The 144,179-nt window shown below is 38.5% G+C and overlaps 1 protein-coding gene across 1 annotated transcript; it reads right to left on the bottom strand.

The window, feature by feature from the left end:
- Positions 1–30,846: 30,846 nt before the first annotated feature.
- Positions 30,847–142,275, bottom strand: LOC132096347 (BMP/retinoic acid-inducible neural-specific protein 3-like). The gene is made up of 8 exons (XM_059501639.1): positions 141,595–142,275; positions 106,877–107,197; positions 89,478–89,668; positions 87,495–87,676; positions 70,985–71,090; positions 61,290–61,526; positions 35,173–35,395; positions 30,847–34,578 (listed from the first exon to the last, which is right to left on the bottom strand). The coding sequence occupies exons 2-8, from the start codon at positions 107,146–107,148 to the stop codon at positions 33,459–33,461; spliced, it is 2,331 nt and encodes a 776-aa protein (XP_059357622.1). The 5' UTR covers positions 107,149–107,197; positions 141,595–142,275; the 3' UTR covers positions 30,847–33,458.
- Positions 142,276–144,179: the final 1,904 nt, after the last annotated feature.

Raw genomic sequence — 144,179 nt, 5'->3', positions numbered from 1 at the left:
TATGGTTTGCAGCATGCACAGAAATGTTATTTCCTATAAGTAGATGAGTAAACTGCTTTCAATAAATTCAATAAAAGCATGTATTGATATGACAATTTAATATAACAGATTTAAATCATTAAAGCCAGGATTTTAATATTAATACATGGGAATTCATATACATTCACACTTTACGTTAGATTATTTACGTTTTTTTAGCTGCTAACACGTAAGTATTTGTACGTTTTACTGCTATAAATACGTCTAAGTTGTACGTTTTTATGTGCATGTAAACGTAAATAAATGTACGTGTGGTAGAACCACATTTAACGTAAAAATACACACGTATTCTCATGAGATCACGTTGAAAATCCAACTTTGCCATAAATTATAAAAAAAAATTCTGGGTTGTTCATATGAAGAAGTTTGGAAGGTTTTTGAAGAATATATATATATATATATATATGTCAAATATTTTTGTATTACTGTGGATTCCAACCTTTAATAAATAAATAGATAAATAGTTTAATAGATACTAGTGCACCAGCAGGCTCTCAAAGTGCTTGACAAGTGGGCTTATAGATACCATCCATGTCACTCAATTAAAAATCAAAACTCAAAACTATTCTGGGACATCATCTTTATCAAACTCGCTGATTCTTGTCTGGAATCTTGCATGATGAAGGTTTTTCCTATCTTTTTTGGAGCATGTGACTGTAGCAGACAGTTCGTGAGCAGACCTTAGACAGTCCAACATGTGATCATGCCCTATTATTTTTGTGAGTCTTGAGTAAACATGCGTTATGTTGGAATATTGCAAGTAATGTGCACATCAGCTTGTTTTTAATTACCTTTAATCCTGTTTATACCGGTTTTTCCTCTTTTGTAGGTTTTTGCTTAAGATTTTGTTAATAAGTGAGATGCTCTGAATAAAAGCAGCCTCTAAATGAATAAAAAAAATGAATAAATGTAATTATTTGTAAAAAGAACTACAGTTTAGCTATAAATGGAGTTGTTGTGGTGAATTAACTGTAATAGCCAATCTGGCACATTTACAGGAATGTTTAATAATGTGCACTGTTTCTGTAAATTGAATTTGGATACAACATAAAAGGAAAAGGTTGGACTTGCCATATGCATCAATGGGGAAAGTGCACTTCAATCATTAGGTTATTCTGTATCCTAATAGATTAATAAAATTAGGTTGAAACCAGGAACATTGTTGCAAAATTGGGTAATGCTCAACTTGGTATTTCTCACAAAAAACTTTTTGGGAAGTCGTGGCCTAATGGTTAGAGAGTCGGACTCCCAATCGAAAGGTTGTGAGTTCGAGTCCCGGGCCGGCAGGAATTGTGGGTGGGGGGAGTGCATGTACAGTTCTCTCTCCACCTTCAATACCACGACTTAGGTGCCCTTGAGCAAGGCATCGAACCCCCAACTGCTCCCCGGGCGCCGCAGCATAAATGGCTGCCCACTGCTCCGGGTGTGTGTTCACAGTGTGTGTGTGTGTGTTCACTGCTCTGTGTGTGTGCATTTCGGATGGGTTAAATGCAGAGCACAAATTCTGAGTATGGGTCACCATACTTGGCTGAATGTCACTTCACTTCCTCACTTCAAAAATGTGATATTCAACAACTGCAGATTCTTATTATTTAATAGTTTGTATACATTTTCCCCTGAATTTATTATTCTGTCACATTTCTTCTTGAATCTAAGCTTTTGTGGAACACATTTTAAAATCCTTGTCTAATAAAGTAAAAAAAAAAAAAAAAAAAAAAAAACTGCACTCTCTCTATGATGATAGACCAGTATAATTGATTAGTGTACTCAGGCAGATATCTGTCCCATTTATGATTCTGTCATCTAGCTGAAATCACTGCAGGCTTACAGAGGTACAAAATACTCTGGTGCACCTTGGGTGCTGCCATGATTTTATTTTATTTTTTGCTGAAAATGAAAAACAACTGTAGATGAGCCTGAAAGAGAGAAGAAGAGACCTTCCATGATACATTTTTGATGGTGACTAGGGAGGGATGGACTGCATCAGGAATATTTCTGGTGTGATTTGTTAATGTGATATACTCAAACGCCCCGACATATCTGTCTTTCTTAGCCATGTCTTTAGCAATGAACAGAGGGAAATTGAAGACTAGAGGTGCTTTTGAGTGCAGTAAGTGATAGAAAATGCCTCCATTATTCCCACTAGATTACTTTGCGTGCATATTTTTCTTCTTTTTCAGTATCAATTCAGACTTGCTTATATGTGACTGTCTAATAAGACAGTCTCTACTTCAGCAGAGTTCTTATTAAACAGTTTATTGGTATGTAGACCAATAACTTTGAAATTTACTGGTACATTAAGGAATAGTTCAGCCAAATAATAATAATAATAATAATAATAATAAAATTGTAATGTGTTTACCCTCATGTTGTTCAAAACCCATGACTGACTTTCTTCTGTGTAACACAAAAGGAGAGGTTTTGAAGAATGTTCAAGCCTCTCTCTGTCTCTGAATAAAAGTGAATGGGGAGCAAAGGCTGTCAGCTACAAAGAGGAAGAAAACTTTGCAGAGTTATTTATACACTGTATTCCAAGTCATCTAAAGTCATACAATAACTGTAAAGAACCGTTTGAAATGTATTATTCACTGAAAACTTGCCTGACATCTGTTCGTTTCCTTTCATCGAATAGTGAATAGTGGCAGAGAAAAGTGAATGAGAACAGTTTTTTTTTAAATCTCCTTTTTTATTCCACAGAAGAAATAAATTCATATAGGTTTCAGAAGTATAATTTTTGAATCTCTTCTTTTGAAGCACTTTTTTTTTTTTTTTTTTTACATCCAAATGAAGAATGTTGGTAAGGCATGACATATGATGTATCATTTGATAACAAATTTCCATACTACAAAACAACAAATTTAATGTGTTTATTAGCTATAGTAATTAAGCTTATTATGCTAAATTATGGTGACATAAATTATTAAAAGGACATCTTAATTAAAAACTGTGTATAACTGTTTTTATTTTATCCATTCAGCCGATCTCCGGGTCAATAGATCATTGAATCTGATTAGACTGTTAGCATCTCGCTCAAAAATGAGCAAAAAGTTTCTATATTTTTCCTAGTTAAAACTTGACTCATCTGTAGTTACATTGTGTACTAAGACGGAAAAGGAAAAGTTGCAATTTTCTAGGCTGATATGTTGTGATGAGGTTCTACACAGTCTTAGTAGGAAGGAAGAAGACAGGGGTCGGCTTGTTGCTGGGACGCTTGTTTATTCAAAAACAAGTAACGGTGCCCTCTTGGCATACACAATGTGCTACTGCACAATCACAATCAATAGCTCAGAATTCGGTTTCTGTCGCTTTTTCCCAGCACTGCACGAGGTCCCAGCGTGTCTCTCTCTCTCTCTCTGCGGTGTCCGGCTTATATCCGGTCTCTCCACCCCAATTACTGCAATCAAACACACGTGTTCGTTATTTGCACTTGGCCTACTTACACCTCGCTCTGCTCCCTCGTCTCTCTCCCGTTGCAGATTCCGCCAAACCACACCCCCCTTGCCACATACCCCCACCGCCTGACTCAGGCTGGGGAGCCATCCGGCCTGCAGCCTCCCTCCCCCTCCTCCTGGAGAGGAAGTTAGCCACAGCCATCTGTACACCCGGCCTGTGGATCACCTGAAATTTAAATGGTTGTAACGCGAGATACCACCGGGTGATCCGCGCGTTGGTATCTTTCATGCGGTGGAGCCACTGCAGGGGAGCGTGGTCCGAACAGAGGGTGAACTCCCGCCCCAGGAGGTAATACCGGAAGGTAAGAACAGCCCATCTGATAGCCAGACACTCTTTTTCTATGGTGCTGTACATCGTCTCTCTCTTAGAGAGCTTACGACTGATGTACAGCACCGGCCGTTCTTCCCCCTCCACCACCTGGGACAGGACCGCGCCCAACCCTCTGTCCGACGCGTCTGTCTGCAAGATAAAGGGGAGAGAAAAGTCAGGAGTATTTAGGAGCGGTCCGCCACACAGAGCAGCCTTTATCTGGGTGAAAGCCTGCTGACACTGCTCCGTCCACTGGACTCTATCTGGTGCCTCCTTTTTAGTTAAATCAGTCAGCGGTCTAGCAGTATCCGAAAAATTAGGTACAAACCTTCTATAATAACCTGCCAGCCCCAGGAACTGTCTAACCTCCTTTTTGGTCTTGGGCCTTGGACAAGTTGCAACTGCTGCCATCTTATCAATTTGGGGACGCACCTGTCCATGACCCAAGTGGAAACCCAGATATCTTACTTCCACTCGCCCAATTGCACACTTCTTCGGATTAGCCGTCAGCCCAGCCCTCCTCAGCGTCTTCAGGACCGCTCACAAATGCTGCATATGTCACTGCCAATCACCACTGTAGATGATGATGTCATCCAGATAGGTGGTGGCATATGCAGATTGCGGACGGAGAATTTTGTCCGTCAGACGCTGAAAGGTGGCTGGAGCCCTGAATAAACCGAACGGAAGAGTAACGAATTGGTGTAAACCGAACGGCGTTGTGAAAGCTGTTTTTTCTTTGGTCATTGGAGACAAGGGGATCTGCCAATAACCCTTAGTTAAGTCCAGCGTCGAATAAAAGCGAGCAGTGCCTAGTCGATCAAGCAATTCGTCCACCCTGGGCATTGGATATGCGTCGAATTTTGACACAGCATTCACCTTTCTATAATCCACACAGAACCGCACTGAGCCGTCCATTTTAGGAACTAACACTATCGGGCTCGCCCAGTCACTGTTGGACTCTTCTATTACTCCCATTTCTAGCATTGCCTCTAACTCCCCTTGAACCACTTTCTTTTTATGTTCGGGTAATCTATATGGCCGGCTGCGAACTACCACGCCCGGCTCAGTCTCAACATGGTGCTGAATGAGATTCGTTCGACCAGGCAGGGGCGAGAACACATCAGCAAAATCTGCTTGAATGGACTTTATATCAGTGAGCTGCGAGGGCGAGAGGTGGTCTCCTCCAGGGGCCAGAGCGAGAGATTGGGATTTTTAACTCACTTCTGGACCGAGATCCTCCTCCCCACTCACTACCGTCGCAAACATCACTGATTCAGCCTCAGACCATTTTTTGAGTAGGTTGAGGTGATATATTTGATGTGCCCAGCCCCTATCCATTCGAGCTACCTCATAGTTGAGATCCCCAACTCGCCGTGGGACCTCAAAGCGTCCTCGCCACTTCGCGAGTAATTTTGGACTAGACGTAGGGAGTAATACAAGCACTTTATCTCCCGGTGTAAATTGACGTAGTCTAGCCCCCCTGTTGTACAACCGACTCTGTTTGTCTTGAGCCTGCAACAAATTCTCCATTGACAGCTGCCCCAACGTGTGGAGTTTTGTTCTCAGGTCCATGACGTATTGAATTTCACTTTTACTATTAGAAGGTCCGTCCTCCCAAGTTTCTTTAAGGACATCGAGGACCCTGCGGGGCTGACGCCCGTAAAGAAGCTCGAAGGGGGAAAACCCCGTGGAGGCTTGCGGGACCTCCCGTACAGCGAACAAGAGGGGTTCTAGCCACTTATCCCAATTTTTGGCGTCTTCCTGAACGAACTTACGAATCATGGATTTTAACATGCGGTTAAATCGTTCGACCAGTCCGTCTGTTTGTGGGTGATAGACGCTTGTTCGAACCGATTTAATGCCCAATAACTCGTAAAGCTTGCGAATAGTACGTGACATAAACGCCGTGCCCTGATCGGTGAGGATCTCCTTTGGGATCCCCACCCGGGAGATTAATTGAAACAGTGCACTCGCCACACTTTTAGCGGAAATAGAACGTAGAGGCACTGCTTCAGGATATCGCGTTGCATAGTCCACCAGAAATAATGCAAAGCGATGTCCCCGTGCTGACCGCTCTAATGGCCCGATGAGGTCCATGCCAATTCGTTCAAAGGGGACCTGCATTACAGTAGGGGGAACAATGGTGCTTTTGGGGTGGCCGGTGGATTCACCAACTGGCATTCATGACAAGCCGCGCACCACCTGCGCACATTCTCATGAATGCCCGGCCAGAAGAAGCGGGCCATGAGACGGTTTAGTGTAGCCACTTGCCCTAAATGCCCGGCCATTGGATTACAATGAGCCGCCTGGAAAAGCATTTCCCGATGGCTTCTAGGTATTAATAACTGGGTTGTATCCTGCTTTGTCTGGGCGTCTTGGATCACCCGATACAACTTAACTTTTTAAATTGAAAAATAAGGATAAGAGAGCGGTTGATCAGGGTGGAGAAGCTGTCCGTCGAACGAACCTGATCAAAGGCATTTTTCAGCGTTTCGTCACGGGACTGTTCCAGGGGAAAATCATCGCGCTCAGGGAGGATGTTCCGCTCGAGAGTACTCGGTTCCCCTGCAACAGGCTCCGGAGGTTCCGGTTCAGCCTCTCCCACCTGCGCAACCGCTACTCTAGCCTTCTCTCGTTTCCCCCAAGAGACATCCGAACATAAATACCCCAATAATTTATTAAACGAGGGCCAATTCGTACCCAAAATTATCGGATGCCTGAGGTGTGGATTAACTGCCACCTCTATTCTATGCTTTTCTCCCCTGAATTGAATATCCACAGGCAAAATAGGATAATCCACCACTTCCCCATGTACACACCAAACCTTAACCATGCGGCTATTATCCAATGCCCTCGGATGAATCAGACTTTGATGGATGGAGGATTGGTTACATCCAGAATCCACCAAAGCCTGATATGTACCCCCCATGATACTCACGGGTATTTGGTATAGGCCAGCTTGATCGAGGGCAGCCAGTGGTGCGTCGGGGACCCGGATCAATGTCCCCACCTCCATCAGTGGACACCTTTCAATAAAATGCCCTGGGTCCCCGCAGCGCCAATAGGCCGGCCCAGACTTTACCGCCGCCCTGGCGGCAGGAAGTGGGTCAAGCGATTGGCGAGGAGAGAGCGGAGAGGACGTGGCTTGGGGAAAGGATCCCGTGGGCGAACTCCCACCCCTGGGAGGAGCCCTGGGCCCCGCTGCTGGTTCGGCCCCGTACTCCGTCCTCCACCTCGGGGCTAGCTTCGGCGGAAGCCCTCCACGGGACCTAGGGAGAGGGACAGATTTGGAGAGAGAGGGGGGAGGGGAGGAGAGAGAGGGAGAGAGAGAAGCAGATGGCAAGGGTTCGCCGACCCTGGACACACCACCATTTGGTCTTCCGCCAGCTGGATGGCCTGGTTCAGCGACATCGGGCGGTGGCACTGGACCCACTGCGCCGTCTTCCTCGGCAGCTTGGCCACAAACTGCTCCAGTACCACACGATTGATCACATCCTCGATGTCGCTACTGTCGGCCATCAACCACTTGCGGCAGGAGTCCCGGAGCTGCTGTGCCATCACGAAGGGCCGGCCTGACTCTTCCAGGGTCAGGGTCCTGAACCTCTGGCGGTGTTGCTCCGGGGTCCGACCGACACGCTGGAGGATGGCACGCTTGAGGTCCTGGTAGACCAGGAGGTTTTGGACTGGCAGTTGGTGAGCGGCTACCTGCGCTTCTCCGGACAACAGGGGAATGAGCCGCATGGGCCAGTCTCCGGGGGGAGACAGGGGTCGGCTTGTTGCTGGGACGCTCGTTTATTCAAAAACAAGTAACGGTGCCCTCTTGGCATACACAACGTGCTACTGCACAATCACAATCAATAGCTCAGAATTCGGTTTCTGTCGCTTTTTCCCAGCACTGCATGAGGTCCCAGCGTATCTCTCTCTCTCTCTGCGGTGTCTCGGCTTATATCCGGTCTCTCCACGCCAATTACAGCAATCAAACACACGTGTTCGTTATTTGCACTTGACCTACTTAAGCCTCGCTCTGCTCCCTCGTCTCTTTCCCGTTGCAGATTCCGCCAAACCACGCCCCCCTTGCCACATATGTCTAGGAACTATAGTCTATATTCCGGTGTAATAATCAAGGAACTTCAGGCGCTGTGTAAGGTGCTGTGTAACATCACTGCGCCTGCTGCACCCATGGTGCATCTGAATGAGAGTACAGTTCGCAACTTTTCATTTTCCATCGGTCATGTAACTACAGAAGAGTCAAGTTTAAAATAGGAAAAAACAGAAACTCTTTTGTCATTTTTGAGTGTGATGCTAACGGTCTAATCAGATTCAATGATCTATGCTAAGCTAAGCTAAAAGTACTACTGCCAGACCCAGAGATTGGCTAAATGGATTGGAAAATGGTAAAGCTCAACTGTTTAACACTAGGGGAGTTGAAAAATGAGCCTATTTTCAAAAATAGTGTAGTGTTCCCTTAAAAAAAAGGGAATACGCGATATTGCGTAGCTTTTCAGCGAACTACGGCTCTGTGTAATAAATGCGGCTCCATTTGAAAGCAGGTGATGGACATTTAGCGCTAATCACAGAACCAGCTTTACTGACAAGACATGCATGACAATCACATGAGATTAATCGTGCAGCCCTAGTTCAGACCTTAGACCAAGAACTTCCGACTTTGCATGAGAGACACATCTTTTCTCTGTTTAGTGACCAAAATATCTAAAGAAGTAAAAAACAGCTCAGCTGGCAATTTCTCCATCTGGGAAGTTCTTTTGTCCTGTGTCAGTGAATGCTCTGTTCTGTTGCCATTTCTGATGTACTCATTCAAATGCAAATGGGCTGTAGGTGCTGAAGAGCTGGTAATTCAGGTGAATATAGCACAGCTGCATAAGTGGAATTTTGTTTGGGCTGTTGTGTTGTGTGGATGGATGGGGGTGGCAGGTAACAAGGATGTCATCTGATACCTCAGTTGCTCAAAACTTCTGTTTGCTGCCTTGTCATAACTCCCCAGGTTAATCAATAATTCACAGATTGAAATGTTTCGTGGCTACCTGGCTCTCTTCTTCTGCTGCAGGGGCCCCAGGTTCCCAGCTCAGACTCTCACCTAAATCAGTCATGGTGTATTCATTTTGTTCTTTCCAATTTCTCAATAAGAGGAAAACCCTGTATTGTATTATTCATGAGGTATGAATTTCGTTAGTACCTGTCTGTGTACAGCTTAAATGATAACCCTCTTAAAGTTAGCACTAAGTGCCATTGAAGGCATGAAGATGTGGTTTTGGGTCCTGTAGGCGATCTGTTGAACAGATAAAATCAATTTCCAGTCATCCGCAAAGGAAACAGTCTGTTGTATTTTGGAATAATAATAAAAAAAAAATGCAAAAGTTTCTCTTTTGTAGTGATTTCCCAACAAGTGCTGTACTCTTGTAATATTTGATTCTTAGACATTGATTTAATCATTACTCTTTCTTTTTTATTTTTGGGTCTGTTTAATGTAAATACATACTCTACTTATGTAAATGGTTTTGCTTCAGGACCCACATTTTCCAATGGCAACCCCAAAACAATGATAACCTGGTCTTTCAGTAAATGAGTCACTTCCTGATTCGTTAAACACTCAACTGAAATTATTTCTCAAAATGATTCAGAGCGGCACTCTTGAGTTTTCCAGTGGTTTTAGTGTTTCATTAAAAGAAAACATATCATTTGCTTGTGAATTAGGTTATGTCGTATATTTGTATCAACATGACTGTATATTTATACTGTAGTTCTGTCATGACAACTCTCTGAAGATTTTTGCATTGTAATGGTTATGACAATGTTAATGTATTTGGTCTTGTAGGAATAGATCTGCTAAGCTGCTGCTAAATTGCTGCTGGTTATTGATGTTGTTGTAGATTATTGCTGCTGCTACATAGAAAGTTCAAGCACTTGCTATTGCAAATACATATGCCGAAACGCTACTGTATTTAAGACATACTGCTGCTGCACAAGTAGCATACATAGTAACCAAAAGCACATATATAGGTGGAGCTGGGGAAGGTGGAGGGTTTCAGATGAGCTCTGAAAGCATGCTGTGAAATGCTTTAGTGAATGCTAACGAGTCATTTTAAATGTAAAGCAACAAGCTAATTGGCTGCATGTGCATATATGCATATGGTGTTCCTGTAGCTCAATTGGTAGAGCACTGCGCTGTCAAGCGCAAGGTTGGGGGTTTGAATCCCCGGGAACACATGATAGGTAAAAATTGATAGCCTGAATGCACTGTAAGTTGCTTTGGATAAAAGCGTCTGCTAAATGCATAAATTAAATTAAATTTAATATGCAGCATGAATCAATCAGCTTTAATGCTTGTACCAGTTAGTTTGCGTTAAGGGCCCATCAGCTTGCACCATCTAGAGTTTCATGATAGAACTTGGTATATGTCTAATCTATGAAGATAGAAAAATATGTTTTCTTGCCATTATTTTGCAGTTCACAGTCTTTTTAATCCAATCACATTCAATTCAGGTTGCAAATTAACTTTTTCATAAACATTTACCTAATTAATTTGCGCAAAAATACCATAGAGTTTAATGTGTTATGGTGCAGTCACATTTACCATTGCTTGCTAAAATTTAGTGGGCAAAAACCAGTTAGGGATGCATTTCCCAAAAGCATTGTTAGCTAACTATGGTTGCAAGGCCCTTTAAACTCTATTGCTAACAATGGAACTTGCGACCATAGTTTCTTTTGGGAAACATACCCCAATCAATTCATTTAGATGCTAGAGCAAAACATATCCCTATGCAGAGAAGTTCTTCACCCAACTAACAGAAAGTTCCTCCATTTGCTGTATCTGACACTGACAAAACTAAGTACGGTACTGTCATGATATTACAAAAGTATACCAAAAAAAAAAAAAAAGAGAAACAAAAACAGCTTTTTTAAAAGCTTTGTAAATCATTAATTCACACACTGGCTGCCCTATTGAATTCTATTCATTATCTCAGAACAATTTGAATCTGTTCTTAAAAAGTGTACTTCAAAAAGGGTTCTTCAGAAACATATAAAACTATCTAATTGGATTGGTATGGGTTGCCATAAGTGACAGTCAAAGGATGCAGCGCTAGACCTTAATATACATAAGCGGAGTCCAAATAATAAAACTTACAGAGCCTGGTGTTGTGATCCCAGCAATAGGCTTACATCAAAGAGAAGAGTGCTTACTAGAGTAGGCAGGGGAGGGAGGAAATGGCGGCTAGGTATCGGTCTCCTCACGTTTGCCCTTTTCATCCTTTTAACGGCCATCATTTCTCCACATGGGACTTGTCAGTTTTCTGGAAGAGTTCTAATTGCTTTCCTTGCTGTTGTACTACAGCCTCATGCTGTGTTATCATGGGCCAGAGCTTTAGTGATGAGTGAGATTACTTTATTGATCTCCAGGTCTTTGACAATTTTACCCCTCAGACTGCATGACTCAGGCAGTTAGCGGACTTCATAAGCACTGGTTACCTTCCCATATCAGTTTTTTTTTCTTTTTCTTTTTTCTGAGCAATGCACTTTGGTATTCAAAGCACTGAAAAATCCTTCCTGTAACCTCGGCAATGTAGGACACTATCATAACTTGCAAAAAGTGGACAGAAAAAAGGGTAAAGTTTAATATATTAAGTGTTCACCTTGGAATTTCTTATCAAGAAGGCACTTTATGGCATAAAGAATTATGCATCCAAAATACAAATATGTATGGGTAAAATCTAATTATAATGTTGATTTCATAACACTATGTTTCTGAATGGATGTAGAATTCATTGCTAAAAATCTGTGCTGCTGATTTTTATAACGCAGTTCTTAGCTAATCTCTAAGCTGTTGACTACAGTATGTAAACAGTTCATGACCTTGCCAATCATATATGCTCTATTTTCTTTTGCTTGTTAGGCGTCCTCAAAAGCCAAGTGTTTATGGATTAACTGTCACACATTTCTTATGTAATTCTCAGGCTGCCCTCGTTGTTGTCAGCTTATGTTTTCTCAAAATTGGAGTTTTACAAGAATTAACGTTTTAAAACTTGAAGAAATCCATGGCAGTGGTTATTATTTCACATAGCTGACCGTGCACAATATGCGGATGCCATATCAATATCTGGAATAATTGGATTTTCTTTTTTTAAATCAGCAAACTGCGAAAGATCAAGAATAAATTAATCTGCTTCCTGACTTGAGACAGCCGAGCTCTCATCATTTATGATTTATACTGCTTAAAAAAAAAAAAAAAAAAAATGAGTAAACAGTTTCTGAACTATGAAAGTCACAGCCATAGAAAAGGTCGGCTAGTGGATGTGTTATCCGCCCTTTTTTACATTCTCCCGAGCTCTGTTACCTCGACAACCAGGTCTCTGTAAAGCTTTGAGAGATTGCAGCATGATCCAATTAAGGTACATGTCCTTACACGCTGCACTGCAAACCATCTCGTGGGCCAGTGATAATTACCCTGGGGTCCCTGCTACTCCAATAACCTTTTTCAGTCCTTACCAGGCAGACAGCAGCTTCCCCTCAGTTACTTCCTGTCAGCATGTGCCCCTGGGTTCAGGGCGTTCACTGTTGCAAGGCATTCCACTGGAACTGTTTATTGATGGAAACCCTGATGCTCAGCAGAGACTGGGATGTAGATCAATATGCTAAGTTTATTTTTTTACTGTATTTACAGCTGTCTTTCTGCTTTCCTTTTGTAGCACATTACAGTGTTTTTCTGTTTGTGGATGCATTTAAGTTTGATAATCTATAAATCCTTAATTATACATCAGTTATAAGTTATATTTTGCTTTGAGTGTGTCCAGCAGCTCTTTGGGAATTTATCATTGATTGTTTGGTTAAATAGTTACACCAATAGTCTTATGAGTGAGTCATTGACTCCTTTATTAAAATGATTCATTCAATCAAGGAACCAAACAAACAATTTGTTCAACAACACGTATTCATGCAGGAACAAGCAAGTGGCTGTCTTGAGTGATTCAATGAATCATTCATTCAAAAGATTTGTTCACCAACACATTCAGGAAGTAAATGCCACTCGCTGAGAGATGCCGAGGCTTTGTTTGGAAAATCTTGACCAAGCAGGCAATATACCAAGAAACTGGTAATACTTTGTCTAAAATGTAAGTTACCCAATATTGACATTTTGTTTATTGAACTGTTTTATGTAAGCAATATCACACTCACCGACCATGTAACATGAGTTTTGTGTATTGTCTTCTAGTGTCACATTATTAAGATGATTCATAATATTTTCTCTGGTGGGACAGGTAATTGATATATACTGTATTTGTCGATACATTGCTAGCTAACTCTATTGATATTTATGATGCTTTGTTTAACTGAGTCTCTTTTACAAATATTATACTGCACTTATTTACAGTTGGGAAAAACATTTAAATCAATTACTCTTTTATTGATTGATTGATTGATTGATTGATTATTTTATTCATAAAAAAATGAAAAAGTCTGCCAAGGGATTGTTTTCCTTTGTATAATATAGGCTTATGTTTTGATATATAGAATAATGATAGATTTAACATTATTACTAGCCATACCAGCTGCATGGCCTCTGGTCAAGTAGTTTATCCCCATATAAAAATGACAGAGCGTTATTTAGATTTGGCCCTCTAGTGTCACATGTATTGGAGAAAAGTGCAAAGAGAAGAAATTCAAATTAGACCTCATGTAATATTTTGAGTTGTGCTGCAGTCTTTCAGAGTCTCAAACCTTTTCTCAGAAATAGCTGCAATGTTTTTTTTTCTTTCAGTGCATCTAATGGTGTGTTATTTATTTTATTTTACAATTGTGTGGGTTTCAGTGAGGAAGGGATCAAGCATATGTTACTTTTTGTGTGAGAGGTGAGACTGTGTGGGAAGAGGTTTGATATAACTAACTGTACTTGAATTGCAATAGCTTACAGCTCCCACATAATTACATTCTTCATCAGTGCAGACCCTAAAAGGGTTTATCATCTATCTGGCTGTGCAGTCATGACCTTTCCATTTGAGTTAATTTAAGCTATTTGTGTCTAAGAGATCATCTTGAAAGGTTAATTCAAAGGCAATTTTTAATAATGTATTATAAACAGCCTGCTTTCAGACTGATTAGCAAACACTGTTAATTTAAAACTGTGGAAGAATCATTTTGCCATTAAATGTTTGTTCCAAATTATTTAGATGTTTTAAAATTAAAATATTTGTGTAAACATGGTACATAAATCATACATTGTTGATCTTAACAGTGCTTTCTAAACTAGGCTTTGATTATAAAAAAATACTTCACTTAGTGCTGTTTTTTTTCTCTTAAAGGGGTCATATAATGTTGCTAAAAATATTTTTTTTGGTGTATTTGGTGTAATGTAATGTGTTTATGTGGTTTAAGGCAAAAAATAAAATAAAATAAATAAACATTATTTTCCACATAATGTACATTATTGTTGCTCCTATATGCCCCGCCTTCTGAAACGCATTGATTTTTATAAAGCTCATCGTTCTGAAAAGTGAGATGTGTGCTGATTGGCCAGCTATCCAGTGTGTTGTGATTGGACGAATGCCTCAAGAGTGTGACGGAAATGTTACACAGCGTCTCCACAACATGGCGGTGGTGGCAACAGCGAGAATAAAGAATAAAGTTACGCCTTCTTTCTTTGCGTGAACATCTGGGCTGTGTTATGCAAATCTTCCCACATACTGACTTAGACATGGGGGCGTGTTAGAATGAGCCATTTTAGGTAGGAGGTGTTGACTCTTAATATTTATAAAGAATATCTCTTTGGATTTGAGACTTTAGTCTTTGCAACTTTAAAGATCGTCTTCATGCACCAAGAGCTTGTAACACTCCAAAGAGAAAGAAAAAATTTAAATTGCATCATATGAGCCCTTTAATGATGTGACAGCCTGGAGTCAGTTTGGCAGCAATACCGCAACACTCTCTTTGCAAAACTATTATATCACTCTGTTCTCAGATATCCTCCTTTCTGACCTCCCACATTGGTATGGAGCTGTCGCAGTGTGCAGGAGCTTTATTTCCCTTCCATCTTTAATCTGATCTCTAGAGGTTTTTGGATTTCACACTTTCACACATGAGCCAAAAATTCAACGGCATCTATCTCTTTTACTTCTGTCTGTGTCTAAAACTGATATAGAGACTAAATAGAATGAGAGCAGAGATGATAAGATGAAGCAGTAAAAGAGAAATAACATGCAGAGGCTGGTACCTGCACTCATGTTAATTTATGACCAAGTTTAGCCCAGCCTGCATAGGGATCAGAGGCATCCTCGAATACGGTATATATATATATATATATATATATATATATATATATAAAATCATGCTTTTAATATCTTATCATGTTTTTATATTAGTTAGGTATTAGTTATTAGTTAGTTATTTTTCAGTTATTAATGCACAACGAAAAAAGGTAAATATGTGAAAAATTAAAAAAATTGCGTTATCTGTTTTTGCAGATGAACTCTTCATATATACAGTATAGGCAAATTTCTTCCCCTTGAAGCTATTTATTTATTTTTTATTATTAATATTCTTTGCATGGGTTTCAGGTCTTTTCGAGCCTTACCCTTCTCTTTGATAATGTGGCCACTAACATTTGTGTACTGCATTCTCATTTCATTCTGAAAAGTTCATAAATTCAGTGCACAGTGTTGTTGCAGCTGTGCCCTTTCAGTGCTTACATATGTGATGAATCTAATTGCCATTCAGGGGTCCAGTCTGATGGCCTTTAATTTCTTAAAGCATGAGGATGTTTGTTCGTGGAGCAGAGGTCTACTTTAAAACAGGAATTACAAGTGAGTCATTAAATGATTGATCACATATACATGCCGAAGGCATTGCTACCGTGACCCCAGCCTACTTTAATTGCACATTAATTAATAATCTCACTTAAATACCTGTGACTTCAGGCATATTTATTCACTTAGTTCAGAGGGACACATTTAATTATTTTCCCTCTCTCAAATGCCAGAGGTAGGTAAGAACAGGTTAGTGGAAGAGTTGGGGAGAGCAGAGGCCTTTCATTTGTAGCTCTGTGTGGAGGCATTATGCAGAATTCTAACTGGGGGAAAAAAGCACAAAACAACAGGGCGGCACAAAACTATCCACTATAATCAAACAACTACTTGGAAAATAAAGCCAGAAAATTATGCGTGGTGTCGAATGAAAAAATAAAAAAATATATATCTATATATACATATATATATATATATATATATATGTCTTTCTGCAGTTTGGCCAGTGTTTTAGTGTTTTTGCAGTCAGAGCAGCTTCTCCTGGTCTGTGAATATTGTTGTGGGATTTGCAGCTCAGGAATCTCACACCCACATAAAGCAAATATCATAAAGCAAACTTCTAGAAGCTTTAAAACACATGATGCCTTGTTATTCTGATCACAGCCACAGATCAACACCACCTTAAGGCAGCATCGCACTAGCAGCAACTCAATTTTGGTCAGGGTGTCTCATTTGCTGTAGTCTAGCCTTCTTCTGTTGGAGATCTGACTAGTTGTATGGGAGAAGGGTGAAAAAATAAATAATTGCCTCAAATAATTGCTCATTTGTTAGTGCACCAGCCATGAGAGTTCTGACTATCTGAAAAAGATATAAGGGATAGTTTACACAAAAATGAAAATTTTGTCATCATTTACTCACTTTCATGTTGTTCCAAATCTGTATTAATTTCTTTTTTCTGCTGTACGCAAATCGAGTTTCTGGTCCCCATTGACTTCCACAGCGTAGAAGTCAGTGGGGACCAACACCTGCTTAGTTACCCACATTCTTCATATTATCTTCTTTAATGTTGAAGAAAAAAAGGCAAATATGTGAATCTTATATTTGAAAGTTCTCTAAATCTTTTGAAAAAAGTAGTAACACTTAAATGTTAGACAAAAAAAAAAAAAACATACATGAACAATGTTTAAATAATGATTTGCAAATGTTTTGAGAATGTTATGACTTTGAAAAAATGTTCTTTCAACATTACTAAAATAATGTTTGCTCATAAATGTGAGAGAACCTTGCCAGAACAATATCCAAATTCTAAGGAACATTAGCTGGGTATGGGTTTTAGAAGACAACTGTTTAGATTTGCTTACATGTCAAGTCAGTAATCAAAATTGCAATATGAACTTTTATCCAAATTCTTCAAAATTCTAACATTTGAACTACACTTCTTTACACTATTCATTCATAGCTTTATTTTTGTTGTTTTTATATCTCTTTTACTGATACCTAAACAAAACATAATTGAGAACTCTTGAAATGTAATGTTCTACTGGGTAAAAAGCTGCAGATAGATAAAAAGTTTTGCAAATCACATTGTGGGGCACAATGTATCATTTGCCGAAATAAACTCTAATGTACGCTGAGAACAAAATGGTTGTCCTTATAATAGGGATCACTTTTTCAAAGTTTTGCTGGAACATCTGAAAAGAGATTGCCACTAAACAAAACCAACTTTCTAATGTTTCTTACTTTGTGCACTTGCGGTTGCCAAGTTTAGAAAAGCCTATAGTTTACCAATAGAAGGGTTTGGTGTCTGTTTCCCAAACATTAATGATCTAGAAAATCATCAAATTGTTTTTTTTTTAACAAAATATTTTATACCTCAATTATCTTTTCTCATTTATTATTCATTTTAAGAATTTTAAAGAGTTTTATTACTGTAGGCCTAAAGGGGACCACATCAAATAAAACAAACTTCAGATAAATATCACAAACAAATCTTTGATCCATTTTCTAAACTCGGAGGCAAAACCTAAGAACTGCAGAAGTTTTGATATGTGCGACTTGCTTTTTTTTTGCACTGCTTTATTGGAGAAATCTAACAGAGTGAATACTGTTGATCTTGTGGGGGAAACTCTGTCACTCTGTGTAGAAGTTCTTGTGTTGTGATCTGATCAGAGCAGGCTGAAGTTGTTTTTACGGTGGCAATGCTGCATTGTAGATTATTGTGGAAACCAGACACAAGCCTAGAGAAAACTACCAACTTGTCAAAACTGTGTGAAGGTTATATTTTACAAGTATGCAAGTGTGAGAAATGAGAAACGCTGATGGTAATGACAGTTATCTATGGTGCAGAGCGAAGTGCTAGGAGATATCACAATTCTGCGATATGCTTTCCACAGTACTGTGAATTATTCTACCGTACCAGCAGCTCGTATAAACTGATGGCTCTCTCACTGCTAAACGAGACAGTCTGTGCCAGTCTGTGACTCACACTAGACAAAGTTTTACAAGTTAATGTTTTGACTATCACCATTTCATTTGTATTCTAGGGCCATCCATTCAAATATGATCAAGTAATAAATGGTAGTAAATGACCAAACATCATTAGTCAGTTCTATATATATTATTTCTCTATATAAATATATGTTCTTTAGGAACCCAGTATATCGACCATCACCTACATTGTCCAATCACTTGTTATTGTCCCATGTGTGCTTGTGCCATTGTCATCTCCCAGAAGATTCTAAATCACACACACAAGATCACAAATAACAGAACACACGTGCTGCCTCATCGTCTGAATTTACATTCTGCTCGACTTGATCCGCTCGATTCTGTTCTTCCTCCCCAGGGATTTTGACAGTAGTGATATGGATTGGCTGCCTACTGCTCATTTTCAGTGTCCTTGCTTCTCCTTCTGACAGTCTGAATTAGAGGAACCCTCTCATGTCAACTCTGGAGGGAGAGACAGTCTTTGGACATCTTCTGGGACGCTTCATTCTGGGACCGACACACAGGCCACCCTGCCCTTGATGGTAAGCGCTTTTCTCCAGCACAAGCTGTCTCTCCAGGCATGTACAGTATGAAGCTTACTAACAAAAGCTGAATTTGTTTTCACACACTGCTGCTCATGTCCTTTATTTCACTGCTTCTGGATGTTTGCTCATCATATGCTGCCTGTCACCACATGGTGACCATTATGAGTCAGTTGGTCCTTTAATAGAAAGTATTGGATTTTACTTATTTCATTTGGTCTGAACGCAAATCTAGAATGTTACTTAATCATACACAACATTCATATGTTAACATTACTGTTGTATATCAACATTACTGTTGTTATTGTTAGTACTTTTTATTATTTTGTTCTTATTTATTCATTGATAGTTTTGCTCTTTGCTGCTCATTAAGTTTGGTGTTTTGACAAGTGGATTAATAAAGTAATATGTTAATGTTTGATTCTTGATCTACTAATAAACAATCTGAAGTGTGTTTCTTTAAATGTTGATGCGACCAGGTTTGTGCGCAGGACTGACTGCACCGATATTAAAATTCTGGCTGTTGACAATATTTGTTCACATTATCCGTAATTGGCTAATATTAAAATTCTGTACCTTTCAGTCTAAAAATATTACAAAATTCTGGTGCATGTGAATAAATACATTTCATGAATGTTACATGTGAATTTAGGCATCACAAATATATAATGTATAATATAAAAACATATTTATTATTATTATTTGATTTGCTATAGATTACATTTGTGTTAATAAAGGATAAGTATTTTCAAAGATTAACTTAATTGAGTGTTAGATGATAGCAGATGATAATGATCTGAATGTATTAGGAACAATTTACAAATTAGATATTGGTATAAATACCGATATTTGTAACTCAAAAATATCAATAACCAGTATGGTGCAATGAAGTATGGTGTCATACGGTACCTTATGAAACTTGTATTAGTGATCATGAGTCACATTTTTGGTTGATGTACCATCAGAAAAAATTCACAGTATTTAGGAGCAACATTAAGCAGACTTTGTTTTGATAGTTCTTTCTTCTTTAATTTATTTGTCGAGCACAATTTAATATAACAACAGCTGCCCAGCTAGAGTTTTCAAACATATAATGCACAATCATTTTCTATGTTTATTGCAGTTGAATTTAAGTTGAAAACATCCCTTCCCCATGTTGGAAGAAATAGTATATTCAAAGTATGCAAAAGCATTGCAGGTGTACACTTGAGCATGATCGCTATTGTACTTCTAGATGTTGTGTCATGCTTATCAGTGACATACAGAGCACAGCAAGTTTACTTTCAGTTCACTCTGTACCTTTTTTTTTTATTTTATTTTTTATAAAAATGCAGTATTTGTACATGTAATGCATAGAAGATAAGAGAGTCCCAAATCAATTTATGGTGAGAAAATGTAATTCAAAATGAACTTTAGATCACTACTACCTCTACACCCTGAATTACAAACCAGACATCTAATAAACAATGTAGCATCCGGTACACCAGTAAATGCAATTATTCTGTTTTCTATACCATCATTAAACACTTGAATGCGTGAAAGACAACATATTTCAAGGCCAGACACACATGAGAGTTTCTCCCAATGCTGCTTTCGCTGTCTTTCTGCACAGCTTCAAATGAGCCAGGGCCATTAAGGAGTTACTCACTTTCTCAGCTGCACATAGCCTGGAGCACAAAAGAAGAAGATCAAGAAAGATTCTTGCAAAAAAAAAGACCCTTTATTTCATTATTTTTGGGAGGGGATCCACAGTTCGTGTGCTTTCTGCTGGCCTTAGGATTACATTAGACAATTTTTACATCATTGTCTCCTAGTAGATCTTGCATAACTTTTGTTATCAAGTAATAGGAGACAAAGTAGAAGAACCTTAATTATAAAACCAGGACAGCTTAGCTCAGTAAATGTACAGTTCACTGTAAAATAAAAGTTCAGTCTTTAAACACCTTCAAGTCCCTCCACACCTGTATGACTTTGAGGAGAATTGTTTGTAAACCACCCAGATTCTTTAACATCTCCTGTAGTTTTTCACCCAAATAAAAGTAATATAAAATCAAGATGACCATAAATATGAATTTTAGTATTACTTAGTAATTTTACTTTTGTTCTGTACAATAAAATATCATATAAACATATTCTGATTGTACTGATTTTTATTTTATAGTACAATAATATTTTTACAATATACTATTTGGTCATTTTTTTATAATAATAATAATGTATAGTCATATTCAATGCGTAAAAAAAAAAAAAAAAAAAGATTTGCCATTTTTGTGCTTAGTTAATCACATACAATATAGTATGTAGTTTATAATAGTTTACAACAACAAAGTTAATGAAGACAGTTTTCATTTTTGGTTGGACCGTGTCTTTAATGTATAAAGACAGTTAATGACAAAATATATTAAGAAAATTCAGAAATTTTAGAGTTTCAATCACAATAAAAAAAGATTTTCTTCAAAATGACTCATTGCTCTGGGGTGCGTTCTCCGATAACGTTGTCTCTTAGCGCGCTACGAATACTCAAAAGGTACACCTTAACTACAGGTATACCTTTGCTACGTGTGTTCTCCGAACTATACCTTAGGATGTAGCTTAAGGTAAACCTTCTTAAGTTCGACCTTAGCAGTTGCTGGTGGAGGTGCTGAATAGGTTGATATCGACGCCTCGATGATCGATTGTGCGCTCTTTCCTTCACAGCGGTATAGGTAAAGTATTGAGAAAACAATGTTCTTTATAAAGAAGCGTTTTAGAAATAGTACAAACTGCATTTATCGGGGCTTATTGAAATACGTACATGCAGAAATAAATATGAGTATGTGTTTATAATTTAGCAAGTGTACAATCCCAAACCCTCACGGCCATAAGTGTGTTAATGTTCTCCACAACGTATGCTGATTATCCACCAGCCGTATCACATTATTGGCGTAAATCGCTCATTTGTGTAATTGGATGATTTCCTCAATAAAAGCGCAAACATGAGAGACATACCGACATTCACTATGTCGGGGAAAAAAGTCCGCAAAAAGAGATCGCCCAGCCACACTGAGGTCTTACTCAGCCCATATCATCCCCAACAACCTCCAGAAAACTCCCCACAGCATAAAAACGAAGAGCCGCCAGCAGCTGAATTTCGGGGCTGAGGGGGTAGCTCCGTCGAGTTTGTCTTGACAAATCTGGGCCAACAAGATGCAAGAGCTGCAGAATTTGCTCCCGTGGCAGGCAAATTTTTTTTACAATGGTCTCTTCTGACATGGTAGTCAGTGGACTAAAATGTTCTCTTATAAAGTAGTTGACAGATGTCACAAGGTGACGATCTTTAGGGGCGGAACCAAAATTCGGGAAGTTTGGTTCCGCCCGGAAGTGTTTCCGCCCGGACCGGAAAAACAGAACACCGGAACTTCCGGTAGCGCCGTAAGAAGGAAAATCAGGGAATTCGATGCACCTGTGCCTAGTTAGGGACAGCGGTTGGTGATTGGAGGATACGCTGGACAAGGCAGTACTTAAGGCCAAGTTATTTCACAGTCTGGGAAGCTCTCTTTGGTGTGTGTGAAGCACTGGGTTGTGCCCGTCTTGGTACGCTGCTGGTAGCTGTCTAACTCTCTCTCTCCCTCAGGCTGGAATTGTATGATTGTGAAGACATCGCGAACCTTAAAGGTTGAGAAGTGAACAGATTATACGGCGAACTGAGACGACGTGAAAAAGGGGATTGGAAGTGGCATTGATGTGAGTACTAAGAGCCAGTCGAAAGTGCCCTGTATATTGACCTGGCGTTGTGTAGATCTCTCCAGGAGGAGGAGGGTGGCCCTACCCCTAATATAGTGTGGTGGGAGAGCCGAAGGAATACTTATTGAAGTAGTCGCAACGACGACATCACTAGCTAGGCCGCATATTCCATCGCCAGATCCGAACCAAGCGAAGTGAAGGAAGACGGGTGTCCTTTCCGTACACTGAGTGTGGTGGGTGAGTCTTCGTGCTGTGAAAACCTATAATTTTGACGTGGTGTTGTATATTGCTGTGGGCTGCTGTGTATTGCCGTGTGTCCTGTCAGATAAACCCCCGCCTTCACGCACTTCGGCGTGGGAGGACAAGGAGATTGCTGGTCCTGGCCTAGTTCAGTACAGTATATGTTGTGAGCGTGCTTCAGATCTCCGGAGATAGCACGGTACGCTGTGTCCAGCCCAGAGGTGAAAGCCATCCAAAGCAGAGTAACTGTGTTTTGTGTCTAAGTTGATACCTGTGGAGAGGAAAGGAAAGAGAGTGAGTAACACAAGGAGAAACAGAGGAAACCTGTACTTACAGTGCGCTGTGTTCAGCCCAGAGGTGAGAGCCATTCAAAGCAAACTAACGGTGCTATTGTGCCCAAGTTGATATCTGTGGAGAGAAAAGGAGAGAGAGGGAATAACACGAGGAGGAATAGAGCGAACCCTGTACTTACAGTACGCTGTGTCCAGCCCAGAGGTGAGAGCCATTCAAAGCAAACTAACTGTGCTATTGTGCCCAAGTTGATACCTGTGGAGAGAAAAGGAGAGAGAGTGAATAACACGAGGAGGAATAGAGCGAACCCTGTACTTACAGTACGCTGTGTCCAGCCCAGAGGTGAGAGCCATTCAAAGCAAACTAACTGTGCTATTGTGCCCAAGTTGATACCTGTGGAGAGGAAAGGAGAGAGAGAGTGAATAACACGAGGAGGAATAGAGCGAACCCTGTACTTACAGTACGCTGTGTCCAGCCCAGAGGTGAGAGCCATTCAAAGCAAACTAACTGTGCTATTGTGCCCAAGTTGATACCTGTGGAGAGAAAAGGAGAGAGAGTGGGTAACACGAGGAGAGACTGAGGGAACCTGTACTTACGCCGCTGCCTGTGGAGAAAGAGAAAGCGAGTGAGCACCCAAGGAACGAACTGTGTGAACCAGTACTTACTGTGAGCTGTAATCAGCGAAGAGGTGAGAGCAAAACCAAGCTGAACTAACTGTGCCTGTGTGTCCCAGCCGCTGCCTGTGGAGAAAGAGAAAGCGAGTGAGCACCCAAGGAACGAACTGTGTGAACCAGTACTTACTGTGAGCTGTAATCAGCGAAGAGGTGAGAGCAAAACCAAGCTGAACTAACTGTGCCTGTGTGTCCCAGCCGTTGCCTGTGGAGAAAGAGAAAGAGCGTGAGCACCCAAGGAACGAACTGGGTGAATCAGTACTTACTGTGAGCTGTAATCAGCGAAGAGCTGTTGCCTGTGGAGGAAGAGAAAGAGAGTGGGCACCTCGAGAACGAACTGAGTGAACCAGTACTTACCGTGAGCTGTATTCAGCGAAGAGGAGGAAGAAGGAGGGCGCTACGGATACCTAAGACTCAGGCCGGGGCCCGAGCCCCACGCCCCGGATCCCCGTGGCCCCCTTGCTCCCTGACCTCTTCCCGGCCATAGCCCATCTGGAGGGCCGAGTCAGAGTTTAGTTTTAATTGCCCTTTCCCTATTCCCTAAGCTATTTTTAAATATTTAAATAAAGATTGTTTTATCACTTACTTGTTCTCGTGTTGCTTGGCCATTGGGTCGGGTTTGGGGACCTCCTCGAGGTGGAAGTTGAGAAGGGGTGTGGCTTAGTTAAAGCATAGCCAGCCCCTGGGTGTGACAGATTTGGCGTAGTCGGCAGGGTTTCCACCTCGAGTTGAGTAACCAAGGTCGTCCAATGACCGACAACGCGGAGTGGACAGCCCGAGGACGTTCTAGGGACTAGAACGGATTGGCGGGGGAGGATGTCACAAGGTGACGATCTTTAGGGGCGGAACCAAAATTCGGGAAGTTTGGTTCCGCCCGGAAGTGTTTCCGCCCGGACCGGAAAAACAGAACACCGGAACTTCCGGTAGCGCCGTAAGAAGGAAAATCAGGGAATTCGATGCACCTGTGCCTAGTTAGGGACAGCGGTTGGTGATTGGAGGATACGCTGGACAAGGCAGTACTTAAGGCCAAGTTATTTCACAGTCTGGGAAGCTCTCTTTGGTGTGTGTGAAGCACTGGGTTGTGCCCGTCTTGGTACGCTGCTGGTAGCTGTCTAACTCTCTCTCTCCCTCAGGCTGGAATTGTATGATTGTGAAGACATCGCGAACCTTAAAGGTTGAGAAGTGAACAGATTATACGGCGAACTGAGACGACGTGAAAAAGGGGATTGGAAGTGGCATTGATGTGAGTACTAAGAGCCAGTCGAAAGTGCCCTGTATATTGACCTGGCGTTGTGTAGATCTCTCCAGGAGGAGGAGGGTGGCCCTACCCCTAATATAGTGTGGTGGGAGAGCCGAAGGAATACTTATTGAAGTAGTCGCAACGACGACATCACTAGCTAGGCCGCATATTCCATCGCCAGATCCGAACCAAGCGAAGTGAAGGAAGACGGGTGTCCTTTCCGTACACTGAGTGTGGTGGGTGAGTCTTCGTGCTGTGAAAACCTATAATTTTGACGTGGTGTTGTATATTGCTGTGGGCTGCTGTGTATTGCCGTGTGTCCTGTCAGATAAACCCCCGCCTTCACGCACTTCGGCGTGGGAGGACAAGGAGATTGCTGGTCCTGGCCTAGTTCAGTACAGTATATGTTGTGAGCGTGCTTCAGATCTCCGGAGATAGCACGGTACGCTGTGTCCAGCCCAGAGGTGAAAGCCATCCAAAGCAGAGTAACTGTGTTTTGTGTCTAAGTTGATACCTGTGGAGAGGAAAGGAAAGAGAGTGAGTAACACAAGGAGAAACAGAGGAAACCTGTACTTACAGTGCGCTGTGTTCAGCCCAGAGGTGAGAGCCATTCAAAGCAAACTAACGGTGCTATTGTGCCCAAGTTGATATCTGTGGAGAGAAAAGGAGAGAGAGGGAATAACACGAGGAGGAATAGAGCGAACCCTGTACTTACAGTACGCTGTGTCCAGCCCAGAGGTGAGAGCCATTCAAAGCAAACTAACTGTGCTATTGTGCCCAAGTTGATACCTGTGGAGAGAAAAGGAGAGAGAGTGAATAACACGAGGAGGAATAGAGCGAACCCTGTACTTACAGTACGCTGTGTCCAGCCCAGAGGTGAGAGCCATTCAAAGCAAACTAACTGTGCTATTGTGCCCAAGTTGATACCTGTGGAGAGGAAAGGAGAGAGAGAGTGAATAACACGAGGAGGAATAGAGCGAACCCTGTACTTACAGTACGCTGTGTCCAGCCCAGAGGTGAGAGCCATTCAAAGCAAACTAACTGTGCTATTGTGCCCAAGTTGATACCTGTGGAGAGAAAAGGAGAGAGAGTGGGTAACACGAGGAGAGACTGAGGGAACCTGTACTTACGCCGCTGCCTGTGGAGAAAGAGAAAGCGAGTGAGCACCCAAGGAACGAACTGTGTGAACCAGTACTTACTGTGAGCTGTAATCAGCGAAGAGGTGAGAGCAAAACCAAGCTGAACTAACTGTGCCTGTGTGTCCCAGCCGCTGCCTGTGGAGAAAGAGAAAGCGAGTGAGCACCCAAGGAACGAACTGTGTGAACCAGTACTTACTGTGAGCTGTAATCAGCGAAGAGGTGAGAGCAAAACCAAGCTGAACTAACTGTGCCTGTGTGTCCCAGCCGTTGCCTGTGGAGAAAGAGAAAGAGCGTGAGCACCCAAGGAACGAACTGGGTGAATCAGTACTTACTGTGAGCTGTAATCAGCGAAGAGCTGTTGCCTGTGGAGGAAGAGAAAGAGAGTGGGCACCTCGAGAACGAACTGAGTGAACCAGTACTTACCGTGAGCTGTATTCAGCGAAGAGGAGGAAGAAGGAGGGCGCTACGGATACCTAAGACTCAGGCCGGGGCCCGAGCCCCACGCCCCGGATCCCCGTGGCCCCCTTGCTCCCTGACCTCTTCCCGGCCATAGCCCATCTGGAGGGCCGAGTCAGAGTTTAGTTTTAATTGCCCTTTCCCTATTCCCTAAGCTATTTTTAAATATTTAAATAAAGATTGTTTTATCACTTACTTGTTCTCGTGTTGCTTGGCCATTGGGTCGGGTTTGGGGACCTCCTCGAGGTGGAAGTTGAGAAGGGGTGTGGCTTAGTTAAAGCATAGCCAGCCCCTGGGTGTGACACATACACTAACTGGCTCCGCGGACGCCGCCGTCTTTGATTTAAAACAAGTACTCACTGTCTCGCTGCCATAGCTATAAAGTTTGTGTAAACTCATCTTTCTTTATATAGACTCCTAAGCCTTTTCTGTCAAATGGTTCGCCAGCTGATGTGCCTTAGGATAGTAATTAAAAAAGCTAACAACCATTAGTGTATGGAAACTTTATTAATGAAAACACTTCCATACACTGGGTGTAGGCTATAACAACTTAAGTATTTTATGTGTATAATTTTAAAGTAAAGTAAAAATGTAATTTTAATTCTAAATCAGATTTTATATTAAAAGTTCATATAAAATTTTCTATGTGTAATTAAACTGCGATGTAAAAAATCTTTTTGCGTAGTGGTGGCCACTAGCGGTATGAACCGTAAGCAGCGATAAGGTATAAGGTATCCAGACCAACCTTACGAACGCATGACTTACAGAAGGTATACTTAACTAAGAAGGTTTCGGAAACCACGTATTAACGATAAGGTACTTCTTAAGGTACAACTTAAGAACGACGTAGCGTTAAGGTAGTTTCGGAGAACGCACCCCTGGACTTTAACCCTCTGTGTCAGGATTCTGCTTCTTCAAACCTGCTGTTGGCCTGAGTAACAAATCACATCTTCATTCTTCGGGTGGGAAACGGATTTCACTGTTACAACCCACAGAGCGGTTTCCTTTGAAAAATAATTACTATTCATTAAAGTGGCCTGTCAGATTCTCTTCTACTCTACTCTTCTCTTCTCCCTCACAGGATGTCCTTCAGGACTCTCGGTGCCTGTCATTCTGTCAGCCCCCAACCATCTTATCAATTCACACATCTTTGCTGAAGCTGAAGAGGCTGACGTGCCAATTCCTTCTGTTCCTCTACCACCGTTGACCTTTTCATTTCTTTAAAACCCCCAGTTTAGATGGAACAAATAAACTAGGCCGGTGTATCCACCCTTAGTGCCCATGCAAACCTGTCTTGTTAACGTTCTTCCTGTTCTCAGTTGTGCTAAACCTGTTTGTGGTGTCTCTTTATCTGCCTTTGAATCCTCAAACGTACACTGGAGGAGAATCAGGAAGAATTTATTTGCTCTGCGGTGTGGTGTGTTGAAGTCAGATTATATTTTGAACCCCCTGACTCGCTTATCTTCCTGTTTCCTCACAGGACTGCTGTTCCAGCAGGGACAAATGGAGTCGGTAGGAATGAGTCACTAAGGTCAGAATGGCCTCTTTCATAAACATACAGCAACAGCAGTTCTGTCCCCTTGCATTTAATAAATCTTTTCAGTTTGTAGTCCTAAAACCTGAAAGAGAATTATCATTGTCTTTGAGGATTTGCACTGGGAAATTCTAATGTTTCTGCTTCCTGTTTAGTACTGTTATATCAGTCCAGGCTCATTGAAAAACATGCCTTGTGTGACATTTCAGTTGGACATTTCTGCAGAATGATATTAGATTGCTTCACAATTTCAAAAGGGAATGTCCAGTGAGTGGTGCCAAAATGCATTCGAAACACATGAATGTGAATCTGGTAACTTTTTCATTTGTAGTTTGTTGTACATCAGAATTCAGAAATGAAATGTCCAGTGAGTGGCCCTAAAAGGTTAATGCGCTATCACATTTTAAAGTAATGCTCCACCTACACTAAACCTTAACCCATAATATTAACAAAAGCAAGTATGAGATGAAAACACATTCACTCACCATGCCAAAGCTTGCTTTTATAAGTCTTTGAGTTTTTAATTTTTTTTTATTGTGAATCATATTTCACAGGACTCATTCTTGAGCGCTCTGCATTGAAAGTGCAATGTTGTACCAGATGTGCTATTGAGCAAGTTTCATTTCAGAATAGCCATGCATTAGGGTTGCACAATTAATCGAATTTCTAATCGCGATTACAATTATGGATGCCACAATTACGTAATTGTTCAAAGTCCACTTATGTTATTCAACATGCTTAAGATGCATTTTTGCCCATTATTTTAATTTTAGTTTTAGTATAACATTATAATACCAATCCCATGTATAGTTGACATTTGAGGCGTGTTTTCAGCTTGTTTATTTTCAAATAAAAATACGGCATGCAATTGCATCAAACGATAATATGAACATCATTCAGAGCAAATTGTGATAACAGTAATTAATAATCACAATTACAATTTCAAGGGAATAATCGACAATTATGATTTTTGTCATAATCGTGCAGCCCTGCAATACATATATAGTGCTGATTATGTGTTGCAAACAGCAAAATGTATACATTTACAAACAAGGCACTATAGTCTGCATTAAAATAAGTCTTTATTAGACGATAATCTGCCGCTGTAATCATAATTTGTATGAAAATGAATAAAAGTTGTTGGTGTTTTACTGTCACTAGTGGTCATTTCAACTGTAATATGCCATGAATTGTGAAACAGTTGTTTGGTTTATATGGAGTTCTGCAAAATTGTACAAAAAGGCAAGGCTTTTTTATGAGCATATGTTGCGTAATATACATTAAATCAATTCGAATTTAAATTTAGAACTTGAATATATTCTCAGTTGCATTCCAAATAACGGACAACCATATGAACTACAGACCTTGTTTATTTTAAATAGAAAACTGCTGTTCTAAAAACCTATTAGAAATTAGCCTACAAATTAATGTCTCCATAAAAGTAAATGATTAGTACCATGGAAAACAATGGCTAAATTGAATCTTTGAATGGTCGTCTGTTGCTGTAGAACAGAGCAACGAATATACTCTTCATGGTAAAAAGGAGATAACACTTACCCAGTAAAGCATTTATTCAGACTCCATGGGGGGAAAGGATTGTTTCATCCTTTTATTAATTCATATAAGAACATTTACATCTTGTTAAAACATTGAGAGAGAGAGATAAAATGATCTTAAGAGTATAAAGATAATGTTTCATTTCACGACCACAGTGCCCATATCTGACTCTGTACAGAATCATACACCACATACAGAATCCCCTCTGCAATATTTCAAGCTGGCACCCCACGCTCGTAACTGAGCTATATTGTCTCTCATAGAAATGGATGCAATTTAGACTATTTACATTCAGCACTTTGGTTCTGAACACTGAAAAAAAAGAGAGCATATGTTGCACTATGGCAAAGCATGGAGGCTGAAGGCAGGAACCTGGACTGAACCCTCTGAGATTAAATGGTATTTGAATATTATAAAAAAAAAGGTGGATGTTCAGGCTGTTTATGAAAGATACAGAGATACAATATCAGTCACTTGATGTTTACAGAATGGTAACGCTGTCAGGAATGCTCTTCTCATAGAGATATACAGTTTTGTATGTCTGGCTATCTGCAACACAGAAATGAAGTTTAAAGATGTGATGGGGGGGGGGGGGGGGGTAGTTGATTGCAACTGGAATTAAAAACAGAGCTGAAATGTCCTTCCTTTCTGAAGTTTTCTAGTAGTCCTGATGTGTAAGTTGACTCAGTGACTAGTATGATGCCAACGGATACCTCAAACTCCAGGAGCTGGATTCGCTTGACAACATGCCATTTTGTTTCAGAGCATGCTCAGTAAATAACTACAGGCTGAAATTAATTAATGCAATGATTTCACTACAAATACATATATTTTTTTTTTTGCCCCCTTGCCGCAGCATTACTGTGCACATTAGAGGAATTCCATTTTTCAAACTATGCTAATGAGGACTGGTTTTCAAACACTTCCCTGGAATCTGAAAAACCTCACATTGTATTTTTAAGTCACTGAAACAGCGTGCAAAAAGCCTGAAAGTAGGTCACATTTGACATTTTTCTAGAAAAGCATAATCTTGTCTATCTGAGAAGCAATATCAGAACAAAACCCTTGGTGAATTCCCAAAGAAATGAAAACAAAGCTGCTTGTTACTGTTACAGTAAAGAATCTGAGAGCTGCCTGGCCTGTGTTGAAGGTAAATGCCTCAAATGAAATACAGAGTACAGTTTTAGATATTTGGTGGAAGTTAACATTAAATCTGCTAAAAGAAAGCTTAAATTCAAGTTCTAGTTCAAACTAGACTTCCAAAAATGTGTGGATTAGACATGAGCATGTTCACTTTGACATGAGAGTGTATTCGATAGGTACTGCACAATCTGAGTATATGGTCAGATTTTTGCACAGAAAAATGTAATAGCTTTTTCAGTCAACTGTGCACATAAACAAGAAGGAGACCATAATGGCTAGAGCGATTTTAATCAGAAATATATTAGATTGGGGGATAAAAAATAAACAAACTAAAAAGATGATAAATATCTCACATGTCCATGAGATAAATAGGTGACACTATTTAATAACTTTCACATCTTTTTATATAATCCATTTTTGAACCGTATATTATGCCTCAATAATGCCTAAAGATCACTTGTTAATGTATTATTTTATACATACGAAAGTAATATTCATAACTTTAATATACACTGTAGTTCAGAAGTTTGGGGTCAGTAAGAGTCCTTTTTTTTGTGTGTTTTTTTTTAAATAAAAATTTTTTTTTTCAGCAATGGCCTGTTAAATTGACAGCAGCATTTTACGATGTCACAAAAGATTTCTATTTAAAATAAATGCACCTGAATCCCAGAACACAAATATATATCACGGTTTCCACAAAAATATGAAGCAGCACAACTGTTCTCAACATTAATAATAACAAGAATTTTTTTTTTCTGAAATATAGTTTGACACTGAAGACTGGAGTAATGGCTGCTGAAAATTAAACTTTGCCATCAAAGGAATAAATTACATTTTAAAATATATCAAGTATATTCAAATAGAAATGAGTTAAAGCATAAGACACAAACATATTGAAATATTTCTTTAAAAAAATCTTACCAATCCCAAACCTTTGGATGGTAGTATAGAGTATATATGTAAATGTTGTTTATAAGTAAAATTTATGAAAGTTATTATAAAGTGTTAGCAAAACTACATTTTAATGTCAGGTGGTTTAGTTATAAATCATAAAATACAGAAATATTTAGACTCTGTTTCTCAAGAACGAGGCTATGCCAGTTTACATAGGGCTGTTGTGATTGATAAGACACCCTTCACTGTCTTGACAATTTGTTGAAGGGTGAAAACTGATTCCTGTCTTAGACATTAAGATAAACAATTCATATTTACAGACTCCCTGTGATTTCCATCTTCTGAATTTAGCGAGAATATTTTTCCCCCTTCACAGCTGAGTCACAGATATATCGTGACAGACATCGTGAAAGTCCTAGAGCTCTCCATGACAACCGCATAAATTGCACTTTTTTATTCGCTTTTTTTATCTTTTTATGTAGCACTGTAAAAGTTGCTCCCCATATATTGAGCGATCCATCTTATCTTGACAGAAAACTGATCTTTTTTTATGTTGATGCATATACGCAATTTTCACAGACATTTCCACACATTCCAGTTTTATATAAAAAGCAGTGATAAATGCTCTGTGTTGTCAAAGGCTGTAATTCTGTGGTTGTTTGTGCTGACAAATGCTACAACCCAAGTAACTTAATCAAGAACACTTAAGCAGTACATGTATGGTTATTAAATGCTGAGTGGAAATAACTGCCTCTAGATGTAGAGATACTAAATTAATTAATGTAATACAGTTATGCATCTTCACATCATATGTCTAATAGAAAAGCAGGGACATGTTGTGGAAAACAAAGCTATTGAACCAGGTGATGCAAATGTTACTCTCTGTTTGCACATAGATAACATGTAATGCACTCCTCATATAATACTTCAATTAGAAAAAAAAGAGGTCACAGTAATTGAAATCAGAATTTAATATTAAGGGGAAAAAAGAAAGATAATTTTTTCTTTCTTAAAGAGAGAGACATACAGCCAGGTGTGCTTTGATATCAGAACAGAGACTTCACTTTGTAAGGCAATTGTTTTGTGTTGAAGTGTATGTTTTTTTTTTTTTTTTTGGATTTTGCACTTTCAAAAAATTACAAATGTTGGTGTTTATCTGTATATATCCAAGAAGCAATGTGGCGCTTTTCACGTCTTAAATGAAATGAGGAGTATTTACAAAGCAGCCCACAAACCTGTTCAAAACAATATTGTTAGTATGTACTGCAACCTTAAGGTTGCCTTCTCAAAAGAGATTTCAGTGAACATTAAAAAAAAAAAATCAATTTGCTTTCATGTTTACCTTTTGGTTTAGCGATATCTCTGAATACAAATAAATTTCTATTCAACATTCTGTCAATTCAGTCCCACATTAAATACAGATATACAGATCTCACAATACAGGATTTGCGACTCCAGATAAAATAGAAAAGCACGGATCTGATTCTTTGCTGATTGTTATAACCATTAGACCACTGTGCTCCGACACTTTACACCGGAATAGATCGATTCTCTGGATTCGTCTTCAACAATGACATCACCAAGAATAACTACAACTTCAGCGCATGTGTTCAGAAATCATAGCTGTATATTCTCACTTAAAGTGTTCTTTTTCATGAATCATGTAGAGGCAGTCCACTTATTTAAAATCCCCTTCGTCTCAAAAGGAACCCTTTCTCAAAGACACTAAGTAGTTTGACTGAAGGCTAGATCCAACAAGCTTTTCCCAGCAAGGGAATATTCTTGGAACATAGGTACTCTCCTGTATCAGTCACAATCAAAAATTTAGCTTCTTACAATTGCTGCCCAAAGTAAGAGGATTCAAAGACAATCTCATCCACAAACATTTACACACACACTGACAATATGTTTCTTTTCCCTTCCTCTCTCATTACATTTACAAATACATTCTCACAGGCAGGCAGAAATGAGCAACAGAGGCTCATTTGAGCTAGCTGCACAGCTGGCTGAGTTCTGGCTCGGTGGAGTTGGGGAGCTTGGCGTTGAAATTCTGTAGCGCTTCTCGTATGCGCACCACCTCGCTGGACGTAAGCTTTAGTCTGTGCCTCAGCAGGCAGGAGAAGAGGTCCAGTTGCTGGGATCCTGGAGGAGAGAGCCGGTTAATGCGGTCCCTCATCTCCAGAAGCATCAGGAAGGCCGCATCCTGCGAACCCTGAGTATACGGGTAGTCCAACTGCAGGATCAGGTCCTTGATCCCCTCTGGATCAAAGTGCATGCTGTAGCCAAAGACCTTCAGGCTATTGATTTTCATGTAGCCCAGGTTGGCCGAGTGGTCATCCAGGTCCAGTGGCTCATAAAAAAGCGTCTCGTTGGTGGTGGGATCATCTGTGATTATGCGACTGCGCAGGTAAATGTGCACCGTTTCAAAGAAGGACTTCCACTTGCTGCCAAGAGCGAGGGTCCAGTTATAGCACTGGAGCGAGGCATCCAATTTAGTTCTTTCCCAGTCTGGGAAGTCCTGCTGGTTGATGGGCATAAACCAGCTCTCGGAGTGGCTGCCCCCGAAGGGGTTGACATAGATAGCAGGCACGGGTTCCAGCGTGCTGTTCTTGGTGGAACAGATCTGGAAAGAAATCCCCATCAGCATGTGGATGAGGTTGGACTTGTTCTTGTTGCTCTTGAGAGTGAGCAGCATGCGCTTTCTCCATGCCGGATTGAACCAGCTGCCCAGACGCACGTCGTTGCTGATGTAGATGGCGTGGACCTCCATTCGGCTGTCGAGCCTTTGGAGGAGGTAACGCATTTCTGCATCCGGCATGTCAAAGTCAAAGTTGACGTAGTGGTCCAAAGAATTGGCAATATTCGGACGACAGAATCCCATATGGAGGATGCTGCCTGGGAGGCATGTGCCACAGCGGGTGATGTTGTCTGGGGCGCAGGACGAGCAGAGGGTCCCCTCACCCACCTTACATGGCACGTTGCCCTGGCAGACAGTGCGCTGCTCAGTGGCGCAGATGCAGCCCTGCATTTCCTCAGAGAAGGTGCCGTACACACCATGCTCACTGCAGTACAACAGAGACTGGGCTTTGTTGAGCCAAAAACCCAGAGTCCTGCAAGGAAGAAGGTGATAATTACAGACAAGATTAGTTCCTGAAAAAATTAAGCTGAAATCAAAAGAATTCTGAGCTTCGCTGACATGAAAAATTGTTCACTAACATGTTAAAATTGTTCAGTGAAGACTTGACAACGGTCTTATTTTCTTTGTGGTAAATGAGGCATTCATTTCCTCTTGCTGATTGATACGAATATTTATTGAGTGCTGATGGCCCGTTCTTTGACAAATGCAAATTGTTCTTAAGCAGTAGAGGAAGTTAGTCTTTAAAAGCCTTTGGGAAGCATGTGAGGAGACGGTGCATTCTTTTTATTCTCTTTCATTCAATGTAGCGATAGACAAGTCACTTAAAAAAATGGTCCAACTCCATGGGCTCTCCATTAACTTCCTAATCACTTCACAACTTTTCACGCATACTTAATGCCATGCATACATAAATAAAATTACTTGTATAACATGCCCTTTCTGTTGGCCGGCAGAAAAAAAACAAACAAACAAAAAAGAACTATACATTTAATTGAAACTCACATTATACATACTATCTTAAATGTTTTGCAATGAAAGAAAACAAAAAGATCATATGGCCTCGTACCTTTCTCTAGGTAGGCTGATCTTTGGCTGTGTAGGACAGCGCTTGCTGAGAGCGAAGAGTTTGCGCACTATCTTGATGGCTTTTCCCAGCACCTCTTTAGTGCTCGCCTCCAGCAGACCATAACGTCTCTGCAGGACCAGATCTGACGTCCAGAACTTTAAGACAGCAGAGGTGTTTAAAAAATGATCTGCTGGCAATTTCTTGAGAAAGGCCTTGAACTCATCTGAAAAACAGAAGGAGAGTGAGAAAAGTTATTATGGTTATTATTACTGTGGAACCTTGGTGAAGGTGAATGAATTATATTGAGCTGTTATGAGCTTCAAAAATAGTGAGATGAGAGAACATGAGATGGTTCATAATATGAATGCCTGAGCTATTGAGCGACTCAGTGTGGGTGTTATAGGAAAAAAGAACAGCAGATGTAGTAATGTTAATCACATGACATGAGTACATGTCACCTACTGTAACTATATACCAGCAACAAAGTATGGTTTTATTAAAACTTTAGCAATCATTGTGCACTGGTGATTGATCACTACTTGAAATAAGGACAACCCAATTTGTCTTCGGCATAGACAGTTCAGTTGAAAAACTCTCAACAGAATTTCCCAACACCTTCCATTGCCAAATGTTGTACAAGCTAGAAACAGCATTACATTAGGGGAATTATCAAATATGAGTTATCCAGAAATGCATTCGGGCCACTTAAAAAGACATTAGAATCCCTCAGAAACTGAGAGAAATGAAGACATTTGCACAACACTGAGGAAACAGGCACCAATTGTAAGGCCTTGGAGAAAGAGATCCATTGGTGTCACAGGGCATTACAATGTGCAATGATCCCATGAGCGCTGAGCCCAGAGGCTCCCACACACAAGACTAAATCACAGAAATAACATTAGCATTGGCTCAGATTGTCAGTTAAGCTCAGTTTTAGCTCAGACTCCCTCGTTCTTCTTTTTTCCCCTGTCATTTTGTCTAAGCATGTGTCTCTGTTTGATTCTGACAGCAGAGGAAAAGCTTACAGAGACCAGTCACAACATAATTGTATTACAATTATCAGGGAGGTCTGGAAGTGCATAATCATGTTGTTTGCTAATGTGATGTTGGCTATATAAAAATATTAGTGATTAATGAGTGCATGTTGAACCTATATAATGAAAACATTTCCTCTGAACACATTCATTTAAAAAAATGTACATAAATATATGGCATATGCTTTTTAGTTACTTTTTAGTTTAGTTAAAAAACTAAAAATAAAAAAGAGATTGTATCTTAATAGCAGCAAGATACATGCCTGTCACAAAAAGAAGGGGTAGTCAACAAATCAGTGATGCGTCCACTAACACACACATGCCCACACGCCACACTGAATTTTAAACTGTTCATACAATTCTAAAATGTTGATTTACTATATATATATTTTTAATGTATATACATGCATTTATTATGATTATTGTTATCATTATTAAATACATAACTGTACATATCTCTAGATTCTATGTAAACACTAAGCTTTGTCAAATTGCAATACATTGTAACGATTGTCATGCCAGTTAAGCAAGTATTGAACTGAACTGAATTTAATTGAGGGTGTCCTCATACACAAAGTCCAAAAGTGAGGCTTTCCAGGAAATCCCTTATATGGCCAAAAGCATCCAACTACCACTGTGGCTGAATAGCGTGTGGATGGGAATGGTTGACTGTTGAAACGTGAAGAGAATCAGCACACAAATGCAACAGTATATGGTTTATCTATGTTCTTCAAGCCATCTTGGGTATTTTTCATAAGGATAATGTGTATTTATAATGCAATACTAATTGAAATAGCCCTTGTTACTGTATAGAATACCATTAAAGGGGTCATATGGTGCGATTTCAAGTTTTTCTTTCTCTTTGGAGTGTTACAAGCTGTTCGTGAATAGGTAAGATCCCTAAAGTTGCAAAGACTAAAGTCTCAAACCCAAAGTCTATTCAAAAGTTAAGACACGTCCATGCCCTCCGAAAATGCCTCCTTTAAACACACCCACATGTCTACATCACTGCGTGGGACGATTCGCATAATGCCGCCCAAATGTTTATGCAAAGAAAGAAGGCGTAATTTCTTGCTGTAGTATTGTTGCTGCTGCAGCCCCCATGTCGTGGAGACGCTGTGTGTTTGATTGCGAAAGGGAATATACTTTGTTTGGTCTTCCAAAAGTGGACATAACTAGAAATCAGTGGTTAAGCTGTATTTACAACAGTGTTCCGGAACAGTTTAACCCAAATATTTGTGTTTGTGCAACGCATTTTACGCAGGACTATTTCCTGAACATGGGAGAGTAGTCTACAATGCCGGCTGTTCCGAGTCACAGCCTGTAAGTATGTTTTCCTATTTAAAAAGATTTGGGGAAGTCGTGGCCAAATGGTTAGAGAGTCGGACTTGCAATCGAAAGGTTGTGAGTTCGAGTCTTGGGCCGGCAGGAACTGTAGGTGGGGGGAGTGCATGTACAGTTCTCTCTGCACCTTCAATACCACGACTTGATGCCCTTGGGCAAGGCATCGAACCCCCAACTGCTCCCCGGGCGCCGCAGCATAAATGGTTGCCCACTGCTCCGGGTGTGTGTTCACAGTGTGTGTGTGTGTGTGTGTGTGTGTGTGTTCAATGCTCTGTGTGTGTGTGTGCACTTCGGATGGGTTAAATGCAGAGCACAAATTCTGAGTATGGGTCACCATACTTGGCTGAATGTCACGTCACTGTCACTTCAGATTGCCACTGACTATTCAAACATGAGTTTTGAGCAGTGTACAGTTGTGCTTGTTGTTTTCTGTTTCTCCGATCACAAATGCAGACATGGTTTTATGTTTACGCAGCACTATGCAACGCAACGTGTAAACAGTATAAGTTATTATAATCAGTAATTCTGTCCCCACTGAATGCAACAAATGCTTTGTTTGGATTGGGTTTTCTTGGTTTTGTCTTGTCACACTGGGACACGGCATCACAGTATGGTGAGGGGCGTAACATTTCCGTCACACGCTTGAGGTATTCAGCCAATTACATCACGCTGGATAGCTGGCCAATCAGAGCACACCTCGCTTTTCAGACTGATGAGCTTTGTAAAATTCAATGTGTTTTAGAAAGGTGGGGTATAGAGGAAAAACAATAATGTACAGTATGTGGAAAATAATGTGTGTGTTTTTTTTTTACCTTAAACCATATAAACACATTTCTTTACACCATAAACACAAAATAATGTACTTTTTAGCAACGTCATATGACCCCTTTAAATAATATAATTTCTGCTTCATTCTGTAACTAACTAGACTTCCTTTTAAAAGAATATGAATTTGCATCTTATGTAATATCAGAAAATATTTCTGTGGCTCTCATAATGCTTCAAAAAGTTACAAAGCCTTGAAATCATTGACTGAATGAGCTCAATAACATTTTATTTTACAGTAATTGTACAGTATTCAGATGATTCTTACATCTGAACATCACTCCATGAATCAGATCAGCCGCACATATGCTATCATTATGTATATTCCAAACATAAACCTAGAGGGGCTGAGATCAGGGTTGTGGTATGCTAATGTAACCCAATAAAACCATAGCAGTTAATTCTGTATCTGATCATAACCTGCCGTCCTATTCCCACATACAATGTAGGCAAATGCAGCAGTGCTTTTATGAGATTTTCTCACTCCCTTTCTCTCTTTCTCACTCTACCTTCCTTCTTTTGCCTTCTACTCTTTAGTCGAATTTCTCTCCTTGTCTCTTTTTTCCCTCATCTTTTTATCTTCTTCTTGCTCACATTCAGCTGGAGACCTCATTATTCACAGCACATTTACAATTTGAACTTTTCTCCCCTTTTCTGTCTTATTCTGGCATTTATGACTTTATGTTCAAATTTATGAATTTAGCCCTTCCTAAAAATGTCATATGGAATGATGAGGTTATTTTCCTCAAAACACATTCTCATTTTGTACATTAGTACTTCAAATTTCTATGAACAAGGAGAGAAGGGAAATTACTGGCATCTATGCATGTTCAAGAACATAATGGTATTCATGTTCATTATACAGTGCTGTCCAAGCATCAGCAGCTATGTTGAAAATATGGGATTCATGTCAATTTTAAGCCTACATTTTTTTTTTGATTTTTTTATCAAATAAATGTTATGATGTTTGAAATATCAAATGAATATAAGACATATTTAGTTTAGGTTACTAGACAAATATCTAAGTTAGTAACAATTTGTCACCTTCTTTGTTCATGTAAATTTTTCTATTCATTTCTATTAAGTTAGTTCTATGTACATGGTGAGTTCACTTTCACCATGAACCAGCTAACACTGCAAAAGAGGAGAACACTGACATTTACACTATGCCATACAGTTATTTCTTATATTGCATCCTGGGTTGTTTCTCCACATGATATGGACTTTGAAAACTACAAAGACAGCTGGAGGAAAAGGAATCAATAATGTCTGCTGATGTAACTATAGACTCTCAACTACAAAACTATCACAGAGTATCATCACTGAGACTTGCTATCCAGTCAAGATTAGAAAGACTTCCTTTCACACTATGTTCTTGTATGTTCTTAAAATAAACAAACAAGAAAATTAATAAATGCACAAATGAAAGACAAAAAAACAAACAAAAATGAACTGATGATGAAATTATATTTTTTTTCCATGGCACATCTTTTAATGCTTACATGCTGTTTTATGCTTTGTTTTATAATTTAAATTTAGCTTATTCTGAGGTTTATTGGCATGTTTCATTGTGACAACTTGTCCCATTTGGCAATTATTTGTGTTCTCCTTTCTATAAGATATTCTGTTTCAAAGTTCTGTTTCTTAGACTTCAGCTTAATGTGTTGATTTTGTGCATAAAGCTGCAGTGATCTGCCTTTTTTGTGCATTAGACAGCTGTCTAACTGAGCCAAGCTTCCCTGCAGGTATGGCCTGATTTAGTTTTGTAATTATAAGCAAACCATCAGTGCGATGCAAACTATTCACAAGTAGATGCACTGAAGAACTTTAACTTTTGATATCATTCTGAAAAGAGATGCAGACAATGTTGCTGAAATTACCTATTGTAACATGGCCTTATACTTTTTTCATCAGATGCAAATGGGCTCGCAAATTCATTACACGTATAATGAACTGTTTTGCATCTAAATAGCAAGAAACATAACTTTCAGCCACAAACTCCGCAGGAGTTCCATTTAATGCAAAGTAAAATACAAGTTGTGTGGAGGTTTTTTTCTTCTAGTTTACAGTCTTTTGAAATATACAGACTGTTTGAAATGTAATTAAATTGTTAATCAGGACAGAGAAGATAAAAAAGATCAAGTACCTTGTGCCCTTCAGCTTATTATTGTTGTGATTTTTTTCACAACAATAAGGACGCCTGTATATTATATTCAAATGAGCGCATTTCCCTCTTCTTGAAAGGAAGTGATCGTGTTATCTTTACCGGACACCCTGCAGAACACAGTGCTGCCTGGCCTCTATACTGTACGTCTTTTATATCTCCAAGTGGAATATGATTTTAAAGCCGGTGAAAATCTGGTGGCTCTCAGAGGACAGGGCATAATTCACAGATTGATCAAAGCACAGGTAGCGGCAGGGTGGCTGAATTAGATCTCGTCTGGAGATGCTGACTGGTGACAGGGTTCTGATTAGACATTTCTTGCAGTGTTAGAATGAAATGAAGATTATTCACTCTGTTAATCAGTCAACCGGGCACATTTTTTCCCTGAACATTAATGCAGAATTGAGTTTTCCCTGTAATTGTGCAAGAAGACATTTGTGACATGAACAAGACACCGTTTTGAAGTCTGTGGAAGGAACTGAGGTAGTGAAATAAATTTGGCAATGAGACAATGACAGATTTTCATGGACTCACCGACTTAACACATCTTCAATGAGAACCACATTCATATGTGTTGTTACATTTCCAGGCATCGTCCCAAGCCTTTTAATCATCCTTCTTTATTACTGACAAACAAAAGTTTGTGTTTTGTAAATATACAATGCTAAACTCAGTGACAAAATTACTGCAAATTTTTTCCTTTTAAAACAGTTAAATGCAAACCCTGCCAAAGTGAAATGCTAAATTGCAGACAGAAATCTTGGTTAACGAACACAGATGTCAACAGTGAACACAACCATAAAAATGGAGTATTACGATGTCAAATAATCACCCCAAAATGAAAATTGTGTCACTATTTAAATTAAAACATAGGTTTACAAATATATGAATAAATATATAAGAGAAAAAACACCCCAAAATTAAAATGCAATAAGTAAAATTAAAATAACATTTAATAATAATAATAATAATAATAATAATAATAATAATAATAATAATAATTATCATTATTATTATTATCATTATTATTATTATTATTATTATTATGTTATTCCAGGAGCTCAGGATTTCATAATACTTTTCATTTGTAAATTTGTGTTTGGTTTGGTTTGATTTAGCACTTTATAACCAAATCTTATACTTTACTACAATTACAATTACTTTGTCAGACTAAACTTGACTAAAAGACTAAATTTGCTTCAAAAGATGAAGCTATGACTCAAACTGTGAAAAAATTACACTGTATATGGATAAAGGTTTGCTATTGTGGGTGTAAAATAAAAAAAACCCAATATATATATATTTTTTATTTTGTGCTGCAACAAAAAAGAAAGAAAAAAAAAGAAAGAAAAGGAACTCAATGCAACATCTTTCTATAAATGCTAAACAAGAAACGCCAGGCCTGAAATGCCATCTTAATGCATAGATGCATGTTGAAAGAGTCTGTATCTTTAAGAATAAGAATGAATCATCGCAGGTGCTTGTCTCTGATAAAATACTGTTTCCTCCATCCCAGCTGTCATCAGAGCTCCAAAGCAGTCACTGAAATATACTCCTTGTTGCTCCCTTTTGCTGTTGCTGGAACCCTGAGCCATAAATATATGGCCTTTAGCCTTTTTGTCTTGGGGCTGTGCACTACGGTCACTGCTTATGGTACTCCGGTGGGTGCTTTCAGCAAGGCCAAGCTGTGTTGTTGAGGTCTCAGCCTCCAAAAACTCATAAAGGAGATCAATCCTAACTAAGACAGTAATTTTTGCCTATCAAAGTCTGGAGAGGAGCATAAAACACTTGAAATGCTTGCTCGTAAGTTGTAAAATATTGGCAGCGGGCATTGTGGCGCGACATATCGTAAATTTATAATTATGTCCGTAGTTGCAAAGTACACTCACAAGAGAGGAAAAAAGAAAAAGACTGCAAGAAAGAAAACATGTTTACTGTGGGATCTTTGGTAGAGTACACCATTCCACTAAACATATAAGCATTTTTTTATAGTCGGTTTTAAAAAAGACTTATGTGCCATGCTATCAAAAGTGACATAAATTTCTAAAAGCATACATAATCATATTGCAGCCTGGGTTTTCTTGGTTAAAGTAAAATTATGTTTATTTTAATCACCCCATGCTTCTATGTTAGCAGAAATTATAGTGCTGCTTGTTTTTCTTAATAGGCCATTACCATGTAGCATATCAGGCCACCATGTCATTATGAGTTTGAGGTGCACTGAGGCTTGGTCTGAACTTAAATGGGCCAGCAGGATGAATTGAACCCTTAAAACCTAAAACAGGCATCGGTGGGTGGCTGCAGCATATGCATCAAAACCGAATGGACTGTGCTGTCATACAAGCCACTGCCTGCATCATTACAGCGAGAGAAATTACAATGTGTGACTTCCTCGAGATGATATGAACGCTTGTGAGTTCAGAAAGTAAAGTTAAGTTGCATTTTTTCTCTCTCTTGGCTGAAGGATAAGTTTGTTGGTACTGTAGTTTGCATGGTTCTGTTTAGCTGTAAATTATTGCGGCTCAGCAGGGATCTGGCTATACTGGCATCCTCTATGAATTTGGTAATAAGGAATAATGTTATTTGGAGCTTTCCTACAGCACGGCTGGAGGACAAGTAAATAATCTCATTCCATTTTTTCCAGTTCTTACACAAACTATACTGTGTTTTCTGCATTCATAAATCCCAACCATTCAACCTTGCTACCCAAATTATTGTAAGAAAAATAACAAACAAATATTTTGCTTTAAAAGTAAGTTTGATGAATGTAAATGTAAGTTTATTTAAAAACTCCAACCCATCATTTGGACCCAACTTAGCTAACCCCTACTGATAGCTTAATGTACAGCATATGCTATTACCTATTGCTTGAACAAAAACAGAAACAGCATACAAATAGGGTACTGCATTGGGCCTCACACATTTTATTTTATTTTATTTTTTTATTGTCAGTGAAAGGTGGTGCTTAATAAAATAAAATTGTACAAACTTATAATAATGTATATGTAACTGTAAATTATATATTTTTTATTATTTCATTGATTTGTTATGGTTCATTTTTAATTTACAAAATCACACAAATCAGGGTTTTAAACTGGTTTTATCTTCTCCTAAAGATGGAAAAATATTAGTTTAGGTTAACGTAAGAATAATTTTTTTAAAATGGTTGAATGAATACATTAATAAATAATAATAAAACAATGAATAATTAATGATGTTTGTTATTCCATCCCAAATTTGTTAATTATATATACAATTTTCCTGTTTATATTTTTGTTGAATAAGAGCTTATTTATTGGTTATTGGTGCTCAAAAATGATAAGCTAAAAAAAGAAGACAGGTTCTGAAGATAACAAAGTCTCCTCTCGTCTGCAGTATGTGAGTAAAGCAGGTCTCACTCAGTATTCCATCACTCACAGAGAGTTATAAACTCTGTCTCTGCTCTCAATATGCTTCTGAATTCCATTATAAAATATTATTCTCAGCTTCCACACAAGGTCAGTAGGATTAAAAAAAAAAAAAAAAAAAAAAAGCATCAGGTGGTCTGGAACTTATTTGAAGTAACTGTTTGAAGTTTTACTCACGCAGAGAGACGAATTAAAGTGGAAAGAGCAGCTATTTTCAAATAACTTGTCACCTGAGGAGAGTGATTCAAAGTCACAGCCATATATTAAAAGAGATACCGTTGCACAAATATACAATTTAACTTCATTAGATATCACTAAATGTCTGGTGTGTGTTATTTTCTCTACTCTAAGGATGCCTTGATATTAAGCTTTAAGCTGCCTATAGTTTTTTTTTTTTTTTCATTACCTGCAGTGCTTTTTGGGTTTGAGAGGAAGCAGTTTAGTGACCCCAAAACTTTCCAGGAATAGCACTCTGGTGGTTCTGCTCAGTCAGCTGGCATCTTTCTACAAGAAGATCCTCACTTTCACTGTCTGTCTACAGTTTTTCTGACAAATAATTTCTGGGAAGTGGAGTTCTGGTACCAAGGATTTAGAACTGAAAAACAAAACTGTGTGCATTGTGCTTATGAGATAAATATGCATATTATGTATTCACATATTGTTAGCATGTGTAGTTTTTCACATGAGCCATGATTTTGATTGTAGAGACATGCTAGAAATAATACAAACGAGTCCAGATGGCTTATGAAATGAGCAGGTGTTTGGTTAAATGTTGCTTCCTTTACATACGCAAAACAATGAACTGAAGCACATAAACAACAGAATCCAATCAGACTCATTAAATGTTGTTCATATCTCTGAGAGATCTTATCAGAAAAGAAGAAAAGGTAAATATTTGATTGCATGTGTATTGTTTCAGGGCCCCTGAGGTTATGATGTGCTTGCAAGTCTTTGAGTTGAGTATTGCTGTCAAAGGCATAACTTATTTGTGCGGTTTTGTTGCACTGCTATTGCAGCTGAACGAATGCTGTCAAACTGTTTCTACTACGTACTGAAACAATTAAGATCAAAAGAGAAAAGAAGAGAGAGAAAAAAAATGTGGCATGATGACCCCCAGATGAATAAAATGAAATTAATGATGCTATCGTAGGAGGATAATAATACTATTAAAGGGTTAAAACCAGTAATATTATATAAATCTTATATATTGTTTTAATCTATATGACCATATATGCATAATAATAATAATAATAATAATAATAATAGGCCAATAAATAGCACAATGCTGTAATTGTATTTATTTACAATATCATTGATAAAATAATAATAATAATTATTATTATAATAGGCCAATAAATAGCAAAAAAAATGTTATTGTAACTTTTGTTTGTATAAAAACATCTATATAAAAATCTAGTTATATATATCTAATATAATATAATATAATATAATATAATATAATATAATATAATATAATATAATATAATATAATATAATATAATATAATATAATATAATATAATATAATATAATATAATATAATATAATATAATATAATATATAATTTGAACTAGATTTTTGATACCTACAAAACCATTTCTGGAGAGAACATACATTTAGGTGAAAGGACTTTTGAAATCAAAATTTCTAGCTACTGAGAAAAGCAGTCCTTATATGAAAACCTCATGACAACTAGCCCAGTCTCCTCTATATTTAACTCCTGTCATTGCTGTGTCACACTGAATCGCATCTCTCTCATTTATAACAGTCAGTGATGGCAGTGAATGGACTGCTCAGAGTTGCAGAGAAAATGATGTATGTCTGCTTAAACTCATCATCATGATCATCATCACACTGCGGATATGACTTCCAATTAGCATGTCTTGCATTTCTACTTTTGTGAGATCTGAGGAAGCAAATGACCTTGGTTTCCCTGCTCCACTAGCAACTTCTACACGTGTGAATGCTAATATTAGTGTTTTTTTATTGATCCAAGCAAATGTATAATTCAACAGAGCTGTAAAGAGTAAGGGAATACCACCAGTGCTCTCTTCCATTCTGATGTACCAGCAGTTACATAAAATATCCAAAATCCAGTAAAAAGCTTGGCAAAGCATAAATCTTAGCAATCACAGTGAGGGAGCGTGAAGATATGTTTTTTAGGATTTCTTCTTGAAGAATGCATTTGTAGCCATTAGCAACTTAAATGGTGTTTGTTGGCCTTTCTTTCTGTTTCTTTCTTGCTTGCTTTTTTTGAGAAGTAAATCTACTCTTTTCTTTTGTTATTTTCTTACGTGAATCGCAGACAGTAAAGCAGCACAGACAATGTTGTTTAGTGGGAACAATTTTACCCTGTTATGCTTTTGCTGCATTCTGCGTGTTTTAGGTCAGGCGTGGAACTTAGTTTAGTCACGTTAAAGACAACTTGACATGCAGTAAGCGAATAAACTCTGCCCTAATCTCGCTGTTCCACAAGTCATTACGCCAAGGTGACACCAAACTGTCATACTCTGACGTTCATATATCCTACTTTTATTTTTCAGGGTTGACATTTATATTTTGCAACCTCTTCTAAAAAGCCTGAAAAACATCCTTTGTGTTGGAGTTTGAGTATTTGCTTGTCAGTGAAAACTGTCCACAGACTGGATGCTTTGCACAAAGACTACGATCACAAGATAACTATGCTGCAAATAGCATGCAGCCAGCCACTATTTATTTTCCTCCTGACCAGATTTATTGTATTTACTGGGTCCAGAGTGACTCATGATCACCCTATCTGCTGGTTTTGGTTGCCGTCACATTTGTTGGATATTGGAAAGGCCACTATCTGACCCATACAATTACAGTTTTATTGGGTTCACAGATATCGCCTAGAGGACCACAAGCTCTGCTGAAGGATGCATATAGTGATGCACAACAACCACAAGCTGACTGGACAACATTAGAGGCTCTTTCTCACTGATAAGAAATAAATCGAGGTCTGGGGCCAAAAACTTGCTGAAATTTAAAAAGGGGTTAAGCTGTTACTTTGTGTCATCTATATTATGTTATCGGCCAAGTTATGCATATTGTCACATAAAAAAATCAAATAAAATAAAAATGATACTGATTTTAAATTATGAGTAACATTTTAGTGCATTTAACATGAAGAAGGGCACAACTGATTAAATATGTACTCTTTATGCTTTTTTGTATTTTATAATATTTTATTTTGTAAAAAACAAACAAACAAACACAAAAACTAATAACTAAATTATCATTCTAAATGCAGTGAATTTAGGCAGCAAAATATTATAATGTATAGGGGAAAAAAATAATGTATTGATTTTTCCCTTATTTAAATCTGTTAAGTTTATATTTAATTGAGTGTTATATGAAAATATAAGACAAATAGGGGAAATGAACATGCATAAATTAAATAAGCAACATTCTCTGAAAATATATCCAATAAAGACCCAACATTGATAAATAAAAATATCTCTAATATATGGTAATGTATGGCCTGTCAGAAGAAAGAAATTGCTAATCAGCTCAACTTTAACCCTTTCATACCTCACCATAATGGAAAAGTCAATTTTCTGACAGTGGTACATACATTAACGTTACATGGACTGATGCCAGAGAAATTACTTAAAAGGACAGTAAAGATCTGCAAACCTTATTTGTAAAGCTTCCCATCCAAAACAAGTAAGACAGAACAAATGAAGTGTAGACATGATAAGTAGCCGTTGACTGAGCATCTCTGACATGCAAAAAAAGCCTATACTTCTCACCCACCATTAACCACTCAATCTTTTCCCACTACTGTTGGAGTGCCTTTTGATTTTGATGAATTTATATAACATGCATCAAAGCCTATCCTCCAGTGATGAATGAATTTATTGATTGTGCCTTTCCAATGACTGTCTCAACCAACTTTATGGTAATTAGAGCAATTAATCTGGACATGGCTTATTCTTACAAAAACACAGCTACTGTTGTTCGCTTTTCAGGGTTGAAATGCTTTAAAAAACAGCTGCACATACTTTTGAAATGTAAATGGCATTCCAATTTGAATATGGGAAGGTATCACACGTGCAATATGTGATATAATATCACATTATCATAATTTTCACATTTACCAGTGTATTTACCAGACACTATGATCTAGTGTATGGTCTATTTTTACTGCACAATAACCTACTACACAATAGCACAGTTAAATTTCACCTTGTGTTTGTTTTATTATATTAATAATCTACAAAACTAAGAGCAAACTCCCTCTGACTTTGCACAGTTCTTCTAGTTGTCAAGTCAAGTTTTGTGTGAATGGCCTCTTATGCTACCTGTGAACTTTTGTGCTTGTGTCTCACTTCTTTTGCAGATTCTTGCACTTCTTTTGTATGCCATTGTGATGAGTCAGCTGCCCCCTCCCTGATTATCATCGGCACCCTGTCCTAAATCGCCGCCCTTCACCAGGCTCCCGACAGGAGTGGGTGTGAGAGAGGCAGGGCTGGCGACGTGTGAAGGGGCACACCTGACGTAAACGGAGCCTCATCACCACTGCTGTTGAAAAGCCCAACGCTCCTCTCCTTGGGAGTCCGGTCTCTTCCCCGTGCATGCACACTGGTGTCCTTGTGGGTCCAGAAAGGGTGTGTTGAGGGATTCCCGCACCACCAGAGATGTGAGCTGCCGGACCCGCGGTCCGGACGAGAACCGCACCCGTTTACATGGCCGTCGGGCTAGGATGTCGGGCCGTCCATGCCCTGCAAGCACTGCGGCCAACGTGAAGGATGTGGACTCCAGACTCCACCCCTTACCTGGACCCTTCCTCCATGAAAACTGCCCGACCCACACGTACCCTGCAGCACGACAAGGACACCAGATCCCCTGTTTGTTTTGGACACTCTCCCACTTTGGCTACTTTTATTCCCTTTTTTGGTTAATTTTCTGTTAATAAAAGCCTCTCCGAGGCCTGACTTCACGCCCACTGTGTCTGTTGTTCGCACCTCCCGCCACAGCCATATATCCATTTCAAAAGTACAATTTTACACATTACTGTATGTGGGATATTGATTGAAAGAGACTATAGGATTCAGAGTTATACTTGAGCTACTTCAAAAAACTGGTTTATCATTGGCTGATCTACATTCTTTTCATTAGAGAAAGTCAAGATTCACCTGCACAATCATGGCAAATTTACAAAAAGTCTAATAGAAATGTGTAGAAAATATGCTTGACAGTTTATGACAACTAGATCAACCATTTTATTGACTTATACGATGAACTAATGACTATATGTTTTGTGGGGTAAGACCATTGAAAAATGAATAATTGTCTCTCTGTATTAAGATATTGGAGGACATAGCACTTATGGATCCTAGAAGAGCAGATGTTTAGAGCAGAATATTGGATTTCTTCAAAGATAAGATTCTTTTCTGTCCTCCATTTATTTCAGGATAATTCGATCTACGACAGCAGTGCTCCTGGTCAGAATCTCTGTATCAGTTCCATGGACTGTTGTCTAAACTGTGTGGTGAATAGTGCCACAGAATAGTAATTTCTTTCTATGTGTGTGTGTGTGGTCCCTCCAAATGACATTATTTAGAGGTGCTCAGTGGGTGATCTCAGCAAGAAATGTGACCTGAATCGAAGCCCATCTCACCCTACTTGAATTACCCCATGTGGATTTGATCCTTTTCCCTTTACACGAGCACATAGATCAGGCTACGTACAAGATGAACTGCCATTGTCTCTCACATTTGTCATTAGAAGGAGAGCCGGGAGGTGCTTGGACTACCTACAGGCCTAAGTGGCAGGCAGTCAGAAAGTGACACTTCTAATACTGTCGCTGATGACAATGAGAGTATTTTTTCTCCGAGCTGAAAACTCATTTTGCACACGCTGCACCACTCAAATCTATCCTCATTTGGCCTGGGCCGCCTGCCAGATTTAATGACAGCTGCTTATCAAGGCAGAAAATATATTCAGTTGTGCAGAACAAGGTTTCTCAGCAGTCAGTGGGAGTGTCAATATGTGATAAAGCTTCTTCATAGTAGTCTGTACCTCTATGTCTGTCTAAATGTGAGTAGGTTTGTTTACTATAATATTTAAAGTGTAAAGTGCAGCTACTAACTCATTCGTTACATTATTGTAATGGATTTTTTTTCATAAAGACACAAGGGTCAGAATTCTAGACCATTGTGGCATTTCAATGTTGAAATGGATTATAATACCTTGTTTTAATACTCATGCTGTTTATAAATGGCAAATCTAAGTAATATTTTAGCTGTTTTTACATGTTATTCTAATGCAAACATTACAAACTCATTTAAAAAATCATTAAAGTTAGCATGCATATTATTGATATTATTCAGAATGATTCATCTGTGCGTATTTATCATTCTGACCTCAAAATCTAAATTAGTCTTATTAAATGTACACCATGATACAGAAGGAAAGATCTGAAAAAAAAAAAAAATTACTACAAAAAAAAAAAGAAAAAAGAAAATATAAAAACTGATTCAAAAATTAATAAAAACTAAAAGTATTTCAATCATACTAAATTAACACTGGCATAGAGTTTTATATGCAGTACCGTAAAAAGGTTTATGCCCCCTTCCTGTTTTTTTTTTTTTTTTGCATATCTGTCACACTTAAAAGATTCAGATCATCAAACATATTGTACAACCCGAATTCCGGAAAAGTTGGGACGTTTTTTAAATTTTGATAAAATGAAAACTAAAAGACTTTCAAATCACATGAGCCAATATTTTATTCACAATAGAACATAGATAACATAGCAAATGTTTAAACTGAGAAAGTTTACAATTTTATGAACAAAATGAGCTCATTTCAATTTTGATTTCTGCTACAGGTCTCAAAATAGTTGGGACGGGGCATGTTTACCATGGTGTAGCATCTCCTTTTCTTTTCAAAACAGTTTGAAGACGTCTGGGCATTGAGGCTATGAGTTGCTGGAGTTTTGCTGTTGGAATTTGGTCCCATTCTTGCCTTATATAGATTTCCAGCTGCTGAAGAGTTCGTGGTCGTCTTTGACGTATTTTTCGTTTAATGATGCGCCAAATGTTCTCTATAGGTGAAAGATCTGGACTGCAGGCAGGCCAGGTTAGCACCCGGACTCTTCTACGACGAAGCCATGCTGTTGTTATAGCTGCAGTATGTGGTTTTGCATTGTCCTGCTGAAATAAACAAGGCCTTCCCTGAAATAGACGTTGTTTGGAGGGAAGCATATGTTGCTCTAAAACCTTTATATACCTTTCAGCATTCACAGAGCCTTCCAAAACATGCAAGCTGCCCATACCGTATGCACTTATGCACCCCCATACCATCAGAGATGCTGGCTTTTGAACTGAACGCTGATAACATGCTGGAAGGTCTCCCTCCTCTTTAGCCCGGAGGACACGGCGTTCGTGATTTCCAACAAGAATGTCAAATTTGGACTCGTCTGACCATAAAACACTATTCCACTTTGAAATAGTCCATTTTAAATGAGCCTTGGCCCACAGGACACGACGGCGCTTCTGGACCATGTTCACATATGGCTTCCTTTTTGCATGATAGAGCTTTAGTTGGCATCTGCTGATGGCACGGCGGATTGTGTTTACCGACAGTGGTTTCTGAAAGTATTCCTGGGCCCATTTAGTAATGTCATTGACACAATCATGCCGATGAGTGATGCAGTGTCGTCTGAGAGCCCGAAGACCACGGGCATCCAATAAAGGTCTCCGGCCTTGTCCCTTACGCACAGAGATTTCTCCAGTTTCTCTGAATCTTTTGATGATGTTATGCACTGTAGATGATCAGATTTGCAAAGCCTTTGCAATTTGACGTTGAGGAACATTGTTTTTAAAGTTTTCCACCATTTTTTTACGCAGTCTTTCACAGATTGGAGAGCCTCTGCCCATCTTTACTTCTGAGAGACTCTGCTTCTCTAAGACAAAGCTTTTATAGCTAATCATGTTACAGACCTGATATCAATTAACTTAATTAATCACTAGATGTTCTCCCAGCTGAATCTTTTCAAAACTGCTTGCTTTTTTAGCCATTTGTTGCCCCCGTGCCAACTTTTTTGAGACCTGTAGCAGGCATTAAATTTTAAATGAGCTAATTAAGTGGAAAAGTGTAAAATTTCTCAGTTTAAACATTTGCTACGTTATCTATGTTCTATTGTGAATAAAATATTGGCTCATGTGATTTGAAATTCCTTTAGTTTTCATTTTATTAAAATTTAAAAACGTCCCAACTTTTCCGGAATTCGGGTTGTAATATTACACAAAGATAATGCAAGTAAAATGAAATTTCCCCCTCATGTTAAATCTCGAAAGATGTGATTAACCACATTATTTTAGATAGCGTAGTAAAATTTCACTAGCCACACCCAGGCCTGATTACTGCCAGGTATGTTAAATCAAGAAATAAAACCGGTCTGACAAAGTGAAGCATGCTTAAAGAGCAGCACATCATGCCACGATCTACAGAAATTCAAGAACAGAAGAGAAACAAAATGTTGACGTATCAGTCTGGAAAGGGATTTCTTTGATCAATTTTGCGATTTCTATTTTAATCACGATTTTGACATAGACAGACATGCTTTAAAGTCATAAATGCATTCAGTATGAATTTGAAACATATTTCCAAAAGAAAACCAATTAAAGGTTTATAAAAAAGTTGTAACATGTCTCTAGAACAGACATAAGTCAAAATAATCACTTAAGTAAAGGTGTGACAAAAAATAAAAAACAAAAATAAATAAATAAAGAGCTCATTGTAGTGGTGACTCAGGTGTTGAAATATATGTGCTGTGCCAGGTTCACACATTCTCCGTCTGCAGTGCGTATACAGTATGTGTATGCGGTGTATGTAGAAGCAGCAGAGAGTGTGCATTACTGTAGTGCGAAAGCACATTAATATAATGCGTAAGCGCGAATTTCTCCGCTCGCAAGCAGATTTTCTTTGCTCTTACTCCAGCGAACCATGGTCAGAGCCATTATCCATAAGTGGAATAAACTTGGAACAGTGGTGAACCTTCCCAGGAGTGGCCGGCCAACCAAAATTACTCCAAGAGCGCAGTGACGACTCATCCAGGATATTATAAAAGAACCCAGAACAACATCTAAAGAACTGCAGACCTCACTTGCCTCAATTAATCTAATATTTGCCAAACATATCTTGATTATCCTAAATACTTTTGGGCAAATGGGCAGTGGACTGGTGAACTTTTTGGAAGCTGTGTGTACCATTACATCTGCTGTAAAACCAACACAGCATTTCATAAAAAGAACATCATACCAACATTCAAACATGGTTGTGGTAGTGTGATGTTCTGGGACTGCTTTGGAGTTTCAGGACCTGGACGACTTATTATAATTGATGGAACCATGAATTGTGCACTCTATCAGAAAATCTTGAAGGAGAATATCTGGCCGTCAGTTTGTGACTTCAAGCTCAAGTGCACTTGGATTATGCAGCAGGACAATGATTCACCTCTGAATGGCTCAAGAAATACAAAATTACGGTTTTGGAGTGGCCAAATCAAAGTCTGGACTTAGATCCATTTGAGATTCTATGGCATGACCTTAAACAGTCCATTCATGTTTGAAAACCCTCCAATGTGGCTGAATAAAAAAAAAAAAATTCAAAGAAGAGTGGGCCAAAATTCCTCCACAGCGATGTGAAAGACTCAATGCCAGTTATCACAAACACTTGATTGCAGTTGTTGCTATCCAGTTAATAGATTAAGGAGGCAATTACTTTTTCACGTAGGGCAGGGCAGGTTTGGACCTTTTTCTTTAACAAATGAAATCATTATTTAAAAAATGCAATTTGTATTTACTATGATTATCTTTGTGTAAAATTAAAATTAGTTTGATTATATCAAACTTTTAAGTTTTATATGCAATTTTTTTTTTTTTTACAAAAACAGGAAGGGGACAACAACCTTTTAACCGCACTGTATTTGACCTTTTATTTTAATGCACTTTTATATAAATTTAGATGTGGGAGAAATTATGAAACAATTAGCTGAATGACAGTTTGGCATGACTTTAGCATTTGGCTAGTAGGTCTAAGCCCACTAGCTATATAACATACTACAACTAATTAAATGTGTATGAAAGAAAACTGAACTCATCAAGCTATTTTTTTGGGGGGAGAAAATTAGTCTTAAGGAAATGGAGGAAAAGTGAAATTTCTTCTTCAATAGCACCATATTATATAGTACATGAGTACATGGAAAGTAGTTCTTTGTGCAACTTTAAAAGGTTCTCCTATGGCATTAGTCTGTCAAACCCTGAGTGTGAGTGTGCTTACGCTGTGTAAGTAAGTGTGAGTGTTGAGATGTTGCCAGTGTGTTATGGAGCTGACCTACATTAACTGATTGCACACCCACAGAGGCCTTTGGAAACATCTACCACGTCCAGCATTGGACCTTACTGAAGATGATGTCCCTAAGCCAGACCTATCTGTCAGTCTGGGCCCAATGGGAATCACAGTAAGACAGAAGGTCAGTAGAGCTCCTGACAAGAGCTTCAAACAATGCTTTTCTCTAAAAACCATCTGCCTGACTGTGCTCTGCACTGTCCATCCTCTTCCCTTGCTCAATAACAATTTCCTGACAGAAACTTCCTGAAGTTTCTAGAAACCTTTTCCAAAAGTTTCTGGACTTTTCTGAGATGCACAAGAGTCACTGTTTTCTATAGCCACTCTTTGAATATCTGTCTTATAAGGAAGGACAAAGAAAAGTGTCTGTGTGTGTGCGCGCGTAAGAAATGGTGATATGTTAGTTAAATAGTGCAGCCCAGAGCAGTGCAAAGAATCCATGGTGAATGAAGGTAATCTACAATTACAATTCTTTCTAGTAATTCTCAGTTTATATCTCTATATCTTGCAATTCTGAAATTTTCTCAGAGTTAATTCTTGCAATTGCAGGTTTATATCTCACAATGTAGTCTTTTTATCTTGTAATTCTGACCTTTTTTCTTAGAACTGTGCATTTGTATCTTGCAATTCTACTTTTATATCTCGCAATTCTGAAAAAAAAAAGTGATTTATCTAATATAAACAGTGAAAAAACAGTGAATTGCAAGATAAAAAGTCCAATTATAAAATTATTTTTGTTCCTGTGGCAGAAGCAAGCAATCATGAGTTATCATATATCAATTATAAACGATTATTATTATTATTATTATTATTAGTTTTAGCCATAATAAAGAGAAGAAATCAAAACCTTTGTCTGCAAAAACTAGTGTCAGAAAGCTTTCCATCTCAGAAAAAATAGATGTGCATACTAATATTGCATAAATAATAAGTAAACAAATGATTATTATATATATTTTTTTCTCTTGAATGGTTAGAAGTGTCATTTTGATGATAAAAATAATTAACCTGCTATTCTGCTTAAAAAAATGGCTTGACATCTTAAACATCCCATTAGAATCTGAACTGTTAAACATACGTAATGGCTACAGCACAACATGAGATGGACATGCTATGCATAATTCATTTTCTAAATCCGCAGCAATTATTCCCCCAAGCAACATGCAAATATTAAATAAGAAACTTGCATTTTCGTAGGAAGCGAATATGCGATAGGTCGACCTACACTGAGTTGTTAATTGGCATTTTTTAAAGAAAGTGAAGCACTTGTGGGATTTGGTGGGGAGAAGTATCATGTTTATGACTGTAGTTCAGTTTTGTATAATCCCTTCTTAGACTAACCAGCGCTGTTGCCGGCTGAATCCATTCGTTCTGCTAGCTGATTCAACTCGAAGCGAATGGACTCCTAAAATCTTGCATATACCAGAGAACTCAGCATACACTGTTATTTAATCCTAAAAACAGCATCCACCACATGTGCCATGCTAATCTACCTTTGATTTACTCAGTTTATGTGGTAATGAGAAGTATGGTGAAGCCATTTACAACCTGTATTAAAGTTAATCAAATGCCAAATCGGAGTTTATTAAGTGTGCTACATTTGACGTGCAATAAATACAGTAATTAATCAAACAGTTTGAAGCAAATTAGAATTTTTCTCTTAAAGCAGGACTTGTAGGAAATGTAGGAAGCCTGTTTAAATGTCGAGTCTTTGTGAGACCGAAGGATATATCAGAATATGTGTGCAGAGTGTAATTCTCTTTATACAAACAACCCTTAGTGCCTGGTAAGTGGATGCCATAAATTGAAGCAAAAAATCAATTCACTGAAAAAACACCTTCATTTGTTGTTTATTGCTATCTGTCACATTCAAACTGCAAAAGACCCTTATCTGAGTAAATGTGCTGGGAGCTTTAGAAACTAATTGAGTTCATAAATGGACAAAACCCCAGTGAAAATTTCCATTGGCAGACTCTGATGAGGATATAAATGTTGCCAGGTTGATTGTTGGTGGTACGATGTATCAAATAACACCACAGAACTTTGAGCCAGTTTCTAATCTGGCTGTGAATTAAAGGATGAGGAACACAGGAGTTATATACTGCCAGACCTCTTGACTTTTAAATACTGAATCTGCTGTTGTAAACACCATCAATCATGCAATGTTTAATCTTTTGCTCCAACTAAAATGCTTATATAAACGCTTAGTACTTCTAAAATAATACTGGAATTATTTATAGATATTTATTTAATACTCTTAATTATTTTAAATCATAAAGAAAAAATGTACAGAGATGCTAGTTTTTTTTTTCATTAACAAAACAACAACAACGATCCAACCAATTTCCATTGAACTAAATCAAGTCCCGTCCTACATTTTTTTCCCTCATTCAAGTAGTTTCACTTTATTATACCTCACAATAGAGAAAAATCTTTTATGCCGACTTGAAACTGAAGCATTGTCTAATATCATTTCAATTTGAGTGTATTTGACTCCCAAAGGACAAGTGAAATACAATCACAAGCTCCCATTCACTTTATTGCCTCTTGTCTGCTTTCTTGATTTCTTGTCTGCTCATTCATAATTCTGTCTCCGTCCTGCAAACATTTCACGCTTCTTTTCACATACTTCCCCAATCAATATGATTTTTCTTTTTTCTGTGCCTTTACACAACCATCATCATTCCTTTCTTGCCACTGTATAAAATGCCTTTTTGTTAACAAAATATGAATTCTTTTACAAAACTACCAAAAAATTTAATAGCACTCTAAAGGTGCATATAAAGTGTTAGAAAATTATACATAACACATGACATTTCTTCAGAACTTAACTTGAAAATACCATTAAAGCATATGAATGTAGACAAATATATTACTTCCGGCATGATGCTAAAGGCTACACCACCATAAGAGTTCCCCATTTAAAGCACTTTAGTCTTATAAAAGCACCTTCTAAGACATTTATCAGCATTCAGCCATGTTTTCTGTTTATCTTTACGAATAGAAATGCCCTGCTGTCCATATATGGAAATGGAAGGGTGGATATCCTAGTATGGATGCTGTTCGACATGCAAAAAAAAAACAATGATAATGGCAGAAAACCTCATTAACTTAAGTGAATGAAATGTAACAATCAGCAACATGCTTTCACATGCATGGTTTATTGATAAAACTTTATGGACCAATTCTCACTATTAAATAGTTGCTTATTATCATACATGTTATTAACATATCAGCTATATTAGTACTTATAAAGCACATATTCTGCATGACCATATTCTATATCCCTAATCCTATATCCCTATATCCCTAATCCTACCCAATACCTAAATTTAACAACTGCTTTACCATCACTAAGCAGCAAATTAGGAGTTTGAGGGAAAATTTATAGTTAATGATTTGTTAATAGTGAGCATTGAATCTTAAAATAATGTGTGACTGCTTTATTTGAATGTTTTGGCGTGACATACCATGACAGAAAGTTCTAGAAATATGTATGTGACAACATAATTACATGACAGTGTAAAATAACAGCTGAAATTGTTTTGTTTATTAGTTTTAACCGATTCATTGACTTAGAGGCGAATTAATGGTTGCTTTTTAAACAGAAGGACACATCCTTATAAGGCTGCATATCTAGACTACCATGTCATAAAACTCCATCGAAGGATGTCACAGTTTGAAGGATCCTTAGTAAAAAACAGTAATCAAGGATTTTTCAAATTGTAATTACAATAGTATTTTTTTGCCTTGACTGCAGGGTGGAAACATTTAAGACAAAGCCAAATGCCCTTACTAGACCCCATCTCATGTTAGCATTAATTGCCGAGAAAGACTGCAACCTTGAAGCATCAGAACGACTGGACTAGGAAAGATGCATTCTCACTAGGATGTGTCCTTCCGTTTGAGAAGCACCCAATGATTAGCTCTATTGAACTGAAAAGGCGATGAATAGGAGTTGATTCCCTTTGATGGAGTCAATTCCATCCTTTGGAATCGATTCTCGATTCCTTAAGTGTCGGAATGAATTCTTTTTGGAAACAATTCCCAGCTCTAACAGTGCTTATTTGCATCATAACTAAGCAGTTCAACTCCAAATGCACATCTGGTCAGCATAATTGAATGGGATATGCACCAGAATTATGACTAATTCTCTAAAGTATGTGACGTAAACAGAAAAATCGATCAGTCTAAATATGGATTAAAAGCCTTAATGGAACACTAGACAAAGAAATATGACATATTCACCAGAATGAACCGTCCAGCTTTGATTTGACATGTTTTGATGCATACACCAGACTCAAAATGATATATTAGTGTCACTGAATTATATTTATCATACAACACTGGTCAGATCTTGAAGTGAAAGTCTTATACCTTGATATATATTATTTTTATTCATGAGAGTTGAGTTTGCAATATATGTACAAATAGACATCAGTCTGTGCATGGGGATCATTCTGCACCAACAGGGGTGGTGCTACAATCATTTGGTGCCTTAGAAAGCCATGCAGTAGAAGATATTGGTTGAGGAAGGTCAATGCGTGGTGCTTTCGAACAAAGTTGAACTAAGTGCACTGAGGCACAGATTGTGAGGGAAGACGATTTCACATCCCTGAAGTATATCTGTTTGTATTGGTGTGTGGGTGTGATTGTGTTTATCTGTCCTTTTTGAGATGCACAGTGTAGGAGGCTATAAGACCAAAGAAGGTTATTGTTTTGTTTTGCTTTTGTTTTTGTCAAGTACTGGTTTTGCAAGTACTGTTTTTTCAAACACTGGTTTTGCTCTTTATTCCATGTCATTCACCTGTTTAAGAAAATGATTGGATTATATTTTGTCTTGTTGAATATGAATGTATATGAATTATATGCGTTCATATTCAACAAGTATAAATGTATAAATATGCATATTGTACATACTGTATGCATATATATATATACTGTATGCATATATATATATATATATATATATATAATTTTTTTTTGCTCCATGTTGGAAATAAGCTTCCATAGCTTTTAAGCCAAAACATTTGTGGGTTTTTTTTTTCATTTATTTTTTACTTCCCTTATGAATTTAATAAACATTTTAAAAAGGACATTAATTGTGCAGACCTTAAAAAAAGGTTTTATTAATATTATTGCAAAAACAAAGTTGGTTCTGAGAAAATAAAAGTTGATTCGATATTTTTCTATCCAGTGTAATGAAATTCATACATTTTAAGTGTGATTTGAGTGTCTAAATACTTTTTGGAGCCACTATATATGCAGTACAAACTTGATATCATGGTGCTTTCCCTTAGGTAAACTAAACTGTTTTATGTTTTTTGTTTTGGTGCACTTTTTGTAATATTGCTTATCAGATCCCTGCATGACAAATCAGTTTTCCATTCTAAATCTGAACGAATGTTCTCCCTCTGCCGTCTGGCCTCCTGACAAAAGGGGCAGGTTTCTGTGAGGCTGAATAAATAAAACCCTTATGCTGTAGCTATATGCTATGGTCAAAGAGCCCTTTTCCCAAGCCCAGCACTTCACCTGCTAAAAGAAGATATGCGTTCTTATGAGTGCAGCACCACAGTTAAAGGGATTTGAGCTGCTTTCATTAACGCTCCATCACTGAGCAGGAGAAGCTTTTAGAGCCAGCTTGGGCTTATCTCACTGATTGAATCATTCTATGAATGTGGAAACACTCAGCTAGGAGAAAAACCTGAGGTGCCATCTTTCCATGCTTCTTTCTCTTCAGCTCTCTTTTCCTTAGTTTTGCTCTCCCTCCCTCTCTCTCTCTCTCTCACACACACACACACACATACACACACACACACACACCACACCATTTTTCAAACCGAAGATTTTATCAGTCTGGTTTTCTCACAACCAGAGCAATAAAACAGACAAACCCACCTTCTCGTCGGTTTAGATTTCTACTCCAAGGTGCAAATGTATCACAGTCAGAGAACTTTAAAGAACTCAGAATTAAACCCCATACGTGGGACCCATTTATCAAAGCAGCCCACATTTGTTATTGACTTGTAGGCCCTTGCAGGTCTTTTCAAAGTTTTCAGAAACAAATTGACCAATCAACCCAGAAAACACATTTTTTTTAAAGCTAAATTATATATATATATATATATATATATATTTTTCTTTTTTTTTTTTTACCTATAAATTGCATATGTAACATTTAAATTACATTCAAACCATGAGTAATTAAATAAATTGGAAATACATGGCTAAAATGGCTTTTAGTTTCCAAATACTTATTTACTTTAATGGAACCCACTGACTGCTTTTCTGATTAATACTTTGAGAAATGAATATCTTCAATCAATAACATTAACTTTTTAATATATTTACTCTGTGGGGGTTGTTGTTATTTTTCTTGAACTTAACATTTAGCAGATGGTTTTCATCCAAAAGCAGCATACAGTACACTAATTGCAGAGACAATCCCCTAAGTGTACTTTAAGGTTAAGTGCTTTGCCTATGGACACAATGGTAACAGAGTGTGATTGTTTTCTCATTAATGCTCCCATTTCCCTGGACACCTGGGACTGTACGTCCAGCCCTTGTGTTTGCAGTACAGATCCTTCACCATAATACCACTGCCCATTTCTACTGCATTACCCAGTGCATTATCACTGTAAGTGTAATTAAAAGACACTTTGCTGGAGCTGTGGCGCAACAGTAGTGCATCAAAGTTATGTCTGTGTTTTTTTTTTTCAGTTGCAATGTGCTTTTCATAGTATATTTATGCGCAAAGTGCATCTGTTTATACTGAAGTGAACTCAGAAACCCTGCAAGAAAGAGCAGCTGAGGGAATATGACAGTATATCAATCATTTGTCACCACCAGTGAGATTTACCTGTCATTTTAAACCTGACAAGTTTCACTCTCCCTTTTAATCCAGTGTGTCAATTTCAGAGATTATACAGCAGATTTTAACACTTTCATGGCCATTGAATTAACCTACCTGAGTCCATGAAGTCATTGTTGAGGTTGATCCAGGACTCTTTGCTCTTACGCAGACTCTCCTCCATGGCTTTGATATCTGTGAAGGGGCAGTTACAATCAGGGAACTTTGTGGAGCAGCGGCACCAGCAGTCATTGTTGCGGCACAGTAGCTCTCCCTCTGAATTACACGCCACATAACTGAGGGCCGCCTCCACAAAACGATTCCGCAGAAACTCAGGAAGCACATCCTGTAGACCTGTGCGTGTGGGAAGAGAGAAAAATCTGTTTACTGTTACGTTAGACTTTGTGAGCTAAACTGAAATCTGATTCCAAGACCAGATAAGAGATTTTGTAAGCTACATAGTGCTGCTTGTCTGCTGCTTGGTTGGTAAACAAGTTCAAAATGGTGTTTGGATGTGTTAATATGTTTGGCCAACATCTCAAATCACCAATAGTTCTGAGATTCCCGTATGGACACTTGAAAAAATCAATTTCTGAGACATATGACACTATTATGAACCCACCCATCATCTTCCCTCTGGCTTTCCTCTCCTCTCTCAGCACTCTGTCTGTCTCTCTACCCACTTAACTCTCAATGTATTATGTTTTCTATTTTAAGTCTCCATTTAGAACAATAAAGTAATGCAGTGGCATGAGGTAGACCTCTGAAACGACAAGGAAAAGTGATATATTTGCATGGTAAATTTGTAATTTCCTCTTCTATTTGATATTTTTCATTTTACCTAACACTGTCTCATCTCTCTCTCTCTCTCTCTGTGAATCTGAATTTGCCGTTGGCTTTTTATTTATTTCAATTTATAATATATACACTACTGCTCAAAAGTTCAGAAATTGTTAGAATTTTTTAAATAATGGTTTTGCATTTTAATATATTATGAAATGTAATTTATTCCAGTGATGGCAAAGCTGAATCAACAAGCAACTAATATTATAATATTTTTGTATTTTTATATTACTTTTTCATTAAAACTACCAGCAACATCAATATACTTTTATTTATTTATTTGTATTTATTTTTTTTACATTTCTTCAGAAAATATGTATATAATTTATGTAGCTTTTATTTATTACTGAGTGTGTGTGTGTGGGGTCTATTCCTGTATATATACAGATATACTCTTCCATTAGTCAACAGATCTACTTCAGGTACCATGAGGGTCATAGGTACATAAAGGTGCATCTTTAATCTTTAATTTTACTGATTTCATAACAGACTCACTAAACAGTTCCACATTTAAAAGTTCAAGTTGCAGTGTAATTTCAGGTGCATTTTAATTAAGATTTGACTTTAGGTGGTGAACCAGATGTAGACTGCTTGTGAATATAATGCTTTCTGTGGGCTTCCCAGACCGTCAAAAACACCACTGCAATAAAGACACATTACTATTGTTTCACAGTCCTGATTTGGCTTGGCAATGCAGGACAGGGTGAGTTGGAAAACAGACAGCATTTAAAGTGGGTCATGAGAGACAGGCAGCCTGACTGGTCTAACAGCATCAGTGATGGGAGTCCTATTTGGGACGGTGAGGTCTGCTATGTCAGCACAGTAATGGGATGAATAAAGATCAACAATCTACGTGGTAAGGCAAGGTCATTCAGCCGTAAACCTCTGTCATGAAGTGCAGGCATGCTGCAGACAGGGAATCAATGCGGCTATTGTGAAATTCTCCTTCCTGATTATATATTTTAATAGCAAGCAAAGAAAGAAATGACATTTGCACTGGAAACAAATTATTGATTATTTGAGCAATTGGAACAAAGCGGTAAAAAGATGGAACAGGGTCAAAAATTTAGGTTCCCTTTCGAAAGGGAACTCTACACTACGTCAGAATGACGCTTTGGGGAACGCCTCAGGCGTGACAGGTGTCTGAAATCACTATCAAATCACGGCAATCATAATGACCGGCGACAGCCCGTGATTAACGTGCGACCTGCAAGTATAAAGGGGAGGCTTGCAAACATAACAAACATCTTTTCGTCTTCAGGGACTGTCTGTTTGATATCGCTGGAAAAGTCGGCAAAGAAAATGAAATGCACGGAGAAGGCTGAAAGCTTCAGGAAGTGTGCGGATCCGTGCCCAAGGTATTTGACGCCGGGTGATTCACACGAACTGTGCGTTCTCTGTCTGGGCAAAGAGCATGCACAGGCGGCTCTTGAGGGAGCTGTCTGTGCAAACTGTGAGCGTTTTGCTTTGAAAACGCTCCGCTCTCGTCTAGCCTTCTTCTCGAGTGAGGAGGGCTCACCATCTGTACCTCGTGGCTCAGGTCCCGCTCGCGCTGAGGCAGAGCGGCGACTCGCGTCATGGGGTTCCCAGAGGGATCTCGCCGATCGTCTTGAGAGGGGTGTTAACCTCTCAGATGATTCGGCGGATGACGAGGGTGAGTTGCAGGTGGATGACGAAGAGGATTTTTCTCCTACTGTTCCTGCAACAGATGCTCTTCAGGACGGGCAGGTGATGGATGAGGAGGAGGTCATTCAGGTGGACCCTGAACCCTCTCAGCCACCCTGCCCCGTGTATGCTGAGCTGCTGGATGTAATGGAACGCGCCACTGACAGGTTGCAACTGCCATGGCGGCGCGTTAGGGGAGAAGTTGTTCGTGGCAGGCTGGACGATCGATTTCTCCCCGGCCATAGACCACCAGCTCAGGCGAGCCTTCCATTTCTTCCTGATCTCCATACTGAGATCGAGAGGGCATGGAAGAACCCATACTCTGCTCGGATCCACCGACATCAGCGGGCTAGTTTCGCTGATGTTGAGGGGATCGGCGAGTATGGGTATGTGTCGATGTCGATTGACGAGACGTTTGCGAACCATCTCGTGTCTGGGCGGGCGTCGACACTGAGTGCTCCAGCCCTGCCATCCAAACCGCTCAAGACCACAGCGCGTTTGAATGGCAGAGCATACACGGCAGCGGGTCAGGCCGGTGCTGCCCTGCACACTATGGCGGTGTTGCACCACAGATCTTGCTCTCCGGGCCATTAAACAGACTGCCGCTTCGATCGGTCGATCGATGGCGGCAATGGTGGCCACGGAGAGGCATCTGTGGTTGAACCTGGCTGGCATCGGGGAGAAAGAGAAGGCCTTTCTCCTTGATGCACCGGTTTCGCCCTCTGAACTTTTTGGCACCTCCGTGGAGGCGGTGGTTGGAAAGTTCAGGGAGGCGAAGGCGCGCTCAGCGGCGTTTAAGACCTGTATACCGCTGAGATCCGGATCCGAGCCCAGACAGGCGGGAGAGCCTGGCCCTTCACGACCTGAGGGCCGTAGACAGGGCCAGAGAGCTAGTGTCGCCTCTCGTGCACCCCCTCCATGTAGGAGCAGGTCACAGAGGAGGCGTGACTCCCGCAGGAAAAAGAAGGATCTGAGGGAGGTGATCCAGTACAAACGATCACAGCGTTAGCGATGGATCATCTCCTGGAGGGCTGTTACTATCCTAGCCCTCTCCTCTTTTTCCCGTTTCTTACACCAGGCCTGGGGCTGGGTCTAGGATGAGAACAAGGTTCTGATGGCCCGCCTTGGCTTGGTTGGTGAGAGCGCCTCTTTCAGGCATGTAAAGTGATGGCCCCCAGGTTCATAGAGAACTCTCTGGCGAGTCTTCACTCTGCAGGCCGCAGGTGAACTGGTTGGTTTTTAATATAATTTCTGTGTGTATACTAACACTGATTTGTATTTCTCTACAGACCTTGTTCCCTGTATAGACCTAGGGAGTCATTCTTAGAGGAGCAATGAGGTAAGGTATTGGAACTTCAGGGCCCTGAAGCCCCCCCCCAGCTTGTGGCTAGAACGATTTAGGGAGAAGCTCAAAAAAAGATTTGACTCCCGTGTGAGTAGGTGATGGCCTTCCTGTCATGACATTTTTATGCGTGGTGGGCCACACCTCATTTCTATGTTAGCCTCAGGGCTTTAAGCCGCCTAGGGGTAGAGTAGTTGGTCTTCCTAAAAAAAAACAAAAAAAAAACTTTTTTTTACTTTAGGTTTAGACTGACGCTGGCGCTTCAGATAGATCTTATGTCCTACCTTTCGGTTTGTGACATTGGTATTCTGAGTACTTCGCTCCCCTGGCAGTAGGTTGAGTGTTTCACAGCCTCTCAATCAAGTAGGCTGTGGCTCCTCCGAGCCCTCAGGTAGATCTATGCTTGTAGGTCGGCCCTAACCCGGGCCGCCTCTGTAGCTGGCCTAGGCTATGTTTGGGATGTTGGAGGCGTTTTGCTAAGTATAGCTGCCGCATTTTATTATGTGTAGGCTTCCTCCCCGAGATTTCAGCCTCCTCCCTTAAATGGGAGTTGTTGGCCAAAGCCCGCCCCTTTCACTGCATTCAGGGGTGATAGAGTAATGCAGGGTGGTAGTTGAGGTATGATCCTTCAGGCGGGTCAGGCTGTCTTTCGCTCTGCGATGTGATAGTTTGCCAGACCCTGCCGAACAGAGCTACTTGTTTTTAGGCCTCTAGAGCTGGCTCCACTCAGCCCGTTGAGCTGAACCGCTCGGACGATGGGTGGAAGTTGGTTGGCTTGCAAGCAAGCTCCGCTCCCCCAGGCTGGGCACAGGACAAATCCCTGTCACCCTTTGGAGCCACTTGCAGGCCCGCTCCCTGTCTAACATTTCAGGGGCATATGGTGTTACTCCCCCGCTAACGCAGGGTAGTTTTGAGTAATCCATTCTCAGCTCTGTATTATCTACCTCACACCATGATGGCTCCGGTTGAGCAGGGAGTTCTAACTACATTTCATTCCGGTATTTGAACTCCGCTCCCTTGAAGCCAGAGCATTGCCATGAGCTGATGCCCTTGCATTTAGTAGGTAGGCCCTTAAAATGGGGCCTCCACTAGGCAGAGTGGCGTATGTTGTACTCCCCTGCTATGAGGGTATTGCTTTTTGCTGAGTACACTGCCTTTGGCAATGTGATTAGGTACCAGGATGCTGTAAGCGCTGTAGTAACAGTTTTTCTGCCTTGAAGGCTGCACAGTTAGGTAGTAGGCCCCAGCAGGCCTCCTTGACTGGGTAACCCCTAAGATAGGGCTCCTAGGCCAGCTCACCTTTGGTGGTTGGCCCTGGTAGTTTGGGCAGAAGACTCACTACCGAGTAGTAGGTCTTAACAGGCCTCCTCGGAGGTGGGTCACAACATTGTGGAGCATACACTAGGTCAAAACTTTAGGAAAGTTTTTTATTAGTATGGTTCCAGCAGTGTTCATTAAAGTAGCAGAAAGACTCGCTATCAGCTAGTAGGCTCGACCGGGCCTCCCTGTTAGGCGAGTCCCCAGCAGCAGTACACATCCAGCTGATTAGACCGTTTCAGGAAGTAGGCCTCTTCAGGCCTCCCTGAAGATGGGCTCCCACATTTTTTGTGGAGATCAGGTAGTAGGCTTTACTAGGCCTCCCTGATGGCTGAATCCCTCATACTGTGGTACTAAGTGGCCCTGAGGTTGAACTATCAGGTAGTAGGCCTCATAAGGCCTCCCTGAAGGCAAAGCCCCATAGACAGTCAACTGGACTGCCAGTCTGGCCCACTGTCAGCTGTGGTTTTCAGGTAGTAGGCCTCTCCAGGCCTCCCTGAAAGTAAGCTCCTTCATGTCATGGTTCTCTGGTAGTATGCCTCACCAGGCCTCCCTGGAGTTGAGTTCCAACATACTTTGAGTTTCCACTTAATGTGGGTTTTCAGGTAATGGGTAGTAGGCCTCTCTAGGCCTCTCTGTAAGCGAACTCCTATGTACTGTGGTAGGCTTCACTAGGCCTCCCTTAAGTTGAGCTCCCAGGTTTTGTGGTTGTCATGTAGTAGGCCTCTCCAGGCCTCTCTGTAAGTGAACTCCCATGCGCTGTGGTTATCAGGTAGTAGGCCTCACTAGGCCTCCCTGAAGTTGAGCTCCCACATACTGTGGTTATCATGTAGTAGGCCTCTCCAGGCCTCCTTGGAAGGTTAGCTCCCACTTACTGTGTGTTCCACTGAGCATGGTTTTTCAGGTAGTAGGCCTCTCCAGGCCTCTCTGAAAGTGAGCTCTCACGTTTTATGGTTATCAGATAGTAGGCTGCACCAGGCCTCTCTGATGGTGAGCTCCCACATACTGTGGTTGTCAGGTAGTAGGCCTCTCCAGGTCTCCCTGAGTAGTTTCACAGTGGTGCTGGGTTTTGTAAGCTAGTGGCCGCTTACTTTCAGTTTAGCAGACCTTATCAGGCAGCTACCAAAGGTGAGCTTGCGCCCTGGCTCGACTCAAGTTTTTATTCTCTGCTACGGGTTCCCTCCTGGAACCTCTTTATCTTGCTACAGCCTGGTTGCCTACCAGGTAGATCTAATGCTCCCCTCACTGAGGGTCAGTATGAGTATGTGGTCTCCTGAGTCTGATCAGTCGGTCGTAGGCCTCTCATGAGGCCTCCCAGTTAGATCAGTCCTTAGGCCCTCACAGGCCTCCTTAGTGTTTTGAAACACAAACACTGGGTTGATCCGTGGATCGAGTAGAGAAACTCCCCTCGCTGGCAAGGGTTGTAATGCACTATGCTGAGTCATACTCTCCAGGATATCCCGTCTCTGAGATCCGGTCCGAGTGGTTCACTGCCTGCTTCGCAGTCCCTCGGGTTGGATGCCTTCCTAAAGGCAAGTGTCCAGAGGCTCTGTCTTCGGACAGACAGGAAGTGGCCAGACTATAGTGTCTTGTATGGTGACACCAGGTCAGGCCTGCCTGGTGGCATTTCAGGTGGCACGTTCCCCTGAATAGTGACTGGCTGGGGTTCCCTCAGGTTCCCTAGCCACATTCCCTAGAAGGGACCCCTTCTAAGAAGTTGAAGTGTGGTCCTAGGCCCTTGAGCAGGCCCAGGTAGACCTTTCACTAAAACTATGTTTATGGAGGTTTTTCTGTGGTATCATATAGCTTGGGCTATGACCGTAGGGAGTGCTGTCACTGACAGCCCAGTGTGACCTGAGGGTGAGTGGTTCTAGCGTTTCATTTGAATTTGCTAGTTCTGTCAGTTGTCACTGCCGCTTGGCAGGCACTCCCCTTAGCATGGTGGCGTTGGTATATCGTTCCCCAAAGCGTCATTCTGATGTAGTGTAGAGTTCCCTTTCGAAAGGGAACGTCTCAGGTTACGACTGTAACCTATGTTCCCTGAGAACAGGGAACGAGACACTACGTGTTGCAGGCAGGCCCCATGACACTTTTTTCAGAATTATTTAAGGAATAGAAGGTTTAAAAGAACATAATTTCTCAGAAATAGATTTTATAACAATGTAAATGTCTATACTTGCATATTTAATCAGTTTAATGCATCCTTGTCTAAGATAATAAATTTCTTAAAGAAAAAAAAATGGTTTGATAGTTGTTGCAATTTCTAATAAAATTCCCGGCCAGCTTTGATAAAAACATGTAAAAAAAATCCACCCAGACAATTTGGAAAGCAGAACCCCAGTTAATTTTTTTTATAGATGCAATCTCCTAAGGCCTCCTCATCAATACTCACCTATGAATTACTCATGAAAGAATTCAGTGCTGAACACATCAATCCACAAGCCGTTACACCACGTAAGTGAAAGATTCAGATTTCACATCCCAGCTGTGGGTGCTGAACACCTGCTAATTATATTATCTGAGAAAACGCTCTTCACAGCTTTACCAGGTCTGACATCCTTCAAGAAAGAATCAATGCCTTTTGCCTTCATATCCAGCCTTTTGAATTCCCTTCCCAGTGTGAATATGTATGATGTGTTCCTCAGTATTTATTCGTAGGATTGTGAAAAACAAGAGACGTAATTAGATGCAGTCTTCGTTTTAAGCTTTGGCTTCTGCTGGGTAGAGAGCCAACAGTGTGGGGAGCCTCACAAAAGAGACTGACTTGGATGGATTTCATACCGGAGACGGCTAAATAGCTACTCTTGTGCCCACTCCTCCACAGTCTCTCTCTTTTTAAAGCGAATGAGAGGAATCGGAATATTTCCTGTGGATTATTTCAGTCCTCTATGATATTGACAGCTTGATGTCCTAATTTTAACGGGTCTACATTCTGCTCTCTAAAAGGAAAATATCCAGGGAAGCCCCAAGAAGTGGATGAAAGAATGCTGAAAGAACCGATACAAACATGCACAAATATAGGCCAAACTCTCTCTCCAACTGTTTCCCCCTACATTTTCTTCCCCAAGTACTCAGCAAAAGATAAGCTTTGGTGCCGAACCCTATAGCCAGCTCATTAAAGTAGTTACCCAAATCTGGGCAGCAGAAAATTTGCTTCAGGAGATGGCAGTATTAAGTGGGTTGATTATTTAAATGTCAATGTCAAGAAGGCAGTGAAAATTGGCGCAGGCCACATGTATAATTAGCAATGGCTAGAGGCTTAAAACCTTCCTTTTTGCTCTTTTCAGTCCTGATACTTTCTCTCTTCTTTTTGTTGTTCCGACCACCTCTGACTTGTGGTGACACTGCTGTTACGAGAGTGTGAGGTGCATTAATGCAAGTCTAAATGCCTGTCTTCTCTTCACTGGCTTGTTGAAAATGTGAAGATACGATTATTGATGATATGATTGATATGATTATTAGCATTGATGTGTTTCTCAGGTCTGTCGCAGCCAGACTTTTGGCTTGGTCCACAGTGCAACTTATTGTGGCCAAGAACTTCCCACAGGAAATTTGACTGACATATAAATATACCAATTAGGGGTTTGAGGTAACACAACTACAACAAGCAAAGTAATAAGTTAACATTAGCAAACTACATTAGTTAATGTGAACTAAAGTTATCTTAAAATTATATTTAAAGGGTCAGTTCATCCAAAAATTAGCATGTGTTTTACTCACCCTCAAGCCATCCTAGGTGTATATGACTTTCTTCTTTCAAAATCCAATCGGAGTTATATTAAAAAAATTGTCCTGGCACTTCTAAGCTCTATCATTGTAGTGGGAGGGTGTTTCTGTTCAACGGTCCAAAACATGTTAAATAAAGCACACACATCTATAATAAAATGTGCCTCACATGGTTTCAGGGGTATGAAGGCCTCCTGTAGCAAATCCATGCATTTTTTTTTTTTGTCAGAAAAATATCCATATTTTTTAAGCAAGAATGAGCAAACAATGAGCAGCATTGTTATTATCTAATGTTAACAAAGATAATATATACTTGTAACCTATGTCATGATTATTGTTAGTGTTAATGCATTAACTCCGCGTCTGGATCCTGATTACCCTGTCAATATTTATTCTGAGATAACCGGCAGGATGTAAATTATCCAACTTATTACACGGCTACTTGCCACATGTGTAAATCATTAGAAGTGAAATATTGATTTGAGTTGAAATATTTTAATATTTTATTTTTATTTTTAAACAAAACTAAATATTTGCTTGTTGAAGTAGTTTTCTTTCTCCTAAGTAATGAACAATTCTCTGAAACTTTGGAGTGTGTTTGGAGTGTGTGAAGTTATGCTTCATTTATTATTATTAACAGTAATAGGTTCATGTTACTCTTTTTTTTTCTTTTGTCGCGTTTATATATTTATTTATCTAACAATTTTAAATTTCCATTTTAGTCATGAATTTACTGATACTTTCTGTGCCTGCAAGTAATTTAGGGGACTTGAAACAGCCTCAATCATATCTACCTGCTCATCCTAAAAAGAACAACAACAAACCCTCTCACTGAACATCACCAGTGCAGCAGATGATACAAATACTAGCAAACATTGGTGCAGTATTGTTCTTCTGAAGACCACATCAGGTGTCATACCTTTCAGGTGGATTTTATTTTCTGGGCTGTGCACTAAGACGGAGCTGACGGAATCCAGGCTGTCGTAGTTACTGCATCCAAGAGGCCCCGTTCTGGTCTCTGTTACCTAGGAAACAAGGAGATATTTTAATGCCTTATTATCGTTGAAATCATGCACCTGTTTGTTCCTCTTCAGAAGCGGTAGAGTGCTGAGCATATGCCGGGGTCTAAAACAAACCAGAACGCCTGTGCTGTAAGCCAGAGTCAATATCTAAATGTCACCAAAGCCCATTTCAGCATGTCAGAGCTCCCTAAAAATGCTCACTTTGCAGAGTACCATAGAAATAGTAAATTGACTCCAGTGTTAGGTCCCAATGCATTATTAATTTCAAATCTAGAGAGCAGTGAGCCGTGTGCAGTGGCATTGTGTTTTTAACAGAGCCTAGTGTTAAATATAAGGAGAATATTATGATTCAAAAATAATGTGTGTCTGATCTGGCATTTCAGCTGGGACTTGGGATACTGGGGTGATGTTCCAGGACTTCGGTTTCTTTTTTTAATTCAGTGGCTGTATATGTAAAAAAAAAATAGATGGTCCTAATTGGGATCATTTCCATTTATGTTTCTTGACAAATCAATAATCAATTAATTAATCAGATAAAGCACTTGTAAATTGGTGGCAAAATACCTTAAGTACTAGGAGGCATGAACAATTAAAAATCCAATTACTATCAAAAAGAATAATTAAAAAAATAAATAAATCAACAAAATACAGTAAATATAGTGGGCTTGTTTTTGTGACATATCAGGACACTACTCTGTATAATGACATGGGTATGACACAGGTATTACAAGCAGAGGGTGACTTATGAAGACATAACCCATGTCCCCATTTTTCAAAACGCTTATAAACCATAAAGAATGAGTATTTTTGAGAAAGTAAAAATGCACAAAGTTTCCTGTGAGGGTTAGGGTTAGGTGTAGGGTTGGTGTAGGGCCATAGAATATACAGTTTGTACAGTATAAAAACCATTACGCCTATGGCACTTTTCACAAAAACAAACATGTGTGTGTGTGTGTATATATGCAGCATTGTAATAATTTACACACACACACACACACACACACACACACACACACACACACACACACACACACTTTATATACAATGCATATATATCTTGCTGTCTCGCTAGCCTATTAATTTTGTTTTCATTTTTCACTGGTGAAGCATGAGTGAATGTGATAATGTTTGATTTAGCAAATGAGTTTGACTAGGGTAATTTCAACTCACTAATCACTTCAGCACTGTCTTCAACGTGTTTGTTTCAATCAATTCGTTGCAAAGAGTCTGTTCAAAAGAACCATTTTCAAAAGTGACAGCTCACAAAATCAGTGTTGCAAAATGTCAAAACAACATATTCGTTTTTTCAAATGATATGAAAAAATAAAGCCTTGTTTGCCTTGTTAAATTCACAAATTTCAACAAAGCTCACTGCATTGTGTCTAATACAAAGCTTGAAACATTGGCAGTAATGAAAACGTTTGTGAGTGTAACAGGATACTATATCATGTTTAAAGCCTGAAAAGATGCTCTGATATACCTGAAATGTCTTGCAAATATTTCACCAGCATAGAATTTTGTATTATTTTTTCTATAAAATTTTGCCCCACTGCTTTTGGAAGCTTGGTGCCACATGTGTTTTGTGTCATAACATTTGTGATTTTACACATCGTTGTCAGGTCTTTGTTTCAAAATGAAATGCTGTTGCTAATCCAAAACTAATCCAACAGAAAAAAGCAAAGGAATTGGGACCATGTCCTCATGACGCAATGTTATAATGAAAAATATGTTGCCAAGCTTTTATATATGCAGCAGTGAAGATAGTAGCACTCTACATTTTTGAAGTAACTCGCCCAACACTGTCATTGATTAATGACGCACATTTTTCACATTAACTATTTTTCTTGTGTCACTATTTATCATCACATAAATGTATACATATTAATATTACATAAACAAATATTTAGGTAATGTATACTACTAACATTTTAAACATGTAGATTGCATGAGGTCTGTATGATAATGACAGTTTTAGTGCGGGAGTGCGCATACATGCACGCTTTATCATTAATTTATGAACTACTGTCTCTTTTTTTTTAAGTGTCTCACACATGCCCTCCTCCGCACCCCGTCCCACTGCAGCATCTCATTAGATCACTTGTCATTTATGATTGCTTACTGCAGCTCAATTGCTCTGATCCCAATAGGACTCAAGGCTGTTTACCTCAAACATAAAACCAGACACTAATCCGTATAACAGTCTTCACAAAAACTGCATTCTTCACGAGGAAATCATTCCAATGATTTTCTGAAGCATGAACAGCTCATGTTGTTGCAGTGATACCGTAGCTGTTTTCCTATACTGAGCCTAACATATACATAGAGAGAGACCTAGGGCTGTACTAAATATGAAATTGAATCACAATCACATATTAATCACAAGTCTCTTCTGTGAGACCAGTGCTGCATTGATTTGATCCAAATGACAGTAAAAACAGCAATATTGTTAAATATTATTATAATTTTAAATAATTATTATCAAATTAAATACACTTTAATATAAAATTTACTTTTTTGATAGTAAGTAGAATTTTCAGCTGGCGGTACTTCAGTCTTTAATATCACATGATCCATCAGAAATCAGTTTTTTTTTCTTTGATAAATAAAACATTTTAAATTAAAATCTTACAAGCCTTTATACAGCAATTTAATGCATCATTGCTGAATAAACGTATGCACCCAAATATAAACAGCTAGCAGTTCCATGCTAAGCCTAACCAAATCTCTTGTTTACCTGTCACCCTGCTGTTTTTCCTCCTCAGTTATGTGTATGTTTTATCAGCGGCGCTTAATATTGACATCAATTTAAGGAATGATATCATACCTGGCAAAATAACTGGCTAACACTGAAATCCCACAATTTCCACCCTGCCTCCTCGAAGAGTGTCATGTTTTGTTGTTGATCTTATATTTACCGGAGCTGTGTTTCCACGACTTCCTCTGCATGCTTTTCTTAAGGGCATAACAAAGGAAATGAATGCCTGCGGTACAGTACTTTCCTGTCCATTTCTGTAACATCTCACATCATCAACAGGCCCTGAAATCTCCCACAGACCACAGAGTGTAGCCTATTCTTTGTCAATTGAGAAGCTAGAGGAGTGCATATCAAGTTGACTCATTTGTCAAAAATGCCTCTGCCTCCACTGTGGAAGGCACAGTTGGCTTAAGACTGCAGATGCACTCTGAAAGCATTTTAGGAGTTCATGACATGTGACAGGATTTTAAGTGCAGATTCTGAGCTTCATTGGATTTGACAGCTAATGTTGATTAGATGGCACTGTCAGGTCGCTTGACCAGTGCCAGCTACAGTATCTAGAGGCAGCTCTTGACATAAATGGTGCAGGGTTCTGAGCTCCCACTACTGAGCTCCCACTACTGGTGGTCATTTACATTCTGCACTCAGACAGAAAAATTATATAGGATTCATCCTTACAAAAAAAAGTACTGTAGCGGTCATGCCATGTTAGTTATGTGACCATAACATATATGATTGTTCCGAGCTATCACCATATGAAGGCACCATAGTATTTGTATGGCTCTCCATTGTACTCTTGTAAAAACAATCCTACAATTGACATTAACTATATGTTTTTGATTTTCACTACAGAAGAACTGAAGTTGATTGTTTAGCAATTGTAGTAAATTTGTCAAACTGTCTGTTTTTGATTCACTAAAAGAACTGGCCTATACAATAGGAGTAAAGTGTTTGTAGTAAAAAAAAAAAAAAGTCATTTGTTTGGTAATACTGTTTTTAGACTAAACTGGTTGTGCCATATGTTTTTGATTCACTATAAAGATTCAGCTAATAAGAATTATTTGTTTGGCAGTTCATAGCAAACTGTTAAGGCTGTATGTTTTTGATTAATAAAAAAAAGAAACGGCTCATAAGAGTCATTTGTTTGGTAATAGCATTAAACTGGTCACATTGCATGTTTTTAATTCACTATTAAGCAAAATGTTCATAATAATCAATTCTATATTTACTAAAGTTATTTATTAATTTTTTTTCACTAAAAAGAATGAGCTTAAAGCTATTTGTTTAATAATCCTATAGTAAACTGGTTACACTCTCGGTTTTTGATTCACTAAAAATAATCGGATCATATGAGTCTTTGGTGCACTGGACATTCTTTTTGTTTTTGATCCACTAAAAAATCTGCTGGTCAGAGACATGAACAGAGACATTTGAACTGGGCGTACTGTGCCAGTGTGTAATAGTTATTATTATTATTATTATTATTACTATTAATGTTTGGATTACACTGGTATTTTTTATTTATTTAATTTTTTTTTTTTTTTTTTAAGATGTAGATTTGGTGTTTACTGTTGCAGTATTGCCAGTGCTTTAAGTGGGCCGGTACACACCGGTACTCAGTACCGCCATTTCCAAATATAGCTCTTGAGTGTACCGCCACCTCTCCGTGCGCCCAGAACGTGCTTTTAGCGTACCGGTACGCTCATTTGGACATCTGTTTTAATCGAGGTTTTAATCTTTTTCCTGCGCTGCCGCTTTTCAGAGCGCCCTTCACAATGCAAGCTTCCTAATTCGTACCACCGACAGCAGAGACTACATTACCCATACTCGCTTGAGATTTACAAGTGAAAAGCGCATGCGTCGCTTTTGCCGCTGTCAGTAACAACTCAACGTGACCGGAGAGAGTATGTGAAATGCGCACACTCAGCTCGGTAAAAATTCAAATACAGTGAACAATATAAGTTCTAAAAAAATAGCGTGGGCGGCTAGGCACAAATTTAGATATTAATTAAATCTAATTAATCTATATGCACAAAGACAATACGACCTTTTTGTCCCCTTTTTGTTTTAAAGCTTGATGAAGAGAGCGCAAGTTGCTGCAGCTGCGAGGAGGACAGTGATGCACATGTGCAGGAGTGATTGACAGTTCGCAGCACTGTGTACAAAAAATACGTTTAAGCTCATTAACGTTAGCGTTACAGAAAGGTCTGATTTACGCACGGTTACAAAAGTCTTTTTTTTTTTTTTTTACAATGACATTTGAGTTCATGATTTTAATGTTGTTGTTTCTTGTGGCTGACTAAAGAGTATTGACAGACGGTTGATCTTTGAATAAAAATGTGTTTAGTTAAGGTTTGAAATTCATTATATTTTATTATAGGCTACGAAATCTAATATCATAAGCACCCCATCCTGTCACCCAAGACTGCAGAACCCCCTCAGGGGATTAGGGGAGTCATCAAAAAAAAAAAAAACTATATATATATATATATATATATATATATATATATATATATATAGGCTATAATAGAGTACCGGCACCTCTTTTTGGCCACTTAAAGCACTGAGTATTGCTAAATGTTGCATAAAATGTGCATGAGTGCATAAAACACTATCAGAGTATTTTAGTATTGGCTCATAGACAGAAAGGTTTAAAGAACCAAGCATGACTCAGTTATTGTATTTTAACAAAAAATAGCCTCTTCTGCATGGTATCCAAAAAAAAAAATACAAATACCTTTTGTACATTTTGCATTAATTCTGTGTAAAGTTATAGTGTCTGATTTTCACTGAAGTACCCTTTGGGCAAGTTAACATCCTTACATGTTTAAAGAAGTGTCACCTTTAATGACATGTACCTAGTCTTTTAACATGGTCTTTACAATTATATGCATCTCATGTACTTGGCCATAGCTTTGGCGGTAACTCGGTGTCCTACACAGAGGTGATTGTTAATAGTATGTCATTATGACAAATGGTTATATTACAGAAAGGGGTGTGAGTCCTTCATGTCTTGTTATAGATCTGGACTTAGCGGTTAACTTTATGAAATGGTGATATTGAAACTCCAAAGCAGTGTAAATGTTACCGTTGAGCCGACAGAGTCTTGTTGATCCATGAAGACCAGCTAATCTCAAGACTTTGTTCTTGCAAAATCTGATCACTGCTAAACCTGCCTTGGGATTTCAGGCTATTTTTGGTCTTAAGTGGTATCTGATTACACAAAGGCAAAGTGATGTCCCCCAGAAGCTGCTTCCTGGTGTGCTTTAGCTCTTCGTTTCTGAGTGGAGGGTGTAATTGATCATCCTTTATGGCATTATTGATGAGCCCGTTCTAACCCACTTCTGCTGTGGTGCCCAATTCATCAGGCTGATTTGCACACAGGGTGCAGGAAGAAAGCAGTCAAAGGTGGGCTCTATAGCCCCTTAATGTCTCATTAGCTCTCCCCTGACAAACACACATGGCAGGACAGACTGCTCCCTAAAGCGATGCTAGAGGGCTCTCTGAAAGTACTTTAGAGGTGTACATCAAAACAATTTCATCAATATGATTTGATGAGGTCTGTCTGTTACAAAATGCCCTTTATTGTTACCATGGACACTTTTCTCTTGCGCTAGCAGGATATATTATAATATGTTTACAAAATGGTACATCTATGCTAATTTGAAAAGTGTGTTGTATTTTGTAATCTCGATTCAAAGAGCTTCACATCAAGAGCATATTTGCTGCATAAAAATGCAGATGACTCTCTATGTCCATGGTCATATTGTAATGAAATTGTATGTGTTCAATTGAACTTTTCAGCTGATGCTGTATAAGGAAAGCTCAGGCTAATGAAAAGCACACTGCAGCCCAAAGACAAAGTCATTTTCTTCCAACAGAGCCACCGCTCCTGTTCCTGTGCCATCTTGCTTTCATTTTGTTTTTTGAGGTTGAGACTCTTTGTTATATGAATAAATGCATTGTGTAGAAAGATTGGCTTTGACAGAGCTTTGAAAATGGCATATTTCATTTTGACTAGCTAGCATTAATGTGACTGACAAAAGACAATCACAGTATAGTGCATCAGGAAAATTGCATGATCAGCTTTTGCAACGTTGGTGAGTGTGCTTTGGATCGATTGCGGTAAAAATGCATTGATGTAATTAGTAGTGTATAAATACTAAGCAAAAACTTATAAACAAATTAACAAAAGATCATTTTGTCATCACTTTTTTCTTGCTTACCCTGTAATGCAGTCTTAAGTATTAAAAAAGGGGGTACATAAATAGAAAATGTATTAGAATATTTTTGCAAGTGAGAAATATGCTTTAAGGGAATTTGCAAAAACATCTCCTACCCCAACAGAACTATCTCCTATATAAAACTGTAATTGTATGCAAGTGTAACAGGTCGAATATGTATTTCCACTTGCTAAAGTTATTTTCATGTATGGCCCCTTTAATTGCACTTTCCGCCCAGATCTGGTAGAATTATGAACTGGTTCCGGTAGAGTCATTTAGACTCGCGCCAGTCGAGAGTAAGAATGGCCGCGGTGAGTGAGTGCTCCGTGTATTAAATATATTTGAGTAATTATATAACCATTTTAGGGGATAATACTGAGTTATACGTGTGTTTAGAAGTATGTTGTATGATTTGGGTTTGTGTCACTGTTATATGTATTGTAATATCAAGTTTAATGTTCACTTCCAATAGAATGCACGAGGGTGATTGCTGAAACTGATCACCGCTGTTGTATATTCACTGTCAACAGGTACAGACCAGTTTCAAATATGTTATTAATTGCTGTTTATTACGTAGTAGTTTATGTAAAGGAGTCATTTGGACTCGCGCCAGTCGAGAGTAAGAATGGCCGCGAATGCACGAGGGTGATTGCTGAAACTGATCACCGCTGTTGTATATTCACTGTCAACAGAATAAACATCTTAAAGTGCGATTTGCTGTCCATCTGATCTCAACACAACGCAGAGACAACACTGTTACAATGGTGCCGTGACCGTGACCCTGGAAACAGCGTGGTGGGTCGTCTGGTCGGAGATTTCCGGAGGAGTTCGTGCCGTGGGTGACGAGAGTTTTCGCGCCGGAGCTGTTTGCTGCAATACCGTTTTTGTCCACAAGGTGGAGTGAAGGAACACGTTTCACTGCAGAGAGGAACAAAGTTCTGGTATTGTGGTATCCATTTGAAGGCAACATTCGCTTATTTGACAATACAAGCCGTTGAAGATTAACCTTTGAAGAATATATATATATAAAAAAAAAAAAAAAAAAAATTACGTATATATTTTTTTTGTTTTGTTTTTTGACTGGGTTATTGAAAAGTACTATTGGGGAGACTGAACATCAACAAATTCATTGTGACTGAACTTTGAACTCTGAACATCAGCAAGTTCATTTTGACTGAACTTTGGACTCTGAATTTTATGAAAGTGCTTTTCTGAAATTTTGAAATAATACAATTACATATTTATGTTAAAAAAAGGGTAGAATTATTTTTTTTCTCTTCCTTTTGTTTGAGTAATATATATATATATATATTTTTTGTTGTTGTTGTTGTTCATCAGTGCTACTGTCAATATAGGATATGGATTCAGACAACAGTTTTGGAAGGGGTAGAGGTCTATTCATGTTTACTCCTATGCCGTCAGTTGGGAGAGGCAGACTTGATTATACTCCTGTTACATCTACTCCAATGTCTGCCTTAGAGGCTGTGCAAGATGTAAATGTCAATTCAAGTCCTCCACCCCCCCAGTTCAGTGAAGGTGGACTGAAACAACCCAGCTTGAGAGGGGATGAGTCGATGGAATTAATAGTGGGGATGGTAGAGCGAATGGGACGCTCTATTGGGGAGAGCATTGCTTCCTGTTTAGAGTCTAAAGTCTGCAGTTCAAGTAGTGCAGACTCATCTGTTTTGAGCAGAGTTCTAAAATCTGAAATCAAGGAACCTGTTTGTTTTAGGGGTGATCGAGCTGAGCCGTACACTGTACATGAGTGGGAAGCCATAGTGCTGTCATATTTGCGCAAGATAGGGACGCCTATCGAAGAACAAGCTGATGAAGTCCTAAGTAGGCTTTTGGGGCGGGCTCGTGAAGTTGTGAGGGTGGGCTTGCGTAGTAACCCTTCAATTGATTTGTGCAAAGGCCCGAGTCCTATTTTTGATTTGTTGAAACAACATTTCAGTGACACAGCTTTTTCTAGCATGCCATTAGCTGATTTTTATGGCACACTTCCACACGCTGGTGAGGATCCCTTTGACTATTGGCTGAGGCTGAATAGGGCCATGGATATGGCTGAGGACTGTTTAAAGAGACAGGACAAGAAGATTGACAATCTATCCAATGAGCTCACAGTAATGTTTATCAGACATTGTCCTGACCCTGAGCTTTCCCTTATATTCAAATGCAGGCCTTTGGAACAATGGACGGCGGCTGATGTTCATGCACGTTTGGAGGAGTATGGAAGAGAGAGACGATGTGGCTCTGTTTCTAGAGCGTCCCCGGCCATTTCTCTTTTGAAACAGGAAGTTGCTGTCCAGCCTCCTGAAACAAAGGTTAGCAAAGCTGCTAAACCTGAGGCTGTTTTATGTCAAACTCAGCCTACAGAACCTGTTGAACCAATGGAGCGAATTTTAGCAATGTTGGAACGTGTCTTAGAGCATGGGCAATCAAGTCGTCAGGCTGGCACAGAGCGGCATGCGTTTAAGTCACAGAGAATCAGAGTGAGGCCTACTCTACCATGTGAGGTGTGCAGAGATGTTGGCCACACCACCCATTTTCACTGCAGAGCAAATCATCTGTGTTTTCTTTGTTACAAATCAGGTCATGCACGTGCAGAGTGTCCTAAAGCCAAAGCCTTCACTGCTAGTGTGATGCCTGAGACAGATGCTGTTCCACATACGGGAAACGACTAGGCCTGCATGTGGAGGGGGTGAGTGCAAGGCCTAATGATGACCCCCGATCATTGTTGGATTACGATCAGGAATCTGTATATAAAAGTGTTTGCGAAGAGTGTAGTTCTCAATGTACAGTTGTCTTTCAAAATACTCAGAAACTTCAGCCATATGAAGATCTCTTCTACACTTCAGTGATTATTGGTGGAAAGGTAGAGGCAAGAGCAATGCTTGACACTGGATCAATGGCTTGCACCATGAGCTCCAAGATCTTACCTCAATTGCTGAGTACTGGTGTGTTGTCAAACCTTTCACTTGCCCCGACAGATGTTGTTTTGGTTGGATGTGGAGGCACCAGAACTAACCCTTTAGGAGTGTGCGAGCTGGATATGAATGTTTACGGCTGTCATGTCACTGTTCCAACTTTGGTAGTCAAAGGCCAGGGTGATGATCTTATCCTAGGCAGTAATCTCTTGAAACATTTGATTCTTCAGCTGAGAGGTTCTTCAGAGTTTTTAATAAGTGCGTCTGAACGTGAGTGTGATATCAATGAGCAAAGCAAGTTACTTGATTTACTAGCCAATGTGGAGAAGTGGAGAAATGGTCCTGTCCCTGACCTATTGGGAACGGTAAAGATCAAAAAGGCAGTATCACTTGAACCCATGACTGAAAACCTAGTTTGGGCCAAACTGCAAAGCACTCATGACATCTCAGCTGGCAGTGCTGTCATTTTGGAGCCCAGTAGAGTTAAATCAAGGCCAAGGACAGTGCTGGTCGGGAAAACCGTAGCGTTGATGCGTGAAGATGGATGGGTTCCGCTTAAAGTGATAAACCCTTCAGAGAGAGCAGTGACTTTGAAAAGGAATTCTACACTTGCTGATGCTTTTCCTTGCATGGCTTTGCAGGATTTTGACTGTTCTGAGTTTTCTGATGGTTCCTCATTTGATTTAGAGCAAAAAGTTCAGAGAACAGCTGATGTTTTAACCGACAGACAGGATGAGATGAGTGTAACCGATGCTCTAAGTTTACCAGTCAAATTGGGACCTAACAACTCCTGTTCTGCTGATGACACGGCAGTCTTACACGACTTGGGTTTAACTGACTTGGATGTGGAGTCGTGTGAAGTGTCTGCAGCCTGCAAAACAAAACTGGTGCAGCTTGTCTCTCAGTATCATTCTATCTTTTCCAGACACAAGTTGGACTGTGGAAAAGCAACAGGCTTTGTTCATCGTATCCGCCTGAGTGACGACAAGCCCTTTCGGTTGCCGTATCGACGCCTTGCTCCAAATCAATATGACAAACTTCGGCAAGCTTTGAATGAGATGGAAGAACGTGAGATCATACGAAAATCTAGTAGCGAATTTGCATCACCTCTTGTTCTAGTCTGGAAAAAGTCAGGAGATTTGAGAATATGCACAGACTTTCGTTGGATTAATGCTCGCACAATCAAAGACGCGCATCCCCTTCCCCATCAAGCAGATGCTCTTGGCGCTTTGGGAGGAAATACCTATTTTTCAACCATGGACCTCACATCTGGCTACTATAATGTAGAAGTTCATGAAGATGACCGGAAATACACAGCATTTACATCACCTTTTGGGTTATACGAATATAATCGTTTACCACAGGGACTGTGTAATAGTCCGGCCACTTTCATGCGGATGATGTTGACTATATTCGGGGATCAGAATTTCAACAGTCTATTGTGTTATCTGGATGACGTCCTGGTATTTGCACCCACCGAAGAGCTGGCGCTGGAGCGCTTGGAAATGGTGTTTAAGCGTCTCAAGACTCACAATCTCAAGCTTGCTCCGAAGAAATGTCACCTTTTGCGGAGTTCGGTCAAATTTTTGGGTCACATCATCAGTGCGGATGGTATTGCTACCGATCCAGAAAAAGTCACAGCCATTGCTTCTGTCACTGAGGATGATCTCATGGTTGAGGGTACCAATGTCCCCTGCCAGCAGAAAATACGGTCTTTTCTGGGTATGGTAGTGTTTTACCAGCAGTTTATTGAAGACTGTTCAGCCATTGCTAAACCATTGTTCAGTCTTACAGCTGGAAGAAAGGTTCCTCGTGGAAAATGGAAGCGTCGAATGTGTCAAAGAGAGTTGTCTGCTTCGGATTGGACTGAGGAATGCAGTCGAGCATTTCACAAATTAAGGCAGGCTTTGCTTGATCAAGTCTTATTGGCTCATCCAAATTTCAATGAAACCTTCCTACTCTCAGTAGATGCTTCTAGTAATGGGCTTGGTGCCGTATTGTCACAGGTTCCTAGCAATGGGACAACAGCCAGGCCGATTGCTTTTGCGAGCAAGTCGCTTACCTATGCTCAGTCGAGATATCCTGCACATAGGTTAGAATTTTATGCCATGAAATGGGCGATTTGTGACAAATTCCATCACTGGCTCAGGGGTCAGAAATTTACTGTCTGGACAGACAACAACCCTTTAACGTACATTCTGTCCAAAGCAAAATTGGATGCTTGTGAACACAGATGGGTTGCTAAACTAGCACCATACCAGTTTGATATTAAGTACATTCCTGGTCCAAAAAACGTAGTTGCTGACGCCCTGAGTCGAGAGCCCTTTGTGCACCCTAGTGTACTCCATCGGCTGACAAGAGTCCCTTATGATAAATTGCTGGCAGAAGCTGCAGCTGTGCGCACAGGCTGTGTCCAAGATGTCTTCCGTTGGTCTACTCACCCCCTTGACAGTTCCTCTGATACTGAAGGAGTGGCCATTGCCTGTCATACAGCTAAAGTTTCCTTACCTGGAACAATGTCAAAGCAGGAAGTGGAAGCTGTTCTGCACTCATGCAGGCATAATGATAACTCCAAGTCACATGCCTTGTTGCTGCCTCACCTTCCACAAGCGATAATGCCGTCAGAATCGCCGGACATTGATGTGCTGTCCCATGATTATCTAATGAAGATACAACAGGATGATAATGTTGTAAAAAGAGTGATTTGCTTTGTTGAGAGAGGACGGAGGCCAAATAGGAGGGAACGAATGAACGAGCCGAAGGCTGTCTTGAGGTTTATGAAACACTGGGGAAACCTGCTGATGAAGAATGGTGTGTTGCATAGGGTTTCAAAGAATAGTTTCACCAAGAAAAAAACTTACCTGTATGTCGTGCCTGAAGCAGTGAAAACCATGGTGTTGAAAGGCATTCACGATCAAGCAGGACACCAAGGTCAGCAGCGGACTCTGTATCTTGCTCGGCAAAGGTTCTTTTGGCTTGGCCTAGAGAAGGATGTGAAAGAGTATGTGAAGTGCTGTCGTCGATGTGTGATCAGCAAGACACCAGAACCGGAGGGTCGTGCACCGTTGGAGAACATCATTACAACAGAGCCCCTTGAACTCGTCTGCATAGACTTTTGGTCAGCGGAGGACTCTGCCAACCGGTCCCTGGATGTTCTTGTTGTTACAGATCACTTCACAAAGATGGCTAATGCCTTCTTGTGTCCTAATCAGTCTGCAAAAGCAGTGGCGCATCAACTGTGGCATAACTACTTCTGTGTTTATGGCTTCCCAGGCCGTGTCCATTCTGATAGAGGAGCCAACTTTGAGAGTGCTCTGATCGCTGAGTTGTTGAATGTCGCTGGAGTCCAAAAATCGAGGACAACTCCATATCACCCAATGGGGAATGGAGCTTGCGAGAGGATGAACAGGACGCTGGGCAATATGATACGTGCTCTGCCTGCGAAGACCAAGCACAAATGGCCGCAAGTACTAAAATCTTTGACTTTTGCGTATAATTGCACCATCCACGAAACCACGGGGTATGCTCCTTTCCTTTTGATGTTTGGGAGGATTCCACGCCTGCCCATTGACCTGGTGTTTGGAACTGTTCTAGACGATCCTGATGTTGGAAACTATGACAATTACGTCCAGGCTCTTCGGAGAGATATGAAGGAGGCAATGTGTGTTGCACAGACATCTGCCAAGAAACAGCTTAAGAGACATGCTGACTTGTACAATAGGAGAGTCAAGGGGGGACCAATTAATGTTGGTGATAGAGTTTTGCTTGCCAACAAGGGAGCACGTGGAAAGCGGAAGCTTGCTGACCTTTGGGAGAATACTGTGTACACTGTTGTTGGTCTTAATGCAGACAGTCATACCTACAGGATTCAGCACAGTGGTACTGGTGTTGTGAAGACTGTACATCGTAACCTTCTGATGCCAGTTAACTTTCTTCCACTTCCTGATGATGACTTGGAAGGTGAGTCATCCGAAAGCCACCTGAGTGGCTCAGAGAGTGTCGATTCTGTGGTTGCTGATGTGTCTGAGGATGCTACCAATTACAGAACACGAGAGTGGGTATCACAGCTACCTTCTGATGATGCAGACTTGGATAATGTGGAGGAAGCTACAGATGTTTTTGAACCAACACAGGCTGTGGATGCCACTCAGGCTAATGAATTAGACCATAATGTGATTGACAGCTCTAACACTACCCAGCTGGGACCAGAGGGTAATGAGGATGTTGAGAGTATGGACAGGAATGTACATAAATCCTCTGCAGAGCAAGTTGATAAATCTGTTTATGTTTCTTTGAGTGTTTCAACGCCTATTGGTGGTTGTTTTGAGGGAAACAATTCAGTGTCAAATATCAGTGTTCATAACTCCCCTGCTGGAAGTTCACTAAGTCGTGTGAGATCCAGAGCTGGTAGATTGTTTAAACCAGTGACGAGATTCATTGAGATAATGAACCAGCAAAAAGTTCTGGGGTAAACATGAGTATGTTGCTTGAGTTTTGTATGTTAACTCATCTTTTTCTTTTCTTTGCTTTCTGGTATACATTTTGCAGTATTAGTTAATGCAAATGTTACTGTGATGTTTATATTGATGTATTTTGGTTATTTTAAGAGATTGTGATCTATTAATTTGAGACTGGAGTGATGTCTCACTGCTGAGCAACTTGTGTGTCCAAATGTAGAAATTGTCATTGTTTAGCTAACATGTAACGGGCATGTTTATCTAAGAGTGTCTAGGGGATTGGCCACCCCTCTTTCCACTTGAATTCCTGTAGGGAATAGTGTTTACACTGAATTGAACTGACAATTTCACGAAATTTTGAACACTTTCTGTGTTTTGTTTTTTTTCTCTTCTCTATTATTAATGTATATGGTTCTTGAGGTTCTGTACCTGATGTAATTTTGGTTATTATTTTGCTATTCTGTGTAGAAGCAAGTGGAATTCAGCAGGGGGGAGTGTAACAGGTCGAATATGTATTTCCACTTGCTAAAGTTATTTTCATGTATGGCCCCTTTAATTGCACTTTCCGCCCAGATCTGGTAGAATTATGAACTGGTTCCGGTAGAGTCATTTAGACTCGCGCCAGTCGAGAGTAAGAATGGCCGCGGTGAGTGAGTGCTCCGTGTATTAAATATATTTGAGTAATTATATAACCATTTTAGGGGATAATACTGAGTTATACGTGTGTTTAGAAGTATGTTGTATGATTTGGGTTTGTGTCACTGTTATATGTATTGTAATATCAAGTTTAATGTTCACTTCCAATAGAATGCACGAGGGTGATTGCTGAAACTGATCACCGCTGTTGTATATTCACTGTCAACAGGTACAGACCAGTTTCAAATATGTTATTAATTGCTGTTTATTACGTAGTAGTTTATGTAAAGGAGTCATTTGGACTCGCGCCAGTCGAGAGTAAGAATGGCCGCGAATGCACGAGGGTGATTGCTGAAACTGATCACCGCTGTTGTATATTCACTGTCAACAGAATAAACATCTTAAAGTGCGATTTGCTGTCCATCTGATCTCAACACAACGCAGAGACAACACTGTTACACATGTAGGTGCATATCTTGATTGAAAGTCAATTATATTTGTTTCAGTTCAGCAGCATAATTTCATGCAGAGCTCCCTCTAAAGGAATCTAGCTGTTGCAGTCACCAGCACTTCTACACCCACTCAGCAGCTGTGAGTAAGACCGAGAGCCACTTGACACATCATGGAAAAGGCATTGCGGCCTTAATTGCTGAAGATTTACCATGGCAACAAACATACATCTCAAACGCCTAGAACAGTAGAAGTTTGTACAAATCAAATTGATAAGCGGTAATCAGCATGCATAGAGAAACATCAGAGAAGAGGACAAGTTTTAGAATACACAGATTTGAATTAACAGCTAAATAAAACTACTTTTATAATGCATTAAACATAAAGGCTTTGAGTAAATTGTTACCTTTATTTTTTTTACGAACACATTATAATTGAAGGGCCAGATTGCAGCACATAACTACCTCCATGTATAGCTTTTCGGATGTAGTAAGACTTGCTCATTAGCTCACATGGTACAGTACATCATTGCACTTGCAATGTGGAGTGCTCAGGTCTACAGTTGCAACACTTCATAAAACAGGTCAAATACTCATTGAAGAAAGCTAAAATGGCATGGTAAATCTGTTTTTATCTCTCAAATATTTTTGTTAGCATTATCAGTTAGGTTTAGTATAGAGGGTACGTTATTTTCACGAGCGATAAAGCATTAATCTGCTAGCTCATCTCACAGGACGTTTTATTTCCAAACTGCCGTAATACGTACAGCAACCAAAATTATACAATTCATGTTGCCAGATTCACATTCATCTGCTTTGGAAAATACTAAATGTGCTCTCCAACTGAACATTTTAGCAAGGAACAGCATAATACCATTTTGCAGAAATGTGGCCACAGACACATTTTTTTCCAGTGAGTTTAGGTTGGCTCGAACAGAAAGAAGTCGTGTCGTTTGTTACCTTGATGGCAGATGTAGCGATCTGCAGGTGGTGGAGTCTTCGCAGGGTGCTCTCTCTGTCTGTGAAGTACGACGCCGCCAACTGGTGCAAGATTTCTAGGGAGACCACGGAGCTGTTTCCATTGCCCTCTGACTTTTTGCTCAGCTTCTGTTTGTCCAAGAAGATCGTGAGTGACTCCTCTCCTTAGGAAAGATACATGCAGAAACCCAACCATTAGATGAAATATATGTCCGAAGACAATGTTCATCAAAATGACAGTGAGTTCTGGTTGTACTGTCAAAGCGTACTAACATATGTCTTTCAAGGATTTGTTAAAAATGAATCACAGAAGTTAAGGCAGAGAAGCAATAATGATTTTGAAGGAAGGAAAAGGGCACACACGAAAGAGTGTTTATCCCAAAGGGAGGTTGTTAAAACCACATATTTCTTCTGAAGATCTATTTTAGATTTTTTATATATATATATATATATATACATATATATATATATATATATATATATATATATATATATAGTTAATCCTATTTTTGATCTGAGTCTAAGGCTGAAATTCAGATAAATATTGTTGTCTGGGTTGAGGAGTGTCTACTGTACGTTTATGTGCAGAGCTTGAGTGGTGTTATTTATTTCTATCTGATTAGTATGCAAGCAATAGCATGGTCCCCCCGTTTCCTTTGCTTTGAGTCATTAATTACCAGCGTTCATTGTAGCTTTACCACTTCATTCATCTCCCCTGTCTCTGAAGTTCTGCAGCTTCACTTCATACATCCACCAATAAATGACATCATAATTAGTGTCGGTAACGTGCAGCATTTTGCTGGAGACACATTGAAAGGTCTGAATCCACCTCTGGGACGTGCTGCCCTACTTATTATGTGGGTTCCAGAGGGAGAAGTGAAAAATACTGTCTGATAGTGGCTAAACTTAGGCCAAGGATTTCAGACTCAGTGTATGGATAGTAAGTCTGTGCCTTATTAAATTAAATTAAATTAAATTAAATTAAATTAAATTAAATTAAATTAAATTAAATTAAATTAAATTAAATTAAATTAAATTAAATTAAATTAAATTAAATTTATTTTTTATAATTTGTATTTGTTTATTTTATATTCATTTATTTTTATAAAATGAATGAAAATTCTAAAGCCTTTAATGCAATGGTTCTTAATGTATTGTCATGACTTTTAGTATACAGTATGTTCTTATATATTGCTGCCATAACACATAAATACATTTAAAGAGTATAATGCATTAAAATGTTATTTAAGACACAATATACAATATATTATGCTTTAAGATTCTTTAAAGATGTGACTTTTTCATAGGAATTCTAATACATTGCATTGCATATTACTGTGCTTACAATTTGTTAGTACAGCATTCCTTATATATAAATGCATTTTAAATGGGCAGTTGATGAAACATTTTAAACAAAATTTTGTTCATCTTTTTACTATGCCTGTAGCTTTCATGAGCTAATATTAAGAAAGTACATGGATTAGTGTAAATTTGTACATCAAATACCATTGATGTATGGTTTGTTAGGATAGAACATTATTTGAAAAAAAAATATATATATATAATAATAATAAAATTATAATACTGAGAAAATCACCTTTTATGTTGTCCAGAGGTTATGTTCTTAGCAATGCATATTTTTAATCCAAAATTAAGTTTTTACAAGGATTTACAAAATATCTTCATGGAACATGATAATTTTTCCCCATAAAGTGTTTTTTGGCTATTGCTAAAAATATACGCCAGTGACTTAAGACTGGTTTAGTGGTCCAGGGTCACATTTATCACACTATAGCACTTTTTAAATGAACCTGAAAAGGCAAAAAAAAAGCGTGATATAAACTCATAATCTCTTAATCTCTTAAACTCTCTCTTTTACATTTATATGCATTTTGACCTCTAATCATGATGTTGATCAAAATTTTATACAAGTTTAATGGAATATGTTACTCCCAATGTGCTTACCTCCCAATGTGGCTGATACCAAGAAATGAGTGCCATATTTCTTGATCAGATTTTCATGGATCTGCTGAAGGCTCGGCCTTCTCCCCAGGATCCTGAGGTTGCGTAAAAACTCGGGCGCCAAAGGCAGTGGGGCTTTAAAGAAGTCTCTCTTCTCTGTGACCAAGCTGTTCACTTTCCAGTGACTAAACTCCCTGCGAGACAAAACAAAGTGCTTTAATGCAAATAGCAAATTTCAGAACCCATTTTATGTCATTGTTCATTGGTAGAACAGAAAACCACACATCTATATGTGTGTGCAAGGTACGAGAGCAAAATAAAATGTTGATATCAGCAGAAAATAAGGCTAAGCGTGCATAAATATTGCATGGTGCTAAATATTGATGCATCTCATTGTAATGCGGGGCGAACACGATTCGGGTCCATAAACACAATCCAGCTTACATGATGCAACTTTTGACAGCTTTTGTAACTCTAATTATTCCTACACATATATAATTTAGAACATTTTCTGTATCTACCGTATATGCATTTCATAAAACCAATAACACTCCCAGTCACTGTTTTCCTGGGGTTATGTATATTGAACAAAGCTTATGCTTCTGAGAAGACGCTACCCAAAGGAATCACCTATTGGGCATAAAACGGTTTGTGAGAATCTCTAAGAGTTAATTAACGAATGCAGTGGCTGTCCGACCATAAGCTAATGATGATAGATGGTCTTAATTAAAGGGCTTTAGCACCTGGAACTCTGTTGGGGAGTGGGACACTATCACCCAAAACACTCGACTTTTTAATACTCCCTGACTAGGGAGCCGCCACATCTGGGTATCATTGCATAGGCTCTTCGTAATTTAACTTCTTGTATCCGTTGTTTGTGTCATGCCTGTCAGCCAATAGTAAGTGGTTCCTTTAGTATTTTCAGCTGGTTTCTGCTTTGAGTTTTAACTTGCAGGCTGCATCTGTACAGCACACACACACACACACACACACACAGATGCGTGAAAGAAAGAACTGCTGTTCTGCAACACCTCACTCTGCTGGACTGAAACTGGGTCTTCTGGCCCATTTGTATGAGCCTGCCAATCAAGCGGAGGACAGCAGATGTGCTCTATGAAAATGGGTCTTCACCTCTCAAACTTTTCACTCATTAAAACAGACACAAGCTTTTATCCGATGCATATAATGAAGGCTCTGTCCTCTGCTCAGGGGTGGACTAAAAGGAAAGTCATTGTTACTACTTTAGAATTCCTCGTGGATGGTTTGGTGAATGAAGGAGTGGAAATCTGAATAGCAATTAGATCTCTTTCTTTTCCCTTGTGAGCCTGTGCTGGCGGTGCATTCTGCAGCCATGTTTGTGCTCAGCACAATAATAGGTGCCTCACAACACCTCGTCGCTAATTTGAGACAGTTAAACATTTCCTCCAGGAGAAACTTAGATTATTTTCTAGAGCAAATATATATATTACTTGTCAAGTAGCCATTAATGTGTTGTATTTAAGTTGTTTTTTTGCCATTTTTGCTGTAAATTGAGCAATGATGTCAATGGGATGAGGTATTGTGTTGTGTAGCGATAGCTTTTTGTTTTCAGAGTCAAGTAGCAGATGCTCTGATTTTACATTGAAATTGGCTTGAATCTTGATTACTTACCAGGAGCACCGTGCTAAACGCTCTAATTAGATTTTTTTTCTAGTTTGGTGCCTTTAGGTCTACCAATTTTAATAGAAAATACAAATTCCTGAAACTCCAGCTGATGAAATATTGAGAAAGACTTTATTTAGATATATTTAAATGTCATAAGGACACTGTGATGACAGTTGTGAAGATTTGATTTTGGGAATGGTGGTTTAAGAGAGGGAGCTTAAGATGGTTGGAAGTGATATTTTCAAAACAGGTCTCACGTGTAACTGATTTTGTATTGGCAAATTTATATGCTTGAAAAAAACAAACATGAAGGTCTAGCCCTGAACCTAACCCCTAAGTGTGGCTTAAGCAGATCAAACAAAAATTAACGAATGAGGTGACAACATTCAAACAACAAAACATAAAATAATTAATACTTGCCATGAGAGTATGCTGGGTGGTTCTCCCTAAAATTCTAATAATTTTATAATTTTTGTTCATGCTCATGTTTTTCTAACAAACAAGCCAGTGAGAATGGATCTCAAAATTTTCAATGAATAATGACCTAAAATTATCTCATAAAGCTATTCAATGACTGCAGAAGACTTGGAATATAGAGCAGTATGGATCACTTTTATGATAGTTTTATGGTGTCTTTGAAAATGTGGAAATATATAGCCATATAGTCCTCATTCACTTTCATTATATGCAAAGAATTGCCAGAATATTCAACAAAAGACTAATCTTTTGCTCCATGTAACAAAGAAAGTCAAATGGGTTTAGAACAACATAGGTGAGTAAACGACAGAATTTGTATTTCCAGGTTAATGACACACTAAAAAATTGGTTCTAAAAGGTTGTTTTCTTTTTTGGGGTTCCTCGCAGAACATTTCAGTGATTTTTAAAGCTGTATTCCTTAATGATGTTTGTACTTCTTTTCCTGCAATGGATGGACATTCAATTGCATGGACATCATGTTCACTTATATGACCCTCACACTTTACCTCAGTATTAAATCCGATCAGAACTGACATGAATTTGATTGGAGTGACAGACTATCAGGCTCTCAGAGATTCTGAAAAAAAATATTTGTTCCCAATGCATCTTGTATCTATAAAATAAAATAGGAACTTCTTGTCAACTAAAGTACTGTAAGCATGATATATTGCCTCCCTTCTCAACAGCAGACACTGAGACATTTACTGAAACGTTTACAGAAATGTCCATTGGTTTACTCTTCTTCACTTCCTCTTAAATTGCATTTCAGATTTAGATATTTTCCTGTTTTCTGTTTTCACTCCACTGTTAAAAATGATTTGTCAGGTAATCTAAAATATGCTTAATGTGGTAACATCTAAAGTTTTATTTACTGACTACATTAACCTGAGTATATTAATTACACAAGTGAAAGTAATTTAAGGGCAGGTCAGGTAGAAATTGAAGTCACAACAGCATATTTTTCAGTGTGGAATCTGGAACCAAATAGAAAATTTATAAATATAGCCCATAGACTTTGTGGCAACTATGCTGTCTATTTTAGAATATTATCTTAAAGTACAGTAAGTGCAGTGTGCATTTATACTTGGTGATGAATCATTGATGTAAAACAAATCAGAAACAGGCTTTACACAAGTATGTCCAAAGCCTGTTTCAACTATTTTTATATGTTCTGAAAATAAACCAGAAATGAAAAGATGCCACTTTTTCAACAGATGGTGATTGAATCACTCTAAACAGTTTGTTCACCTATTCAGCCAAAAGCTTAAAATGTCACAATCTGTCTGAATGTCCCACTCTGTCTTTGCTCTATTTTTTATTTTTCTCTTTAAACCCTCGGTTTCATGCAAAACTTCAAAGGGCTTCTGTTTAGTGAACTAAAACATTGGCACATACAGTACTGCTTTTTTTAAGGGCATCATCTAGAAAATAAGCTTAGGAAACCCTCCCACCAGGGGCTGTATTGTATTATGAAAGCAGCTTTAACTATAGATTTTTAAAGAAGGATTAGTTGCCACAGTTAAGCAAATAAGAAATGATAAAAAGATAAAATAAATCATGCTTTCAGCAAAACCCAGAACTACACAATGCAAAAACAAAATGAAACTGCTCAGCAAAAACTTTGCACTGCAAACATCAACATAAAGAATGAAATTTGACTCAATCTGTGGAAGCTCAGGCAATGTTTATCAAATGCTTCTGAAATATCCTTTGGTGAGTGATTGAAGTGGTAAATTACATCAAGTCAACGAACACAAAAGCGATTCTTTTCAAAACCCTGTATGGCCCCCCCCCCTCCACATTATAATTCCACACAAGCATCTCAGAGTTTTCCATCCATTTGGCTTATTAATTCTACATTGTGGACCAGCGTCACCTGCATGACAATTCATCTCTTGTGTTTCTCATAAAAACATTAAATTATATTCTGTCACAATTGCTTATAGCTTACACACATCTTCGTGTTTCATTTCTTTAGCATATACTTGCTGCCTTTGGAAACCAGCTGCTACCAGGTTACTAAATCCCTATTGAGCAGCTCCCTGCTGCGCCTCTGCCGTCACCTTGTGCAGCACCATTGGTGTGATGGTCTACAGATAATAGCACGAATGGGAGCTACTACATCATCCCAAGGCTCCACATGGGTAGGGTAGTGCGTCATGGTTATTCCATCATCATAAATATGTTTCTTGTAGTATTCCTTATTCCAAATCTTTTAAAGGTATTTTATATGTTTCCTTGTCAAGAAAGGTTTTACAGATGAATAGATAGCACTGAAAATTGTAAAATAAATGATAATAAAATGAATGAATGAATGAAATAATATGATTTTTTTTTTAAAGCATATGAATAATTTATTAAAAAAATGATGTCGACCCATTTACATGGCCACCACATGAACAGCCAAATATTCAGTAATCCACATACTGGACAATTATGTTTTTAGAGTAAATTAGGTAACATTGAATAACAGGTTCAATTAGTGCAGTGGGTAATATGAACTTTAGACCATTCATTAATCTAAATTAATGTTCATTTCTAAACATAATATTCCTTGTTAGTCATTCATGTTCATTCATAACACATGAACTCATGCTTAATTATTTAAATTTATACAAAATGCATTAGTATATGTAGAAATCAAAATGAACCTAGACTTATAAATCCTGTACTTTTCTTTATTTGTAAATAATGAATTAACTAATGTTAAAGAACATAATTGTGAAGTATCACCATAAATTAACCATGCTAAATGAGTAATAAAGCATTTCTACAATGACTGAAACTGAAAACCTTACTTATGCAAGTTCTCCCTTTTAAACATATCTGTGTTTTGATCGGGTAATTACTTTAATTGAGCTCACAGATGCTTCCATTTCCGAATATCTTTCTGTACGTAAATGTCAACTGCTGCTAAAGCCTCGGAACAAAGAAAGCTAATATAAGCACACATATCTCTCTATTCACAACAGAAAATTCCCCACCGGAGCTGGCAGTATGACTAAAGACTATAGAATTCACTCTGCTGGGGATCCTTTGGTGCAATGTTAAGCCCCAGAGGGGAGCTGTGCCCAAGGAAGCAGTAAAAGGTACAGTGCCTGCTGGTGTTCTCCTCTTGTGATGTGCAACCCAGTTTCTCTTTCTGGAAATCCTGATCTGTTATCATATCAAAAAGAGCGAATGCAGTGACCAGCTAAAGCCCCCGTCTTTGCAGTTTGAGGTCAGTGATGCTGTTTACACAATGCCTCTGAACTGTGAGGCACGTACAGAAGACTCGCCTACACCTAAACACCCACTCAGACTCTTTGGCTTGCAGGACAGCCTTTCAAACCACGCTGGCAGAAGCTCGTCTCCCCCTCACTGAGTCCATCACAGTTCCGTAGGCCTTTCTCTGCCCAGCTGCTGTAGGCATGCTGGGTCCTGAATTCGGCGAGTGGAGAGAGTTGGACAGAGTCGGCTACACACCAGCGGGGGACAAAGGAAGCAGACAAAAAGGCCAAACTCCCCTGGCAGATCTGAGGTCAGCCACAGTAATGCACCAAACACACCTTTCCTTCCTGTTGTGTGTGTGTCTTTGACATGAAGTGGATTGAATGTGTAGCGATCATTATTTAAAATGCACTGTACTGAATGAATGATGCGGGGTGCATGTAATTAAAACAGGTCAACAGCTGAATAATCTCCACCGTGTTCCTACTGATGTGTTGCACTTTTCAGTATAATGATTAGTGTTGCTGTGCATGGCGATATCAACCCCAAGGTCACAGGTTTGAATCCCAGGGAACAGGGTGCAGGGATTTTCGAACTGAAAAATAGTTAATTTATACATTTCTCAAAACAAATAATTTATTGACAGCCATAATTTTACATTACCATTTAAAAGTTTTGGGTTGGTTATTAAAAAATTGAAAAGATGTCTATTATGCAGTAAAAAAATACAAACTACAGTCAAAAATCATTCTAATATGATGCTTTAGTGCTCAAGAAACATTTATTAGTATATAGTAAACACAGTACCATTTTTTCCCCAAGATTCTTGGATGAATATAAAGTTTTAAGAACATACAATAATTATAACATTATAAATGGCTTTACTGTCACTTTTGAGCAATATTATGCATTTTTGTTAAATAAAATAATTATTTTATTATTAAAGTAATGGTAATAAATATTACTCACCACTAAACATTACTTGAACATCAGAAGAGTATGTTTTTCTACACATCATTTTTATTTTTGTTCCACAGTATACATGTAAAGTAAATAATTATATTACTGTCTTTATATTTTAGGAATGGGATCCCTTGCAAGGTCATCATCATTTTTGGATCACTGCAAATTGATGATGTAAACAATGTAAACATTATGTCGTTCCATTGTCTTGGATGTTTTAGTAATTGCATGCATTATCAGAGAGGATGAAGTCATTTGATGTATGGGCGACGGCCCTTTTCTGTCACATGACTGCACCTGTCTGTAACACCTGCTTTGCAGAACTTGTGATAAACTAGATCAATGGGCCGATCAGAAGACACAGGAGTCGAAGGAGGCAGAGGTACACACACATGGACTTTTTTCCTTTTATATATATAAATGAAAGTATCAACAAACAAATAAAATAATGGATTTGAATCAACAATGTTTGAAAGAAAATAAATTGTACACAATTCAAAAGTGAATTTACCTTAGTTGCAGATGAAAACAATTACCCAAATTAAATACAAGAAAATATCAACCAAAAGAAAAGTAACAGACGTTTAGTTCCTTTCCTTTCCCTTTTCAGCTAGTTAATTTCTATTTTGAGTTTCCTTATAATCTAGAATTTATTTTATTGCTTTTTAACCTAATTTAATTACACCTAATTGGCAGATTTATTAGTTATTTACTAGTTTAGATGTATCTCTTTCGTTTCCTAATTTCAGTGTAATTTCTTTTTTTGAAAACAATCTTTTCACAATCCAAAATACATGACAATTTCTCAACAAAATGTTCACCAACAAAGTAAATTTACAATTGTGCTTTGTTACCCACAATAATAACGAAAGAAAATATGTAGGGGATATAGATCTCTTATCAAATCAAACGATTATTTTCAGTTCAAAGATTCTCAGTCCAAACAACAAAAAAAATAGAAATTTCCCCTTTAGTCTTCAGAAAATGTCACTCCCAAAAAGAAATAAAAGATACCTCAATCCTTAAAGTCAAAAAAAGAGAAGAACTCCTACAGATGGTCGACCTGCAGGAATGACGCAAATCCAAGGAAAGATGAGAAAAGTAGATCCAAGTTCGGTTTTCACGGGTGGCTCGCCATCTATTTCCTTCACTCGTTACACGTTTCGATGCATCCACACCAAAGAACGCAGTCCACAATACGAAAATCCAACTTCTAAACACATACATGCAAAATCTGGCCTGCACACAACAGGGCAATGTCCTTAGTGATTTCTCTTCACATCAGCATCTCTTAGCACATTTCTGAACAACAATTGACATTGTAATCACTCATTACACATAGTAAATCATCATAGTTTCTACTGTTTAGTCTCACATTAATACTGTACATAAACACTGTTTGCCATATTTATCAAATTAAACATTCAACTCACCGATTCCTCTGTAAATTAACTTTTTTTTGTTTGTCTCTCTTTCCAGATTTCCCCAGATGAACCACGCTAGTTTCGTTAGTGTTAGCTTAGCCTAACATCTACAGAATCAACAGGAACTCTACCCAGGTAAGTATCTAAACAAACGCTTCTCAATCAGTGTAGTTGTAACAATAAACTGATTCTCAATGAAATTCTAGGTTTTCTTTCAGGTATTTCACCATTAATTCTCCTAATCACTGTTTCTCCTCTCTGTATTGTTTCTCTGTTTTTTTCCGTTCTGCCCTGCGCACAGGGAGGCGGAGTCAGCGCTGCTGCCTGTGATCTCTCCTGATTGGATGCTTAATATCTGCAGCGCTACAGTATACACACTTTCCATTCGTTGCGATTTGCTGCAATAATTTACATATCACTTATATGAATAATAAAATGTATAATTTACATATTATAATAAACATTATAATAAACTATTACATTGTCATGAAGTTTTATTCTATTTGCTGTTCAGTCACATACATATTTAGTTAAATATGTAATTTTAGTGGGTTAATTGTTAAATATTTTGGACAATTTAACTTGAGCAAAGACTGCAAATATGCTAATTTGAGTCTGGGTTACACCCTCCCCTCTTAGAACTATGCAAGTCCCTTTGCATATCACCAATGGGTGCATACCCCCGAGTTAGGAGGTGTCCTATTTGAGAGGAATCTTGCAGGGACTCTGAGAGAGCAACATTTAGACCTTGAACGAGGGATTGTACTATGGTCACAAGGGGATTTCCCAGTTCAGGGTAAGTTAGAATTTTGGGTCTCTCTTTATGTCGGGCAGACCTTCTCAGTTCAATCTCATCCTTCTCTGCATCATTTGTTTCTTCTTCATCAATTAGCTTTTCTTCAGTCGAACTGGATTCCAGGATGGATGATTCTCCATTATGATTCGGATCCTGCAGCTCCAAGGTAGGTGAATGACTCATATCAGCATCCTTTTCTCTTTCAGGTTGGACCTCAGGATTTTCAGGTAAGTCAGCTTTAGGATTCACAGGTTCACTCACAGGTAATTCATCAATGACCTGAAATTCCCTTTCAGGTAATTCACTTTGAGCTCCTCGGTTGATCTCTGAGCTTGCTTCAAGTGATGGAATTACAGCACTTTCCTTGTTTGAGTAAGTCACTCCAGAAGTATGAACCACAAAAGACTCATTCACAATATCAAGCTGAGGCATTGAACAATATTCTTCCTCTTCCTCAGAATTGGAGATTTCCTCTGTTTCCTCAGAATTTCTGCAAGCTGTCCTACTGCGAGTCTTGCGCTTGGGAACTGAACTCTGGGACTCACATTCCCGCATTTCAGATGGAAGAGTTCCACAAGGAAGTAACAAATCCCGGTGTAGTGTCCGGGTGGGTCCTGTTTGTGTCTCAGGGCACACTTTATACACTGGTAAATCACCATGTTGGTTTATGACTACATAGACTACTCCTTCCCATTTGTCAGCGAGTTTGTTCTTTCCCTTGAGTCGAACACTCCTGACCAAAACTCTGTCTCCCTTGTGCAATGTTGACGCTCTCACAGATTTGTCATAGCGGGTTTTATTCCTTTCAGCCATTTTCTTGGAATTTTCACTTGCAATGCGGAAACTTTCTTCAAGATGTGACTTGAGATTCTTTACATATTGTGAATGTGTTATTTCTCCTTTGCTCTTCAAGGGTAATCCAAAAGCCAGATCTACAGGAAGCCTAGGTTGCCGCCCGAACATCAACTCGTAAGGGCTGAACCCCGTGGTCTCATTGCGGGTACAATTGTAAGCATGTACAAGAGGTTTTACGTACTCTTTCCAGTAGCTTTTCTTTTTGTTCTCTAGAGTTCCAAGCATGCTCAACAATGTTCTGTTGAATCTCTCAACAGGATTTCCTCTCGGGTGGTATGGTGTTGTCCTGACCTTTTGCACTCCAGCTATTTCACACAACTCTTTGATTAGATGTGATTCAAAGTCAGGCCCTTGGTCACTGTGAAGGCGTTCAGGATAGCCATAATGGCAAATGAACTGCTCCCATAAACACCTTGCAACGGTTTTGGCCTTTTGGTTAGGGGTGGGCATAGCTAGTGCATATTTAGTAAAGTGGTCAGTGATTACTAACACATCCTTGGTGTTGCTTTGATCAGGTTCTAGACTCAGAAAATCCATGCACACAAGTTGCAAAGGACGAGTGGTAGAGATATTCACAAGAGGTGCAGCTTTTTCGGGTAAAACCTTTCTTCGTATACACCGACCACAGGTCCTAACTTTGTGCTCAACGTCTGAGGCCATCTTGGGCCAATAGAACCTGTTTCGAACCAGGTCTAAGGTACGATCAACACCCATATGTCCGAGGTCATCATGCAGAGATTTGAGAACATCTAGATGGAACTTCTCAGGTAAGACAAGTTGGTAAATAGTTTTCCCAGCAAAGTTCCTTCTTCTGTATAGGACTCCATCAAGTAACTCAAGGCGGTCTTTCTCCCTGAGGAGGTAAGGCAATCTGGGAAGAGCATTCCTTACAGTACTCGAAGGGGATTCTCCAGTTTGAAGTTGGGCAATAACCTCTCGGATGCAAGGATCGGCTAATTGAGCGCTTTGAACTTCAGCCTGAGAAAGATGAGGAATGATTGGTAGTCCTCCACATTGATCCTCTTGTACATAAGCGTCAGGTACAGCGGTTTCCTGCATTGCCAAAGAACTGACAAATGCAGGAGGGAAGTCATTCGGACACTCTGGCCATTGGATAAGACGACTTTCACAGATGGCTTTTACCACATCATCACTAAGTTCATGCTCATTCGAATTCTTGGTAAGTTGTTCAGTGAAATTAAGGATGCGGTTTTGTTCCTTCAGAGAGTTATCATCAGTCGGAAGCTTCTCGTTGGGTCGACGAGACAACCCATCAGCGTCAATATTCTGCTTTCCGGATCTATATTGCAGGGTGAAATTGTAAGTCGACAGTGCAGCCAACCACCTGTACCCAGTTGCATCAAGTTTAGCAGTAGAAAGAACATAGGTAAGGGGGTTACTATCTGTCACCACTGTGAAAGTGCCTCCATAAAGGTAATCATGGAACTTTTCTACCACTGCCCATTTAAGTGCCAGGAATTCTAATTTATGGGCAGGGTATTTGGACTCACTGCTCGAAAGCCCCCGACTCGCATAAGCGATAACTCTAACTTGTCCATCCTGCTCCTGATACAGAGCGGCACCCAGACCTGATGTGCTTGCATCGGTATGCAGGATGTATGATAGCCTGGGGTTTGCAAAAGCCAGAACCGGTGCAGATGTGAGCTCCTCAATGATTAATTCAAACGCATCCTGACAAGCGGTTGTCCATCTGCCATTAAAGAGATCTTTAGGGTTCCGGTACTGGACATTACTCACTGACTTAAAGTTCCGCCGAGTAGGGGGGTACCCTGAAGTTAACTCATTTAAAGGCTTCACCTTCTTGGAAAAATCTTTGATGAAACGTCGGTAATATCCAACAAATCCGAGAAAGGAACGGAGTTCTTTCAAATTTTTAGGAACCGGCCAGGTTTTGACAGCTGCTACTTTATCGGGATCGGTTTTCACTCCTTGGTCTGACACTATATGGCCGAGGTACTTAACCGAGGTTTGTGCAAAGACGCATTTCTCTGGAGCAAGTTTAAGACCATACTCTTTAAGTCTATTTAGGACTCTAGTCAGCCTTTCCTCATGTTCTTCCAAATCCTTGGAGAATACTATGATGTCATCTATGAACACTAAGACCTCGCGAAGGTTTATGTCTGCCATACACTTTTCCATAATCCGCTGGAAGGTGCTTGGGGCGTTAGTGACCCCTTGTGGCATCCGATTAAATTCATAAAATCCTAGCGGGCATACAAAAGCTGTTTTTGCCTTGTCAGATTCTTCGACCTCAATTTGGTAATAACCAGATTTTAGGTCAAGTACTGAAAACCACTTAGATCCCGTTAAAGCCATGAATGTGTCCTCAAGTTTGGGGAGTGCATACGCATCCTTGATGGTCTTTTGATTTAATTTCCGATAGTCAATGCATAACCGGATGTCGCCACTCTTCTTTCTGACTACCACAATGGGAGAAGAGTAAGGTGATTGAGATTCCCGTATGACTCCCACATTGAGTAATTCCTGAAGGTGTTTCTTAACTGCTTCAAAATCCTCCGGATGTATAGGCCTTGCCCGATGTTTAAAGGGCATTTCATCCACAAGATTGATCCGATGCTTGACCTTATCGGTGCACCCAAAGTCTTGAGGATGCAAGGAGAATACCTCTGGCATTTCTTGTAGCCGCCTTGTAAGTCTGCTTTTCCATTCTGGCGAAATGGGTGAATCACCAAAGTTGAACTCGAGAACAGATGTTGGAATGGGTTCTACTACACTCCCATGGTCGGACTGCTCAGAGCACACAGACTGGATCGCCTTCAATTCAGCAACCACACATCTAGGAGGAATTGTAATGTCGTGTGTGGTAGAATTGGCAACTACAACGGGCACATAACAATGTCTGTTGTCTCCAAGTGTGACCATGCATGTCTTGACGATCAGACCACAAGGTAGAGGGGAACAAGACGGGTGTTCCACAACTGCCCACTTGTCTAAATGTGAACCGGCAACAGAGGCTGCTCCACAGAGGACTGCACTTTGGCCGGCTGGAATCACCTGTGAATGATTCTCAGATACGCGCACTAATCCCACGTTTCCTTCTACATTCTGCTTCAGGCGCATCTCCAACATCTTAAGCACTTGCTTATATCCATAAGTGGGAGAAAAGTATTGAGTCTCTTGTTGTGAAAAGTCCTTATACAGGTTGTCCAAAGTGTTCGTGCCGATCAACACTGAAGGCTGAGAAGTGGAGGGAAGATCAGGGACAATCAAGGCTAAGGTAAGTACCTCTGTGTCAACTCCCACAAAGTCCTTGGGAAAAGTGATGATCAGCTCAACATAACCGAGGTAAGGGACGTTTTGACCATTTGCTCCCTCAACTTCCAAAAGATCATTTAAGGAATTTATCGGCTTATTGTACAGATTCTCATTGTAGAAGGATTTTGTTATGGTAGTGACCTGTGAACCAGTGTCAAGCAAGCAGTCACACATCACACCTGCAACATCTACTTGTGCAGTGCATTTTGCTCCAATTAACCCCCTAGGTAAAACAGATTGGCGTGGTTTCACTTGTGCTCGGGCTGACAGTGCCCTAACAGACTTGGGACACCCTGAATCAATCCCAGTTCCCATTCGTCCCGCAACAGGAACTGCAGTCAGTTTAACTGGGGCTTAGTACTGCTATTACGAAAGTCCCATTCACGCTGTCTCTTTGCAAGTTCATTCCGCTTCTCTGACACCAAGGCTGGATTCGGGTCATTGGAACAAGAACTGACAATGTGCCCATCCTCTCCACACCTAAAGCAATAACCTGGCTTTGGTCTAGCTGTCTGGGATGTGTCTGGAACTTTGGTTTTTTCCTTAGGACTGATGGTACTCTGCTTATTTGAGGACTTAACCATGTTTGACTTGGGGTTTGGTTTGTCTTTAGACTGCTTCGAAGTTAATAATGCAAGCTGATTTTGGAGTTCTGCTATCTGACTTGCCAACTGAGCAGTAACAGAATTAAATTGAGCCACATCATCTCTAGTGGTCGTTTGAGACTGCATCACGGCACGCTGCTTAACACTTCCCAAATGTTGTTTCATTCGTACACTTTTGGAAGCATGCTTGCTCTCCTCAGTTCGCAATAAGGTCATTAGCTCTGCAAAGGATGGGGGTGAATGCTTTTTCTGCTCTAGTTGCAACTCTAGAATCAAGGAATTTTCCCAACATCCTCTGCAAAACTGCTTAAGTAGATGCTTGTCAACCTCTGAGCCAAGGACTCCACCACGGCGCATAGTGGTCTGTAACGCAACATGCAATCGTTGCAAGTAAGCAGATGGGTTTTCTCCCGGGTTCTGGAATATATTCAGGAACTTGGCGAATAACTCATCACCATCTTCAATGGGCGCGAAAGCAGAATCAAGAAGCTGAATGTAAGTTGAAGGTGATGCTGACGGGCCAACAGATTTTACTATGTCTGCTGCCGGGGAAAGAAGGCTCTCACAGATTCTGCGCACTCTGTGGAAATCGGAGACTGTTGGATCTTGGAAAAGTAGTTCAGCGCTAGTGCGCCAAGTTTCATAATCAACCTCGTTGGGTGGATGGGGAGTTCGCCCAGAGAAAACACGGAGTCGTAACGGTGAGTTTCCAGGTATGACTAAGTCACTGGTGCGTACAAGATGCTCCACTACAACTTTCTGCACACCAGGTGGGTTTAAATCACTGACAGTGATTGACGGGGATTCTGGGCTTGTGGCTGACACTTGTGGAACAGAGTGATGTCGTGCAGCATTTATTGGCGTCTGAGACGGCTTAAGAGAGAACTCAGTCAAAGATGGATCTGCTGAATGAGCAGGTAAGGTATCACCAGCAGAAGAAACAGGTACAGGACATGGGTTTGGCACCACGCTCTCGTGAATATGAGCCAACATGCCCTTCAATACATCCTCGAAATTCTCTCCACTGCGACTTGCCAGCTCTTTCAGCTCATTGAGGTAAGTTTGAGTTGTGTTACGTCCCAGCCTCTCAACATAGACATTTGATAAAGCGGTAACATGGAACGAGACATCAGGATTATTCTTTGCTTGCTGGATATATGGTAGCACTGTCTGAAGGTTTTGCACTGCCAGTCCAGAGTTGAACTCAACTATCAAGGACCTCTTTGACTCTAAGCTGGGATCACTTAATGGGATGATTCTGTTAATTGACCCGTACTGTTTTACAAAGTCCAATATTTCCTCATCCACTTCAGTCTCAGTTAGGCCACTGATTAGGACTGCATTTGGGACTTTTACACCCTTTTCCTCTATAACGTCCATCTCTTTGAGTTTTTTTTTCAGTTTGGTTGATTCCTACACTTATCTCTTGTCTTTAGTTCTTATTTTCGTTTTCTTTAAATGTCTTTTTTTTTTTTTTAAAGGAAACTCTAGAATTGAAGGTATTGGTTAATGTGTGTGTCTCTCTCTGTCTCCTGGCTGGCTCGCCATAAATATATGTAACACCTGCTTTGCAGAACTTGTGATAAACTAGATCAATGGGCCGATCAGAAGACACAGGAGTCGAAGGAGGCAGAGGTACACACACATGGACTTTTTTCCTTTTATATATATAAATGAAAGTATCAACAAACAAATAAAATAATGGATTTGAATCAACAATGTTTGAAAGAAAATAAATTGTACACAATTCAAAAGTGAATTTACCTTAGTTGCAGATGAAAACAATTACCCAAATTAAATACAAGAAAATATCAACCAAAAGAAAAGTAACAGACGTTTAGTTCCTTTCCTTTCCCTTTTCAGCTAGTTAATTTCTATTTTGAGTTTCCTTATAATCTAGAATTTATTTTATTGCTTTTTAACCTAATTTAATTACACCTAATTGGCAGATTTATTAGTTATTTACTAGTTTAGATGTATCTCTTTCGTTTCCTAATTTCAGTGTAATTTCTTTTTTTGAAAACAATCTTTTCACAATCCAAAATACATGACAATTTCTCAACAAAATGTTCACCAACAAAGTAAATTTACAATTGTGCTTTGTTACCCACAATAATAACGAAAGAAAATATGTAGGGGATATAGATCTCTTATCAAATCAAACGATTATTTTCAGTTCAAAGATTCTCAGTCCAAACAACAAAAAAAATAGAAATTTCCCCTTTAGTCTTCAGAAAATGTCACTCCCAAAAAGAAATAAAAGATACCTCAATCCTTAAAGTCAAAAAAAGAGAAGAACTCCTACAGATGGTCGACCTGCAGGAATGACGCAAATCCAAGGAAAGATGAGAAAAGTAGATCCAAGTTCGGTTTTCACGGGTGGCTCGCCATCTATTTCCTTCACTCGTTACACGTTTCGATGCATCCACACCAAAGAACGCAGTCCACAATACGAAAATCCAACTTCTAAACACATACATGCAAAATCTGGCCTGCACACAACAGGGCAATGTCCTTAGTGATTTCTCTTCACATCAGCATCTCTTAGCACATTTCTGAACAACAATTGACATTGTAATCACTCATTACACATAGTAAATCATCATAGTTTCTACTGTTTAGTCTCACATTAATACTGTACATAAACACTGTTTGCCATATTTATCAAATTAAACATTCAACTCACCGATTCCTCTGTAAATTAACTTTTTTTTGTTTGTCTCTCTTTCCAGATTTCCCCAGATGAACCACGCTAGTTTCGTTAGTGTTAGCTTAGCCTAACATCTACAGAATCAACAGGAACTCTACCCAGGTAAGTATCTAAACAAACGCTTCTCAATCAGTGTAGTTGTAACAATAAACTGATTCTCAATGAAATTCTAGGTTTTCTTTCAGGTATTTCACCATTAATTCTCCTAATCACTGTTTCTCCTCTCTGTATTGTTTCTCTGTTTTTTTCCGTTCTGCCCTGCGCACAGGGAGGCGGAGTCAGCGCTGCTGCCTGTGATCTCTCCTGATTGGATGCTTAATATCTGCAGCGCTACAGTATACACACTTTCCATTCGTTGCGATTTGCTGCAATAATTTACATATCACTTATATGAATAATAAAATGTATAATTTACATATTATAATAAACATTATAATAAACTATTACATTGTCATGAAGTTTTATTCTATTTGCTGTTCAGTCACATACATATTTAGTTAAATATGTAATTTTAGTGGGTTAATTGTTAAATATTTTGGACAATTTAACTTGAGCAAAGACTGCAAATATGCTAATTTGAGTCTGGGTTACATGTCCACTCACCAACAATATCAACACCATGGGCACCATCAGGTTAAACAGATCAATGCCTCATCACAACTGAGCCGTCAGAATCTTTTCATTTTCTCCTGCTTTGTTGTTGTCAGGTCACATGACTGACGAAAGGTCAGTTTGTCTGCACGAAATCTGTACCCACACTATTCTGCAGAAAGCAAAGCACTTCTGGTTACTGCCAAATCCATACACCTTTTTTTTCACAGTTTTTCTAGTTTTATGAAGTTTTTATCTTCAACCAAGAGTGTAGTTAAGTGCATTTAACCTGTTTTATCATTTTCTGCTGATTTCTCCCCCCCTTATTCTGTAATCTAACATTGAAATGAGCAATCTCACTGTTTTGCATGATTTTCTCTCCCCACATGCAAAGATGTAATGGAAAACAATTTGTGGAAAATGGAAATTTGTGTCAGAGATGGTCTGCATTCTGAGTAAGTTTGATTTGTACATTTAGAATCATTTATGCACCACTGCAATTTACACACAAATACTCTCCCTGCAACTAATTCTTTGTCAAAAGAAAATCTTATTTTTAAGAAAACAATTTTTAGAATCATAATAGACTAAAGAACTGTTCTGCTGATCTTCATCACTATTGCTCAAGAAAGCCAAGAAACAGTAGGCCAATAATGAATCTGAGAAGAACAAAAATGGCTTCAGAGTTTTTAGATTGAATCTGAGTTCATTTTATTTCAAATTTCACACCATTTCTCTGAATCTGTCATGGGACCCGATTTCACTAATAAGTCAATTTTGAATATCCATCCAGTATTTTCAACTAATAATGTAATAATCACAGCACAAACCTGTAGATTTTATAGCGTGTGGAGAAGCCTTGTTGGAAGCGTTCTTTGAATTCAGTGTATTCTGGACAGCGATGGAAGGGCCCTTTATCAGACAGGAGCCAGTCCAGCTGGCCGCTGCTCCGGCCGGAGATAGAAGAGAACGGTGAGGTCTTCTGGTCCAGACGCTCAGCCAGAGCCAGAAACCAGCTCAGTGGGCCCAGAGGTGCCCAGTGCCACAGGAGCATCAAGAGGAACCATCTAACAACTGTAGCTCTCTGCCAACACAGTGCCATCCTGCCCCTGGGCACCTGGCGCCAGCATTCTTCTGCCAATCCCTTTGACCTGAACACACAGGAAGAGAAAAAGAACAGTAGGCTTTGATGATGAACATTGACATAACAATTTATTTTTTCTTTGTGCTCAATTTAGAACCCTAAGTCTTGAACAATTATTTCCAGCAATTATTTGACATGCATGTCAAAAAAGGATGCTTATATTAATGAGTTCACACTGACTATGTAAAGCGCAGGTAGACACTGGCTTTGTGGGAGGTGATGCCTTCATGCACCGGTGCATACAGTATCAAATGATTAGTTCCATTCACTGAGATTCATTTATATTTCTTCTTCAAATGCGTGCTGAAAATGAATTTTCTAAAGGACTAAATGCGGGTTTGGATTCCTAATGATGTATGAACTGCCTTGTGCTCGCTTATAAATGCAGCAAGGGACTATTGGTAGTTTTTTTTTTTTTTAAAGCAATTAGAGATGAACAGAGAGTATGAAACATAAAACAGGTCTCCAAACAGCTAATAACCATATAGAGTGTATATAGGACCTTGTATGTACAGTAATAATTTCATTTACCCAGTATAGCCTTTTTCAGCACAATTCATTAAACTAGGAACGGCCATCAGGTCACCCAGAGTTGATTTGCCCATGTTTTCCCCCTATTGCTTCCTAAAAGAACATCTTATTTCCTCACTCAGTAAATGTAATTATGCCAATTCCTCCAGCAAAATATATTTCTTCTACTCTTCATTTTTTTTCTTCTCTCATCTCCTTTGTTTTATACTCTGCCATCCTCTCATGGCCTCTCATCTTTATATATCCAATTCTGTGCTACTCTTTTTTTGTCTTTTTTTAAATATCTTTCATCGTTTTGTTTCTTTGTTCTTTATAGCAATGTATACCATTGTCTTTTTTTCCCGTTTCATTTTCTTCTTTTTATTCTTGTAATAATGTGGCCAATTTCTGCGGTTTCTGTAAGGGAAAATACAATATTATTATTATTTTATTATGTATTTATTGTTAATATTACTTTTACTAAATATTAGGGGTTGTCAGTCAATTAAAAAAATATTAAATCGGTTATGCTACAATTACTTTTATTTTTCAAATTGCAGGATTTTTAAAATTAATAATAATAAAAAAAAATAATAATAATAAAAAAAAATCCTTAAGTTGATATCCCTCTGTAGAGTGTATTAGAAGAGCAACATAAGAAAATTGAATGTATTTTACATTAAGAATATGCCAACATTTTATTGTACATTATTGTTAAAAATGGCAAATGCCAAACCAGATAAGCAAATATTAGAGACAAAACATAATAAATTAAATTAACAGTGCGAGCAAGCAAGAGTGGTACATGATGAACAACATCTGTACACAGAGCACATTCATCACAGCATGCATTTTTACTCAGGTCTAGTTTTAACTGCTCCCTCAGAGAGGTAAATGTCGTGCTATTTGTCAAAATTAGAGTAACAGCTTCATCTAAAATTTGGTTAGCCCTTTATCATTCATATAATTCTTTGCTCATTTTTTACTGCAACTTCCAAAATGTTTTATGCATGATAATTTTGCACTTTTCGCTAATATTGTTGGTGATAAAAGTGTTTATGTGATTTTAGCCATTGCATGTCATCTGCCTGTGTGTATTTACAGTATATATTGGTTTATATATATTTCCCTCCATCTTCTTGTAACTCAATCACATGCTATCATTGCCACAGTTGAAACTGGCCAGCTTTCAACTAGGTGTATTAACCAGCCTGATTTCACGGCAATTCGTACATATTTTATGAGGTGGCCAATTCGTATGAATTTGTATGACCTCATTTATAAAAATTCATATGTTTTGTGCTAAATCCTATGCATTTTACAAGTTGCACAATTCGTATGAATTTGTACAAATGACCTACACCTAACCCCGCCCCTAAACCTACATGTCACTGGGGTCTAGACAAATCGTACAAAATCGTACGAGTGAGGTCATACAAATTCGTACGAATTAGCCATCTCGTTAAATACATGCGAATTGGACATGAGATAGCATTGGTATTACACATCCCAATTACATTCTGTTTAAACAACAACAGTAGATGAACAGAGGTATAGTCAACGTTTTATTCTCAAATGCCTCGATTGACTTCACATTTGAAATTTGCCTTTCAAAAAAGCCAGGGTCTGAGAAGTGACACCCCGGACAGCTCTTATTGCTCTCCATTCCCTCTGGAGCAGCTACCTAATTATAAAATGCATAAAACATTGAAATGCCAGGGAGACGATGGAAGAAATACTGAATTTAGCCCTGACATTTTCATGCACACCTTGCATAATTTAGGTGTCTTTATATTTACCCTTTCCTGCTGCGAGTATCTAGAATTTAGCATAGGGCAATGGGGACACCGAGTACACATCACATGGCCACAACACTTGCATACAAGAATGTTCTGCAGAGCACACTTGTTCGGAAATCAGCATTGCAGGGCCTGAGGTTCACCTGAAGGCTTTAGATCTAATTGATCAAATAATGATTATGTAGTGGTTTTAAGAAATTGGCTTGAGGACACGCTGATACTGCAGCTTTTTGTGGTTATGAGGGATAAACAAGCCCTGAGAACAGTGAATTGCTCAATGAGGCTGTAATTTTCTTGCTGATTTTGTCCTTAGAAATAGATCACCTAAAATGAAAATGTACTCCTGTTGTTACAAATCTGTGACTTTTTCCCCCCTGTGGAACACAAAAGCAGTTCTATCTATCTACATTGTATATCTATTAACTTGCTCAAAAGACATATATTTTTGCTATCACTACTTTAATACTGTCTTGAATGGGATTTTTTTTTTTGGCAGGTGGAAATTGCAGCTGAATATGGTATGAATATGTTATTTGTTAAATATCTGCATAGTGTTTTACATGAAACAACACAATAAAGCTCTAGGAAATTTGGGATAGCTCTTCTTGAATATCATCATAATTGCTCTCAAAATTGTTTAGAATTTTTCAACATTCTGAACAATGTTTATAAAAGAGCCTATGACTCATACTGTGCACCTGCTAGTATTTTGGTAACCTGCTATGCTTGTTCATCACACTTCATTATTTTCATACAATAACACACCTGCAGCTTCTGTGGTTTTAATGTACTGTACTTTATGAAGCATCTCGGGAAGCTCCACTGAGGCTTTTGTTTTGTTGTATGTGGCAGTTAAAATAACTTGTGTGTTAAATGTGTTTAAAGTAGACGGTTATTTATTTGGCACTTTCATCCAGAGTTGTAGACACTGGCACACTCCTTTGAAACAACCTGATTAAGTTTCTTGCTTAAAGGGATAGTTCACCTCACTCTCACGCCATCCCAAAAATGTACAGTACATCTTTCTTTCTTATGTGGTTACCTGCATTCTTCAGAATATCTTCTTTTGTGTTCCATAGAAAAAAGTAAAATAAGGTAATACTGGTTTTTTAATGACATTGGTGAGTGATGACAGCATTTTTTACATTTTTGGGTGAACTATAGGTCACACTATGCATGGATCAAACCAGTAACCTTCTTATTTTCATCCCTGAGCTTGTAACCATTACACAATGGGTTTTTTTTTTCTATCTAGGAAGCAGAATTAAAATGAACTGAAATTAAAATGAATTCACTGTTTAATTAACTGTTTAGCTAAATAAAATGTTGGCTTGAAAATGCCTCACTTGAAAATTCAGTTTTTAGGCCTTACAAACAGAAAGTACAATAGGCCGATGATATTTATAGGTGTTTAAAATGGTTAGAAATTGGTAGAACACTAATTTCCCTGGATGCATTTCTTTGAATTGCAGTTCAGTAAATTCCTTGGCATTTCAATTCAGATGGAAATTCTACAGTACTTCTTGTAAGGTTTAGCCATTTCAATTTATTATGACCAGCAACAACAAAAACATAAAAACGAAATAATAATTATAAATAAATAAAAAACTCATAAACACAATGGACACTGAACACTGTGGACACATACTTGCATCACATAATTCCTCACCAAATTCTAAAAAAATACTGTGTGTTTCTTTCAAAACATCTAAGTTCTATTATTCACACTGTGCATTCTTCTGTATGTATGTGACCATGGAACATGATTCATGTTGAGAAGCACTCAATTTCACTTAGATCCCACAGGTGCAGAATCACCCATCAAAGGCAGTTATCCAAAAGTGACAGAGCAGTTGCTTCGTAAAAAGCCAATAAAGGCCTAATATGACAAAAATTCAGCTGCTGTTCTACTCTTTTCAAATAACAAAGCCCAAATTAAATCATTCACATAGACGCTACACCTCTTCCTGATTTAAAGTTGATTTAACACCTGTTTGCATGGCAAAGCTCTCAAAACCCCAATACTGTAAATTTTATAGAAAGTCGGAGAACAAGGAAGACCTGTTAAGGATTTAGGTTGGTTCTCCAGTATTCTGTGTTCTCATCCATTATTCAAAATAAAACAAGAAATTTTGTCCAATCCAGCTGTGGACTTTTACGGAGGCTGAGTGTGCAGAGGAAGCAGGTGCACTGACTTAACCATAAGGCCGGCTGTCCTATTGAACTCGGGTACACCTACTCAGCAATCCTCACCACCTGCTTTACTCTTACCATCATGTGAGCCTGCGGCCCCATTACAGAAATACAAGGGTAAGCAAAAATGCATACTGTGAATTTCCTAACGCTGCTGATCCAAATCATTTTAGTTTAGATGCCTTATTATATGAGAGGAAAATATTTGTTATTTGACTGGATATGTGAATTTCCATTCAAAAGTTGAATGAAGTCTCTTATGCTCACTAAGGCTGCATTTATTAGGCCAAAAATACAGTAAAAACAGTAAGATTGTAAAATATCATTACAGTTTTGATTTTGAATCAGTTTCCACCACATTTAAAATCTGACCCAAACTACATTTCCTACACTTTCAAAAAAAAAAAAAAAATAACCAAAGAGTGATACCTCGGGGTGTGCTGTTTTTCCACATACAGAGAGCCAACCTTTGAAACAAGAGCATTTCTATCTTGCAGTTCTTGCATCACCGTTATTGCATCTGTCTTGTTTACTGCATTCGATCTGCCAGAATGTGAGTGTCACTGACAAAGCAACAAAAAAGAAGGATCACGAAACTTTTAGTAAGGTTGAGCTCCACAAACCTCCAAGTATGAATGTTTATGAGCAATTTCACCCTGTGAAAATAATTAAAGCGCATTTAATTCACCAAAAAATATGCCCCAGGTGACCATTTTGTAAGATGGGAGATAAATAAATAAAAAGGCATAAATCCAGAAAATGTGTTTAATTAAAACATGCAAGCATGGCAAGTTAATCAGCAAAACAATTATGCGGGCGCGAAAAAGCATTAATTTGAAAGCAATTTCAACCATACCTTGTCGCAGAGGGGTTTTAAATGTCTCTCTATGTAAGTGCGTGTGATTGGCCTAGCAAACTATCTCATGCACTAATATACATCTACTGTATATACCTTTACAAACTGTACATGTGTGTGATTTTCAAATTCTCCAAGTTTCTTTTACAGCAGGTGTTACAACATTATGGCAAATTAATAAGTTGCACTGTCTGCGAAATAATATAAGCAGATGTTCTCCAATGGCAACAGAGGGAATACATTCACATGAAGAGTCAAAGTAAACAGCCACAATAACTGGCGTTTATTGCAGAATTAGGCACAATAACATATGGATAATTAAGACTCATCAATGTCTTATTTACTATACCTGTGCTAGATAATTAAAAAACAGCAACTTTTCCATCAAAACCAGACTAAAGTTCCACAGCTCAACTTGTTTATATTGTGCAAGTACGAAGATCTGCACACATCAGCAGTGTTGGGGGTAACGAGTTACTAAGTAACGGAATACAGTAACTATATTACTTTTTTGGGTAACAAAGTAAAATAACCCCAAATTACCCTAATAATATTAACGATTGATCTTAGCGCTTAAGATCGTTTTCTACGAGTAATTTTATGATGGTTCGTAATTGTTTCACGTGCGTTTCCCAACAATCACGTAGCTGTGCTTTAAGTGCTGCTTTAGAGGAGTCGCTGTCCGTTTGTCAAGTGCTGAAATGTCACCTAATAGAATGACTCGTAATTGTAGTACACGCTCGTTTTTGATGTTAACCTAATGCTGCGTTCCAGACAGACAACTTGGATATAATAACTATACAATACTATATTATATTATAGTGTATAATATTATACTTTACATAATAATATATAATGTACTTTTTATACAGTAGAGAGAGAGAGAGAGAGAGAGAGAGAGAGAGAGAGAGAGAGAGACGTTATTTCCGGGTCTAATACATGTATAGCTGGTTTTCATGCACTTCAGCATGTCATTGACATATTTATATGCATAAAAACAACTTTAATTTGTTCAATTATTTCTTAAAATATCCTTATGAAATGTTTTTCCCCATCCAGAACTGTACTGAGAGTCATGCTGCATTCACTTCATGAGCATTTGACCATTTGAGTAAAACTAGCGTCACATCACATACACGGAACTGTAAAGGTTTTCACGTTAACACGTCAAAATAAGAGTCCAGTTTAATTTAAAGGCAAGTATTTGATTAGTACAATTAAATTGTACTATTAAAAAGGAGTTGAGGACAAAATAAACAGAAAAAAATGGAATCCAGAAAAAATTAAAACAGAAAAACGGAATTAGGAAAAAAATAAAACGGAATTTGGGAAAAAATAAAACGGATTTCATAGGGCCCCCCAAAAAATATAGTAAAGTAATAAGTAGTGAAGTTACTTTTCAAATGCAGTAACTAGTAAAGTAATCTCATTACAATTTACAGAAGTAACTAGAAACTAATTAATTTTTTTGAGTAACTACACCAACACTGGGGATCAGTGATCTCTTAAAGCGATAGTTTGCCTAGAAATGAAAATTCTGTCATAATTTATGCATTCTCCACTTGTTCCAAACCTGTATGAGTTTTTCTCTTCTATTGAGCACAAAAGAAGATATTTTGAAGAATGCTGGTGATCAAACAGTTGACAATAGGCCATGACTTCTGTAGTATTTCTGTTTTTTTTTATATATATACTAAGGAAGTCACTGGCTACTGTCAACCGTTCAACAGAAGAAAGAAACTCATACTTGTTTGGAACAACTAAATTTTGTGTAAATTATGACACCATTTTTATTTTTGGGTGGACTGTCCAGCTGTTGAATCACCATAAACACATTTCAGCCTACTACTGGGTGCAATCGTTTATACATCATACTTTAAAAAACACCATTCACACACACACACACACACACACACACACAGACACACACACACACACACACACACACACACACACACACCTACTTGCGCTCAATATAATTACCCTGGCTGCTTATTAGATTAACACTGCTCCATAAAACCACATCTGCATATTGCTCTGATACTATTAGCTCCGTGCCTCATCCTTAAATACGTCCTGGCACACTTACTGCCAGGTCCTTGCAGAGTTTTTAGGAGTTTCTTGCCAGAGCCTGTGCAAACTCATTTGGTAATTGAGGGGAAAGTGTATCCCTGAGCAAACAGACCTCCCACACACCTATAAAACATTCTCACTGCTAATGAGAGGATGAGCTTTAGAAACACTGAACACACAGAGGACAGCTCACACAGGACACATTCCAGCATCGTTGCCATGGTCACCTCATATGTGTAACCAATTACCACAAGTGCACAAATCATGATTATACATGCCAAAGGTCCTCAAGTGTTTTGAGGAGTGACCGCATTAGGAAAAATGTGTGATCTAAATGTTTTATCTCTGCCTTATTAATATTGGACGTTTCCTGAAAAATAGTGATAATAAAACATCTTCCTGGAGGAGAAAATGTTGTTGTTAATTGAAAAGCAGGGTTGTTATAGTGTAAAGGCAGGCACACAATTTATGTCAATAGTTTGGGCTGCAAAACTCATTTTATTTGAACATGAAACCATGGCAACTGTGTCAATTAAATGGGAGATGCATGAAAAACATGACCTGTTCAAAACTATTTTGTATAATGAACAGTTGGATCCAAAAGTCTGAGACAATAATGAAAATGAAAAACTTTTCCATACACAAATTTCAATGTCTTGTGCAAATTTCATTGTGTTGTACTTATTTCATTGTCTTGCAGCTTGTTTTCCTTTTCCTTTACGTTGTGCTAATGTCATTGTGTTGCTGCTTGTTTCCTTTTTGTTGTGATAATTTCGTCGTGCTGCAGCTTGTTTCCTTTTTGTTGTGCTGCAGTTTGTTTCCTTTGTGTTGTGCTTATGTCATAGTGTTGCTGCTTGTTTCCTTTTTGTTGTGATAATTTCGTTGTGCTGCAGCTTGTTTCCTTTTTGTTGTGCTGCAGTTTGTTTCCTTTGTGTTGTGCTAATGTCATTGTGTTGCTGCTTGTTTCCTTTTTGTTGTGATAATTTCGTTGTGCTGCAGCTTGTTTCCTTTTTGTTGTGCTGCAGTTTGTTTCCTTTGTGTTGTGCTAATTTCATTGTGTTGCGGTTTTTTTTTCCTTTGTGTTGGGCTAATTTAGTTGTGTTGTGCTAATTTCATTATGTTGTGGAGATTTTGTTGTTTTGTAGCTTGTTTCCGTTGTATTGCGTCTTTTTTTTTCATTGTGTTGTGGAGATTTCGTTGTGTTGTGCATTACTGGGTGACCGTACTTTACACTCACATTTAGATTCAATAGTTACATTTTTTTTACTAGTGGTCTCATGCTTTTGGACCCTCATGTGGAAAGTCTTTACATTTTATATCATAAAATGCTTTGCATTGGTATGAAAATTGTTACATATTCTTTCCACATTTATTCCACATAGTCTAATCATAAATTCACAGCAGTGCCTCTGTCGATGGAGGAATACTAAATTGTGTCCAGCCAACCAGAAAATTGTAGCTGTTTATTAATTGTAACAAATGTAATTAGTATCTTAACACTCTCTAAATTAATCTTCTTTTTTTCAATTATGAGAACATACAGGTTGGTTTATCACACCCAGATAACATGACCATAATTTACCGTAATGTGTTAGAAAGCTTTGCACATTTAAATAACCACTGCAAAATCGGAGTCATGTCTTTGGTTAAAGACTTTCATAACATCAGTGTACTACTCGTTTTCTTAATTCAAGCATTATGATTTATCTTTCAGTGTACTGTTATATACTTGAATCACTGAAAACATTCTATTTTGTAGAATGCTGCTTTATGTTCAAGTGGTCTCTGTAGCATATGAACCCTTGATCTAGGAAGAGGAGATGGAAAGAGGAAAGGATGAAAGGAAAGAAAGGGAATCGATGTGAAACGGTAATACAAACACACCTTTTGACCTTAAGCTATTCTGTTGACATGCACATACAACAATATGCAGTAAACTACATTTAAGTGTGAGCATGCTCAGCTTATCCCTTACTGTATGTGATTGATCATGTGTGTACATGCGAATTGTCTGTTATCTCGCTTGTGACTGAGCCAGAGTACTTGGTTTGTGGGTAATGGACTTTGGCAGACACAGGGTGATTGCAAAGCTCCATATGCATGTGTGATAATGAGTGAAGACAGATGTAGTGTGCAGAGACTGATCAGGGGCATCGGGGTCCTCAGATAGTCAATAAATCTACCACGGAGCTGTAAGAGGTCCATTACCCTCCAGCAGCAGATAAAACCTCCCCTAAAGATTGTTCTGGAAAGAATTTGACCAATGACCCTGTTTATTGGGCTTTCACTGATTGAATCAGAATCACCGAGGGCTAAAGACCCAAAGTGACTATACAGAGTGAGTGTTAATGTGAACGTACAGATGTTTATTTAGAAACTTGGTATTTCTAAAAATACAGCCTACTACTGTGTAGTAAAATTATTCTATTCTATTCAAACTGGAAGCCAAAACATTTTTTTTTAACTGATATTTACAATTATAATTGAAAATCCAATATGAAGGAAATTGGTATCCCGGGTTTGTTCAGCATGGCAACTTTTACACACAATTACTGCTCGCAATACAGTCTTCTCTAAATTTGATTATAAATTATACATAGGTGTACCTCATAGATTATGTTGTTTACCACTGAAAAATGTAAAAGGTTAGTGGATCTGAATTATATCTGATCCTAACCCCACACTCCACAGTGTTGTTTAGCTGTAAAACAAAGTCATAAGATGCTGATCATTTAAAATATGTCCGTTATTAGCAAAATAATGATATAAACTGTAAGTAAAACTTCTTTTTCAAAAAAGTAGTTCATTAATTGAAAGAGAATAACATATAACTGTTAGACTAAAAACCTTAACTAAAAAATCAGCTGAAACTAAATACGTTTTAGCTGAAGTACTAAATTACTTAAACTGAAGTTGAAAAAAAATTAATAAAACATATACATAGAAATATTTAAGAAACAAAAACAAAAGCACATGATAAAATTACAAAACCTTGCAGCTAAAATTAAAATGAAAACTGAAAATATACAAATTGTATGTATCCTAAGAAAAGCGATAGTTACTGTCCCATTACTGAAAAATGCTATTTTATTAGTTACTTCCCAGCTCTGGATTGGAAAAGTGGAATGTGATTGCATTTATGTAAATACTTCTTAGAAACATAATGAAATTAAATATAAATTCACTATGCCGTTCTTGTTTTTGGCAGTGATGCATTAGCTCAGGCCAGTGGGGTTTGATTCCAGTGTTTGCATCGAAACTTGTGCACCATCAATCATTTATATATGCATTTATTCATTTAGCAGACACTTTTATCCAAAGCAACTTGCAAATGAGGAATACAACAACAATTTATCCTAAGGAGACAGTAACATTAGAACTGCTGAAATACAAAGTTCCAACATTGCTCAGAGATGAAAGTGAGAACCAGTTGATGAATCAATCATCAGAGGAAACAACAGACAATTCTCCCCTGCCTGTTCCGTTATCAAGTCTTATTATCTAATCTTCCCTGTGCACCTAATAATGATCTAAGAAAACATCTGGGCAAGTTTAAAATGTTTTTGTTGTACAAACTCTTTTAGTGTCACAATTCCATAGGAGGATATTTAAATGTAGTCCATAATGCTATTAAATATATTTTTTTTCCATCTTTGTCATGTAGGTTTTTGTTTATTTATTTTATTGTACTTTTTTTATTTATTTTTTGCAATCACATCACCTAATAGCCAGTGACAGACAGAATCTACAGATTGCAGTAAGAAATTAAGCATTTGATCGGTTTGCCAAGTCATCTCTTAAAATATGTGTTTTGAAGTTTGTGTCACGCTTTTGGATTTATCTTTTTTGTATTTTCGTATTATAGTCCTTCAGGATATTTATGGTGTCTAATGTGGATTTACATTTGGCATTTTTATAAGAGCTAATGTTATTATCCTAGCTTTAGTCTATGAGGATATTCCAGTGGCCTGAAGTGGTTGGAGCAGCTGCGCTGACTACATTTGTCACCTTGCTTATCAGGAGGGTAACACTAGTGTAGTTAAGAGACAGTTGGTATCCCACAGCTAAATGTTTATCGGCATAAAGCCTGGTCCTAATTGCAATTTATTCTGACTGACAATGACCTGAATGAATGATGATTCTATTGCAAGGGAACCCTTTCCTAAATTGTAGTGGCTTATTTATTTTCCATTTATAATGTTTGAAATATAATTACTATATAAAAATAAAATAAAACTCTAAGATGACAAAAAAAACAGACATGTTGCCTTGCAAGTTAACTGAAATAAAATAAGCTGTGTATAAATATATATTTTTGAAATGTATTAAAAAAAAATCAAAGCGCATAATCAAATTAAAAGGAAAAAAAATAACAGCTCAAAATAAAAGTATTATTAAATAATAATAAAAATAGTTTCAAAATAATGTTCATTGATATCATTATTAAATAGTATAGCATATAATTAATACTAAAATGATGCTGTTATATTCTAAAATATTTGGTTTCCAAAATTCTCATAGTACTAAAGGTAAAGCTAACACTTTTTTTTTCTGCCTACAGTTATCTAGAGTTATGTTTACTGTATGAAATACAGTTAAAAAATCTCTGGTTTTGTTAAGTACTGACTGTAGTTTAACTACCCTAAATATTTAGATATATTATAGCCAACGTTTCTCATTTTTGTGTCAGTATGCATCAGACGGTCAGTGACTGGACTGTGGGCAGTCCATTTGAGACCAAGGAGTCACTTTGCCAAGGTACAGCTCGGAGTAAATCACCGAATATAATTGTGAGATCATTTGTTGGCACAGCTGCTGCAGGGTGAAATACTTCTATCGAGCAAACTATCATTCACAATGCTGTGGGAATATAAAATTTGGCAGAGTTTCACACAGTCTGTTTTACATATTAAGAAAGTCGACCTGAACTCTTTTCTGTGTCTGTTCTGTGGTACATTTCTATAAAGCTGCCTAAAGCCACTGTCATCAGAAGTTCTATCACCACAGATCTCCTTTCTCACGCAACCAAGCGCAGGGTGCACCGTAGGCGCACTGCATAAGTCAAAAGTTTGAAAGTCAGAGAAGATGATTGACAGGCCTAGATGGATTAGAAAGATTAAACGGGTCAGTTTTGATCACTCTAAGCACAACATCCACTCTCCACTCATGCTTTCCAGTGAAATCACTATATACCCACAAGGGAAAACTGGCAGCGGAAAGCTAATTCCTCTGGAGGATGCGCCTGCTGATATTATTGAGGGATAGGTGATGCTGTACTTCCATCTCCCTCGCAGGCATTCCAGAGTAAGCGGGGAAAGCGTCAAAGAGACAGCACTTTGAATCTCAGATATCATCGGTTAATGTGTAGAATGCAGTTATAACGTGAATGAATGCATTTGCAAGTCTGGAAGGGCAGATTTTTTTCTACATTTGTTTGTTTTTTTTCTAGTAGACCATGTGAATGCATTTGGCTAGCTGTCCTGGAACATAAAAAACAACAATTGTGCTGGCATAGAAAAATCGTTACACTGACCAGTGGAATAAAGTGGTTATTTGGCTTCTCACTCTGTAATGAGTGGAGGGCGTAGCACTTTCAGCTTTCAGAAGGTTTATGGATAAATGCTTTTTCTGTTGCATTGGGATCGTTCCATCAGGGTCAATGAACATTAATGACCAAAGGAGCTGTGAAGCATGCATCATGGAACAGCACTTTAGCTGCTAACACAGATTTCGATACGTGACAGATATTGGCGACTGTAGATCAGAAAAATGTAATGTATTGTAGATAAACTGGAATCCGTTAATGTGGACATGTAGGCTATGGTATGTGATGGGTAACAAATAAGGGCTTTGGGTTTCTCTTTTTTATTTTTTTATATTGTATAAATAATTTAATATTGAGGTTATGGTGAGGTCCTTACATTTAAGTCATCAGGGCCAATTTATGGAGTATTAGCTCATACTTTTATAAAAGTACATTATTTCTAGAAAAAAGTAATATATTTAAAATACATTTATTGCATATTAAGTGTAGTTCAAGTCATATACTGACATATCACTCAAGGCTTGTTCCTCATGTACATAGTATGTACTTATTATAGTAATTACAATAACTAAGTACTTACCCTGAACCTACCCCTAAACCTAACCCTACCCCACGTAGTTACCTTGTATTACCAGAACTTTCTTAGATAAATACACTATAGGTACACTATAAGTATATGTAAGCACACATACTATAAAATAAAGGCCAACCAAAATGATAATTCAACTTTATTTGGAGTACTACTTGTGCACAAAGCACATTTCTTAATATTAAAATGTGTTTTAATGTCACTAGTGATGATTGTAGGATCTTTGAAAATATCTTTGGTATAAAGTATACTTGGAATAGTTTCACTTTAGAACAATCAAATATACTTCAGGTATCTTAAGTTGGACTTCAGCACTATGTCCACACTAGGGGTTGCACGACTACTGATTTCTAATAGTCGATTTTTTATTTAAAAAATACTCGAGTTACTCGACTACTTGTGGTTCATGCTACTGTAAATGAAAAGACATTAAATAGTTTTTTAATCAATAAACGCTTATTTATTCATAGCCATATGCAACAATTACATATGTAAATTGTCAAAACTTTATAATTATGACATTACATATTTAATTGTTCATGTAACAGCCAGTATTTGTATCTGTATTTGTGTCTGTAACAATCACAACATTTTTCATGTCTGCATTCGGATCTTTTATTTCATATTTATCACTGAACAAGTATTTCGTGTTAAACTAAAATAATTATTAATTTCTAAAATAACATTTATCATGCAAGCAGAGAGATGTCATGACAAACGTTTCATTTGAACGAAAATCATTTGAACACGACTGAATCCATTCAATGCACACATTTTCATTACGCAGAGCTCTTTAAGCGAGTCTTAATGTTTAGTGAACTTCACTAAACAAATGTGTGTGTGCCGTGCAAACCAGCAAAAGGTAAATATGCAAACATGTAGGACAAGTAGAAAATGTATCTTTATCTAAGCTGATTTTTAGCCTGCTAGAACTGGTTTGGTTTTTGAGAGACTGACGCGGAACGCTGTTTGATTGGTGAGCGTGCTGTGCTTAATCCATATCGTAGCCTAAGGTTTAAATCATTGCCTTTTAAACATATACAAATAATAGAACATGTATGATGTATTATTATAGGTGATATTATTCTTGCAAAGCTCTGATTTCTGAGAGATGCACGGAGAGACAACAGCAATGCTGTGTTTGGTTTATGCTCTTTTCATTAATAAAGTTTACATTCATTCACTTCACACTCGTGACTTTAGAGGTCTGTTGTATAATATTGCGCTGATCGGACCCCTGACTCAACTGTTATCTAGCAAACACCAGACTGTGCCAGCTTCAGCCAAGTATTCAGGCAGAATTATTCTGAATTTATTTGTCTGTTATTCATTTTTGAAGCTATTATCTGTGCCATTCCGAATAAGGAATTCGGCTTCAGGCACACCCCTAATTATTACATTAAATATTTTTATTTTACATGCAACATAGATAAGGTCATAGAAAGTAATAGCTACACGCAATTTTGTAATCCTAAAATTCATGTCGTACTTGCCATCTCTTTGTACGCATTATGGTTAATGCATGCTTGAGTAGTCGATTGTTTCCGACAGCGCCGACTAGTGGTTGAAGTATTCGATCACTCGACTACTCGACTAGTCTATGCAAGCCCTAGTCACATTTAAAATGCATTGAGTACAAAATTAGTTGTTTAAATTTAGCAGACTTTAAGTAGGCCTATACCGGTTAAATATATTAAATGTACTATTGCAGGATATTTTTATCAACTACATAAATATGCAGATGTCTTTGTAGAGTACTTAGCATGAAATAAATCTATGTAAAATACATCGTAGTATTTTTTTGTTTTTTCACTAGGGTTATTTGAGCTGTAAAGATTTTTGTCAGGGGAACAATTTTAGGTTCTAAAATTGTATATAACTATATACAGAGATAGTGAGTAATTTAAAAAAAAAAAATCATGTCTTGTGCCTTGTGTCATTGCCTTGTGGCTATAATATTGAAATGGTGAGTATTTTAATGTTTACAGTTCGGCCTCATTCATTTCTGTTGTAAGTAACCCAGAAAAGGGCAGGAAAATCAAAATTAGCTTTTGTTGTAGTCACCATCATACCATAAGTGCTGTCAGTTGAGCTTAACTTGTATTAAACCCAGACTATTCTTTGAAACAATCTGCTGTAAATGCATGTTGGTTTATGCACAACCCGTGTTGTACCAGATTATTGCATGCAGTGCGTATGGATGTTTGGTGTTTGGACCTATTCTAAATCTATGCACATGTCCAGGTTGTCTTCTAACTCATAATTCACAGGTCTGGAAGTCTTTTAACTGCAATAGTATGATTTTGGATCAATACACGCATCTTGTTAAAGCGCATCGGTCCAGAGGGACAGCAGCCAATATTACTTAGTCCACAGGATCCACAGACAGCTCCTCATGCCAAAACCATTCCATTGTGTCTGAAACCCTTAAAAAGCTTTCATCAGTCCAAAACAGTGATGTTTAAAGGGATAGTTCACCCAAGAAAGATAATGTCATCATTTAACAACAGTTCATAGCGACCATGTCATAACATACAATAGCAAAGAGCATAACAGCACATGATACTTCTTATGTCCTCTGAATTTAGATGACAGATATTTCAGTCTGTAAATGACTCAAACTACGTTATTACTGATTCACAAGGGTCACATGGGACTACTACTTTTTTTCTTCTTCTCATTTTTGGAGCTTGACAGTTGTAATCACTGTAGCTGTAAGCAAACTTCTCTTTTTGTGTTCCACAGAACAAAGCGGAATGTCTTGTGAGAGAGTAATAACAGAATTCATATTTTTGAGTAACTTTTGACTAGTCCTAAGTGTGTAAATGTGTGTCTTTGTAGTTGTTTATATTGTTGTTTTTCACTCCTCAGTTTGCTGATCAGCTAACATTCAATTACACCCACTAATCGGTGGGTGTTATTTTCCATGCATCCTCCTGAATATTTAATTCTCCAGACAGGCAGTATACTCATCAGAGCTTTGTTTCTATACTCTATGTTTGCTCATAGTGCCAAAACAGCAAAGAGGTCCCTACATGCAAAGGCGAAACCAGCATGCAATGATATTTGAGGGGGCGGAAGAGCACTCGGCTGAATGATGGACCATTTCCCAGCTCGTACTGGCAGTTCTCACATCACTAGTCCTCAAAAGATAATGAAATCTAACCCATTTTGTACAGTATATTGGCAGCTGGCTTTCATGCCTCCATACATCATAAACCACTTTTACCCTCTGCCTCCATGGGCAACCATTGATAACAGCTTAAACAAGATAAAAACTTAAAAAAGAAAAGAGAAATTAAGGCATATCTGTACTATAAATAATAATGACCACTGTTTTTCTTTTTCTTTCTTTTTTTTCTTTCTTTTGGTTATGCAAGACAATAACGGAGGTGAAAGTAGATGTTTTAGTAAACCGAAAGGGGGTTATTAGAATTAAAATACTTTTTTGATATATATATATATATATATATATATATATATAATGTTTGCCTCCTTGAAGCACCTCTTTCCTTTTCAGTAACATATATCTCAAGTGTTGAAAAGTAATATGATATATGTACATGCACCAAAATAAATAAAAAGAAAACAGTGTTGTGGTGTTCACTTGTCACTGCATTTTGAAAATATAATGTTATTCTCTTTGGGGTTTTGGACTGAATGCTTCACAAAGCTAATATGGATGAAATGTCAAGTTGCTAAGGGAAACTATCAAACTAGACATTCTGTTGTGAAAGGAAGAAAACATTGGAAGACTTTCCATCTGGAACAATCCAAAGTGATGCGGTGCCAAGGGCCCATGGTAGTTGATTTTGGCACATAGTTGAGGTGGGCATTGGCCCTAATATAGGCAAGCCATTAGGGACCAATTTCAACCCTGCTGACACAGCCCAACTGACTGAAATAGTTCCTGACTTGCACTATGAAGTACTGGTACCATTAATGCATAATGCATTATGCCTGTAATGGTCTTGTTGTAAGAATATAATGTTAGCTCTTCTATTCCTGATTGTGATTTTGCAAAATTTCCCAAGGTTTTCAGATTGCGGAATTATAATACAGGCATATTTATCCAAGGTTTTTTTTTTTTTTTTTTTTTTGCATAAACATTGCTTTTTTTTGGGTGTTGAGCAGTGTTGGGGAGTAACTAATTACATGTAACGGCGTTACGTAATTTAATTGCAAAATAAATGTAACAGTAATCAGTTACAGTTACTAAGAAAAAATGAGTAATTAAATTACAGTTACTTATGAAAATTGTAACGATTACAAAGAGGATTACATTTGAATATTTACACACATCCACATACAGCTTATTTCTTTCCCAAATTGCACTAAGACATATGGCCCATAATCTCCGAGACGCGGAAAACACATTCGTAGAATCCAGTCATAAAAATGGAATTCAGCCTATAACGCGGACGCAATATGCCACATTTTGGACGAATAAATCAAAAGTAGGTCAGTACACTTGAATCAAAACCCGATTTGGACTGATGTCTGTGAATATTAAGCCGCAAAAAGACTGAATATGAATCCTGCACGTTCTGCGTGTCTGTGGAAATCAGGCGCTGACTGGACATCGGGAGAACCGGGACTATTCCCCGGTGGCCTGGCAGAAGATTTGGCCTTCTACTTTAATATTGTTTTTGTATAATTGCAGGCCGAATATACTAAAGCGATTATTTCCGAATCCGCCATTCGATAATTAAATCTCTAATAAATCATGAATCGGTTAGTCGTGACTGGCAATGGTTGGGCTCGCGCGCTCTCTGCGCCTCCGCCGAACGGTTTGGATCAGACTCCGAGTAATCAATGCGAGAGAGAGACCGGAGTGAACTGTGTAAGCGCACAGCTGGAGCAGAGAAGCGACACTTCTGTTCAGGGTTTCAGGTGCAGGTCGGTTTCATCTGTAAATATGCTAATGTAGTTTTGTCTTTGTTTACTTAGTCAAGCAGCAGCAGCACATTGCTCGCAATCACTCAAAATACTGTATAAACGACGTCATTATTATCTTTTGTAATGTTACAGTAGTAAGTTAGCAGACATCATATTTTATCATAGGTTTAGGGGGAGCTAGTGCATACAAAAACACAAACCTTAGGAAAATTAATGTAGCCTATGGTATGGCACTAACCGTGGTTTAACTATGGAATTTGTAGTAAAAATAAATACAAGTGGTTATTCATTTGCCAAAAAAACAAAATTGCACTTACAAAACATGGTAAAAGTCAAATAAAAATCTTCAGTATTAAAGTCATGAGAGAGATGAATGGATAATGGAAGTGAAGGGGCAGTTCAGGAGAGAACTCTTAATTACGTTGCAAGTCCCCCAACCTAAAGATTCACATTTTTTCATGTCAGGTCCAAAAAAAAATAGGGTTGTCCATGTTTCAGAATGGGTTGTGGGTGTATGAGTGTGAGATTTCCCAGCCTATTTTTTCCCCAGTCCGCCCCTCATGGAAATTAATCTCTAGAATAGTCACTTCATGAGCATTTTGAGAAACTATCATCATATCATATACAAAGAGACAGCAGTGTTTCAAAAAGACACCAATGTTTCAGGAGTTTAGTACACAAAATAGGACACATGCTTTAACCGTATTTGAGTTGATGTATATGCTTTTATTTTTTTACTATTTTTCCCCAAACCTTTGTTAGATGCCTGTAGTTATGCAAAGATTTGGTTTCAAAAACAGTATCTATAAACTATTTCTTTTGATTTTAAATCTGCTTTGAACTTCAGATCAATCTCTAAGTAAAGTCTGATTGTGTGGTGGATGTGTTCAAATGTGATCATCTTAATTCAGGTGATGAAGGATGGTGAAAGTCTGACAGTATTGAGCACTACTGTAAGGTTAAACCTGCATGGTGTAAAATGGTTGAAGATGATTAACAGTTGCAAATTAACATTCATTAGAAATTTATAAAAGTAATCAAAATGTACTCAAAAGTAATTAGTTACATTACTTTATTAAAGTAATTAAAAAAGTTACACTACTATTACATTTTAAATAGGGTAACTTGTAATCTGTAACCTATTACATTTCCAAAGTAACCTTCCCAACACTGGTGTTGAGAGTACACTCAGAAACTCTGCTGACACTAGGGCTGGACGATTATGGCCTAAAATCAAAACCTCGATTAATTGAACATTTTACCTCGATTACGATTAATGAACGATTATTTTGTTTCTGTTTTGTTTTTTGCCCTCATAGTTCACTGACAAGGTTTGTACTGTAAATATGATTGACTATTAAAGGTGAGATATTTTTTCCTATTGAAAGAGCGATATCATAGCTCACCATCAGCAGTATGTTTGGAGCATTTATTACATATTATTACTCGGTGTAAGAGATAACTAAAGATCAGATAAAAAAAAATTAGCACAGTACCAGTACGAGTGATTGCTTGTGTGAATTAGTCATACCTTCTCTATATTATTGTGAAGCTGTGGTTTGTAAATAGCCTAGTTCCTTCAAAAGTAGAAAAATATGCTATAATAAGTTTTGAGATTCTAAGCTACTTTAGTGTTAAATCACAGGACAGTGCTGACAACTAGTTTCTGCGTTCCTCTGTGCCGCGATCTTCACAGCTACTGTTTATATGAGTGTTCGTGCCACAATGCAGCTGCGCGAACTGGGGCTGTCAAAATGGCTGAAAAACTAAATTCGAATTTGCAATTAAATATTATGCAAATTCGAATTATATTCGAATTTAAAATACATAATTTTAGTAAGGGTGAAGAAAAGCTTTTGGCTTCTCTTCTGAGGCCACAAGAGGGCGCATTGGGCAAAATATTACTAATGCACGTTTATTAAAAGCATAAGAAAAAAAGTGCATAATATTTAAAATAGTGTTTATAAACCAATTATAATTAAGTAGCTTATAGAACTATAAACAAAACAGCACCATGTGTGCATGCATAGTTTAATTCAAAGGGGTGAAAGCATTTTTCATTTAAACATGAGATGCAGTAGGATGGGGAAAACCCACCATAAAGTCTCAAGAAATGTTTATGAAAAAAACTGAACCCACCTTAATTTTACATGGCTTTCTAAACATGCGGCTCTATTGTGTGAGATGCGAGTGCAAGGGTAATAGAAGACGTCCCTCTCTAGAAAATGCGTGAAAAATGCGTATTGTGTGAATGGCTTGGTTTCAGTTTTGACAGAAACAAGATCTTCTCCACATTCTCTTTTTCCTCTAAATTTTGACTGAACATCGCAGCAGCGCTGCATCTAGTTGCTTCAACTGTATAGGTTAACAAAAACATTCTAATGCAATGACACTTTTTTTATTGTCATCACATCTCGTGCGACACTGATAAAGGCCATAGTATAATTTTACCATCCGCATTATGTAATTTTCGTTATCAAGAGGGCTCGCGGACAGCCGCACATCTGTCCACGCGGTCTCAAAAAGTGCCTGCACGCGGACGAGGTGCGCGGCTGTCAACAGCGCATGCACGAGGTGAATGATGACAGAAGTGGTACTGCTTGGCGAGCTCGTCCGCCCTCTGAAAGCTGTGCGGATGAAGCTGTGTGAGACGGGACAGAACGCGGAATGTGAAGTATACCCGGGGTGGGCCTTAAAGCTGCCTCCTTAACGGACACCTACAATGAATGTTAATTTGTTTTTTTTGACAGCCCTAGCGCTAACATGGTAGCTCGATATAATAATACACATCCGATCATCTAATCGCTTGAATGTCCAAACCAAAAAGCAAATACAGCTGACAAAGTTTAGTGAAGACGCAAGGCCATCAGTATGTGTTTAACCGGAGTTCACCTCCTTATGCCACTGACTGGACGGGGCAGAGTCATGTGGCTACACGCGCGGTAGTATGCTTTTAAGGGGGAAGTGTTAACAGGATTAAAAAACCGAAATAACTGACATGGGAAAATTACGTCGGTTAGAGGTTCTGAATTTCGGTTTCGATTACTTTTCGATTAATCGTCCAGCCCTAGCTGACACCCTCTTCAGTGCATTTTGGTTCACACTTCATGGCCCGATTGGCTCTTAGACATACATTTTATCATCTCTGCCCAGTGTGCCATGGGGGCCTTGTATAGTTCTGACAGACTGCATGCCAAGGAGTTAGCTAAGCCAAGGCTAGCAGATGCTAACTGGATGAGCTGAACACAAATGAAATCCAGACCCCACGTACTAGTGTCTGTCTCCTATTTCTTACCCCCTCTATTTTTTATATTATTTTTCAAAGTTCCTCTTATGAAAAATTACCGTATTCTTATGACACAGTAACGGTGTTGGATAGTTTGCTAAATAGCATGTAATGTCAATTTATTATTATTGATATTGATAGTTATATTTAGTAATAATTTATTAATATTACTAATGTTATGAAATATAATTAATTTGTTTGGAATTATATATGTTTATAAATAAAACATATTGCTTTACCAGTTCCCTTTTAATGTTTTTTATTTATTTTTTATCTTTTATTATGATTATTTATTTATTTTAACCTGATTAAAAATACACAGTAATGCAACGATGGCCAATATAGGACAAGCATGCAAATAAATAGCCGCCTTGTTTAGCAAATTGCTGCTGGACACTTTGTGGCCAGTGAGTGAATTTATACCCAGTAAATGGTAAATTGAAGTTGGGGTCTTTAATTATGTGCAGCGGAAGAGCGTGTTCAGCAGTCGGGGTGAGGGAATCGACTTAAGTGCACGAGAAAGGAGGAGAATAATGCTGCTGACTGTGTGCCCTGGAGCAATGAAGAAGTCCATACCTCAATATTGGCCCTCTGCATCATTCTGTCCCACCTCGACCCCAATTCAACCTAATGACAGCTAACACACAATTGGCAATTGGGCTTATGGGACAAGGCGACTATAGTGTAGTATATGAGGAGTGAGCGGGCTATTTTTATACACTGTATGGCTGGTTCTATTGGAGGGGGTATTGCTTTAAATCAGATAAACAAAAAATCTCAGTGGAGAGTTCATAGTGTTTGTGCTACCATGCTGTTCCTGTGGAGACAGAAAGAGGAAAAAGCAATAGTTTCTCTCAAATGTCAAATAGGAAATACAGATAACAACCAGCTAAGCCATTTTTGCAATATTTGATGCAGCGACGGGTGTATTTTTTTTTCACAAAGTGATTTCCATTTCAGACAGAATTGAGTAGTAGAGGGCTCGCCCTGCTTGCTGCTCATGAACCTGCGTCTCACAGGAAACACAGCTGATGGAGTGTCCATTTGCATGAGAGAGAGAGGTTAGAGCGATGAGAGTGGGTTTATAGGGATTGAATATTGTTTGTTCAGAGTCAGTAGGTTCATTGTTGTACACTTTTCCCTATTCTATAACCTTTTGTCTCAACATCACACTCGTCTCTAACTGTATAGGTACCTTTTATTTCAACATGCATGTGTAATTCTGAACCTGCCATTGTCGATATGTCTGAGAGCCCCGTTAAAGCACATTTGCCTTGACCCACTTGAACTCTTCTCTCATTAGCATACTTTGTTCATACCAATACCTGTATTGGCTTCTCTCCATCGTGTTCTCTCTCTTGCTCTCACACAAAGAAATCTTTAAAAAGCTACGTTATAAGTATTCTCGGTATGATCTAAAGGAAAAAGTATATGCTCTCTGCCCTTTCTCTTTGCTTATCTCACATAATGCCATGACCTTTCCAAAGACTGTCTTTAAAATTTCAAACAGTGTTGTCATTCATCTCCACTGCATACTGAGTACATCTTTTGTGTTCTATGGAGTCTATGGAATAAATGCACCATTACTGTAAATATGGAGATACAGTCCATCATAATTTTTAGTGCCATACTTTTTTTTTTTTTTTTACAGTTTGTGTACTCCTTAATATTTTTGTGAAAACCTTAATACTTTTTAAATTACCTTTCTTTCATATTTATGATCAGACTCAATTTATATTTGTATACAAAGCTAATTTGTAGACAAATATAATGGGATTTTCTTCTAAGTAAATTAGCTTTGCAAATAAGCATAATACTTAAGATCAGAAGCTCTGTAATATCATGCAAAACACAAATTCTGTCAATTGTGTCTAAACTATCAAATGCTTGTGTAAATAGTTCTTTAAGTGACATCTTGAGCCGTCCCCCTTACCACATCCATAAGAGAGCCAGCCAACAGCCTTTTGCAAAGCTCCTGGACCGTGAAGGCAAAGTCGAGTCTGGACCGTGCAGAGAGCCATGTGAATTCCAATAAGATGTATGTCAAGACAGTTGCAAGAGCCATTTAATCTTGCTCACATTCAGCTTAATCCTACTGAGGCTGATTTACGCCTGTAGGTATTGTGGGAGAGGAACTGTGAGTCATTTGCCCCAGCTCTGCACTGGCGGAATGGCGGAGACATGAAGACAGTGCACATTCTTTTGAGCCCCACAGATGAAATAAAACATGATAAAAAAAAAAGTAGACATCTGCAAGATGACTCAATTTTCACATAGGCCACTACTTTCTGACTGTCTGCATGAGATATGAGTAAAGACAGGAGCCCTATATTTAAAAATCAAATCGCTCAGACCTTCTGCAGTCCTATTTTTTTCTTTCTGGTTCTGAGGTCTGTTTTGCATGTCCGTGTCCTTGTTTTCATTGGCAATCTGAGACATGCACATGGTGGAGATAAATCCAACCATAAACACACACACACACACACACACACACACACACACACTGCTTTTGAAACAAGTCTTTTATGCTTACCATGGCTTGATCCAAACTACAGTAAAAACAGTAACATTGTAAAATATATAAAAGTTTTTATATAAAAATATTATTCATTTGTTTTACTGAGAAAGTGTTCACTGGATGTGCATTACTAAAGTGTTTACAATTTTAGTGTACTAAATAGTCTACTAAAGAAAACCTACTATTTAAAGGTACGGGGACACTCACTAAGGTTTTATCATTATTATTATTTATTTTGTTGTTGTTGTTGTTGTTTGTTGGTTTTTAAACATGTCCCTTATGCTCACCAAGTGTGCATTTTTCTTCATCCAAAATACAGTAAAAACAGTAAGAAATATTTATTCTATTTTAATATATGTTAAAATGCCATTTAGTCCTGTTATGTAATTTTTTTATTTTTTTTATTTTATTTTTTTACTTCAGTTATCACTCCAGTTCTGTATCATAATTCTTCAAAAATGTATTTGCTGGCCAAGGAACTTTAATGTTAATATCAATATTGAAAACAGTTGTGCTGCTAAATATTTTTGTGGAAACTGTACTACATTTTTTGTTTTTTTATTTTTTAGTAACGATGTGCAACACCACTGTTATCAATTTTGATCAAATTAATATATCCTTGCTGAATAAAAGTATTACATTTCTTTATTGAATTATTTAATTACTTTGTACTGAGCCTAATTCTTTAACATAAATATATATGCATTTTGTCAATATCTGATACTCTTACGACAAAAGACACTTTAAGCAGACTTTCTATCTCTTATCATTGAAAACTTCACTCACATACTGTACATGAAGAGATGGGATTAGGGAATTGGATTGTGTTCAGATAAGGATCCACAAACCCTTAGGCCCTCATTAAGAATTCAAATGTGGCTGAGTATAGGCTGAGGTGTCAACAACCTTTAGAGAATTTAATGGACAGAGAGATGGCAGACGTCAGGTGGACTAGAGGACATCTAATCAGTAGAGGATTTTCATACCTGCCTGCTGCTAATCTCATTGGCTAGATGAGAAGTGCTAAGGGTAATAGAGAAATTCTGATGACCATCTCAAAAAGCACAAATTGAACTTATAATTTAGCACCAAGAACTACTGAGGGTCAGAGACAGCCATGAAGTAAAGAAAGAAAATGGAAAGCGGTTCTCAGGGATGGAACAAATAGGTTGTCTCTCATATTTGCTGTTAACACATTGAACAAATAAGGTGGCAAGAAACATCTTAGTCTCATTAAGTCCTTCAAAAGGTCATTGTAGAGGAGCACAGCAGTGTTAAACTCAATTCAATGTCAATAAGGATTACCTTCATTGATTACAGCACAGCATGCAGTGTCAGATTAAATGAAATATGCATGCAGAAAGGATATAGGTTCAACAATTGCAGCATTTTTAGAGATATGAAATGGCCAGTGTCAGTCTTTGCCATCAGGAGTGTAATGTGTGTGTGTGTGTGTGTGTGTGTGTGCATTGTACATAATATGCATAAACCAAGAAAAATATGTCACTTGGCAGCCAGTGATCAATGTGCACTCTCATTGTATTCAAAAGGGCAGTTTTGACATTCTTTAATAACTTATTTAATCTTTCACGGGGAAAAGGTCATATGAGTGTTGAGCGAAATGAGGATGAGTAGATAATGACAGAATTTTCAGTGTAAAGGTGCGACTCAATTAGATTGGCCAAATGTAGATATGGATGAGTAATTTCTGCAGCAGCATTTTACTCAAACTGAAAGTGCACTGTGCAATGTAATTATTTTATTTTAAAAACATTTGAGCTTTTAGTAACAACTCCCAAAAATGCTACTTTAAGATCTTAATACCACTGTGAAATAAAACCTGATATATATTTGTACAATCGTGAATGTTCATACTGAAATTAATTAAAAAGTAATTCATCACCTTTTTTGCACTGGTGAAGACACTGGATGTAACTATGAATATAAACGAGGCAAAGTAAAATATGTCGTACCAAATATGCATAACGTGACATTTTATCTTATCCTCTCTGTTATTTAACAGAAATTGAATACAATAGACCATAATGTAGCTGTCATGTCTACCCTTTTCAAAAATAAAAACACAAAAAACAAATGGGAAACTTAACCTATACGTTCAATCAACAACAAAGTAGCTAGTCTGTGATCAGTGCATACAAGAGACAAAAAAGACAAAGGGGGCAGAGGACAAAGCAGAACACTTTTTCTGTTCTTCTGTTTGATTCTTGTGAAATGGTTGAGTGAACGACTCAAAGTAAATTCAGTAATGAGCTGCATGTGGGATGCTAATGAGTCTTTTTGCACTGTGTGAATTACAAATGGACAATCTGATGTGATCAATCTTTACAAAGTCTACTAATCTCCAAACATCAGTCTCAACTAACTGTTATATTTTTTCGTAACAAAGGTTGGCCATATATCTAGCATTGATCCCCATATTGCTAATCTAAGTGAACATAAACAACACACTGGTACAGTACTTGTCCTCAGAGAGACAGTGTTCAGAAGTTGATCGATAGGTTATGTGCATCACATTGCTGCAAGGAAAGGTCAGGGGGGCCCGAGTGAAATGCCAGGAGAGTTGGCCATAACCATAACCATCCATCTTGTCTTCCAGAGAACAGGGGATTGGGGTACAGACAATGACATGCTTGTGGTGTGTAATATAATGGCACTTCTATCTCTTCTGCCCCGTCTTCCTCTCGCAGAGTTAAACCAGACAGGTTCTCTGGTTTCCTCACTTAGCAGTTGAATGGTTGTGGCGTGGCACTGCTGATGTTGATGTAGTGTTATATTATTAGGTCATATTTGACAATAAGGCGGGTGCATGTCCAGGTGTCTAATTAAACTATGATTGGCCCAAGTCAAGAGTTTGATCTTAAACGAAATCAGATACAACCTCCTTTCCAGAAGCACCTTTTATATTTTGTATCTAGTTTTAAGAAAAACACCAGACACAATATACAGTCGTGGCCAAAATTTTGAGAATTACATAAATATTGGAAATTGGAAAAGTTGCTGCTTAAGTTTTTATAATAGCAATTTGCATATACTCCAGAATGTTATGAAGAGTGATCAGATGAATTGCATAGTCCTTCTTTGCCATGAAAATTAACTTAATCCCAAAAAAACCTTTCCACTGCATTTCATTGCTGTCATTAAAGGACCTGCTGAGATAATTTCAGTAGTTATCTGGTTAACTCAGGTGAGAATGTTGACGAGCACAAGGCTGGAGATCATTATGTCAGGCTGATTGGGTTAGAATGGCAGACTTGACATGTTAAAAGGAGGGTGATGCTTGAAATCATTGTTTTTCCATTGTTAACCATGGTGACCTGCAAAGAAACGTGTGCAGCCATCATTGCGTTGCATAAAAATGGCTTCACGGGCAAGGATATTGTGGCTACTAAGATTGCACCTTAATCAACAATTTATAGGATCATCAAGAACTTCAAGGAAAGAGGTTCAATTCTTGTAAAGAAGGCTTCAGGGCGTCCAAGAAAGTCCAGCAAGCGCCAGGATCGTCTCCTAAAGAAGATTCAGCTGCGGGATCGGAGAAAAGGTGAGCGCTACCATCAGTCCTGTGTCATGCCAACAGTAAAGCATCCTGACACCATTCATGTGTGGGGTTGCTTCTCATCCAAGGGAGTGGGCTCACTCACAATTCTGCCCAAAAACACAGCCATGAATAAAGAATGGTACCAAAACACCCTCCAACAGCAACTACTTCCAACAATCCAACAACAGTTTGGTGAAGAACAATGCATTTTCCAGCACAATGGAGCACCATGCCAAAAGTGATAACTAAGTGGCTCGGGGAACAGAATGTTGAAATTTTGGGTCCATGGCCTGGAAACTCCCCAGATCTTAATCCCATTGTGAATTTGTGGTCAATCCTCAAGAGGCGGGTGGACAAACTAAAACCCACTAATTCTGACAAACTCCAAGAAGTGATTATGAAAGAATGGGTTGCTATCAGTCATGATTTAGCCCAGAAGTTGATTGAGAGCATGCCCAGTCGAATTGCAGAGGTCCTGAAAAAGAAGGGCCAACACTGCAAATACTGACTCTCTGCATAAATGTCATGTAATTGTCTATAAAAGCCTTTGAAACGTATGAAGTGCTTGTAATTATATTTCAGTACATCACAGAAACAACTGAAACAAAGATCTAAAAGCAGTTTAGCAGCAAAATTTTTGAAAACTAATGTTTATGTAATTCTCAAAACTTTTGGCCACAACTGTAGTCACTAAGAATAACTCATATTGTTTTATTTATTTGTTTGTTGTTTATTTCTATATGGTTCAATATAAGACTCTTTCCTCATATAACTTTTAAACATTATTTATTATTATTACTATTTTATTATTATTTCTTTATGAGTCTATCCAGGAAGATCTCATATTCATGACGAAGTTCGATGTCTCGCCATGGGAATAAAAGATGTTAGAACTCAGGCATAAAATGTCCGATCTTCCCCAAACTTCACATGTGTGATAAGAGTCCTGGCCTGAACAGATCTGAAGGCCAATATTCCATCGGGTGTGGCAAAATGGCTCGATAGCGCCACCTATACACTTTCAACATAGCGCGCCTCAAGCTCCGTTTCACGTACATGTACAAAAATCGGTACACACATGTAACACACGAATACCTACAAAAAAGTCTCTTGGTACGAAATCCGAATCCCAACAGGAAGTCGGTTATTTAGAATTTTCTCTGCAAAATTGGCATTGTTTTTGCCATTTTCAGGGGTTGTACTTTAACGAACTCCTCCTAGAGATTTATTCAGATCAACACCAAACTTGGTCAGTTAAATCTAAAGGCCTTTGCGATGTTAAATTGCGAAGATCTTGAGGTTTCGTCAAAGGGCGTGTCCATGGCGGCCTGACAAATTTCGATGTTTCGCCATGAAAAAGGAAGTTGCTGTAACTCAGACATACAATGTCCAATCTGCCCCAAACTTCACATGTTAGATAAGACTTCTGCCCTTAACAGATCTACATGCCCATATTCAGTTATAGTCATAGCGCCACCTGCTGGCAACAGGAAGTGACATGTTTTACGCTGCGACAAACTACTCCTAGAAATCTTTTGACATTAATGTATTTTTTGTGGTCAGTCTAATCTAAAGGCCTGTGCAATGTTAAATTGTGGAGATCTTCAGTTTTTTTTAAAGGGCGTGTCCATGGCGCCATGACAAAATTTGATGTCTCGCCACAGCAAGAGAAGTTGTTGTAACTCAGGTATAAAATGTTCAATCTTCCCCAGACTCTGCATGTTCGATAAGAGTCCTGGCCTGAACACATCTGAAGGCCAATATTCCATTATAATGATAGCGCCACCTGCTGGCAACAGAAAGATTGGCACATACATGGAATAAACATTTATATATTCCACTTATATTTATGAGTTTAAATGCTTATTTCTCACCGTTCACCTATTTACTAAAGCCACTCGCTGCCGGTGAGCCCGGGTGCGAGGGCCCGTTCATCGCTGCTTGCAGCTTTAATTATTTTTATGTTTTGTGGAAGTGAGTTTATGCTTTAAATTTATGCTAACTTTATCTAACTTATTTTTAAAGCAAGAGCAGTCTTCTCATTTCAGCTGCTTCCAGTTTATTTAGCTGTCATGAAACAATTTGTAAAATTTTAGATTTGTAAAAACATATTCACTATTAAGTGTCTTCCCTCAATAAACTTCTAATTTGCCGCTTATTAATAGTTAGTAAGGTAGTTGTTAAGTTTAGGTATGGGGTTTAGTTAAAGGATCTAGAACATGCTCATGCAGAATAAGGCATTAAAGTATGCCTAATAAGTACTAATAAACAGCCAATTCGCTAGTAATATGCACACTAATATAAAACTAGTTAATTGTGAGAATTGGACCTTAAAATAAAGTGTTACTGTTGTTATCTTATTTGTTATCAAACTAATTTAATTTATTATCATAAGCATAAACACGCTGGTTTGGAGTAAAAATTGTTCTAACATTTGCTGAATATTATTCTTGTTGTCATTTACCTATAATGGTTAACAAACTGGAAATCTTGCACAGGAAATTGATTACTTAATGAGACCACCTGATTATGAAGTTATGACTGTTTTCACATTAATCTCTATTACGGAATGTCTTTGCAGTAAGAATGGCTAAGCAGTGCTGTAGCTGACCCTGCCACCACACATAATGTCCTCCAGCCTTACGTCTGTGAAGGCATGTCGGTACAGAGCATCCAATTAAAACTTAGATAAGAGGTCCTGCTGCTAGGGCTGATTGGTGGAGGCTCCTTCTGTGATCGTCTGTAGAAGATCGGTGCTTACTGGTTAGTCATTGCCTTCGATCTTTGACTCTTTGTCAAATAAATCATTTTCCCCTTTGCCCCTTGACCAGCTGGCAGGGAGTATTCCCATTTTGATGCCTTGCGTCACGGTGAAATTCACCATTAACTTGGGAATGTGACTGTGCACACCACATAACAGCCAGTGAAATCACCCCATCAAATCCAAACAGAAATAAATTTAAACACTGCAGTTGCACTGTTCACATTTTTCTGGTAATGTAAACTTTAAACAAATTTAGAGTGTAAAAACCAAATATTTACAGCTAACAATTCATGTTGCTGCTGCAACTATAAGACTTAAGCAATTTAATTTCATAATTAATTCTGTAATTATTTATGTTATAAATAATCTGTAATTATGTCCCCACTGGCTGCTACAAATGCCTCATTTACAATGGGTTTTATTGGTTTTGTCTTGTTGCGCTGGGACACACTGCATCACAGTATGGTGAGGGGTGTAAAATTTCAATCACATGCTTGAGGTATTCGGCCAGTCACAACGCACTGGATAGCTGGCCAATCAGTGCACACCTCGCTTTTCAGAACGATGAGCTTTGTAATAATAAATACATTTCAGAAAGGCAGGGAATAGAGGAGCAACACTTATGTACATTGTGTGGAAAATAATGTGTTTTTTTTTTACCTTAAACCGCATAAACACATTGCATTACACAAAATACACCAAATAATGTTCTTTTTATCAATGTCATATGACCCCTTTAAAAGATAAGAATCAGTCTGCATCTGTTAAAAAAAAAAATATATCATTTTTTTCCTGATATTATTACTACTACTACTGCAACTGAGAATTTCATTACTACCATAACTGTGAGTTATTCAACTAGAATGATTAATCAGAATCTCTATTCTTAAAGCAGCCCAGCTTTATATCTGTAAATATATGCTCTTTTATCTTACTGCCCTTAGTTTGGTCTGGGCAGGGAATTACCCAATTCATTTAAATTAAATGTCCCTTACATTAAAGGAGTAGACCTGGGATCCCCTTTGAAATTAGATTTGAAAACTGCTGAGGCTTATCTAACGAGTGACTTAATGCGTCATATGATAACCAACATGAAAGACTTAATTTACTCATCCTGGACACTAGGCTAATGAGAATATGCCTGGAGCTAACTTTTAGTTATAGTGATCACAGTATAGTAATACACATATACGTTCCGTCTTTGCTCCTCCTTTGCGTTTACGCTCCATTTTTGCGCGATTTTCTAAGATAACAGCAACAGAGGTGGCCTGGGGTGGAGTCAAATTCCTGGCCTGATTTACTGTCCCAGTCCGCCACTGGAACTCGATCTTCCCCACAGTTCTGCACTGTGAACTTCGATTGACATTCGCAATCACTACATGACACACACAAATAAGTTCAAAGGAGCTCAGGCTATAGAAGTTATTAGGGTGTTTCTTGGTTATTTAGAATTTTGCATGCAATTATGCATGCTAATGAGCCAAGCAAATTACACTTTCAGAGTTGATAGCAAGAGAAGTGATGAGCAAGATAACCAGACATCGGAATTCATTTTCATTATGCACTTGTATGAATTTTACATTTTTTAATGTCAGAATATTTCCCAAATGATTATCTGCTAATTGCAGTACAACTCACATAAATCTTTAGTGTTCTCTACTTCTATCACTCATTTTGTGTGTGTGCAGTCAACTTTCAGATTTCATTTTTCAATACAGCAGTTGCATAAAATGAGCTGCTTGCACAAATAAATAAATAAATAAATACTAAAAGCAGAGGAAGTGTATTATAAAGCTGGCACATGCTGAACAATAGCAAGTGGCTTTACAGATAAATTGGAAGATTTAATTTCAGTCTGCTGCAAGCCTTATATAATAAAATATACTGTAATATTTTTATATTTCCATTTCAGTGAACATATACAGTATATTTTGAATCCACTCTACATTATTTTTTCCTCTGAGATGGTGAATATTGCTCGAGCAGATCGATATTTCTTTTATAACTTCACAGAGCAAATGACGGCCCATATACACACACACAAACACATCAACGTCCCCTCTGGGACTGGAAATGGAGTTTTGTGTTCTTCTTCCACTTTAACACTTCAAAAACCTAAGAGGGTTTCTTGGTAAGCAGGAGGGAATGTGCACTTGGGAAACGTCATGGACTTGCATCCCAATAACTGAGGCCTGCATGTCGTATATTCAGCATATTCAGCATCTTCAGCATCTTTTGCTCACCTTACATAGATAAAATCTCCCTTGACAGTATCAGTGGAAATCAATCGTGTTTGGATGTCAGCCTGAATGGATAGACCTCTCCAATAACAAATCAATGTTGCAAACTGATAACTGAGTGGTCATCGTCTCTTCTCTTTTGTATTCTGATTGGCCATTCTATGATTACGTTGGATTTGTGGTTGCAGGTTGCTTGTTAAAATAGAATTGCTCCCTCTATAGGCAATGTGAAGCATGAAAAGTTCTGCATAAGTGCTGTCAGTCTAGGTAACAATATGCCCATTACCAAAGAGTTTTTATTTTAGTTGAACGGAGGTGGCCCATTGTTTTCTGATTGCTTGTTGTAATGGAATAGATAGTGGCTGACTATCGGGAAGGTGTAAGCATTCCATACAATCACTGGCACTGCTGAATAATGTGGATTAGAATGCTATTCTTCCCACAGAAAGATGGCATGGTGGATTTGTTGTGTAGATACTGCAAAACCACACCAGGAATCGGCTTTTCCAAAATGATTTGTTTTGAAACCTTCTGTTAAGACTGTGAAAAAGCAAGGGTGAGCGAACGATTGGGAAGGAGAGAGAGAGAGACCATGGACAGCTTAAATATTTCTGCAACAGATTAAAAAGCAAGCTGCTTTGTATTTTGACAGAAAGGGGCATTAAATATTATCTTACAACAGTGAAAATGTCAGCGTGCTTCTGGTCTGCCACTGCCAGAGTGAGAAAAGAGGATTATTGTACATATGTAAGACAATGCAGTACAGCTTTAACCCCTTATATTAGTCCAAAATACAGAGCCCACACGCCCGAGAAATCAAGAAATTTAGTTCTTCTCCGGGTTCCTTGCAGAGTCCAGGCAGACATCCAAACTAAACTGTGAAGAAGCCATCCCGTGAGTCACTGTCGCTGCGGGACGGTTTTGTTTTAGCTCTCCGCTGCTGTTCATGTTTTTTCTGTATTATGTTCAAAAGCTTCAAAGTGAGAAGAAAGTTTGGAAATGGAGTTAAGGATTTCTTGCATGTTTTTAGAATACCCCTCTGGGTTATTGTCGTTGTGCAAGGAGCTGGAAACTCTTGGGGCAAGCTCTAGATTTAGTTTGAGAAAGCATTGTGGGATGAAATTAAATCCAGTTTAATGAGATAGAGCCAATGCCCTGTAGAGCCGTCTAAACTAGTCAAAACTGCTATGTTTATAGCATGAACTCATCACGTATACAATTGGTGTTCTGTAATTCTCTGAATGAACTGCATGGGTAAATCCTGTAATTAAAGCCCAATTAAATCAAATAGAACCATTTTTTTTACATCAAAATGAGAACAACCAACTGTATAGTATTTTTATTGAATTTTTTTGTATCAAAACAAAGTTACCTGCTTCTTATGTTAATCTGACATTGTTGACTGACACTGCAGCTATCTATAATCAGATGTAGGAGAAATACCACATATAAAACCCCACAAAATCTGTAACATTTAAGTCGGGAGATGATTTTGACACTACAAGATGAGCAGCGTGTAGTAGTTTAACTAAATAAAGATCAAGTGTCCAGTGAACTGTGAGAAGGTACTCACCCAGACCGTGAAGGGTGGCTCCACTCCTGTCCCTACAGCGTTTGTATCCGATCGTCTTATAGCGTCAGTCAGGATGTTGGATTCTCAGTTTGGTCTCAAGTGGAGGAATGCAGCTCCCACCCGCTCAGCCCCCCGTTGTACCTTCTCCGCGGTGATCTCACACGGGTTCACAAGGCAGTCAAAGGGGTAATCCAGGCATTGTATTGATGCTCCGAAGAGAGTGCCCTTTATGGGTGCATTTGAAATGTTTGATAGCCATTAGTTTCTTTTTCTCGATTAAAGATTTAAAAACTGGATGCAGGAACTTTAAGACCAGTTCTTTTAGAATGCAAAGTCCCAGAAATAAATTTTTTGTCCAAGCAGGATAGAAGGAATTCGGGTCCTCGTGAACAATGTGTGATCTTCCCAAACAAGTAGGATCACATCAGATTACAATCAGACAGATAAATCCATAAAAAGCTGTTCTCTCCTTTTAACTCATTTGCATTATCCAGCTTCTTCCAAGTAGAAAAACTGCACCTGCCACGGTTAATTTGTGACATCCACTCTCTCGCTCTCTCTTTCTCTGTGTTTTAGTGTGTGTGCCAGATTGCTAGAGCTAGACTTTAGCTGCCCATGCTGTAGTCATCACTCACTGCCAAGCCCCAAAACGGTGAGCCTCTCGCAGAGAGCTACTCCAAGTCTTTCAGGAAAGCATCTCTTTCTTTTCAACGAGCTCTGTCCAACTGAGACCAGAGGCCACGCCTCTTTCACTCTGATTGGCTGAGCTGCAGCAGGCAGCGATGTGACAAGGAAAGAAGAGAGTGAGCGAGAGAGAGAGAGAGAGAGAGAGAGAGAGAGAGAGAGAGAGAGAGAGAGAGAGGATAGACCAGACTCTGTGAGCCCTGGAGGGACAGGGTGGCTAATGAAAGCGAAAATGCTTTTCTCCCAATGCTTTAGCCAAATTTGTCTGCTACAAATTTGTTGTGACTCCTGGCAAACTGAATTCATACTGACAAAGTCTCCAGTTTCTTAAGAGACATGTATCTTGTTTTTCATACAATAAAGCCAAAAGTCAGTTCTTGTCAGCCTAGTACCCTGTTACTGCCAGATATCTTGGGAATATTGAAGGAAATGCTAAAACTTGTACATCTCAATCTGATGTGGAAATAGTGCACTTGAAAAAGGGATGACATAATCCACATATTTTTTATGGGAAATTGCATTTGATCTTGTGCAGTAACAGTTAAAGGGCTTTCCCAAAACTAGATGTAAAATTGGGATGTTGATGTGTACATTGTTGCCTATAAAAGCAAAGATTAAATTAACTTTTTCTCTCTCCAAAGAAAAATACATGCATTTCTATGGAAGCTTATTTCTGCCTCAGAAAAATAAAATAAAAATAAAAATACGGTCATATAAGGTTATTATGTTACATTCCAAAGTCCAGTACAAAGTCACAAAGTCAAACAGTACAAAGTCACATTGTGAAACTGGAATTATGCAATAATTATACAAAATTAAACAATGTCACATTAAGGTCATTATAGCCTTATTTATTAACTTTTTTTTTTTAATTATTATTCTAAATCGATGCTTGGCTAAAATATTAGCATAGCATACGCATATTTCATACTGTACATTAAATTAAATTACATTTATCAGACACTTTTATCCAAAGCGACTTACAGTGCATTTAGGCTATCAATTTTTACCTATCATGTGTTCCCAGGGAATCAAACCCCCAACCTTGCGCTTGATAGCGCAATCCTCTACCAATTGAGCTACAGGAACACTAGCCATTAATTAGCATTAACATTAGCCAGTAATTACCAGTCCAGTTTTTTTTTGACCAGAGCTTACATTATGTATGGTTGACAGCTATTCTTATTCATCCTACCTGACTGCTTACATAAGTGTAACTGACCATACACTGACCAAACTGTTTTTTGTAATATACCTGCCATACAATTGTCAATTTGAATATTGTCATTCCTTACCTACTTATTTGTATTTTTTCTTTCTTTTATTACCGTATTTTTCGGACTATAAGTCGCACCTGAGTATAAGTCGCATCAGTCCAAAAATACGTCATGATGAAGGAAAAAAAACATCTATAAGTCGCACTGGACTATAAGTCGCATTTATTTAGAACCAAGAGAAAACATTACCATCTCCAGCCGCGAGAGGGCGCTCTATGTTTTCATTGTAAACTACAGGAGCACTGAGCAGCATAGAGCGCCCTCTCGCGGCTGTAGACGGTAATGTTTTCTCTTGGTTCAGGTCTCTTAGTTCATTTCTCTTGATTCATGTCAAATTAATTTTGATAAATAAGTCGCACCTGACTATAAGTCGCATGACCAGCCAAACTATGAAAAAAAGTGTGACTTATAGTCCGGAAAATACGGTATGTGTTTTTTGTTCTGTCGCTGTCCTTCTGTTGCACTGCGGAGCTTCTAACACAAAAACAAATTCCTTGTATGTATAAACATACAGTACCTGGCAATAATGCTCATTCTGATTCTGATTCTGATTCTGACTGAGCTTTTCCATTTTCCCAACTGGAACATCTTCTGCATATCAATTGTCTCCTCTGCCTGGGCTGG

The sequence above is a fragment of the Carassius carassius genome, chromosome 20 (assembly GCF_963082965.1).
Source record: "Carassius carassius chromosome 20, fCarCar2.1, whole genome shotgun sequence".
In the NCBI taxonomy this organism is placed as follows: Eukaryota; Metazoa; Chordata; class Actinopteri; order Cypriniformes; family Cyprinidae; genus Carassius; species Carassius carassius.
This window is presented reverse-complemented; position numbering and strand designations above follow the sequence as displayed.

Coding starts and splice junctions, on each gene's coding strand:
- LOC132096347 (XM_059501639.1), bottom strand. CDS start 107,148: ATGGCACTGTGTTGGCAGAGAGCTACAGTTGTTAGATGGTTCCTCTTG. Junction 71,091..87,494: donor TCGCTACATCTGCCATCAAG/GTAACAAACGAC, acceptor CTTGTTTCCTAG/GTAACAGAGACCAGAACGGG. Junction 34,579..35,172: donor ATCAGCCTACCTAGAGAAAG/GTACGAGGCCAT, acceptor TCTTCCTTGCAG/GACTCTGGGTTTTTGGCTCA.